A 114,472-nucleotide genomic window follows, 5' to 3' on the forward strand; every position below is an offset into this window, starting at 1 on the left:
TGTGTGGATCACTGATGTTGTTAGAACCAGACGTTATCTGATGGTGTATCTTTTACAGAAGAAGGGAAAGAAATAATTTGTGACAAAGTTGCTCAGTGCATAAGTATTTTTTTTTTATGACAATGAATAAGATTAAAAGGACAGTAGTGATGGCTATGTTACCTGACAAATTACTGCTGACAATATCACAGTAACAAAAAGGAATCAAATCCTTGCTGCGAACTCACCCATCACTAAAATTAATACCTAATTAAAATTAGTCCCACTGAGTCAAAATAAAAAAAATTAAAAAATAGATAAAACACCTCATCATGTGATAGCTGGGGGAGGATTAGGATAAAATAATAGGATTGTGTAACATCTTTATTCACCAGAACATGGCAAATTATGTAACAAGCTCTAGGAGCCTTTGAGCAGTAGGAAATGATAATGACAAGGGAATTCACACCAGAAGACCAAGGAGTCTGCAGGAAGCAACATATGGAGGTCCATTATATCACCCCCTGAGGGAATACCATAGGGGGACAACAGCACAAAAACTGAACTAGAAGTTGAAAGACCAGAAAGAAGACTTCCAAGAAGATATATACAAGAAAAAGACCTCCAAAAGAAAAATATAAAAGTGCCATGTTCTGCTTTAAGTTATAGGAATAGTTGGTGGTGATGTTTTGGATATAGAAAATTAGGGTGGAATCTCAGCAGGCCTGTCTCGGAGAGAGAGAGAGAGAGAGAGAGAGAGAGAGAGAGAGAGAGAGAGAGAGAGAGAGAGAGAGAGAGAGAGAGAGAGAGAGAGGACGAAAAGGAAGAAAAAGAAATTATCGTACTAGGATTATAAAACAAAAGGGAATTCCTATGGAGAAAAGTTCAGAGACCTAGTCTTTTACTGAGGTAGAGCCAAAGTGCCAAACCATACATCTCCCGAAGGTGCAGGGGTGAGTGTGTCATCAGGATGGGTGGACCACTAGGCCAAAATTCTGAGAGATTGCCTGTTGGGATTCACAGTTGAGTGAAAGAAGAATGATTGGTTAAATGTATTTTTCTTGTTTTTGGATGACTGATTTGTATTTGTTTTTGTGTATAAGTATATCTGGATTTATTCATCATTGTATTTTTGGGATGTTAGGTTAGGGATTTCACAGAGCCATATGTTCACTCCGAGAGAGCCGGTTCTCTCTCGACTGAGAATTCCACACTGCTTGCACTTAATATAAAAAGAGGAATGATGGAAGACAGGTCACTGGATCTCGGGGGATGTATTCCGGCCGAACACAAGAACCTCAGTTGAGGTATAAAATGAAGATTATTAAAGAGTGAAAAGAAAATTTGAGAGAGAAAGGGATGAGAAAGAGTAGATTGGACAACCAAACACCATACTACCCACTCTGAATTGTATTTCCTCTTTTTTTTTTTTTTTGGCATGTGATAACTAATATGGATGATATTTTTATATAGTTTATATTTATTTGGTAAAATTTATAAATTTTCATATTGTTACACCAGGGGTATGGGTGCGGGTGGCAGTACTGGGAGAGGCGGGAAGGCAGAGCGAAAGGGGAGACGCGTGTCCTGAGAGGAAGCTAGCGTGTGCCTGCCTGTTGAGTGCCTGTTGTGCCCTGGGAGACTTGTGGTACCCCTGTGAACATGTAAGGCAGTGTACTTGCGGAGGATTTGTCAATAAACCTAGAAAATAGTGCCCGTGTTTTCCCTTGTGCCCCGGCCTCGTGTGTGTGTGCCTTGTCCCGGCGTTCAGAGTGTGACATTTGAGGCCCCGCTGCTCTAGTTTCTCGACCCGTGCCCGTGTGGATAACACGCCCGCCTGGAGTGAGGGGTGGGCGCAACAAGTGGTGTCATAGAGTGGGATCCGGGGAACAGTGAGCAGTGAGAGACGGTGAGTCATCATGGAGTCACAAGATGGCCGCCGAGGCCGACGGGGCCGAGGGCGGCTCGAGTGAAATTAAACCAGGCCAGATGGACTTGATTGCTGCCATGCTGGCCGGTATGAGGCAGGAAATGGCAATGGACCGTGAGGCACAGGCTCAGAGGGCACGTGAGCAGGTTCAAAGGACCGATCAGCTGGCATGTGAGCAGGCTCAACGGGCGGACGACCAGGTCCGCCATCTTGAGGATGTGCTATAGAGCAGCCTCGCGTCCTTGAAGGCGGAAACACAGCAGTACACCGACCAGGCTTGCGACAGCGTCAGGAATGAACTGCTGGACAAGTTGCAGACTCTAGAAGGTGAGGTCCAGGACCTGAGGGAGGAGGTGAGGACGGAGAAGCAGCGGCGCGAGTTGGCAACAGCGCGCGCGGAGGAACAGGCGGCCCCACGTGCCCTGGGAGACTTGTGGTGCCCCTGTGAACTTGTAAGGCAGTGTACTTGTGGAGGATTTGTCAATAAACCTAGGAAATAGTGCCCGTGTTTTCCCTTGTGCCCCAGCCTCTTGTGTGTGTGTCTTGTCCCAGCGTTCAGAGTGTGACTTATTTGAGGCCCCGCTGCTCTAGTTTCTCGACCCGTGCCTGTGTGGATAACACGCCCGCCCGGAGTGAGGGGTGGGCGCAACACTATAATGAAATAAGGCAAAAATGTAAATTCATTGTTCTTACCACAAAAGCAATATTTTAGGATCAAAATCACTTTTTTTCTATTTTGTTTAGATGGAAATAATTGGAAAATTATGGTTAGGGCCAAGGACAAGACAAAAGTGAAATTTTGTTATATAGTGTTATCACTACTGTTATAGACAGCTACTAATCGGCCTGTCTTCAGAATATACTCGGTGCCATTTTCTCTTACTACTCCTACGAGACCTGTCTCTGCCTCACACAGGACCTGCGATCTCCTCGGTGACGTTGGCGTCACTACTTACGTCACTTACTCCTTCAAGGAGTCGTATTCACATCACTTCTCATCCAGCGACCATGACTGCTCCAGCTTCTCCTGTTACTCTTGTTTTTTCCCTTTCCTCCCCGTCGTCTTTTACCTTTGGTTTCACACTACTCCATTTACTCTCACTTCTTCCCTCTCTGCTACACAACCTACTCCTTCATCTGTACTTTCTCCTCCACACTACACAAACACAAGCGACAAGTTAACAGTGATATCCCCGCACTCCTGATACACTTAACTCGCCCACCAAGCGCCGTAGCCTACTGGTGCGTCATCACGGCAACGCCAAGCAATAATCTTCCTGGTCAAACAAATCTCCCCTTTGGACTGCTAAGCAGGTCTAACTTACTTTTCAGTTCTCTGCGCAGGACAACACATTACTCTTTCCACCGAGCCTTCACTGCCCACAACTTCACTCCTCCTTGCCCGCTCTTGATTCCTTTGAGCCTCTATGTCACATCCATAAAAGAAATAAACTAAAGACGCCACTTTTTTGGCAAAAAACAAGAGAGGTCTATTGCCCCCTCTTAATCAAATAAATCTGTAATTTGGAATGTGACTAGGCCAAGCCTGTTTCTCACTGTCAGGCACAACAATGCTATCACTTCTCACTCCTCCCGCTGACCAATCGATGACGCAGGAAACGCTACGAGCTAACTTGCGGCTGCTCCTTTCCAGGAAACAGCACACACATTCCTACACACGAAACAATACTCCCACACCCGGCCGTCAAAACATAATCCCCAGCTACAACCCAAGCCTGGCCAACGTGCATCTGGGCCAACACCACTGGTTCCAGCAACTGCTCCCGTGTGCAGTCACTTCTCATTATCCCCAACTCTTTGTCGCTTCAAGACAGACGGCATTCGTCATCACATGTTACCCTACTCTGGCCCAGCACCTGACATTTAACAGCACCTTGGCCACCTGAAGCCCTCAGGAAGGCCGTGGATGCCTTCCGAGCAGCAAGCAACACCAGCAATCTCACTCGACATTGTCTCCCGATGCTGCGCCGTAACGCCCATGTCAGCTACAATATTATCACAACTACCACAGGAAGGAGACTGGCTAACACTATCTCCTACAGCTCCCATACCAGAGAAAACGAAACTGGCCATGGCACAGGGGAGAGAGGTCCCAGACAAGAGGTAATCAGGCTTGTTTGCCCGACCAGTGCAGGAACACTCGACAATCGTGGCCACACCCAGGCACCAGAACTGCCGCAACTGTTCTCGAGTCAATCCGACTCCAAATCGGCCAAACACCGGGACTATACGTACTATCTGCACCTGTGCCTCCTTAACTGGGAATGGCACAACAAACTGGAGCTTCAAACCTCTGTCCTCTCTCTCCGCTAACATTACCCGACTCTGTGCTTCTTTGTTGCCTTCTCCTGCCTTAATAAGAAGTGAAGCAACACGTCCTTGAGGGGCCAGAACTCTCTTCTGGTACGCAAGCAGCTGTAGTAGCAGTTATAAAAAGGAATGGCTCATTATGTGAGCAAACATTTTCCATGTTTAGTCCCAGCAGGGGAGAAGCCTGCTCTCTGCCTCCGATACAATCCAGAGGGAAGAAAACTCCCGCCTCTCCAGCAGGGTCAGGAGCCTCCCCGCCCTCGACAATGATCCCTAACATACGAAACACACCAGACATTGGCTTAGACTGAGTACCAGCTCCCACAGCCTCCAAACCAGGTGACAGCTCCGCTTAAGCACCACCTCCAAGAGACTGCAGGATGAGACAACCCAGCAAATCAACTATTTAACTCAAACATTCCGTCCTCACCCTCGACAACACTCTCAACAAAGTCATGTACTTCTTGCAGTGGCTATGTGGTTGTGCAGTCAGTCACAGCACAATGATTCAAGGGCAAGCCTAGCTCTGACTCTCCCAAATCTTCACCAGCAGTGGGACAGGCCTCTGGGCACCCTGCTACCACTGCGGCATCTACATTAACTCTTTACTCCTCTGGCTGTGGTCCTGCTTTATTGCATTTGATCCCAGGAGTCACAGAAATCGTGGGCGTCCAACGCCGGAGCGCTCGCCTGAGAGCGAGTAACAACACTAACGAAGTCCGGAACCTCCACAACATCCACATCTGGGACGGTGCCCGCGGATGGGGCCTGCACCCAAACTCTCTTACCTGCCAATTAATTATCTTAAAGAAAATCGAAACCTGACACCGGTAGATCTTTCACTAGTGCCACCCGCGCCTCTGTGGTCACTAGCAGACACTCAAGCCTCATCCCCGCCTTGGCGAAGCTTTCTACGGCGCCAGTTCCCTGGCACCACACAGACTCGTCTGAGGCAACTTGCCTCCCTGTCTCATTTCTGCACAGCGACTGCTGTGATGCTGTGTCTCTCAAAACACTGATGGGGTACTCAACGATGCCTTTACACAAAAATGGATGGCACCAGTCCAAACCAGACCTCACGAGGGATGATGAGCCATCAACGGACAAGAGTCAGTTACTTCTGCCTTTCTTCCCTCACAACCAAACATTGACCGAATCTCCTCACTCAACACCTCGGTCGTATCATAAAATCAACGCCACCGGCTTCTAGGAGGGCTTAGAAGGTGAGGTTGTCACTAACTTAAGACAATTAAATTTAAAGTGACCAGTATTTTTATAATAATGGCACATAGGCTGTACTATACCTGAAAGCGCTGTGCATCATGCGCCTAGTCTGTCTTCTTTGGGGGCTGGGTGAAGATTTATTACCAACGGGACTTGTTATCACCGCCATTGCTGTAGCGTGGATATCCCATCAAACTGGCGCCAGCTGCGCTTCTAGACAAACTGTCATTGGCCCCGCCAGATATCCCACTAATCCAATGAAGCACAGGTCTGTGGACTAACATATGGTCATCTGCCCATGTGTGGTGAGGTGGACAGAATAGGGATGAGAGAAATAAGAAAGTCTTGTGCAGCGAGGCCGCGGGAGGAGGGGAGGCATGCAGTTAACAAGATCAGAAGAACAGTTAGCAGGAAAATAGCGATAGAAGAATACAAGAGATGCAACATTGCGGCGATGAGGAAAGAGGCTGAAGACAGTTAGTTAGAGGAGAGGAGTTGATGAGACAAAAAGCTTTTGATTCCACCCTGTCTAAAATAGCAGTGAGTGGAACTCCCCCATTCATATCAAGCATAATCCATGCATGGGCGAATAAGGTCCCTGTACAGAGTTAGCAGCTGAAAGGGTGAGAATAACTGGCGCAGGTGACTCAGCTTAATTTCGTAGAAGCTGTTTTAGCAAGGGATTAGATGTGAAGTTTACAGTTTAGATTATAAGTAAAGGAAAGACTAAGGATGTTCAGTGTAGAAGAGGGGGACAGTTGAGTGTCATTGAAGAAGAGGGGATAGGTGTCTGGAAGATTGTGTTGAGTTGACATATGGAGAAATTGAGTTTTTGAGGCAATGAACAATACTACGTTAGTTCTGCCCCTATCACAAATTTTGGGAAGATCAGAAGTCAGGCGTTCTGTGGCTTCCCTGCGTGAAATTGTTTACTCCCTGAAGGATGTAAACGTCTAGGAAAAGATGTGGAAAAGTGCAGAGTGGTATCATCAGCGTAGGAATGGATACGACAAGAAGTTTCGTGTAGAAGATCATTGATGAATAATAGGAAGAGTGGGTGACAGGACAGAACCCTGACGAACATCACTGTTAATAGATTTTGGAGAAGAACAGTGACCATCTACCACAGCAGCAATAGAACGATCAGAAAGGAAACTTCAGAATGAAGTTACAGAGAAAAGGATAGAAGCAATAGGAGGGTAGTTTAGAAATCAAACCTTTATGCCAGACTGTCAAAACCTTTTGATATGTCTAAGGTAACAGCAAAAGTTTCGCCAAAATATCTGAAACAGGATGACCAAGACTCAGTAAGTTAAGCCAAAAGATCACTAGTAGAGCGGCATTGACAGAACCCATATTGGCGATCAGATAGAAGGTTGTGAAGTGGATAGATGTTTAAGAATCTTCCTGTTCAGAATAGATTAAAAAAGAACTTCAGATAGGCAGGAAATTAAAACAATAGGACGGTAGTGCGAAAGATTAGAAAGGTCACCCTTCTTAGGAACAGGCTGAATGTAGGGAAACTTCCAGCAAGAGGGAAAGGTAGATGTTGATAGAGTTTTTTTTTTTTTTTCTTTTTATGTAAGACACACCGGCCAAGTGAAAATAAAATCCAACAAAAAAAAATAAAAAAAACATTGAGATGCCAGTCCCAGAACAGGGTCCAAATCGGTGTTCAAAATTTGAAGGATAAGTGTCTTGAAACCTCCCTCTTGAAGGAATTCAAGTAATAGGAAGGTGGAAATGCAGAAGCAGGCAGAGAGTTCCCGAGCTTTCCAGAGAAAGGGATGAATGACTGAGAGTACTGATAACTCTTATATCAAAGAGGTGGACAAAATAGGGTTGAGAGAAAGAAGAAAGTCTTGTGCAGCGAGGCCGCGGGAGGAGGAAAGGCATGCAATTAGCAAGATCAGAAGAGTAGTTAGCATGGAAATAGTGGTAGAGGATACTAAGAGATGCAACATTCCGGTGACGAGAAAGAGGGTAAAGACAGTCAGTTAGAGAAGAGACGAAAAGCTTTTCATTCCATCCTCTCTAAAATAGCGGTATGAGTGGAACCCCCATAAACATGAGAAGTATTCTCCACACAAGGACGGATAAGGCTCCTGTACAAAGTTAGCAACTGGAAGAGTGAGAAAAACTGACATAGATATCTCAGAACGCCTAACTTCATAGAAGTTGGTTTAGTTAGAGATGAGACGCTAAGTTTCCTGTATAGATTATAAGTAAAGGACAGACCGAGGATGTTCAGTGTAGAAGAGGAGACAGTTGAGTGTCAGTGAAGAAAAGGGGATAGTTGTTTGGAAGGTTGTATCGAATTGATAGAAGGAGGAATTGAGTTTTTGAGGCATTTAACAATACTGAGTTTGCTCTGCCCCAATGAAAAAATTTAAAGAGATCAGAATTCAGCCGTTCTGTGGCTTCCCTGTATGAACTGTTTATTTCCTGATGGGTTGGACGTCTACGAAAAGACGTGGAAAGGTGAAGGGTGATAATTCATCAGCGTAGGAGTGGATAGGACAAGAAGTTTGGTTTAGAAAATCATTGATAAATAATACAAAGAGACTGACCGACGGGACAGATCCCTAAGGAACACCTCTGTTAACAGAATTAGAAGAACAGTGACCGTCTACCACAGCACCAATAGAACGGTCAGAAAGGAAACTTGAGATGAAGTTATAGAAAAAAGGATAGAAGCCGTAGGAGGGTAGTTTGGAAATCAAAGCTTTTGTGCCAGACTCTATCAAAAGCTTTTGATATGTCCAAGGCAACAGCAAGAGTTTCACCAGAATCTCTAAAAGAGGATGGCCAAGACTCAGTAAGGAAAGCCAGAAGATCACCAGTAGAGCAGCCTTGACAGAACCAATACTGGTGATCAGGTAAGAAGCTGTGAAGTGATAGATGTTTAAGAATCTTCCTGTTGAGGATAGATTAAAAAACTTTAGATAGGCAGGAAATTAAAGCAATAGGACGGTAGTTTGAGGGATTAGAACGGTCACCCTTTTTAGGAACAGGCTGAATGTAGGCAAATTTCCAGCAAGAAGGAAAGGTAGATGTTGACAGACAGAGATGAAAGAGTTTGAATAGGCAAGGTGCAAGCATGGAGGCACAGTTTCGGAGAAATATAGGAGGGAACCCATCAGGTTCATAAGCCTTCCTAGGGTTTAAGCCAGCGAGGGGATGGAAAACATTATTGCAAAGAATTTTTTTAATAGGTAGCATGAAGTAGTCACAGGGTGGAGGAGAGGGAGGAACAAGTCCTGAATCATCCAAGGTAGAGTTTTTAGCGAAGGTTTGAGCGAAGAGTTCAGCTTTAAAGAGAGATGTGAGAGCAGTGGTGCCATCTGGTTGAAATAAAGGAGGGAAAGAAGGAAATATTTTGGAAAATGTTTTTGGCTAGGTGCCAGAGGTCACGAGTGGAGTTATGTCTTAAAAGATTTTTACTTTTTCTATTAATGAAGGAGTTCTTTGCTAGTTGGAGAACAGACTTGGCATGGTTCTGGGCAGAAATATAAAGCGCATGAGATTCTGGTGATGGAAAACCCAAATACCTTTTGTGGGCCACATCTCTAGCATGTATAGCACGAGAACAGGCTGTGTTAAACCAAGGTTTGGTAGGCTTAGGCTGACAAAAAGAATTAGGAATGTATGCCTCCATGCCAGACACTCACCACTGATATGCGCTCGGCACACAGACAAGTCTCTGACAAGGTAGCAGTAGCCATTCTAAGCACACAGAGACGAGTCTCTGACACGGAAGCAGTAGTCATTCTAAGGAAAATCAGCATAATACCTCCTCAGGTCCCTCCAGGTAGCAGAGGCAAAACGCCAGAGGCACCTCCGCTTTGGGGATCCTGAGGAGGGATTCAAGCAATAAGACAAGATACAGATATGAGATTGTGATTGGAGGAACTCAACGGAGAAGATAGGATGACAGCATAAGCAGGAGGATTAGAGGTTAGGAAAAGGTCTAGATTGTTGGGCGTATCTCCAAAACGGTTAGGAATACGAGTAGGGTGTTGCACCAGTTTTTCTTGGTCGTGGAGAATAGAAAAGTTAAAGGCTAGTTCACCAGGATGACCAATGAAGGGAGAGGAAATCCAAAGCTGCTGGTGAACATTGAAGTCTCCAATAATGTATATCTCCGCAAAAGGGAAGAGAGTCAGAATGTGCTCCACTAAGGAAGTTAAGTAGTCAGAGAATTTTTTATAGTCGGAGGAGTTAGTTGGGAGTACGAGTATACAGCACAGATAAATTTAGTCTGAGCATGACTCTGTAGTCGTAGCCAGATGGTGGAAAATCTAAAAGATTCAAGAGCGTGGGCATGAGAGCAGGTTAAGTCGTTGCGCGCATAAACGCAACATCCAGCTTTGAATTGAAAATGAGGATAGAGAAAGTAGAAGGGATGAGAAAAGGGGCTACTGTCAGTTGCTCAGACACCTGTCTTTCAGTGAGGAAAAGAAGATGGGGTTTAGTAAAGGAGAGGTGGTGTTCTACAGATTGAAAATTAGATATTAGGCTGCGAATGTTGCAAAAATTAATGAAGAAAAAGTTGAGGGTGGTGGTGTCAGGACACTTACGGTTGATGCCAGAAGAGCAGTCCGATCTGGTGACAAAGCACGGAGGCAGAGTCCCCAGATGGGGACACCAAGACTAGTGTAGGAGTCGCCATGATAATTTTGAATTTTTGAGTGAAGATTGTGTGTGTAATTAGGTGCATGTAGTTTTGTGTAAAGCAAGACAATTGTCTTTAGAGGGCAGGCTGTGACTGCCCCCTTGTGTTGTGAGACACAAAGGAAAACCGTTCAGCTGGGTTTAATGAAAAGTTCACAGCCCCCATGATCCAGTGCTTAAGACCTCACTGGAAGTAATTATAGTTTCGGCAGGTGTTTAGTGCCTCCTCCTATAGCCAAAAATATGTCCAATAACTTTGGTTTTTCATCTTTACTTCTTTTATTTCAACCTGATGCACCACTGCCATCTCATTTTTTTATTTTTTTTTATTTCTAAACTTGAACTCTTGGCTCGAATCTTTGCTACCTTGGGTGATTCAGGTCTTGTTCCTCCCTGCCCTCTATCCTCTGATTACTTCATGCTACACATTAAAATATTTTGCAGTGATGTTTTCCATGTCCTCGCTGGCCTAGACCCTCGTAAGGCTTATGAAACTGATGGGGTCCCTGCTATTGTTTTCTGAAACTGTGCCTCCGGGCCTTGCCTAGTCAAACTTAACTCTGTCTATCAATATCTACCTTTACTTCTTGTTAGAAGTTTGCCCACACTAAGCCTGTTCCTAAAAAAGGGTTACCGTTCTAATCCCTCAAACTACCACCCTGTTACTTTAATTTCCTGCCTAGCTAAAGTTTTTTAATTATCCTGAACAGAAAGATTCTTAAAATCTATCAATTCACAACCTTCTTTTTGATTGCCCGCATGGGTTTCGTCAAGGCCGCTCTACTGGTGATCTGGCTTTCCTCACTGAGTCTTGGTCATCCTCTTTGAGACAGTATGGCGAAACTATTGTTGTTGCCTTAGACATATCAAAAGATTTTGATAGAGTCTAGCACAAAAGTTTGATATCCAAACTACCCTCCTACGGTTTCTATCCTTCTCTCTGTGTTTTCATCTGAGGTTTCCTTTCTGACCGTTATATTGCTACTGTGGTAGACAAAATCTGTTCTTCTAAATCAATTAACAGTGGTGTTCCTCAGGATTCTTTTTTTTTTTTATATATATATATATAGGAGAAACACTGGCCAAGGGTAACAAAAATCTAATAAATAAAAAAAAAAAAAAAAGCCCACTGAGATGCCAGTCCCAGAACAGGGTCCAAATCGGTGCTCAAAAATTGAAGGATATGTGTCTTGAAACCTCCCTCTTGAGGGAATTCAAGTAATAGGAAGGCGGAAATACAGAAGCAGGCAGGGAGTTCCAGAGTTTACCATAGAAAGGGATGAATGACTGAGAATACTGGTTAACTCGTGCATTAGAGAGGTAGACAGAATAGGGATAAGAGAAAGAAGAAAGTCTTGTGCAGCGAGGCCGCAGGAGGAGGGGAGGCATGCAGTTAGCAAGATCAGAAGAGCAGTTAGCATGAAAATAGTGGTAGAAGATACCAAGAGATGCAACATTGCGGCGATGAGAAAGAAGCTGAAGACAGTCAGTTAGAGGAAGGGAGTTAATGAGACGAAAAGCTTTTGATTCTACCCTGTCTAAAAGAGCAGTATGAGTGGAATCCCTCAGACATGTGAAGCATACTCAATAAATGGACGGATAAGACCCCTTGTACAGAGTTAGCAGCTGAAGGGAAGAGAAAACTGGCGGAGACGTCTCAGAATTCCTAACTTCATAGAAGCTGTTTTATGTAGAGATGAGATATAAAGTTTCCAGTTTAGATTATAAGAAAAGGACAGACCGAGGATGTTCAGTGTAGAAGAGTTGAGTGTTGAGTGTCATTGAAGAAGAGGGGATAGTTGTCTGGAAGGTTGTGTCGAGTTGATAGATAGAGGAATTGAGTTTTTGAGGCATTGAACAATACCAAGTTTGCTTTGCCCCAACCAGAAATTTTAGAGAGATCAGAAGTCAGGCGTTCTGTGGCTTCCCTGCATGAATTGTTTACTTCCTGAAGGGTTGGATGTCTATGAAAAGACGTGGAAAAGTGGAGGGTGGTATCATCAGCGTAAGAGTAGATAAGACAAGAAGTTTGGTTTGGAAGATCACTGATGAATAATAGGAAGAGTGTGGGTGACAGAACAGAACCCAGAGGAAAACCACTGTTAATAGATTTAGAAGAAGAACAGTGACCGTCTACCACAGCACCAATAAAACGGTGAAAAATGAAACTTGAGATGAAGTCACAGAAAGAAGGATAGAAGCCTTAGGAGGGCAGTTTGGAAATCAATGCTTTGTTCCAGATTCTATCAAAAGCTTTTGATATGCCTAAGGCAAAAGCAAAAGTTTCACCAAAATCTCTCAAAGAGGATGACCAAGACTCAGTAAGGAAAGCCAGAAGATCATTAGTAGAGCGGCCTTGACAGAGCCCATACTGGCAATCAGACAGAAGGCGGTAAAGTGATAGATGTTTAAGAATCTTCCTGTTGAGGATAGATTCAAAAACTTTAGATAGGCAGGAAATTAAAGCAACAAGACGGTTGTTTGAGGGATTAGAACAGTAACTTTTTTTTTAGGAACAGGCTGAATGTAGGCAAACTCCCACAAGAAGGAAAGGTAGTTGACAGACAGTTGAAAGAGTTTGACTAGTCAAGGCACGGAGGCACAGTTTTGGAGAACAATAGGAGGGACCCCATCAGGTCCATAAGCCTTCTGAGGGTTAAGGCCAACGAGGGCATGGAAAACATCATTGTGAAGAATTTTAATAGGTAGCATTGTTGTTGTCCCTGCCCAGGATGACAATATAGCCCGACTGCCCTCACTTTCTTCTTTATTGAGTAGCGTGAACTGCAAGTTTCAATTACCATATTTAATTCATGAAACAAGTAAACAAGTAGTTATAGGTACAACACAACTGATAATAAATACATTTTGGCTGGCACTTTGCAAGTATAACATTAAGCAATGCACGTAATTATAAATACACAAATTCAGTAAAAGCACACACCTTTTATTGCTGAGACTGGGTTTCAAATGGGAAACAACTAAATCAGCCGCAATAATCAACCAGACATGCTGAAAAACAATTCTTGCCAAACTCGACTCTATCACTTACTATAATCAGAAAATTAAGATAAAATTTAACATAACTATATGTAACAGACACCACACACGTATCTATAGCAAAATATATTACAAACATCTGGTCAACTCACCGATTCCGTTCAGCCAGCAAGGAAACTCCGCTTCACCTTCAACACTGTCTGACTGCCTGCCACACACTGCCGACACCTCACGCTGACCTACCACACCTAACACACCTAACACACACCTAACACACCTAACACCTGCCTTCTGGCTTGTAACGAACAATTGTACAACCAACGATTGTAACAGTGGTAGTTGACCGTACTCATATAATTACCAAAATCACTTATTAATATGCCAAATGTCCAGAATAATAATAATACCATAATACATTATACCCTTCAATAACCCATACAATACAATGCATGTACCAAATACAAATTTTAATACTAATGATAGTAGAATGATTATGCTAGACAATGTTAGTTAAATTATGCATCAACACATACATGAATCCAGTTACAAGCATGAAGTAATCAGAGGGTGGAGGAGAGGGAGGAACAAGCCCTGAATCGTCCAAGGTAGAGTTTTTAGCAAAGATTTGAGCGAAGAGTTCAGCTTTAGAGATAGATGTGATAGCAGTGGTGTCATCTGGTTGAAATAAAAGAGGGAAAGAAGAAGAAGCAAAGTTATTGGAGATATTTTTGGTTAGAAGCCAGAACTCACAAGGGGAGTGAGATCTTGAAAGATTTTGACACTTTCTATTAATGAAGGAGCTTTTGGCTAATTGGAGAACAAACCTGGCATGGTTCTGGGAAGTAATATAAAGCGCACGAGATTCTGGTAATGGAAGGCTTAAGTACCTTTTCTGGGCCACCTATTTACCTTGTATAGCACGAGAACAGGCTGAGTTAAACAAAGGTTTGGAAGCTTTAAGTCGAGAAAAAAAGTGAGGAATGTACGCCTCTATGCCAAACACTATCACTTCTGTCATGCGCTCGGCACAGAGACGGGTCTCTGACACGGAAGTAGTAGTCATTCCAAGGAAAATCAACAAAATACCTCCTCAGGTTCCCCCAACTAGTAGAAGCAAAATGCCAGAGGCACCTCCGCTTAGGGGGATCCTGAGGAGGGATTGGAGCGATAGGACAAGATACAAAAATGAGATTGTGATCGGAGTAGCCCAACAGAGAAGAGAAGGTGACAGCATAAGCAGAAGGATTAGAGGTTAGGAAAAGGTCAAGAATGTTGGGCCTATCTCCAATACGGTCAGGAATACGAGTAGGGTGTTGCACCAATTGCTCTAGGTCGTGGAGGATAACAAAGTTGAAGAATAATTCACCAGGATGGTCAGTGAAGGGAGAGGAAAGCCAAAGCTGGTGGTGAACATTGAAGTCTCCAAGAATGGAGATCCCCACAAAAGGGAAGAGAGTCAGAATTCGCTCCACTTTGGAAGTTAGGTAGTCAAAGAAATTCTTATAGTCAGAGGAATTACATAAGAACATAAGAAATAAGGGAAGCTGCAAGAAGCGACCAGGCCTACACGTGGCAGTCCCTGCATGAAACACTCCCACCTATTTCCATCTGCTATCCCCATCCATAAACTTGTCTAATCTTCTCTTAAAGCTCTCTAGTGTCCTGGCACTAACTACATGATTACTGAGTCCGTTCCACTCATCCACCACTCTATTTGAGAACCAATTTTTTCCTATCTCCTTCCTAAACCTAAATTTTTCAAGCTTGAACCCGTTATTTCTTGTTCTACCTTGGTTGCTGATCCTAAGAATTTTGCTTACATCTCCCTTGTTATAACCCCTATACCACTTAAAGACTTCTATCAGGTCCCCTCTTAACCTATGTCTCTCTAGAGAATGTAAATTTAACCGCTTCAACCTCGCTTCGTAAGGAATACTCCTCATCCCCTGAATCCTTTTAGTCATTCTCCTCTGTACTGATTCTAATAGACCTATATCTTTCCTGTAATGTGGGGACCAGAACTGCACAGCGTAGTCTAGATGAGGTCTGACCAGCGCCAAGTATAACTTTAATATTACTTCCGGCCTTCTACTTTTAACACTCCTAAAAATGAATCCTAGTACCCTATTTGCCTTGTTTCTGGCTTCTATGCATTGTTTCCCTAGACGGAGTTCAGAGCTAACTATAACTCCTAAATCTTTCTCGTACCCTGTACCTACCAGAGTTTGGGTGTTTAATGTGTACCTATTGTGTGGGTTTCCTCTACCTACGCTAAGCACTTTGCATTTATTGATATTAAATTGCATTTGCCATCTATCCGTCCATTCATTCATTCTATCTAAGTCTGTCTGCAAGGCGATGGCATCCGCTTCTGACCTAATTAATCTCCCTATCTTTGTGTCATCCGCAAATTTACTAACATCGCTACTAATTCCACTATCCAAGTCATTGATATATATTAGAAATAATAATGGCCCTAATACTGATCCCTGTGGCACCCCACTAATGACATGACCCCACTCGGATTTCGAGCCGTTTATTAGCACTCTCTGTCGCCTGTTACCAAGCCATGACCCTATCCAACCTAACACCTTCCCATCTATCCCGTGCGCCCTAACCTTTCTCAGGAGCCTTTGATGGGGCACCTTGTCGAATGCTTTACTAAAGTCCAGATATAAGATATCATAACTATCACCATTATCTACTGCCTCGTACACCTTACTGTAAAAACTTAACAAGTTTGTCAGGCAAGACTTCCCCTTCGTGAAGCCATGCTGTGACTGATTTATCAAGTTATGTTTGTCTAAATGTTCCCTAATGTTCCTGGCTATTATTGACTCTAACATTTTACCTACAACTGAAGTTAAGCTGACAGGTCTATAATTAGACGCTAAAGTTTTATCCCCTTTCTTAAAGATGGGTACTACATTAGCCTGCCTCCACATTACTGGTACCTCACCCGAATTAGGTGAAAGGCATACAGCACTAATGAATTTACTTTGAGAGTTACCCTGTAGTCATAACCAGATGGTGGAAAACTCTGAAGATTCAAGAGCGTGGGCATGAGAGCAGGTTAAGTCATTGCGCACATAAACGCAACACCTCCTCCTAGATCTTGCAGTTCGTCCATCTTCTAAGTCGCTCGTACCAGTCTCCTTCTCTTGGCCGTCTGATCACTCCCACCACGGCCACACTCAGGGTCTTACCCTCAGCAGCTTTCACCGTCTCCACCACCTCCCTCACTGTTTCCTCTGCTCCAATCCTCTCCAGGTCGTTACTGCCGCCCTGGATCACAAGCAGACCATTCTTAAACTTCTGGGTCTTCTCAGTCACTGTCCTCTTTATTTCATGAATCTTGGCTTCCCTCAGACACTCCTGTGAGCTCCCACTCATCTTGATTTTGAGCTGGGAATCTGCATTCCTGACCATGCTGTCCCCAACAGTGCAGATTGGGGACTTCCTCTGGATCATTTTCTTCATCAATGGCTCTCTTCGTGGTTGCTGGTCTTTCTCCTCTGTTTGTATGCCCTTGTCTTCTAGGTCTTGCCAGGCGTTCATAGCCTGTGTGTCCTTATCTTTGACGTTCTCCGTCTGCATGTCCTTTATGCTAGTCACTACCGCTGTCGTCTGTGTTTCCTTGGCCACCATGTCCTCCTTCCTGGTCTTCAGCTTCTCTTTCGCCACCTCCAGACATTCGTTTACACAAAAACATAATGTTTTTGTGGCTCAGCATCTTCGTGGAGGCCTTGAACCCCACACAGGGTGTGTGGAACCATAACTCACACACCTCACACTCCACGCCGCTACATCTGGTCGTCGCACTCTCCTTGCACACTTTACACTCATCTGCAGCCATCCTGATTTTTACTATTGGTAAAATCCAGGAAGCTTCTTGAAAATGCAGGAGCGTAGTCACACACGTCCTCTCTCTCGTCTTGATCAGCTTTGTCCCCCTAGTCTGGCTAGCGTATGTTTGTGCAAACACCTATGAGCATTAGACCCACAGATATCACAAGAGGACTGCAGTATGGTTGACTATAGGATTGGAATAAAAGTTTGAAGGCAAATGTTAGGAATGTTAAGGCTGTTAGGGAAGACAGAGTGCTCAGGTATGTGCTTTTCATGGAAAGCTAAACCTCTTCTTACTTCACTGTCAAGGTCAAGGATCAATTTGTTATTGTTTTGGTGGCAAAAGATATTCTCAGCATCAAAATTTGATTTCTGGTTATAAAAATAAACTCTTTTAGGGGGCATTATATATTCGTGGTTTCTTGTAGTCTACTACCTAGAAGAAAAATAATCATACTGACTTTGAGTTTTACCAATTAAAGAATAAAATAATTTTTGTCCCAGGAATACAGATGATATAAAAGACACACTGCATTTATATAACCTTAATACTACTATTAAAACGTACTATGTCGTAGATTCATATTTAAAAATACTCTAATTAATTTACTATCTCGGTAAGTGATAATAGAATATCCAAAAAAAAAAAAAAATACGATATACATTAGTCCAGCTTCAACTTCAAATTTAAATTCAAATGGTTTACTGACGCAAAAAAATACATCAAAGACAGCAGTCAGCATGCTGAGATGCTAACCCAGCTGACTTTGTAAGGCCTCACAAAATACTTACCTTGTGTGAGAAAAATATTTGAACTTATGAAGACATTTGTACCTATCACTAAAAAATAAAGTTATGTAACTCTAGTGGATGTTTTACCATAGCATACATTAGTGTTGTAAATGGTCACATAGTGTCTCATACTTTCACTTCCACTATCCATGATTTTGACATTATTTTCATGGTCCTATTGTCTCCTCTTACTCATCGAGACACCCTTGACTCTTCTAAAGCTCATGGTGGCGTCAGAATCAATGGAACTTTTATTTAATGCCTCCTTTGCAAGCTTGTGAGCAGTTTCATTGGGGCAAATACCAACATGTGATGGTATCCACATAAATTGCACAATATGCCCAGCATCTTCCAGCTGAAAGACAATAGCTTTACAGTGGGACACCAATGCATCCTTTACAGTATCAACGCTATTAAGAGAAAACAAAGCACTCTGACTATCAACAAATGCATAAATATCTTTGTCTTTCAAGGATGCAACTAATAATCCTTCGTATATAACTTCAAGTTCTGCTGTTGTGGTGGACGAAAACTCGCCAAGTCTCTTAGATATATGTTCATCAATACATGGTTCACCCTCTTCAACATATTCCTTAATTACTGCCCCACATCCAGCCTTGGCACCACTCACTGAACCATCACAGTACACGTGAATCACGCTATGTCTGGGTAAAACATTAATCTTAGTTAAGAAAATATGCTTCAGCTCTAAAGCACAAAGTTCATCTTTCTTGGCATTCAGTTGCAGAATATCCATTTTAATTTTATCCTGCAACCAGGATGGAACACTATCAGTTTTCCTCAAAGATGTACAGTACTGGACTGCACTATACTCAAGCAAGGTTGCATACAACTTTGTACCGTAACTGTTCACTTTAGCAGAGCTACGGGCAGTCTGACTGGTGTTTAACAAGAATAATGCATCATCACCTCTTCCAGTCATCCTGATGACAGCAGCTATAATCACCTCTTTATTTATTTTTTTTTTTTTTAATGAATACTAGGAAGATACAGTTCCATTCTTATAATTTCAATTCTAGTAGTTCTTGCACATCCTAATATAATTCCCATTGCCTCATTCTGCACCACTTCCAAAGCTTGTAAGCTTTTCTGTGGAAGAGACACAAGGACAGGAGCAGCATAATCAATGATTGACTTAACAGTCCTAATACACATGGTCTGTAGTACTGGTATATCTACCCCACACCCATTATTTCCCAATACTTTCAAAGGTTTCAACCTTGCCTTACAGATATTCTTAACATAAATCAAAGCACTTTGGGTTGAATGAAAGCTAATATACATTCCAAGGTACTTATAATTAGTTACTCTTTCCAGTCTTTGTCCATTAAACATAAGTACTCTATCGGTCGCATCTCTTGATTGAAATTTGGTCTTACTCCATTCATCACCAATCCCATGCTTACCTTATATGAAATATTATTATTTGGTGAATCTGGCAACCTCAACTAGAGTTCTTGATATCTCCCACTGCCACACTTTGTTTCGTGACACTGGCCTACATGAGGGACGGGGCGGGTTAGTAGTCGTCAAGGATGAGAGTCCACTGAAACGTCATTGATGATGTCACTCATGAGCCTGGCGCACATGGAACAATAAATTATGGACGAAAAGATTTTGGTGATACTCGCTTAATATCATGCTGGCTTCGCTTGTATTGTGTTAACAATACTTGCAGTATCAGCAAGAAAGACTTTTAGGACGAGCATAACGCACAATTAATCAATTAAGAGGGAAAAAAAATACATTAGACCCCCTCTACTTGCCTAAATCTCGAGAGAAAACGGAAGGGCAATTTCTTACGTAAACTCGTGAATATTCCGTCCAATGTAAAAGTTAATTAGACCCATTCATCCTTTCACCTCATTATACTAATTGTGTTTGAAGGAATGCAAAGGAATGGATGAAAGAAATTCATAGGAATATTATGGCAACTACACTGTAGGTCAGTAAAAGCTCCTCACCAGCAATTTATATGAACGCTTACATCTCTTTTCAAATTAACACATGCCTTTGGTTGTCTTGGGAACCTGAAAAATTGTATGCACTTCGTTTCTAGATTGTGCATGTTATTAGAGCATGAATATATTGCACAAACCCCCATGATGTATACCCATTTTATGGGGGTAAAGCAGGACTAAAGCGGTCATTTGCTTATTTGTTTACTAGTGTGACGTCACCGATGCGATGCATTATGGGAATCAAAAGTTTGACAGACTCCTCAACCTTGGTAGGGGTAGCGAACGTAAGATGTTCTGGCACATAATAACTCGCCCTGTTGCCAGAATATATACTTGGGGATAGTCTAGGAAGGAGCAAGACGTCAGAAGGATAGAAAAATAAATAGAAATATAAAGATAGATAGAGATATACATATATGTTTGAAATAACGTTGCCATGGGAACTCATCCAACTTCTACTGAGGCCACAAACTATTTGCTCAGAGAGAGAGAGAGAGAGAGAGAGAGAGAGAGAGAGAGAGAGAGAGAGAGATGAAAAAAGAGAAAGTCGGGATGCAAGCCAATATATCACCACGCATCATTATAAACAAATAGCACCTCCTTGCCAAACGTAAAACGAAACATGTAGAACCTTCACATTAACATACGAAAGCAATTTGCTGAACCCAAAACCACGAAAAGAATTAAGAACAGTACACCAAATATTTACTCGTAAGGTTGGTTATTAGTTTTACGTACACATCCGTGAAACAGAGCAAAATTCAATGCCTTACTGTATGACAGTTTGGGTTTCCGTGAAGCAACTAGGTGGAGAGACGAGAGGACGGAGGGAGAGTGTCACCTGCTGTCACTTATCAACATGTAGTGCCAAGCTGAGTGCCACCAGGGGGAAGGCCATGAAGATGAAATGTACTTACAGACTCCTGGTACTCCTGGGGGCTGCTTCCTGCCTCCTAGTCCTGCTGGGAATCACAGGGGACGTCTCAAGAATTCTGGACTTAGGAAGATGCAGTTCGGTATCCTCCCAAAATTCTCCAGTCTCTCTCCCTCTCCTCCCTAGGTCTGCTTATAATGCCACTCCTGCCAGCCCGACTTCCAAGCCTGCAGCCACCAAGAGGCCCCAGCATCTCGTGACTCGCTGGGAGGCCGCGGCTGTGGGTCATGGGAATAGAGAAGAAAAGATTACAAGGTATGGTGATGTTTGTAGGTACTTGCAATCTTGAGAACGAAGTTTTTCTGTGGTTTTATGTGTTTTGCATGTATCTGCTTCCTGTTTCTCCTGCATATAGATCCCCGAATGATTCAAGAGTAAGAAAAAAATATTTTAATGTTTGCCAGAGTGAAACAGGTTTTATTATAGTTTAAGCCATTACACACTACGTGGTAATAACCTACCTCATTTTGTTCTTCTCACTATTCACATAATTTCTAATGATTACACTACTTGTCGGAAATTAATAATAACGCCACAATAGGCCTGGGAATGCACAGCGCTCTCAACTTTTTCCACAGGTAAACATAAATGGTGTATTGTTGCCTGAACTTCAGTTGTTAGGTTAGGTTAGGTTAGGGTTTTATTATAGTTTAAGCCATTACACACTACGTGGTAATAACCTACCCCATTTTGTTCTTCTCACTATTCACATCATTTCTAATGATTACACTACTTGTCGGAAATTAATAATAACGCCGTGGGCCGTGGGTAGAAATTGGGGACATTGGCTTAAACTATAAATTTACCGAAACAGGAGTAATTCTGAAATAGCTTTGATTATACTAATACTGGAATTAATATTTGCATCCCAGTTTTGATTTATTGATTGGATAATGAAATTTATATTTGCTTACCAATTTTTAAATATGTATATGTTTTTAGATATGTGGAATTCATAGTTACACATCAGCACCTTATTATATGTCAAATTTGTGTAACTAGTATTTACTGATCTAAAGTATGAAAACCATCGGATTATGTAAAATAGTTATCTATTGCTATTATGGTGTATTGCTTATTTAAAGTTTTATCTTAATATTTTGGCACATAAAGCTTTTTCCGCCCTGAAAATGTGTTAGTACCACATCTTTGTTTTTGGACAATGCATGCAAGTATTATATTTCTACTTTTTATATACCAGTGTTTAGTCTTGTACATTTATTTATTTGTTTTTTTATTTATTTATTTTTGTTCAATATTTCCACTTAGGACATTATAATTCTCTGTTTTCTCTTACCTTTCTTATCGTTCATGGTTTCCTGCTGTATAGTCTTTTTAATTACACTTTTGCATAGTTTTTTTTTTTTTTTTTTTTTTTTTTAAGTCTTTGTAGTACAATTAAATCCTCATGGTCTGCCACAGGATGGTGCTCGCTGTGGTGTGCTGTGGTGATCGGCTTAATGAAACACGCACAATGTTGAAGTCTGCTGCAGCTCTCTCCCACTCCCCACTTACTATGATTGTGTTCACCGAGGAGACTCTGAAATCAGCATTCACTGAGATGGTGAGCATGATGGTGGTGGTGGTGGTAGTAGTAATAGTAGTAATAGCAGTGGTGGTGGTAGTTGTGGTAGTAGTAGTAGCAGTAGTAGTGTAGTGGTGGTAGTGGTGGTGATGGTACTTGTAGTTGTAGTAGTAGTACATAATAGAACTAATATTAAAAGGAATAGGAATAGTAGTAGTAGTAGTAGTAGTAGTAGTACTAGTAGTAGTAGTTATACATAGTAGAACTAGTAATAAAAAAAAAAAAAAAAAAATAGGAGTAGTAGTAGTAGTAGTAGTGGTGGTGGTGGTGGTACTTGTAGCTGTAATAGTTGTAGTAGTAGTTGTTGTAGATTTTTATTTGTACAGTATATTATCTTCAATATTTTTTATTTTATTTATTTATTTATTTTTTATTTTTATTTATTTATTTTTTTTTTTTTTTCTTTTCATCCTGACATTCTTTTCATGTTTATCTTCATTGAGTATTTCTTATCTTCACTTTTCTTTCCATCATCATTGTCTTGTTTATCTTCATTATCTTCCTCAAATTTTCCTCCTCGTCCTCTTAGTTATAAAAAATGTTTCATTTTTCTGTATTATTCCTGTTTTTTTACCATCTTCCTCTTCTTTTTTGCCCCCTCTTCCTCTTCCTCATAATTATCATCTTTCTTCTCAGTTTCTGAACTAACAAAAAAAGGATAACAATTTAAGCACAATATTTCCCTTTACTCCTCTTCCCCTTTTACTCCTCCCCCTTAAAACCCTTTTTCCTCTTAACACCATCCTTTCTGATGCTGTCATATCTGCACTTATCATTATTACCTGTGGAGACTGAAGGAGAGAACTATCTCTTATCTCTCTTAACATAATAGGAAGAAAAACAAACTAGGTAGAGATGGGAGACCAAGATAAATACAAAACTGAATATAGGAGGATTTACATGAGTGAGAGGAATTATAACCAGACAAATGGAGGAATAAGTGAATGAGTGATAAGTGTGTGTTTAGGGGCAATAGAAAAAAAGGAAGGATTAATAGGGAAGTGTGATGCGAGGAGATAAGCAAGCTGCGACCTGTGTGAAGTGTGTAGATAGATAAAATGTGAAAATAGATAAGATGAGAACAAGGAGTGGTTTGAGTGAATGAAAATTGGATTGGTTGTTGATTGACTGTGTTATAGCAGCACATCAAGCACAAAGCCACCAGGTAGGGTTGTTAGAGTGATAATTCTTCCATTATAAAATTACTGTGAATAAGGATGCATCTCTCTCTCTCTCTCTCTCTCTCTCTCTCTCTCTCTCTCTCTCTCTCTCTCTCTCTCTCTCTCTCTCTCTCTCTCTCTCTCTCTCTCTCTCTCTCTCTCTCTCTCTCTCTCTCTCTCTCTCTCTATCAAATTACTTTTTTTTTTATTTAGGAGGGGTACTGACCAAGGGCAACAACACTAATAAAAAAAAAGGCCCACTGAGGTGTCAGTCCCTAAGCAGAGTTAAAAGTAGTAGTAAAAAATTATAGGGGGTCTTGAAACCTCCCTCTTGAAAGGGTTCAAGTCATAGAAAGAAGGAAATATAGAAGCAGGAAGGGAGTTCTAGTTTGCTTAATGGACTAAACATAAGAACACAAGAAAAAATGGGAAAAACAAGTCAGCTTACACATAACAGTCCCTGTATAAAACATACATAACTTTATCCTTCTATCATCCCTATAAATGGTCTAATATTCAAAACTCCATATTGACACCAGTTACTACTTAATTACTGAGCCTGTTTCAATGATCTGCCTCTCCATAATTTAAAAAACAGTTTTGTCCTATCTTTTTGTAAGAAATAATTAAATCAAGCTTGAATTTGTTACTTACTGTCCTATTCTGATTATTAACTCCAAGGTTCTAGTCTGCATCACCCTTGTTAAACCACATGTGCCACTTAAACACCTCCATATGAACCCTTCATAATGTATGCCTCTCTTATTATATCATCTCATAAGGAGTAATATTGAGAGAGAGAGAGAGAGAGAGAGAGAGATATGTGTACTTAAGTCCACACACACACAGACACACACACACACACACACACACACACACACACACACACACACACACACACACACACACACACACACACACACACACACATGTTCTTACAAACTTACACAGGTTTTCTGATAACACATGAAAGACCTTCATTGTTCCCTACTTGTGTGTACGTGTGTGTGTGTACTTCAGTAATACCTTTGTCTGTTTATCTATTTATTTATCTTCCTATACATTTACCAGTGTTCTCATTTATTTATCAATACTTTGAGTATCTATAAACATAACACAATTATTAATCAATGTGTGCAATAACTATATCTTTAAATTTATTTGTCTTAACCTTCTCTCTCTCTCTCTCTCTCTCTCTCTCTCTCTCTCTCTCTCTCTCTCTCTCTCTCTCTCTCTCTCTCTCTCTCTCTCTCTCTCTCTCTCTCTCTCTCTCTCTCTCTCTCTCTCTCTCTCTCTCTCTCTCTGCATTTATATCTATCTATGTATCTGTCAGTTCTGTCTATCTTTCACATTAGACAGTGTAAAAGGAACTATTTTCCAGCAGACTGCATGAAACCTTAAGATATGCCTTTGAAGAAACACCCTAGGGAAACATGTTTTACATAATAGCAAGCACAGTATTACTCTGTATATTTAGCTGTATATTTACATATCTATTTGTGTACCTGGTATGCATCTATCTTTGAATACCTATTATTTATCTATCTATCCATTACATATATTTATCTGCCTCATATCTCTGCTTACCTTTTATTATTTATGTATCTACCTGTATGTAATGTATCCATTTATCTTCCTGCAGTGTATTTTCCTAAAAATTACATATCTTGTACCTTTTTCCTATTCATTTCATCTGTCTGCCTTTCTGTTATGTATCCATCTACCTCTTTAATCACATACAGGCCACTTATACTCCCCTGGTAACTGGTAATGTAATATGTATCACTGGGGGGGGGGGGAACGTGAGAGAGCAAGGGGGTGTTGACTTACTGGTGGTGGTGGTGGTGGTATTGCTGGTCTGGTTCATGCAGCATCATGACACAGCACGTGTTCGTACATCATCGCACACATACGTTCATATCTAATCTCTTGGCTCTTGATCAGTTTCTTATCTTTGTAATTCTGGTCATCTTTGTTATTTTAGCTTTTATTATGTTGTTATTATTGTTATTGTTATTATTATATCATGTTTTGTGTAGTGTTTTGTTATGATTCTCAATTTGTTGTTTTGTTTCTCTTGTCATTTTATTGGTTTTTATATTTGTTAAAATTTCATCATACATTTAATTTGCATTTTGTGATTCTTATTTAACTTTTTTCTTATTATTTTAATGGTTCCTTAAAATTGTTTGTCGTGTTTTATAGGTTATCCTCACCTGCATTCTATAATTCTTAATGTATTTCTCATTTTTCCACGTCACTTTGCTGTTTGGTTACCATTTATCTTATTTGATGTTTTTATTTATTTATATCTAGCAGCATTATAATTGATTTCTCAGTCATTTTCTTTTAGGTAGTCTTCTGCTTTATGTAGACCTATTGACTTCTTGCAGCTTCTGTTATCTCCTTATCTTCTTAAGTACAGCTGTACAGAAAACACATAATATACAGCTTTCTTGCAGCTTCCTCTATGCTCTTATTTCATGTGTAGCAACAGGAAAAACACACTAAATCTACAGTCCTCTTATGGCTCTTATCTTCTTATGTACAGCAACACAAGGGAAAAAATATCAAATATACCTCATTCCCTTCCCCAGCACATTCCAGAGTCAGCTAAGAAGCTAAGCTCACGGAAGTATCACTTTGCAAGACATCTTAACCTGCCACCCTTGTGTTACTTGTGCTGCTTCCGTCCCATTGATCTGTCTGGCTGGGAGAGAGAGAGCGAGGGAAGGAGGAGAGAAGAGATGGAACAAAAGGAAAAGGAAAGGCAAAAGAGAGAAGGAAGGAGGAATAGCATAAAGAAGAAGGAGGGTAGTAGGAAAGGAAAGGAAGGATGGAAGAGGAATGAAACAGAAGAGAAGGTTGATTCAAGCTGCTGCAGCAATGAAATCTTTTGATCGGCAAAAAACTGAGGGAGAGTAAAGTGGGGAGAAAAGGCTAGGAGAATAAAATAGAGAGAGAGAGAGAGAGAGAACATAAAGGATAGTTAAGAAGTAAGAGGTAGAAGGCTAGAAGGAAAATAGAGGCAACACAGTAGGGAGGTGAAATATGGTCAAAATTGAAAAAAAAAAAAAAAAAAAAGCATGGGAAGGGGAAAGGGAGAGCAGAGGGAGGAGGGAAGGTAAAGTAAGGTTTCCCTAACAAGTTTTTTTTAAGTCATAGAATATTACTTCTCTCTCTCTCTCTCTCTCTCTCTCTCTCTCTCTCTCTCTCTCTCTCTCTCTCTCTCTCTCTCTCTCTCTCTCTCTCTCTCTCTCTCTCTCTCTCTCTCTCTCTCTCTCTGCTTCTTTCCCTTTCATTTCTTTTTTACTTTCTGTATTTTATATTTGTGTTCTAAAGCTTCTTATTTATTTTCTTATTTATTAATTGATTGATTTCAGTCTTAGAAGCAACCTGCTTCTAAGTTCCTTACCTGGTATAGAGACAGGTACAACTATATTTACAGCCAGGTCAGAGTTAATATGGGAGTGAGGTTCTGCTAAATGCCTGTATTTGTTATATGAAAGCAATAGCATAAATTCAGTATGGTTCAGACCTGGCTGAGATAGGAGACCCAAAGAATCAAAATATAATATTTGTAGATCACCCATGACACTCAAAATTGTCTTTATGTATATAACTGGAAAAGCTCATAAAATGTCAAAAGGTTGGTGAATAAAAAAAAGTACAATTCAGTAATAGTCATTAAAAAGAAAAAAAAACACACCAAGTCATTATTTACACACTGAGCTGATAAACACACTCATTGTTGATATCATCTCATATTACGCTCATATTTTATATCCCTGACTAATTCATTCCTTCATTAGCTTTAGATACATTTGGACACCATTAAATGATAATACTAACCTTGGATTACCAGTACAGTACAGAAGCAGTAATAAGAAGCCATGCTGGACCATTGTTTACACACATTGCTAGTGAACATTTACTGTTTCAGTCCATCCACTCTTCATATTTCCTTTCACTGTATATCATTGTTACATGGGTGCAAAGCTGTGGCCTTCATCATTCAGCGGGAATGATACACTGTTTTTTTTAATGGTGTAAGCAGGGATGACCTCACTGTTGCAGGTCATGAGAGAAAGTTGCACACCTGCCAAACACACATCCACAGATCAGTTCCTAAATAGGTTTCACTGTGGGGTGGCAGGAGGTACCCTAACTCACATTACAGATTTCTGTGTGGCTTGCTACACCCCATCCACGTGTTAGTATTTTGAGTCCAATACATTATAGTATGACTTGAAGGCAAACTGACACCCAATTTTAGACACAATTTGCATTAGCATATTATACATTAACAGCAATTTGGAGGTACTTACTAAGAGGGAATACCTGTGAAAGTGAAGTATCAGCTGCATGGGGAAGGGAAATGTTGGTGTGGTATATAGTTAAGTAGATTATTGCTGACTTTATATCTGTGCCTTTCTTTCCCAGCACTCTTCTTGGCCGGTTGAAGTTCGTTTCCGCATCACCCTGGACCTGCACAGCATCACCTTCCCCCCTGGCCAGGATGCTGCCACCTGGAGGAAGCTATTTAAACCCTGTGCTTCACAGAGACTCTTTATGCCGGTGTGTGTGTGTGTGTGTGTGTGTGTGTGTGTGTGTGTGTGTGTGTGTGTGTGTGTGTGTGTGTGTGTGTGTGTGTGTGTGTATATTTACCTAGATGTATTGTACAGGGCATAAGCCAAATCTCATTTTATCCTGTCTCCATAACCATATTTTTCCAATTTCTCTTTAAATATGTACACTGTTTGTCACAACCACCTCTTCCTTCAAATCATTCCAGATTTCAATAGTTCTATATGGGAAACTATTTCTTGATGTTGCTTGAACATCCACTCTTCTTTATTTTCTTCCCATGCCCCCTCATCTGTCTCTCTTCCTCTTCCATTTATGGTACTGAGTCATTTCTGTCTATTCTTTCTATATTCTTTACTAATTTGTACATTGCTATCAGGTCTCTTTTTTCTCTTCTCTTGTAGTGTTGGTAATCCCATCTCTTCAAGTCTTTCTTCACAGCTTAAGTCTTTTAATTCTGGTACCATCTTCGTCGCTATCCTCTGTATTCTTTCCAGTTTCCATATATCTTTTTTTTTTTTTATATGGAGCCCAAACTACTGCTGTGTATTCCAATTTAGGTTGTATCATGCTTGTTATAATTTTCTCCATCATTTCTTTATCAAAATAGTTAAATGGCACCCTAATGTTTGTTAACAAGCTGTAGAGCCAAATATTCCATTTATGTGCCTTTCAGGTGATAGCATGTCCTGAATCATTACTCCCAAATCTTTTTTCTTCTTTACTTTTCATTATTATTTCTCCTCCCATTTTGTACTTCCATGAAGGTCTGTTTTTACTTTTTCCTATTTCCAACATGTGGCATTTTCTGGTGTTAAATTCTAGTCTCCATGCATGTATCTTGTCAATATCCTTTTGTAACTCCTTGCAGTCATTTTCATCTTTAATTATTTTCATTATTTTTTGCATCATCAGCAAACAGGTTTAATAATTATTTAGATTCTCTGTCATATCATGTACATATATTTGAAACATAATGGGTGCCAACACAGATCCTTGCAGTACCCCACTTGTCACTCTGTGCCAACTTCATTTAGTGTCTCTGATTACTGTTCTCATTTCCCTCCCTTATTAATAATCCTCCATCCATCTCAATGTTGCCCCCTTTAGTCCTCCTCCATTCTCTAGTTTCCACATAGGCTTTTGTGGGGAACTTTGTCAAATGCTTTTTTGAAGTCCAGGTATACCACATCAACCCATCCATCCCTCCCTTGCACTCCATCTATTACTCTCCTATAGAAGCTCAGTAGATTTGTGACACAGGATCTCCCTTTCTTGAATCCAAATTGCTTTTCTGTAATTATCTTTATATCTTCTAGATATTCCACCAATCTGTCTGTAATTACTACTTCACAAAGCTTGCTTACAATACTTGTTAGTGACACCAGTCTATAATTTAATGGTTCCATTTTATATCCCTCTTTGTATATTGACACTATGTTAGCTCTCTTCCATTCCCATGGTACTTTCCCTTCCTTCAATGAGCTTTTGATTATATCCCATATGGGTTCCTCCATTTGTTCTCTGCATTCTTTTAATATGCATCCATTTACTTGATCTGGTCCCATAACTTTTCTAACATACAGCTCTTCCAGCAGTTTCTTGATTTCTTTTCTCTTTACTTGCATCTCCTGTATTCCCTCATTCTGTGATACCACTTTCAGTGCCACAAATTTGGTTTCCTTTGCAAACACAGATTGAAAACTCTCATTCATTAGTTCACTCATCTCCTCAGTAGTTTCATAAATTCTTCCTTCCCTTTTTAACTTGTTTAAGCCATCCTTGTTTATTATCCCATTTATGTATCTGTGGAAGAGTTTTTTCTTCCTTGCATTTTCTTACCATGTCACTTTCAAAGTTTCTTTCTTCTCTTCTTATTTTACTATATTAATTTCTTGCCTTTCTGTATTCTTTAGCATTTCTGTTCAGTTGTCTTATCATTTTCTTCCATGCCCTGTCCTTTTTCTTTTTTTTTCTTCTACACACCTGGCATCATACCATTCATGCTTCCCAATTTTCACTACTTGGTACAAACTGTTGCACCACCTCTCTGTACTTGCTCAAAAATATCTCATATTTTCTTGCACTACTTTACCTTCAAATAGCTCTTTCCAGTCAATATTTCCATAGAATTTATTAAGTTCTGCAAAGTTTGCTTTATCATAGTTCTGTCTCTCATTTCTGTATTGTTCTTTCCTGTCCAACACTTTTTCCTCCTGTGGTACTATTTCTATTCTCACATGATCACTTCTTCCCAGTGGACTTAGACAATGTATACTTGGTCTACTTTCTGGGGATTTTGTAAACACTAAGTCCAACTGTGATGGTTCTTCTCTGCATCTCGTAGGCCTGTTCACCCACTTTCTCACTGTATTCACCATAATGGTTTGCATAAGTTCTTCGCTCCATGACCTAACATTTTTTAATTCACTTTCATCTTCTCCCAGTTCATTCTTTTAGTGTTTAAGTCAGCTACTAAGAGTACTTTGTAACTTTTCCTTATCATTTCCTCAATACTGCTTCTTGTTTCTGGTTGCATGTTTTTAAATTTATTGGTCTCCTATGCATTAGTTTTTAGAAGTATGTATGTCACAAAGATTTTCCTTTTTTCACTTCCTTTGACTTTAATCACAGCATTCAAAGTTTCTGCCATTCCATCACCATATTCCACTTCCTAAACAACAATATCCTCTTTTATCAATATCAATCCTCCTCTTCCCTTTCCTTACCAATATCATTCCTCCTCCTCCTCCCTTTCCTTTTCTGTCTCTCCTCCATGTGCTATATCCTTCCTTTGCAAATCCCAACTTTATTTCCTCTTTTAGTTAGAATTCTGTTAAATATACCACATCTGGTTTATTGTTCTCTAAGTAGTCTTAAGTTTCAATAGGCTGAGCACCAAACCATCTGTGTTAGTATACATAATATTTAACCACTTCACTCCAAATGCTTAAAAAGTACGCATTGCTCATATACAGCATAGGCCCACGAGCATTAACTTATCTAATTTCTAATACTGTAATATCTCTCTCTCTCTCTCTCTCTCTCTCTCTCTCTCTCTCTCTCTCTCTCTCTCTCTCTCTCTCTCTCTCTCTCTCTCTCTCTCTCTCTCTCTCTCTCTCTCTCTCTCTCTCTCATACATACATACATACATACATACACACACACACACACACACACACACACACACACACACACACACACACACACACACACACACACACACACACACACACACACACAAAAGGAAGTAATAGACATGTGTCCACTACCTTCATTCATCAGTAATTGCCATAAGACGACCATCCCAGCCACGTCAGTGCACACACACACACACACACACACACACACACACACACACACACAGAGAGAGAGAGAGAGAGAGAGAGAGAGAGAGAGAGAGAGATGTAGATGTACCCCCTGCACTGTCTCCCCTTCCTGAAGAGAGAATGTAGGGAGGAGGGAGAAAGAGTAGGGTAAGAGGGAAGGAATGAACAAGGGAAGGGGGGAACTGTACCCCGCTCTTACACTCTCCCTTCCCTTGTGGAGTGGGTATGGGATGAAGAGAAGGAAAGGAGGATATGGAAGATAAGGGAAGGAAAATAGAGGGGGAGAACTATGATGTAAGACTCTACCAATGAGACTTCCTCATTCTGGATAGAGGGTGGTGCATGGGGTAGCTCATTTATTTATTTTTTTTTTATTTATTTATTTTTTCCCCGTCTAGTTTTTCCCTAGTCTGTTAGGGCTGAGACGGTGCCTCCTGATAAAGGACTTTTGGATTTGGCATTTGGGAACCATTACCCCAAGTGGATGCCCTTCCTACCCTTGGACCATAGCCAGGATTCAAACCCGTGCGCCTGATGACCACTTGGCCCCCAAAGTGCGCACAATACCACTGTACCATGGCGGCTCCCCATGGGGTAGCTCATTTACATGACCGGTGGGAACAGGGAGGGTGGGAGGAGCAATAGAACCTCAAGGACATATACAGAATCTGTCAAGACAAGCCAAAACAGGACACGGGATGGCTCAACAACAAGTCAAAACAGGATGGGGGACTGCTCGACAACAACTAGAATCCAACCATGACACCTATGTAGGCATCATCATATATTCCACTGGTGCTTCATGATGCCTACATAGGAGTCTTCATATTGAAGGGGTTAAACTTCTGTTTGATGATCTTGCGTGGCATCTTTGCACCAACATTTCCTCACTTTCATGTCCGCAACTTTCCAAGTGAATCTTTTCGCTTGTTGTTGTGTTCTCTGCATTTTTTTTTTTTCTTTACTGGGCCTCTACTCATTTCTTTCAATTTTCTTCTTTCTTCTTCATCCATGTCTTTTTTATCCATATTTCCTTCATTCCTTCTACTTTTGCAAATTTTCCTGCTCTTTGCAAGACATGTTCTGCTGCTGTTTGTGACATGAATCTTATTTTCATTGGTCTTCTTCCATTTTCCACACTCTGATCCTGTAAACCTCTTCAGTTTGTTCAATTATCCCCTCCCCTTTCTCTGCCACTTTTGTTATAATTTCCTTAGCCCTTTTCACTTCTTCTTTCTCTGTAGCTATTTTCATGGGTAGGTTCTCCTTAACCCCAAATACTGCCACACACATATTTTTCTACCATGTTTCTCATGGGATTACTTTTTTCCTTGATTATTTTAATTACTTTCTTTTCCATATTCTTATTGTGTTCCTGTTGCTGTTGCCTTATTATCTCCTCATTGTCCACCTTTTGTTGTTGTTCTTTCTCTTCTTTCCAACTTTTGACTTCCTCTGTCATTAAATTCTTCACTTCCCTAGCCCTAACCTCTCTCTCTCTTGCAAAGTTTTCTTTAGCTCTTCATTCTCTTCTTTAAGTTTCTTAATTTCTTCACAGTACTTCTTGTGTAAGTTCACTATTTTTATCACCTCTTCTCTCAGTTCTTTGTTTTCTTTTTCTCTTTTCATCTTTCTTTTTCATCTTTAATATATCACTGGATGTCTTTTTTTTTACATTGGCACCATCCTTTTTCTTCCTTCTATGCCATTATCATTAAGCTATGTATTTCTTCTCATATTTTCACATTGTCTTTTTCAATTTTCCACATTCATTTATTTGTGTGCTACACTGAGGTCCTCTTCCTTGAAGCCTTCAAAAATATTTGGGTTCATGCTGGCTGTCATCTTCCCAGTTGATATCACCAACTGCCAGTGTTTACCTTGTATCATTCTCTCATTTCTCCCTTTCAGCTCCTTCTCTAATAACACTTCCCCTTTCCCTGTACCCACACCTTGCACAAGATCCTATTATGGAGACAGGACTCAAAGTTTGTGTGTGTGTGTGTGTGTGTGTGTGTGTGTGTGTGTGTGTGTGTGTGTGTGTGTGTGTGTGTGTGTGTGTGTGTAACTTTTGCCATCATTGATCAAGATTAAAAATATTCAAGAGTGACGATGACTGGTTGAATAATGATTAATAATAATAATAATAATAGAAATAATCATGCTATAATTAGCAACAGTACTGCAATAACATTAGTAATAATAATAATAAAAATAACAGGGACAATAAGGCCACAATTAGTACAAAATAACAAAGAGCATCAGTACCTGTGAAAATATCAGTAACTCAATATCAACACTAACAACATGAACAACAACACCCAAACCTCCCTCCCTCAGTCCCTGCTACATGAGGTGGATGCCCTAATCTACGTGGACACAGACACCCTGTTCCTGGCCCCCCTGGAGCACCTTTGGGGCCATTTCTCAGCCATGAATGCCTCCCACATGGCAGCGATGGCCCCAGAACATGAGGACCTGGCCACTGGATGGTACAATCGCTTTGCCAAACACCCTTACTATGGACGCCTTGGTAAGCGAGGTATTGGGTTGTAATGAGGTTGTAGATTGCTCACTGAGCCATGTAGGTTGGGATTTAGTTCACATCTTGTAGGGCTGTCACCATAAGGGGCTTGAAGACAAACACTATATTTTTCTTATGCTGGCCACAAGGGACACAGTAATCCTGGCTCTCTGTAGCATGTGTGTGTCTTGTCATACAGTCTGTTTGCAACTGGTGCCTTGTGGGTATGAGTGTGTGTGGTGCCAGACATAGCTAGTATGTGTGTGTAGGATATGTGTGTTTTGTTTAGGTGTTCTCTGTCTGCCCTACCTTACTAAATGATATTCCTACAGAGGTGAGGGGAGGTTGTGACTTTAATGATTTTTATTTTATGTATGGATTGACAGGAAGCTTTGTCTGTTGTTTGTTTTGTGTGTGGTGTAGTGGGGTGGTCCATTAGACTGTCCCTTTCCACCATGGGCTGAGGGGCTAAGAGTGTGAATGATGTTTGTATGAGTGCATGGTGCTGTATCTGGGCCACCATGGGTGGGATTGTTAGCCTGGTGTATAGATAAATAGATTGTTTTGTATTTCATCATTTCTCTTAACTCTTTCACAAACACTTGGAGAAGGGAAACAAAAATTCTTCTTAAAGCTTTGTCATAATTATTATAAAAAATGCAGTTATATTTAGTTATAGTTATCTTTATTAACATTATTGTATTGTTATCATCATCATTTTTATCATTGCTGTTGTCTTTATTGTCGTCATTTTCACCACCACTATCATAATTTTTTTGGTCATGGCTCGTAATATCACTATGTCATAACCCTCCTCCTTACCTTTAAGGGAAGGCAGAGGCTACGCAGGAACTGCTCTAATTTTTTATATAACAAACACTGCAAGGTTTAAAAGGTTTAAATCCAGGTAACCAAGAGTTAAGGCTGGAGTTTTCACAGTGGGGTAAGCCACAAATGCAGTTCAGAGACATTAACACTATTTATTAACCAGTAATCAACACATTCCAATGATACACATAGGCAATGAAAGACCAGAATTCCACCACATATTAAAACATCAAGTGACCTTTCAATAAATCTTGACGTCACTATTCACTTTACTTTAGCAGGATTTTATCGACCAACTCAGGTCATTCAGTAACATATAACACATTAACATGTAAGGACACACATAACATAATCACATAAAAGAATAATCAAATGTAACATTAAAATATTAGCACTACATGCGAAGTGCCACAAAAGATATTAAAATCACTCATCAAGATTCAGCATTATATCAATACATGGAAAATGACATAAAATATGTGTGGACCACAGTATACTGAAACAACATATTAAATCGAGACACACAAGGCACTTAGAAAAAATCTTCTAAGTATTACTTACGACCAAGACGGGGCAGAGAACGACTGTGAGCTTCATGGTGCTGTCGAGTGGGAGCACCTTTCAGGAACTTGTAACACTCCACTCTTGGAGTCTAGTTAGGTCTGAGAGAATCGTTCGCTACTTCGTCTTATATTCCATTTTGACAACGACAATGTCGACCTACGTACATTGCTATCTACTACTACATAAGGAGTTATCCTTAAGGTTCAAAATCTAACTAGTTAGTACACTCATCTCTTCCTTCACTCCACACGATCACCAGGATGCTTATACTTCACTGTAGGTGCATAAGAAACATATCTCGTAGGAAGTCTATGGTTAACCACCTTTACACGCGAACACATGGTTTTTCTGTCCTAGCTCGTGCATTACTGAAGTTAACAGTGGGTCACTGTTTTGTGTTTTGTAAGGTCAGTGACTGTAAGGTAACTTGATCACAAGATTGATTGCGAATAGGCTAGGTCCATTAACTACATGGCCTTAGTCACCTTTAATCAGCGCTCGGGTGCCTCAGCATCAGGGCAGGCACTGTCCCGTTCATGTGACCAGGGGTGCTGTAAGTCTCACAAGGGGTCACAGCAGTGACCAGTGACCTCTGGGGCAATGCTTTAGGCCTGGGTGCCTTGGCGACAACACATCCTTGGCTTGGCTACGACAACTATTGTAGTCTCGGGCTGGAGTGTACACACAAGGAGGTGTGAGGTGTATACACTTAGGAAGATTCCTCGACTGGTTTATTGTGCAGCACATACAGCAGAAATGCAGGAAATGAGAGTCTGTGCAAATAGGTGTGTGTGTCTCCCTGTCTGGAAGTGGACTGGTGTTTCTTTGTGGCCTGCGTGTGTTCAGGTGACTGTAGGAGTTGGGTCACCAGATTAGTGGTGGCTGCAGTTGGCAAGAAAGGAATTTCTGCTGCCTAAATACTAAGTGTGTGTGTGTTTGTGTTTGTGTATACCACACTGTCATCATAATTATTACCACCACTTTATTACCACCACCACCACCACTGCTATTATCTTCCCTGCAGGTGTTAACTCAGGAGTCATGCTGATGAACCTGACTCGCCTCCGTCGCTTTGGATGGGAAGAGTATGTGGTCCCCATCTACAAGTTCTACCGGCTGGCCATCACTTGGGGTGACCAGGACATTATTAACATTATCTTCCACTTCCACCCAGGTAATATTGGTAGTGGTGATGGTAGTTAGTGAGAAGTTATTAAAAGTGTAGAGGAACTTTTCCTTAAGAGAAAAAATTGTATAAAGCTTTCATAGACCTAGAGAAAGCATAAGATAGGTTGGATGGAGGAGCTCTTTTGAATGTTCTTGGAAGAAGTTAAGGAGTTTAGGGTTTTTTTGTAGAGATGCATGTGTATCTGAGGGGAAAATGGGAGTGAGACTGGGTTGTGTAATATCTCTGTAGTTGTTTAACCCTCTAAGTGCCAGTCATTTTTTGGCCTGAACACTCTCTGTGGTTGTTTAACAACCTCTGAGTGCCAGTCATTTTTTGGCCTGAACACTTTCTGTGGTTGTTTAACCCTCTAAGTGCCAATCTTTTCAGCCTGAACGCACCCCAGTGCCAGCTGATTTTGTATTTTTTTTTTTCTCTCTCTCTTTAGAAAATTGTTTGTCCTGAAAATGAGATGTATATAGTTAGAAGTGTCTTAGCTTCAATATTTCTAATAGTTTTGGTCTTTTGAAATTTGGTGGATTTGGCACGAGGGAGTGAAATCAGGATGATGGGACCATGTAGACTTCTGCACCTCGTAACTGGCTTGGGGACACATTTGCAAAGTACACAAACCAGCATTCTGGGCTTATTTCAAGTATCAGTAGTAGTGAGTATACACTACATTATAGAAGAGGATGTAATTGTGGGTTGTTTCGTACACACACATGAGGAACCATGATTACATAAAAATAATTCTAAAGCAGGGAGCATAGTGGCATTGATGGTGATGGTGGTGGCAGGCAGTGCATGTGTGCTTGTAGGCTTCACGTGACACACACTAACACTAGGCTTCCCGTGCTTCTTTCTGTCATCTTGCTTTGCCACCCTTGCAGCAGCAGGTGGCCCTGTAGACAATCATGAAGGGTCATCTGTGGCCTTCTCATTGCTACTGTTGTTGTACAGCCTCCTCTTAGCACTCAAAATGTGAATGGTGCAACTGAGAAGCATGTACCATTGTAGCCTAATAGTAGGCACCTCACTTTCCTCACCATTTGTACTCTCAGTGCCACTACACATATAATCATGGTCATCAGCACTGTTAACAAATTCTGACACATCACTGTTGCCACTATGGTCTGACCATTTTGAATTGAGCGTTTAGGTGTTGTCCTTACTGGGGATTCTCCAGCCTGCAGTGCTGCCACACTTATACCAAGACACACCTCATGTAAGATATTTCCTACCTAAAAATTAAATGGTGTTGTAGTATATATACACTGTGATGCTCTAAAAAAGTTATTGTAATATGTTTTTTTTTACCATATTTGCATTGTTTTTTTTTTGCAAACACCACAATGCTTGGCAACATTTCCTCCAGGCGTTGTCACATCTCCATGGGTGACCAAGTGAGGTTACATGGTTAGAGTGACTGTGTTAATCCATAGTCAGTTCCTCTTGCCCTGCCAGCCAGGATTGAAGCTACCTCCACACTCACTCTTGTCATCACAGCCAAGAAAAAAAGCATACTCACTCAGTAAATATTTTTGGAAGAAAGAGCTAAAAAGGGTCATTACTTGATCCCTCAAGAGTTGTTGCCCAAACAGTGAAAACCACCAATGTGCCTTGACTTTTACCTCAATGATGGTGTGGAAAAAAGTTGTAAATAAAAGAATAAAATATGTCATAATTTAAGGGAAATATCATATCTAAAAGGAAACCTATCACATTTAAACAAAATTCACAATGGAGAGGGGGGACAGTTTTGACTGACTGACAGGCAGATTTTTTTCTCAAATTCTAATGATTCATAGGTGAGTATGGATTTCTGATAGAAATAAATTTGCATGAAATGTAGATTGCAGGTGCTCAGAGAGAGAGAGAGAGAGAGAGAGAGAGAGGTGGTGTGTGGGGAGCAAGGTTATTAGCAACACATAGGCTCAAATCTGATAACTGCCCAGTACAAGGTTTGGCAGCACTGTAGGCCACGGAATCCTCGGAAGGGACAATACCTAAACACTCGGTTCAAAATGGTCAGACCATAGGCAAGTTACAAAGCATTTTCTCAGTCTCTGAGGCATGTATGAGGTCAGTACTACAATGAAACATGGTCACTCTCTGACAGCAATAGGGAATTGAGTCACGCTCCTTGAGAGCTGTGCTGGGGCAACTGGAGGAGGGGGCAGGTAGTGGATAGAATTTGGGGGTGGTATCTGGCCTGTGTTGTAGGTAAATATGGGTGACATCTGCACAGCAAATTTAATTGGTAGCTTGACACACATATACATCACTGACAATTTGGAGGTTTTCACTGCTAACGTATATATATATATATATATATATATATATATATATATATATATATATATATATATATATATATATATATATATATATATATATATATATATATATATATATATATATATATATATATATATATATATATACAGTAAAATCCCTCTCATCCGGCATTCGAGTATCCGGCAGCTTCAAGTATCCGGCACATTTTTCCCCGAGCCTTAAAATCAATAAAAAATCAATGTGTACTCATAAAATCGATTAAAATTCCCGCGCAAGGCATACTTTGTCCCCTCGCCACCAGAGCGCACTGCTTCGCGCCACCCGCGGCCCACTGCACTGTGTTTACTCAGTGACTCAGTCCCACGTGTGCACTGTTTATCACCTGACGCCTTCATCATGCCTAAAGTTGTAGAAAAGAGGAAGCGTGTTGTGCTTACACTTAAGCAGCTGATCAGATCAGCTGATCTTTGTTATGGTAAGATGCGTGAGTGTAGGGTGGTGATTGTGGACATAATTTCACTTCTATTCAAGTATCCAGCAATTCAAGTATCCGGCATGTCGGCAGTCCCGTTGATGCCGGATAAGAGGGATTTTACTGTGTGTATATATATATATATATATATATATATATATATATATATATATATATATATATATATATATATATATATATATATATATATATATCACTGGCACTCAGGTGATTAATATTTTTACGGATGGTTGTATGAGGGGGTGAAAGCTTAAGTAGTACATGTTGGTGCAAGAATGAAATGGAATGGAATGGACTATAATAGCATGTCAGCATATGACACTGTGTCAGGAGCAGAGAGTGAAAGGGAACATCAAAGAGTGGCAGGTGTATTGCATAGGATGTGAGACAAACTGAAGATGAATGTTGGCAAAAATAGTTATAGTATTTGAGAGAACAGAAGTGGAGGTATATGATTTTAGAATACCTTATATTGTGAATGGGCCAGCTATAGGAAGGTGTGATGTAATTATGGGAGGAGAAAGAATGGAGGTGATTGAGTTTAATCATCTGGAAACTGTGCTTAGTGAAAATGGTAAGATGGATAGAGAGAGAGAGAGAGAGAGAGAGAGAGAGAGAGAGAGAGAGAGAGAGAGAGAGAGAGAGAGAGAGAGAGAGAGAAAGGACTGTGAAAGATAGGTGGGTTGTAAGATCAAAGGGGGAAATGTGTCCATGTATGTAAATAGAGATTAAAGGAATAGCCATCATGGACTTCTGAATTGGAGATCTGGACATAGAATTGGCCACTACAGTCAGGAATGTATGGTGTAGAAATTAGTCATCTGAGAGGCATGTAGACAGATGAGATGGGAGAGTAAGAGCAATGAAAGTGTGCATGAGAATTGTAGGAGTGATTGTGTAAGCAATGAAAGTATTGGAGTGATGGAATGAGTGAGATGGTATGGCCAAATTGATAGGATGAAAAGTAAGGAATTGTAATGAAAGTGCATGTAAGAGAAGTTAATAGGAGAGGAAGGCCTCTTGGAAGATGGAAGGAGAGAGTAAAGGAGCACCTGTGTGAAAGAAGTGTTAGTAGAGGCCAAGCATCTAAGCAAGTAAGAAGGGAATGTCTAGATAAAGAGAAGTGGATGCTCTTCTACTGTGGCCAACCTGCAGACACACTCATGGAGGGAACAAGGCATCAAAGGTGTATTTAGAGGAGAATAGCTAATGGAGAGGAGTTTATAGAAAAGGGGGAGATATAGGTTATATAAAGTAGAGAAAAGGAAGCTTGTTTGAGAAAAGTAATACAAAAATACAGAGTAAGAAAAATTTTAGTTTTTGGCTCAAATACAGACACATGAATTTGACTTTCTTAACCAGTCCTTACACTCATGTACACTTTCTAATGTAAAAGTACATACACACTCAAGCTGGATAAATATAGATGCAAAAACAAAACTACAAGTGTAGTACAGATTCTATATACTGTCATCAATTAAGTTATAACTATCCAACACATACACGTCTCTAACACACACACACACACACACACACACACACACACACACACACACACACACCACACACGCACACACACACGCACGCACACACACACACACACACACACACACACACACACACACACACACACACACACACACACACACACACACACACACACACACACACACACACACACACTTCCGGCAGAAGAAGTGTTGGCCAGGATGTGGAAATTAATAAGAATAGATCAATACAAGAATGTCAGGGTGAAAAGAAATGTGAATGAACAAGACAGAGGTAAGATAAACAATCTGCTGAATGAAGCCAAAGAAGAAAAATGCAACCAGAACAGAGACAAAGAAGGAGTTTTACTGTAGAATCATAGACATGAAGATACGGAAGTGTTATGTGAGGATAGCAGAGAGGGGAAGCGAGAACTAAAAAGTGTCATACATATTAGTGAATGGGGTGATGTCTGCACTACTAGAGTTAAATGATTATTTAGAAGAACACAAGCCAGATATTATAGCAATCATAGAGACCAAATTAAGTGATACATTCGTGAATCACAACATAGGTGGTGGAAGATACAATATATGGAAGAGAAATAGAAAATGTAAACAAGGAGGTAGAGTAATGATGTTATTGAAGAAGAACCTAGTGGTTGATGAGGTGACATATGGTGAAGGCAGCACATAGATGTTGAGGGTGGAGTACTGAGGATTATAGAAAAATGTTAATGGATACAAGTGAACATATGGAAAGATTGATTGCAAAGAGTAACATAATCCTGATGGGGAATTTCAACTGTAAGGAGGTGTGTTGGGAGGACTGGTTGACAGAAGGAGATGAATTGTCATGGGGAAACAGGTTGCTGAAAATAGTAATGGATAACGTTCTAACAAAGTGGGTGAAGGAAAATACCAGATTCAGAACAAATGAAGAACCTTTAAGACTGGATTTATTGTTCACAAAAGAACCAGAAATTGTTGAAGACCTCAACTACAGGACCCCAATAGGGAAGAGTGACTACATTTTACTCGAGTTTGGTATAGAAGAGGAAATGGAAGGAGGAAGGAAAGAGGACTATAGAAAGGCAGGTAGAACTAAAGTAAAACAAATTTCCAGTGAATTGAGGAAATACTTTGAGGAGATTGACTGGAGTAAATTTGATGAAGCAAAGGGAGTGGAAGAAAAGTGGAACAGTTTGCTTGAGATACATAATGAAGGAATAGAGAGATATGTGCCAGAGACATCTGCAGAAGGATTTAGAGTAAATGACTGGTTAAATAGAAGATGTGAGGAGGTGAGAATGGAAAGAGATAGAGTTTGGAATAGATGGAGAAATAAAAGAGGTGAATAATGGAAGAAATATGTGGAAGAAAGGAATAAATATATACTAATATGCAAGAAGGAGAAATGAAATTATGAAAAGAATATTATAGACAAATGCAAAGACCAACCAAAACTATTTTACTGATATGTAAATGGGAAATTAAAGAACAAAGTTGGAATAAATAAATTAGAAGTTGATGGAGTGGTATATGAAGGGGCAGGAAGGATGGCTGAAGTGATGAATAACTGTTTCCAGAAGGCTTTTATAAGAGAGAGTGGTTTTCAGGAGCAGGAGGATGTAAAAGATGATTGATGTAGGGTCAAGTGAAATAAATGTTACAGTGAAGAAGATAATTGAAGACCTAGATGTAAGGAAAGCAACAGGCCCAAACAGAGTAATTGGATTTTAAAGGAGTGTAATCAGCATTTGGCCATAAAGATCCAAAGAATCATAATATATTCATTAAAAGAGGGAAAGGTCCCAACGGACTGGAAAAGAGCAGATGTAGTGCCAATTTTCAAGGAAGGAAATAAGGAAGATCCTTCAGACTACAGACCAGTGTCATTAACAAGTGTAGTGGCTAAGATATGTGAAAGAGTTATAAAAGACAAATGGATCAAGTATTTGGAAGAAAACAATGTGTTGAAAAAACAGATAATTTGGTTTTTCGAAGAGGATAATCTTGTATTACAAATCCGTTGAGTTTCTGTTCATGAGTTATAGATTTTGTGCAGGAGATAGTTGGGCAGACTATTTATTTAGACCTCAAAAAAAATATTTGAGAAAGTACCACATAGGAGGTTGTTATGGAAACTGAAGATGTTTGGAGGATTGCAAGAAGAGCTGCTAAAGTGGATGGAGAACTTCTTGGAAGGTAGAGAGATGAGAACAGTAATTAAGGATCAAAGGTCAGCCTGGAAAGAAGTTTTAAGTGGGATTCCACAGGATTCCATGTTGGCACTGGTAATGTTTGCTGTGTACTTTAATGATATGCCAGAAGAAATAACCAGCTAAAGTAGCTTATTTGCAGATGATACAAAATTATTGAGAAAAATTGAAAAAGAGGAAGATTGCATAGCACTTCAGTGGGACCTAAACATGATCTGGGAGTGGAGCCAAAAGTAGCAGATGGAATTCAATGCAAAGAAATGCAGTGCGATAAAATGGCATGAGTGGCAAGAGACAATTGGGATTATTCATTGGGGAATGAGAGAATCAGCAAAAGAACAAAAGAAAGAAGCCTTGGTGTAATTATTACTGATAAGCTATCACCAGAGAAACACATTAACAATATTAGAGGTGAAACATATAACCTACTGAGAAATATAAGGTGAAACATATAACCTACTGAGAAATATAAGGACAGCATTTACACATTTGGATGAGGAAATGATAAAAAAAAAATGTTGTGACCATGATATGCCCAAGATTGAAGTATGCAGCTGTGGTATAGTCACCTAGTGCCAAGAAATCTATAAGAAAATTGGAAGGAATACAAAGAGCAGCAACAAAGTTACCTCCAAGTTTGAAGGATTCACCATATGAAGAAAGGCTGTCAAAACTGAGTCTTATATCATTGAAAAAGAGAAGAGAGAGAGGTGATTTGACCACACTGTACAGAGAGATGACTGGAATGGAAAACTTGGATAGGAAGGACTTGGTGACATGAGATACAAGAAGCAGAAAACTGAAAAAAAAAAAAAAAATGTTTTTAGAAGAGATTTAAGAAAAATAGCTTCCCATATAGAACTGTTGTTTGGAATGATTTGGACAAAGAAGTTGTTGATGCAAATACAATAAATTAACTGAAGACAAAGTTAGATAAAAATAGATATGGAGACGAGACAGCACGAGCATACCTCTTTTCCTGTATGTCACAACTAGGTAAATCCAAGTAGGTAAATACATACACATACACACCTATATTCTCCCACAGATAAGCTGTATGTTTATGGCTGTGAGTACAACCTCCGTCCAGACCACTGTATGTACATGAGCGTGTGTAAAACTGCTGAGATACGAGGTATCTTTGTTCTTCATGGCAACAGGGGAACCTTTCACACCAACAAGCAGCCTGCCTTCAGGGCTGTCTACCAGGCCTGGGATGAGGTAAGCATGGGATGTTATGTGGTACTTTTCTTTGATGTTCCAGTGTATATAGACAATTACTATGCATTTCAAGGGCAGTGTTATATTATTTTTTGAGAATAGCTCTCTAACAAATTGATGAATTGGAATCATACTTTGACACAGTGTGTTTCAGACTGCTAATTTTCACCATTTTAATCAAGTAACAAAAGTGGATAATAAAGGCACATGCTTTAGTAAATTTACTGTGCACAAGACCTAGCCAACTGCCCGATACATGAAGGTATCAGGATGTTGTTGTGATGTCACATTCCACCCCACTGTTATCATTTTCACTACTGAGAGAGAATACTGCCATCCCTGTCACTGCCAGCATTACAGTGAATCTACCTGGATACTTTTATCCTAGCTACTATAGTGATATTTGGGAGAACACAGCCTATCATTGCCTTTTATTTGAAATTGTAGCACATCATAAACTTTCAGTATATACACTAAGCTGAATTTCCTTAATTTTCTTTGTTTTAATTAAAACTTCTTTATGTTCCTATACATTTCTTGAAAGTATTATGCACTTTTATTATACTCTCATCTTAATGTGGATATAGTTAACTGCCTAATACTTTCATACTCAATGTACATGAAGCTTGTGTCATCTCCAGGTATGCATTGTACAGTAACTGCAGAAAGTGTGCAGAATGGTTAAGTAGGCAGGGTAATTGAAGGGGTACTAAAATAAATCAATGCTTTCACCTCACTTTTAATACTTGATGTGCCCTCCATGGGACTTGAGAACCTGTACACTTTTTTACACATGGAATCAGACAAGTTTTGGCAACATTCAAGTGGTATATAATGAATCCAAAGCTTTGTAAATGCCTGATATGGCTTGGTATTGAAGATGTGTCCATAGTTTCTAGTTTTTGTTTCATATACCCCCAAATTTGTTCTATTGGATTCAGGTCTGGTGAATTCCCTGGCTTATCTACAACTCTAATGTGATTATCCTCGTGCCACTTCATGGTTTTTCTAAACTTATGACATGGTGCATTGTCCCATCAAAAAAATTCAATGTTGTGAAGGTCTAAAAAATTTAACAAATATTCTTCTAGCACTTGAATGTACATGTCACTTATGGTTATGTTGTTTTAGTAGTACAAAGAATTGCCCTCATCCCATCTAACCACTGAAGCAGGCCCATATCATCACTTGATCTTGGGTGTTTCACTCTTGTTTACACATAGCGACTGTCATACTTGCTGGCCCCATCAGGGGCACAAAGTTTGCCTCTCCTCTTTGCTCCACATTAGAAAGCTGACTCATTGCTCCACATGACTTTTCTCCATTCTTGTTCTGTTCAGTATTCACATTTTTTTTGGGTGAAAGCTAGATGAGCTTTCCTCATTCTCTTTGTTAGTGGTGGTTTCTTTGATGGTGACCTGAGGGAAGCTCGAGATCCTTCTAGTAGTGTTTTGGAGAGTCCTCACAGCAACATCTCTGAGCAGATATGGATGAGTTTTTTTTAGTCCACATGCTGTGATTCATGGGTTTTTAATCACTTTTCAATGCATCAGCTTGTTGGTGGTAGCTGTAGTCTTGCTTGGATGGCCAGGAACTGATTTACATGGTAGTGTGCAACCAGGTGAAAGGCTGTTTATATACCTCATTAACTAAAAAGCAGCTGACTTTCCTTGCCCTATCCTCACAAATTTTTTCTAGCCAACGAACTTTTGACTCGTATAAGGCCATTTGCTTGGCATTTTGGAGTTTTCAAGGCAAGAATGTTGGAGGGAAATGTACCTACAATGAATGGGGATGGAGGACAGTCTGACATATAGTATTTGATGGCATATAAGATGCACCCCCATTTCAGCAGGGCATATTCAGGAAAAAAAGTTTTTTTTATGTATTTAAACATGTAATATTTAAAGCAAGCTAGCAGTACAGCTGAACAAAAAGCAAGCAATCACAATAGTAAAAATATCCTACATGATTGCAGTAATAAAACAGAGCTAGTGGCCTACTCATGAATTCGAGGCAAATAATGCATCCCAGCTGCTGAAATGTCAACAACACACTTGAATAGGGAGTGTTTTCATTTTCATTATTTCCTTACATAATATTATGGTTGAAAAATATGATACAGCACCCTTGCCTATCCAGTGGTGTAAATCTTTGGGTGTACAGATAAAGAAAATTTCACAATTAAATCTATGGGAGGCCTCACATTTACATATAAGACACAAGGTGATTTTATGAGCCATTTTTATGAAAAAAGGTGCGTCTCTTATGCCGTCAAATATGGTATTCACCCTTTCCTTCATTGCCTGAGGTGGCACTGAGACATTATAAATATTAGTCCCCTATAAACCCCAGTGAGCTGCCAGATGCATAATTTTAACAAAAACTGGATGTGGCGTGGAACAGTTCTGCAGCACGACAATTGGTGAGATTTCATACACTTTCTGTAGATAAACGGAAAGGAGACATGATGGGTATATAGATTATACAAAAGTAATACTCAGGATGCTATATATGTTATTCCTTGTCACTATTAAGAAACAAATCTTCCTCTGTAGGGATGGAGCTAAGGGAATGACATCATAACAACATTGTGACACCTTCATGTGTCCAGCAGCTGGCTGGATCTTACATGCATCAATTTACATGAGTAAATGGCTTTATTATCTACTTTTGTCGTTTGACCATAATGACAAAAATTAGTGCAGTGTCAAAACATGATCCCAATTCCTAAATTTGTTGGCAAGTTATTCCCCAAAATATTATGTAAAACTGCTCCTGAAACACATAGTAGGAATGTTGGAAAGCAATTTTCAGTTTATGAACTTTCAATTTGTAAATTCTTAGAGTTACATGTAAGATAATTTTGTCTTTCATCCAGCTCTACACATGCAGAATTTAAATTTATAAAGAGAAATATAAAAATTTACCAGAGGAAACAATGGAAATGCACTGTAACCATAAATGCATGGTTAGTGAACTTTAAATTTACAGAAAGATTTTTGGATCATAATTAATTTGCTAGTCACTGTCCACCTATATAAACATTACACAGGCCTTAAGCTATTTACCTCACCAGTAATTTTTCTGTAGTATCAGCTGGGGCAGGACTTGCGACAGGACCTGTACTACCCCATGCAGCGCTTCCTGCTCAAGGCTTCCAACACCACCTGTGGCAAGATACACCATGCATTCCTCAAAGCTCTCAGCTCCATTGTCAGGCTCAGATGACCTCCACCACCCTAGGGTGTGTATTTCAGGTGGTTAATTTATCCATCTACATATTGTTAATCTGTGTGCCATTTTATATTTATTTATTTATTTATTTATTATCTTTATATCTTTATCTTATCTGCTGTTTAGGTTTGTATGTTTATTTGTGTCTGTATGTATTTTTTGTTTATCTATTTCTATATCTTATGATGAATTATATTTTTTTCTTAGTTGAGTTCCTGAGTAGAGTTTCCATTCTCTCTCTCTCTCTCTCTCTCTCTCTCTCTCTCTCTCTCTCTCTCTCTCTCTCTCTCTCTCTCTATCTCTCTCTCTCTCTCTCTCTCTCTCTCTCTCTCTCTCTCTCTCTCTCTCTCTCTCTCTCTCTCTCTCTCTCTCCTTCTTCTTCTTCTTCTTCTTCTTCTTCTTCTTCTTCTTCTTCTTCTTCTTCTTCTTCTTCTTCTTCTTCTTCTTCTTCTTTAACTTATCTTATCTGACCTCTCCCTTTACCCTCCTTCTCTTCCTGTTGCACTTCATTTATTTCAGCCTGAAGAAAGAGGTCAGTCATGCACAAGGACTCAACAGAAAGCTTATATTTCCTTGCTGATGGTGATGATGGTAGGAGAAGTGGTAGTGGTCATGATGAGAAAAGATGCTGTGAAGGATTAGATCTCATTGTGTGGTGAGTGAAATTAAACTATGAGGATTTTTATAGTATTGAATCATATGCAAGTGCATTCATAGAGAATTTGGACGATCATTTGATGCTGAGATAAGAACGAGATGCTGTGTGTGTGTGTGTGTGTGTGTGTGTGTGTGTGTGTGTGTGTGTGTGTGTGTGTGTGTGTGTGTGTGTGTGTGTGTGTGTTTAATTAGTTTTCCTAGTTGTAATTTATAATGCTCGAGCCAAAGCTTATTTTGTCCTGTCTCCAGTTTCTCTTTAAACACGTGTATTCTGTTTGCCAAAACCACCTCTTCCTTCAAATCATTCCAGATTTCAATAGCTCAATACAGGAAGCTGTATTTCTTGATGTCGCTTGAACGTCCATTTTTCTTTATTTTCCCCTGCCACCTCATCCATCTCTCTCTCCTCCATCTGTGGTATCAAGAAATTTCTGTCTATTCTATATTGTTTACTAATTTGTACATTGTTATCAGGTCTCCTCTTTCTCTTCTCTATTGTAGTGTTGGTGATCCCATCTCTTCAAGTCTTTCTTCATAGTTTAAGTCTTTCAGTTCTGATACCATATTTGTTGCTATCCTCTGTATTCTTTCCAGTTTCCGTATATTTTTTCTTCTTTGTGGAGCCCAAACTACTGCTGTGTATTCCAATTTAAGTTGTATCATGCTTTGTTATAATTTTCTTCATCATTTCTTTATCTAAATAGTTAAATGGCACCATAATTGTTAACAAGCTGTATGTACAGCTGAATATTCAATTTATGCCTTTCAGGTGATAGTGTGTCCTGAATCATTACTCCCAAACCTTTTTCTTCATTACTTTTTCATTATTATTTCTCCTCCCATTTTGTAATTACATTAAAGTGTATTTTGACTTTTTCCTATTTTCAACATGTGGCACTTTCTGGCATTAAATTATAATTTCCATCTTTGCCTCCATGCATGTATCTTGTCAATATCCTTTTGTAACTCGTAGCCATTTTCATCCTTTATTATTTTCACAATTTTGTATCATCAGCGAAAAGGCTTATATAACTATTTAGATCCTGTCATATCATTTGCATATTTTTGAAACAAAATGGGTACCAACACAGATCCTTGCAGTATCCCACTTGTCACTTCACGCCAACTTGAATTAGTGTCTCTGATTACTGTTCTCATTTCTCTCCCTTGTAAATAATCATCCATCCATCTCAATGTTGCTCCCTTTAGTCCTCCTTCATTCTCTAGTTTCCATATAAGACTTATGTTAGAAACTTTATCAAATGCTTTTTTGAGATCCAAACATACCACATCAACCCATCTGTCCCTCTCTTGCACTCCATCTATTACTCTTGTATAAAAAGCTCAGTAGATTAGTGACACAGGATCTCCCTCTCCTGAATCCAAATTGCTTTTCTGTAATTATTTTTTCATCTTCTAAATATTGCACCATCTATCTTTAATTACTATTTCACAAAGCTTGTTTACAATATTTGTTAGTGACACTAGTCTGTAATTTAATGGTTCCATTTTATTTCCCTCCTTGTATATTGGGACTATGTTAGCTGTTTTCCATTCCCTTGGTACTTTTCCTTCTTTCAACAAGCTGTTGATTACATCCCATATGGGATGTTCCATTTGTTCTCTGCATTCTTTTAATATCCATCCATTTACTTGATCTGGTCCCATGGCTTTTCCAACATCCAGCTCTTCCAGCAGTTTCTTGATTTCTTTTCTCTTTACTTGTATCTCCTGTATTCCCTCATTCTGTGATACCACTTTCAGTGCCACAAATTTGGTTTCCTTTGTAAACACAGATTGAAAACTCATTCATTAGTTAACTCATCTCCTCAGTAGTTTCATAAATTCTCCCTTCTCTTTTTAACTTGTTTATGTCATCCCTATGTTTAATTTTTTCATTTACATATCTGTGTAAGAGTTTGGGTTCTTCCTTGCATTTTGTTACTCTTTAACTTTCAAGCATTCTTTCTTCTTATTATACCATATCCATTCCTTTCTGTATTCTTCCCTAATTATTTCTGTTCAGTTTTTTTGTAATTTTTCTCCATGCCCTGTCCTTTTTTTTTTTTTTTTTCTTCTATGCACCTGGCATAATACCATTCATGCTTCCCAATTTTCACTTTATAACTTGGTACAAACTGTTGCACCACCTCTCTATACTTGCTCAAAAATATACCATATTTTCTTACACTACTTTGGCTTCAAATAACTCATTACAGTTAATTTTTCCATAAAATTTATTCAGCTCTGCAAAGTTTGCCTTAACATATTCAGTCTCCCACTTCTAAATTGCTCATTCTTGTGCAACACTGCTTCCTCCTTTAGTACTATTTCTATTCTCACTTGATCACTTCTTCCCATTGAATTCAGACAATGTATACTTGGTCTACTTTCTGAAGTTTTCATAAACACTAAGTCCAACTGTGATAGTTCTTCTTCTCTGCATCTTGTAGTTTGTTCACCCACTGACTCATTGTGTTGATCATCATCAAGTTCTTCGCTCCATGACCAAACATTTTCTTTTCACTTCCATCTCCTCTCAGTTCATTCCTTTAGTGTTGAAGTCGCCTACTAAGAGAATTTTGTTACTTTTCCTTGTCATTTCCTTTATGCTATTTCTTGTTTTTAGGTCTCTAATTTTATATCTATTGGTCTCCCATGCATTAGTTTTTGGTGGTATCACATTAACTTTCCTTTTTTTTCACTTCATTTGATCTTAATCACAACACTTAAAGTTTCTGCCATTCCATCACTATATTCCACTTTCTCAACAACAATATCCTCTTTTACCAATATCATCACTCCTCCTCCCTTTCCTCTTCTCTCTCATCTATATGTGCTATATCCTTCCTTTGCAAATCTCATCTCTATTTCCTCTTTTAGTTTGGTTTCCATTAAACTTATCAAATCTGATTTATTCTTCTTTAGGTAGTCTTTAAGTTCCAATAGGCTCAACACCAAACCATCTATATTTGTAAACATAATTTTTAACCTTCCACTTGGTTATCTTCAGTGGCATCTTTGTGCCACCATTTCCTCACTTTCATGTCCACAACTTTCCAAATTAATCTTCTCACTTGTTCCTGGGCTTCTACTCTCAACTCTTTCACTTTATTTATCTCTTCTTCATTCATGTCTCTTTTTATCCATATTCCCCTCATTCCTTCTACTTTTGCCAATTTTTTCCTGTTCTTTGTGAGATATGTTCTGCTGCTGTTTGTGACATGAATCTTATTTTTCATTGGTCTTGTTCCATTTTTGTCATACTTTCCAATCCTGTAAACCTCTTCAATTTGTTCATCTATTTCCTCTCCTTACCCCCGCCACTTCTGCTATAATTTCCTTAGCCCTTTACGTCTCTTCTTTCTTTGTAGTTATTTTCATGGGTAGGTTCTTCTCCTTGACCCCAGATACCACCACATGCATCTTTCTCTGTACCATGTCTCTCACAAGATTACTTTTTTCATTTATTATTTTAATGGCTTGCTTTTCCATGCCCTTATTGTGTTCCTGTTGATGTTGCCTTACTATCTCCTCCATATCCACCTTTTGTTGTTGTTCCCTTTCTTCTTTCCAACTTTTGACTTCCTCTGTCACTAACTCTTTTACTTTACCAACCTTAATCTCTCCCTCCTGTAAAGCTTTCTTTTAACTCCTTGTTCTCTTCCTTGAGTTTCTTGATTTCTTCTCAGTATTTCTTGTTTAAGTCCACTATTTTTGCCACCTCTTCTCTCAGTTCTTTGTTTTCTCTTTCCATCTCCCTCTTTTTCATCTCTATTATATCACTGGATATCTTTTTTACATTGTCGCTCCCTACCTCTATCTCTTCCTTCCACATCTTTATTATCACTGCTAAGTTACATATTTCTTCTTGTATTTTCACATTATCTTCAGTTTTCCACATTCATTTATTTGTATGAGCTACACTGAGGTCCTCATCCTTGAAACCTTTGAAAACATTTGCTGTGCTGGCCACCATCTTCCTTGTTGATATCATTGACAATGTTTATCTTTCACTCTCTCATTTCACTTTTTCAGCCACTTACCAATTTACACTTCACTTCCCCAGCACTCGCATATCACACACTTCCCTATTATGGAGACAGGACTCAAGCTCAGTCCCCCTTTACAACCAAAACCTAGGTAACTCCTTAGAGCTGATGTGGATGCATCCAGTTAGGTGGGCAGTGCGCGCGCACATGTGTGTGTGTGTGTGTGTGTGTGTGTGTGTGTGTGTGTGTGTGTGTGTGTGTGTGAACTTTTTTTATTACTAGCTTTTTTCCTGGTTGTTTTTTTTTTTTTTTTTTTTTTTTTTTTTACATGAGTCTTTAGGATTTTTTACCATTTATCTTTGATTTATTTATTTATTTACTTTTATTTCTTTATTTATTTTTCATTCAGCTTTTTGTAGTTATTATTTTTAATGTTTTATTGTGTTATTTTATTTATTTATTTTTATTTATAGTTAATACTCATGCAGACTCGTACATTCAGTTTGTTTTAGTCGTTTACCTAATTACTTGGTATCTATGTTGCTGAATGGTTAGAGAGAGAGAGAGAGAGAGAGAGAGAGAGAGAAATTAAATTCCCTATAAGCCAGACAGCTGATACATAAAAGTTGTGGTAGCTGACTGTTGACATTATATAGAACACACACACACACACACACACACACACACACAATATATATATATATATATATATATATATATATATATATATATATATATATATATATATATATATATATATATATATATATATATATATATATTAATTGACATGATATAATATTAGCAGCTGTAAATGCATGAGAACATGTGTGTGTGTGTGTGTGTGTGTGTGTGTGTGTGTTTGTTGCACAGATGTAAGGTATAGGATCACAAAGATGTACATGTATAAACTAATAGGATTGTAAAGGTTTAAATAGTACATATTGAAACCTTAGGAGAAAAACATATCACTTAGAATATAATACATAATATTGGATCAACACAGACAATCACCATATGCAACAATGAAATCCAGCACAGGTGAATTGTGACTTGTAAATGAGTTACATTCCTTAAAAAAAATAAATACTTGAATGGGAACTTCATAATCAATAGTATTTTTTTTTTTTCTATTTTGTGCATTTTTCACTATTTCATAGTCACATTTTTTACATACTTTTATCCTTAAATATATATTCGTCCCTTGTGAATTGGTACCAGAGGCAGAGATTTATGTGCAAATTACAATTGATCTATACAGTAGTTCCCAAAACTCTCTTTAAAGTGTGGTGTGAACTGTGGCATAATGAATAATATGAAACTTGCTGCCTGATTATATGTCGTGTCAGTAAGGCTTGATATGATACTGATATGCCAATCTATATGTGGCAACCATCCCTTATGTGCAGGGCTATCAACTGTTGCCACCATGGTCACCAAACATGTCAAATAATATTGTCCATCAGGTCAAAATTTAGGCCTCTTATTTTTTAGATAGTTTCGGGAGCTGCTGTACAGTGGGATCTCACATCTAACAAATTTGCATCTAACAAATTCACATCTGGCAACATTATTGGATCTCTACCAATTTTCATATCTAATGTCAGAGTTTCAAATCAAACAAAATAATTTCAGGCACGTGGTTCAAACCAGCCACCCCTTAGGCAAGTGTGTGAAGTTATTTTGTATTGATCTCTTAATCCTTTGAGCTGAATCCTTTGAGGATTCAGCTTTCCTTTGCTCTGCCAAATCTATCTGTGCTGCATCTAAAATAATCTGAAAATACTCTTGCTTTCAGTTAAAGATCCTCTATTGATCTTTTCTAAGATTTTTTTCATCATAAATAAGTTCTTTCTCATTACTGTGAAGCACACAAGGGCACGTGGCATGTGTGGAAGGCTATGTTTCCATTGTCAGCGATGAGGAAGTGATTGCAATCCCATGTTTCTACCTGACCTGTCATGTGTGGCTGTGATGGGTCACTGTGTGACCTTAGTAAGTCCAGAGCACAGCATTGTTAAGTCTTATGGTATATATGCCAAAATCATTGCCATTATCCTCAAAGAAACAATATATTCATAATATTTTTCATTCTTATTAGAGAAATTGATGTACTCAAATTTATATTGAAGCAACAAATAGTTAACATGTCAGACAAACACATGAGTACTGAGGGCCACTGGGCCCACAGTACAGTGGCAGTCTCCTTTCTCTGTCTGTGTTGTATAATTGATTCTTGCCCACACTACCATCACCTAAATTTCCATCTTGTGTGGTGGATCACACCTTGTTAACACGTCAGACACATAATTATTGTGGGCCACATTAGCAGTCTCCTTTCAATCATTGCTGGTAGTGGATCACACCTTGTGCCATGTTGCCCCAACTCTCAGGAAGTGTTGGAGTGAAAAATAAAGAGCCCATGAAACACGGGAAAGTTACAACAAATCTCAATGAAAATTAAGGAAAAGAAATTGTGAGTGATGATGAGGACATAGATAATCTAATTGACATTCTGGATGATTTTTCTTTTATTTTCTCAGAAGCAAAATATTAATGTAAATGAAAGGATTAAAAAAAAAAAAACTCAGAGCTATCACAAGAGACAGTGGAGAGAGAGGTCAGTGGAGGTGGTGGCAAGGCAGTGGATTTTTTTAACTTATAATTTCTCCCACTGGTTTATGTATTTGCATATAAGCAATTCACATCTAACGAGTTTTTTTTTTTTTTTTTTTTTTTTTTTTTTTTTTTTTTTTTAGTGCCTGTTACTCACTAGATATGAGATCTCACTGTGCATGACAGAGCCTATACATACATACATACATACATACCAAGCTACAAGTACCACATGCATCATACAGTAATATGTTACATTCAGTTCCTTTAATAGTGAGTGTGTGCCATACTACAGTCAAGTTGCTGTATGCACTGATATACTATAATATATTTATTATAACTAATAGAACCTACTATGTATGAAAGAGGGAGAGTTAGATTCACTGCATATTGGATTATTATTAACAGCAGAGTCTTTCCTTAGGTATATATCAAGAACACCTGTCCAGCTGTAGTATTTAGGGGATTGATTTAACAGCCATGTGTTATTGCCTGATTAGGGGAAGGTAAAAGAGGCAAGAAAAGTAGTATAGTAAATTTGAGAGAAGGGATGAAGGATAGGGAGGGGAGACCATAAGAAGGAAGGGAGAAAGGACAGAATAGAGAGAAGGGAGCAATAAGGAAAAAAAGGAAAAATTAAGAGGCAAGGACAGAAGAATAACAACGAAGGAAGAAAGAAGAAGAGGGAAAAAGAAATATAATTGTAGAGTAAGGAGGAAGATTAAGAGTGAAGGAAGGTGTGATAGGAAAAATTAAAAAAAAGATAGGACCGCAGGTGAGATACCAGGTGAAGTAACACAGTAGGTGAGCACTGATGACTGTTTACGATCTCATTAACCTGCCGTGCCAAGTTAGTTTTATTTGAGGTGCATGGAGATGATAATTGCATATATATATATATATATATATATATATATATATATATATATATATATATATATATATATATATATATATATATATATATATATATATATTCTCTCTCTCTCTCTCTCTCTCTCTCTCTCTCTCTCTCTCTCTCTCTCTCTCTCTCTCTCTCTCTCTCTCTCTCTCTCTCTCTCCATGTTCTTGCATACTATTTTTTATTTTTACAACTTTGATACTGTTTTTATTTTTACATTCTGTATTTTCTGATCATAGATTTTGCTGTTAGTGCTTATTGCTTGAAAGAGTTGTGTGAAATATCTTATTATTCTTCATCTTATCTGGATTAGCCATTATTCTTCATCTTATCTAGATTAGCCATGCTTTGAATTATTTTTGTATTGTAGCTGACGTTGACAAGAACATTAACTTTGCTACAATACATTGTTTTGATTTGAATTGAGTTATTGCAGCAAAAATTTTGAAAAAAGAGAACAATTGCTTGATAAGACCAATCATTTTTGTTTAAACTATAATATTGTCGGTAAATAATAACTATGTTTGCTTATATTAAGATAAATTATTTTTTGCTTTGACTGTAATGTTGGAGTTAAAATTTCAGCATGTCATTTATGCTTGTTAAGATAGATAATTTTTGTCCAAACTCTAACAGAATGCTACCATTATTGACACATGAATGCTTGTATGTAAGAATGTAAGTGTCTTTATTATATTGTTGAAAGAGTATCATGAAATGCAACTCACTTGATATCCAAGAAAAAAAAATACAGCAGCTTATAATTCAATCTAGTCATATGGGTGTGTTTATAGGAAAGTGTATTTTGTAACTTGTTTTCTTTATAAAATTTTACTTTTTTATCATCTTGTATATTGTTCAGTTTCTCGTTGGATTTTTACCTTCTTAGTTTCCTTTTATTTCTCCGTTCAATTTGACTTTTACCATTTTGTAATGTATTGTTAACTTTCCCCATGTATGTTTACCTTGTATTTATAACTTTTAATATTGTTAAGTTTTCCCATCTATCCTGTGGTATTTTTATTATTGTTATTATTATTATTATTATTATTATTATTATTATTATTATTATTATTATTATTATTATTATATTATTTTTTAAATTTATTTATTATTTTTATTTATACACGGGGTGGATGCGGTCCCAGTCCCCCTCGGGTCCGAGGGGCGTGCATAGAGCCTCCGTGCACGTCCTCTCGGACCCAGAGCGTCCTAGCAGAGCTCGTAGTTTGCGAACGGTTTGTCATGCTGCGGTGGGCCTAGTAGCTCAGGTAGCCAACCGTCTGGCTGAGGGTGGCGTCCTCAGAACCGGAATCCTGTTGGGGGCGACCTCGGCAGGTAGGTTTCGCATCGCCTGTGCCGTTGAAGACGGTAGGCGTGAGTAGTGCTGGCTTTAGCCCGCTACCCTATCGTCCCCTCCAAAGGGGTAATTCTTGCCGCCGGTGCCGGCTGCTTGGTAAACAAGCGCTGGTGAATGGCGGCAGAATTAAGTATGACTCTCTCAAGTTATTTATTTATTTTATTTATTTATTATTTTTTTTTTTTCTTTTATTATTTATTATTATTAAGGAGATATGAGCTCTTAAGTTAAGCTTAATCACACACCAAATTTTTATTCCTAAATCTGACCTATTCAGACATTAACCAAACAAGCCTAGTGACCTATCTGTAATGTGATTGTTAGCATGCTCAACTCCCTGGCAGGATGAGATGGATGGGCAGTTTCGTTGTATCTTTGTCGTTACCTATTGATCCACTCAATAATGTGCCCTGCATCATGGGGATTTGTTGTCATTGATGTCTTGTGTGGCTCAAAGCAGATAATTCATGCTTTTGTAGGATACACAAAGAATGTTAACAAATTTAAACTTCCATAGTGCTTAATCCTGTGAGTGACATTATCCTCAACCATTGAAGCCATTAACCCTTTCACTGCTATTTGGTACATCTTTCCTTATTCACTAACCACTGAGACATGTATTCATGTTCTACAGCCACTTTCTGACAGTGTACTGGCTAAAAATAGTAAAATCTATTCCTTTTTATCCTCTTCTTTCTTGTGGATGCTTATAAGGAATCCATACATTATTTTTAGTGCATTTAGTTGTGTTCAAAATGTTAAGCTTTCACATTATGAAGTCTGACAATCTACAGAGCCCACATCTCCTTAATATGTCATTTCTGTCTAAAAAGGAGTCAGGCAGCAAATGCAACAGGGATGATTGGTGTTTGAATTACTGAAGACTATGTATGTCATTACATTTTATGTGTTGTACTCTTAGATTTTTTTGTATAGTTTATATTCTTACATAAAAAGTGGAAATGAAAAGCAATATTTATGTATTCTTATTCACTCCTCTATCAATGTCAGTTATCTTTTCCAGGTCACTCAAGCAAAATTTAGTCCAGCTCTCATTTATGTATCTAATAATGATTTATTTGATGCATATAACCAATTGTATATAAAGAAAACTAGGTATTGCCTCACAAATCATGGGTTAGATTCTTGAAAATTATCTAGGTTGGTGAAGTTGATAATATTGAGAAAAAAATTAGGGTTATGAAAACCTTGACATGATATGCAAGGGGTGAACAAAAAAGGTGTGATTTTTCTATGATGTATATAGCCAAAGTCCAAGCAGTTCATCATAAAAAGGGAATGTCAATCATACTTGAACAAATGTATAAATAATATTACTGAAACAATAATGTAAGAGTGGTTAATGGTACTAAACTATGGAGATCTTTCAAGCTTACAACTATTCTTCAAGAGTAGGCAGCATATATAAATCAGTTAGCATTACAAACTACCCATATAAGGTGTTGTATAGAGTAGCCTATACACAAGCAGTGTTGTAACCTGCGCCAGAGATGGAGCATTGATAACCACAACAGGGAGTGAATTAATTCCAAGCTGCAATGACACAATATGAAAACAACTGCCTTTGAGTTTCTCTTTATATGAAGAATAAAAATCCTGGGTGTGAGACCATTAATGGCTAGTGATAGAGCCATAGCAAATAAGTCTGATGGTTTTATACCAGAAAAATTATACTTCTCAGTAATCTGCCTTTCAAGGAGTAAAGCTTTCTTAGTCTATCTGAACAAGATTAATGAGAAACGTCATGAACTTTTTTTAGTCCATCAAAATCCTCTGCTCTGTTTGATATATCATTTGTCCAAAAGAGACATTAACACTCTCATAACTGTAGAATCTTGGGATCTAAGAGTTAATGCTGACAAGACAAAAAATTATTAATTTTGGTGGCCCCTTCATGTCACCTTTGATTTGGGTCTGTACTCTTCCTACCACATTAATGGCAAATCACTTCACATAAGTCCTAGTGTTGTTGATATTGGTATTAAAGTTGACTCATCCTTAAGATACCATGATTACATCCACCCTAACGCTTCCAAAGCAGCTGGTTTAGCCAACACTTTGTTAAAGTCCACACTATGCCACTCCCCTGAATTTATGGTCATCCTCCTTTCTACCAACATACACCCACTTCTGGAGTTTGGATCTACTGTCTTGAATACTGGTTATGTCACTGACCTAAAGCTACTAAAATCAGTACAATGACAGTGGACAAAGAGGATTCAGGGTCTCAAGAATGTGATATGCTCAGCATCTTATGTATCTGGACTTATTTTTAGTGAAGGGGAGACTGGTATGGACTGACCTTATGGGAGATTTTTCAGGATCTCTCTCCAATTTCTCCTATTGCATTATTTACTTTGGCTCCTACTGTTGGTACGAGAGGACATCATTACAAAATCCTTGTTCTTTACGGTCGTTATGATGCCAAGCATAGATTCTTTTCAGTCAGACTGGTAAAAGTCTGAAACTCATTTCTCATCAATGTGGAAGAAACAGATTTTCTTGATAGTTTTAAGAATGGATTGACTAATTTCTTGGGTGACCACCTATTTGATTTCTGCTGCTAGTCTGCCTGATATACCCTTGACATTTGTTCTGGGTTTATAGCACACTTTCCAGCCCTTTTTTTTTATTGCTATGCATTCCTTGATGATTCTCTTTAGAGCTGATGTGCTAGCCATGCTGGGGTTCCCTCTTGGGAGCCCAACTGGGTGAGAATATTGAACAAATTTTAGTAGTTTCTAATCACCAAAAAGGCTGGGGTTCCAAACTTGGAAGGTAAAAATCCAGTATGGAACAAATGTCAGAAATCAAAAAGGAAAATGGGACAGCAACATACAGTTGATTTGAGCAGATCTGTTACCACTATACTAGGTTTTAGTTAAGGATGAGATACTATAGGAATAGTTCACAAATCACTTGTTTTTACCCACAGTGCATTGCACCATATATCCATGACATCTTATATGTAAACAAAAATGTCACTGGAGACCCCCACTGGCTTGGCCTTCAAGACACTCAAGCACACCAACTCTTTTTCCAGAAGACTGGAAAAGTCACCAGGATCTAACCAGCTAACTGCTGCCAGCACCTTGAGGGCACTAGAGGCTGTAGCACCACAGCCTGCACTGCTTCAAAAAATCTCCAATAAGAACAACAATTGTGTCATGTGCAGAAGTGTACATCTGTTCCACACCCCTCTGTTATCTTTGCATATGAAAGGGTCTTTGGGGCTGATATCCCAACCAGAACAAGTATGATCATCAGTTGTCATTATGAGTTTATATAATGCATCATCACTAGTCTTATAATCTATTATTCATCAAATATTTGAAACCACTGGTATCTACCTGAGGCAACTGACAGTAGCCCCTTTTCTGTTCCCTCCTACTTTCTCTATCCTTGTTTTCAATCCAAAGCTGGATGTTGTGTATATGTGGGCAACAACTTAACCTGCTCTCGTGCCCACACTCTTGAATCTTCCAAATTTTCCACCATCTGGCTATGACTACAGTCACTCTAAAACTAAATTTATATGTGCTATATACCTCTCACCCAACTCCTCTGACTATAAGAAATTCTTTGACTAAACTTCCAAAGTGGAGCACATTCTCTCTTCCCTTTTGCAGAGATCTCCATTCTTGGAGACTTCAATGTTCACCACCAGCTTTGGCTTTCCTCTCCCTTCACTGACCATCCTGGTGAACTAGCCTTCAACTTTGCTATCCTCTACGACCTTGAGCAATTAATGCAACACCCAATTCATATTTCTGACTGTCTTAAATATACGCCCAACATTCCAGACCTTTTTCTAACCTCTAATCCGTCTGCTTGTGCTGTTACCATCTCTTCTCTGTTGGGCTCCTCCAATCACAATCTCATATCTGTATCTTGCCCTATCGCTCCAATCTCTCCTCAGGATCCCCCTAAGCAGAGGTGCCTCTGGCATTTTGTCTCTGCTAGTTGGGGAGACCTGAGGAGGTATTTTGCTGATTTTCCTTGGAATGACTACTGCCTCCATGTTAGAGGCCCATCTCTGTGTGCCTTCCATCACCAGAATCTCATGTGCTTTATATTTTTGCCTGGAACCATGCCAAGTCTGTCTTCCAACTAGCCAAAAACTCCTTCATTAATAGAAAGTCAAAATCTTTGAGGATTTCAAAATCTTTCAAGATCTAACTCCCCTCGTGACTTCTGGCACCTAGCCAGAAACATCTCCAATAACTTTGCTTCTTCTTTCCCTCCTTTATTTCAATCAGATGGCATCACTGTTACCACATCTATCTCTAAAGCTGAACTCTTCACCCAAATCTTTGGTAAAACTTCTACCTTGGACAATTCATGGCTTGTTTCTCTCTCTCCTCCACCCTCTGATTACTTCATACTACCTATAAAAATTTTACATAATGATGTTTTCCATGCCCTCATTGGCCTAAACCCTCAGAAGGCTTATGGACCTGATGGGATCCCTCCTACTGTTCTCAGAAACTGCACCTCCATGCTTGCACCTTCCCTGGTCAAACTCTTTCAACTCTGTCTGTCAACATGACTTGAACTCCTTTGAGAGGGAAGTTTCAAGACACTTATCCTTAAATTTCTGACTACTGCCTCGGACTCTATTCAGGGACCAACATCTCAGTGGGCTTTTTTTTTTTTTCTATTGGATTTTTGTTGCCCTTGGATGGTGTTCCTCCTACATAAAAAAAAGTTCCACATGATTTTTTTTTTTTTTAATGTAGGTGGGGCTCCAGCCAAGGGCAACAAAATTGCAATTAAAAAAGGTCCACTGAGGTGCTGGTTTCCAAAACAGTCAAAAGCAGTAATAAATATTAACAGCTTAAGTGTCTTGAAACCTTCCTCTTGAAAGAGTTCAAGTCACAGGAAGGTGGAAATATAGAAGCAGGCAGGAAGTTCCAGAATTTACCAAAGATAGGGAGGAATGATTGAGAAGACTGGTTGACTCTTCCATTAGAGAGATGTATAGAATAGGGGTGAGAGAAAGAAGAAAGTCTTGTGCAGAAAAGCCATGGGAGGAGGAGAGGCATGCAGTTAGTAAGATTAGAAGACCAGTTGGCATGAAAATAGCAGTAGAAGATGGCAAAAGATGCAATATTGTGGTGATGAGAAAAGGCTGAAGACAGTCAATTAGAGAAGAGGAGTCCTCCACTTTCACTTTTTAAGTAAATACTGCAAATTACACTTATTTTGGTAGTGTAGAGAAAGGAATGATTAACACTGTCCCAAGTAATATTTCAGTGATAAATGTTCACTAATAAATGTTGACTAATTTATTGATCAAAGTAGATCAAACTTTCACCTCTGATGCAATGATGCTGATGTCTGCTCTGAAAATCTTAACAAAATTTTATGTTTCTTAATTATCTGATAACACATAGTGATTGTGGAAATGCCTATCAGTAAAATAAAGTCTACAATTTTGGCAGGAAGAAAAACATTGACTTACTGGAGGTTTCAAATATTCAATAAATAATAGATTATAAGACTACTGATGATGTGTCATATATACACTCATAATGACAATTGATGATCATGCTTGCTCTGGTTAGGGTATCAGCCCCAGAGACCCTTCCATCATGAGCTTAAGCAAAGAGGGGTGTGGAAAACAAGGTACACTTCTGCACAGATGAACACTTTTGCACATGACAACAGTCTCACTCACACAGCTGGACATTTCAGCAGCTACCATGTGCTGCTACACTGCCCTTAACACCATCCCCACATAAATACATTTTTTTTTTTTTTTTTTTACATAAGAAGGTCACTGGCCAAGAGAAACAAAAGAGGAAAAAATCCCATTGTAGTGCCAATCCCAAAAGAGAATCTTTAAAAAATTGAAGGATAAATATCTTGAAACCTCCCTCTTCAAAGAGTTCAAGTCAAAGGAAGGAGGAAATACAGAACCAGGCAGGGAGTTCCATAGTTTACTAGAGAAAGGGATGAATGCCTGAGAATACTGGTTAACTCTTGCATTAGAGAGGTGGATAGAATAGGGATGAGAGAAAGAAGTGGCATGCCTCCCCTCCTTCCGCAGCCTTGCTGCGGAAGGAGGGGAGGCATGCAGTTAGCAGGATCAGAAGAGCAGTCAGCATGAAAATAGTGGTAGGAGATAGCAAGAGATGCAACATTGCAGTGATGAGAAAGAAGCTGAAGACAGTCAGTTAGAGGAAAGGAGTTGATAAAACAAAAAGCTTTTGATTCCACTCTGTCTGAAATAGCAGTATGAGTGGAATCCCCCCATACATGTGAAGCATACTCCATACATGGGCAGATGAGGCTCCTGTACAGAATTAGCAGCCAAGAAGGTGAGAAAAACTGGTGGAGATGACTCAGAGTGCCTATCTTCATAGCTGTTTTAGCTAGAGAAGAAATGTGAAGTTTTCACTTTAGATTATAAGTAAAGGGCAGACTGAAGATGTTCACTGTAGAAGAGGGGGACATTTGAGTGTCATTGAAGAAGAGGGGATAGTTGTGTGGAAGACTGTGTCAAGTTGATAGATGGAGGAATTGAGTTTTTGAGGCATTGAACGATACTAAGTTTGCTTTGTTCCAATCAGAAATTTTAGAGAGTTCAGAAGTCAGGCATTCTGTGGTTTCCCTGCATGGACTGTTTACTTCCTGAAGTGATGGATGCCTATGAAAAGATATCAAAGCAGTAGGATGGTAGTTTGAGGGATTGCAACGGTCACCCTTTTTAGGAACAGGCTGAATGTAGGCAAACTTCCAGCAAGATGTTCATAGAACTGCAAGAGATGTTCATAGAACTGCAAGAGTTTGACTTGGCAAGGTGCAAGCATGGAGGCACAGTTTTGGAAAAGAATAAGAGGAACCCCATCAGGTCTATAAATCTCCTGAGGGTTTAGGCTAGAGAGGGCATGGAAAACATCACTGTGAAGGATTTTAATGGATAGCATAAAGTGGTCAGAGGGTAGAGGAGAGGGAGGAACAAACCCTGAATCATCCAAGGTAGAGTTTTTAGCAATGGTTTGAGCAGAGTTCAGCTAGTCAAAGAATTTCTTATAGTTAGAGGAGTTGTGAGGTATACAGCACAGATAAATTTAGTTTGAGAGTGACTCTAGTCATAGCCAGATGGTGGAAAATTCAAGATTCAAGAGCATGGGCACGAGAGCAGGTTAAGTTGTTGCACACGAAAACGCAACATCTAGCTTTGGATTGAAAATGAGGATAGAGAAAGTAGGAGGGGAAAAGAAAAGGAGTTACTGTCAGTTGCCTCAGACACCTGTATTTCAGTGTGGAAAAGATAAGGTTTAGTAGAGGAGAGGTGGTGTTCTACAGATTGAAAATTAGATCTTAGACTGCAAATGTTGCATAAATTAATGAAGAAAAAGTTGAGGGAGGTGTCAAGTCATAGCCAGATGGTGGAAAATTCAATTCAAATTAGGGTCAATACCAGAAGAGCAATCTGACCTGGGGACATACGTGATTCCCTTCCCAGATGAGGATTCAGAGGCTGGTGTAGGAGTTGCCATGATAATTTTTAATTTGGGTGAAGGATGTGTGTGTAATTAGGTGCATGTAGTTTTGTATGAAGGAAGAGAGTTGTCTCTAGAGGGCAGGCTGTGACTGACCCCTTGTGTTGTGAGACACAGAGGGAAATATTCGGTGACGTCACAGCTGGGTTTAATGATAGGTTCACAGCACCCCCTGATGGGGTGCATAAGACCTCACTGGAAGTAATTATCGTAGGTGTCTTCTGGCTCCTCCTGACAAAGTAAAAACAGTAGCCTAAACAGAAAAATTACTTCACAAAAGCAAAATACCTGTGCAGTACAATACTGAATATACAGTGCTAAAGTATGTCCCTCTTAACCTGGGAGAACTGTTCTTTTTCGTAAAACTAAAAACAGGTCAAACCTGTGTTAAAACTAATAATTATAAGTATTAATGAGAACTAACACCAGGTCCTAAGGATAGTTATTTGGAACTAAAAAGGTACGAAAGAAGTGTAATGACACGAGAAGAAAAGTTAATTAGTTAGTGGGGATATGTTAGATGTGAGGTAAAGGATCGGTGAGAGATATGGATGTTGAAAAATCACTAAGAAATTCAATGATCTAATGTTTCTATGTTTGTGACTATAATATACCAATAATGACTCTCCTGTTGTACAATATTATATATTCTTATTTAATACTAATACCACATCAAGTTAAAACTACATGTACAGTACAACTATTAACTCTGTAAGAGAAAACAACACTTCGAATGATGTGTAAATCTAAAAAAAAAAAAAAAAAAAAAAAAAAAAAAGGGAAACTTAGATTTGAAAGTGGTTCTTGCTAGCGAGGAACTCCAGCAAGGAATTCTACACCTCTATGTTCCTTGGTTTACAGCGTGCATCACCACCTTGACGTCATGGAGTGCGTGACATCATGATTGAGTTGATGACGTTTTACTGAACTATCCTTTTTGTCTCATCCATGATCCTGCCCATCCAAATTGCCTATCGCCAAAATTCACGGGGACAACTGGATCCACGCCTGATCATATGTCTGAACTAAGAGATCTGCAGGTGTCATTTCTTACCATGATGAGGATCTTGGTCCCTCACCAGTCACTGTTGCATTTTCCAACCAATACTTCGAGAATACAGCAGGAGTATTTCAGGGTGGTCGGCTAATTACAGATGCAGCACACAACAGCACAAACAGAATGACTAACTCATAAAGACGATGACCAAGGAAATGTTCAAGTGAACGTTTAAAAGATTGGATGGATTGAGCCGACACAACTCCTTCAGGGAGAGAGTTCCAAGTGCTGATGACATATAGTGAGAAGCGACCTCTGACATCAGTGGTGACAAGACACAAAGATATTCTGGCTGTGACTCCTTGTTCTATCCAGATTAGCTATCAGAAACAAAGTCACTTAAATGAGGGTTCGAGCCAATTGTAATCTTTCACACCTGAATCAAATCAGCTCGTAATAATCTACTCATTATATAGAACAATTTCAGTCTTGGCAGTCTTTCTGAATATGGTAAGTCAGCATGTAACATTGTTTTAGTCACCCTTTGGCCCAAGCGCCACGCCGCAGAAAGAAACTGAGGCGACGCGAGGGGTGACTAAGAAAAACAAATGTACAAATTTTCTATAATTTACTGTTTATATGATAAATGGTAAACAATCATCTATGTTTAATATCACATGTTCTAGGAAACACTTTACAATATTTCTAATAAAGAAAAGGATAAGTTGAGCTTGAGACCGTTATGTATTTGTATACCAATGTTCAGATTTTTTTGTTTATGATCATATGTTACTGTATAGCCTTCTCGTGTCAATAAATGTCAGTCAGCGAAGAAACCCGCGCGGTGGTCAACTGCCTCGTGGCGCGGATGGTGCAGTTGATGGCGGAGCTGCTTGCCAGCCCTGATCACGTCCCCGCTAGGCGGGACGATCTGGACGCGCTTCTCCGCCAGGAGACGGCCACGGCCATCTCTGAGTGCGGCCTCCTGCCACCACTGCTGAACTCGAGGGACCCACGTCTGGGCCCCTCCCTCCAACCACCAGACCTTCACCACCAACATGGAGAGGAGATATGCTGAGGGCGCCACCCACGCGGACCAGCCTGCAGGGCCCCCCCAGGCTCAGAGTCCTGCAATGGAACGTGCAGGGCCTGCGACCCAAGAAACATCAAGTCCTACAGGCCGTCTTCGAGGAGCACCTTGACGTTGTGCTCCTCCAGGAAACACTGACGCCCGCCGACTTTGAATGGAGGGTGGCGGGCTACACCCTTCACTCGCTCCCCACAGCGGAGGGCACCCGAGGCTGTGCAGCGCTGGTGAGGAGCACAATCCCTCACCGTAGGGTTGCAGCCCCAGTCAACTGCGGGGACGGTGTGGAGGTCCTGGCGCTGGAGCTGCAGGTGGGAAGTCTCCCGCTCCTGGTATACAACGTATACAGGAGCCAGCGACACCAGCTGGAGGCAGGAGAGCTTCTCACCCTCGCCTCCCACTCCAGTTTCTTGGTTGCGGGCGACCTCAACGCCCACCACCCCATGCTACAGTCACCGTCCCCAGCCAACGAAACGGGCCGCCACCTGGCCGTGCTGCTCGAGGAAATCCCTCACGTGTGCCTTCTCAACACAGGGGAGGCCACCCACACCCGGGGAGGAAGGCTTGACCTCACGTTGGTCTCGAGTGACCTGGCGGCAGGCGCTACGTGGCAGGTGCACCCGACCCTCACCAGCGACCACTTTGCCACCCTCACCACCCTCCCAGTGGCCCCGCCGGTCCCACCCCGCCCGCCCCCACGCTGGAACATAAGGAGAGCGGACTGGACCAAGTTTCAGGCCTCTCTTGACGAGTGGTGGGCCGCCTATCAGCCGCCCGCCGACCTACATCAGCAGGAGAGGGACCTGACGACGGCCATCCAGACCGCAGCCGCCGCAGCCATCCCCAGGTGCACCCCGAGCCGCCGCCACCGGACAGACTGGTGGTACTACAACGAAGAGGTGCGCGAGCACAACCACCGTGTCAACCAGCACAGAAAACTGTACAAAAGGCGCCCCAACCCCAACAACCTAAGACTCCTACAGGATGTGGTGGCCCGCGCACGGCAGGTATCCCTGAGGGCCAGAGAGGCTAAGTGGCTGGAGTGGTGCGCCACTTTTAGCCACCACACGTCTCTAGGCCAGCTGTGGAGGAGCGTGAGGACAGCCTCCGGCGCTGCCCCGCCCCGCCCGCCCGCCCACCCGCACCCGCAGCAGGAGGCAGAGAGGCTTGCCACCATGTTCACCACGCGGAGCTCCAGTGACCAGCTTCCTCCCCAGACACAACGCATCCAGCAGCAGCTCCGACCACACCGCGACGAGGCTGTCAGGGAGGCGATGGAGGAAGCCGACGTGACTGACCAGCCCTTCTCCCTTCAAGAGCTGGAGCGGGCTAGGAGGAGAGGCCGCGACACGGCAGCGGGGGTGGACGGCGTGCCATACTCCATGTTGGCGCACGCTGGGCCGGCTGGGGACGCCGCGCTGTTGGCCACCATCAACTCCTCATGGATGGCGGGCTGTCTGCCGCCCGCGTGGAAGGAAGCCGACATTCAGCCGATTCCAAAGCCGAGGGAGCCCACCAAGATCAGACCCATCTCTCTCCTCAGCTGCACGGCCAAAACGGCTGAGAGGATGGTGCTCGCGCGGCTACAGTGGCGCGTGGGGCCCTCTCACCCACATGTGTTCGGCTACACCCGCGGAGTGAGCACGGCAGACAGCATCCTCGCCCTGCTGACCCAAATTGACCACCGCCCCGCCGTCATCGTCTTCATCGACCTCGAGAAGGCGTTCGAGCTAGCCAGCCCTCACGCCATCCTCGACGCACTCGTGCGGAAAGGGGTGCGAGGAAGGCTGCTGGCCTGGCTCCGCGACTACCTGCAGCGCCGCCGCGCCAGGGTTAGGTTCCAGGGCCTGAGGTCGACCTTCAAGGTACTTGAGAACGGGACGCCCCAGGGCGGCATCCTCAGCCCTCTACTGTTCAACCTGCTGATGGAACAGCTAGTGGCACTGCCTTTCCACGCTGGCACCGTCCTGCTGAGCTACGCCGATGACCTCGCCCTCGTGGTCACCGGAAGGGGCAACAAGCTCAGGAGGACGCAGCAGGCACTCGACCTCATCAGCGGGAAATGCCAGGACCTAGGGCTCAAGATCTCGGCAGAGAAGTCCCGGGCCATGATGGTGAAGGCGGCAGACCCAACCTGGGAGCTCCGCGTCCAGGGAGTTGAGCTGGCATGGACCAACTCCTACCAGTACCTCGGTGTGTGGGTGGACAAGCGGCTGTCCTTCACAGCCCACGCCGCCTACCTGAGGGAGAGGACGCAGTCTAGGCTGAACGTGATGCGGGCCATGACGCGAATCAGCGCGGGCGCCACTTTTTCCGTCCTGCGCCAGTACTACGTGCACGCTGTTCGCTCGCTGGTGGATTACAGCGCCCCCGTCCTCATAGCACTCTCTCCAAACCAGCAGGAGCGGATCGAGGTGCTACAAAACACCGCAATGAGGACCATGCTGGGGGCACCGAGGTGGTCCAGCGCATGCGTCATGCAGAGCGAGACCAGACTGGTAACCCTCTGGTACCCCTCACCACCAGGGTACAGCAGATCACGGCCTGCCGCGTAGCGAGGGTGCTGCAGCGTGACGCGGAGGGAGTGACACAGAGGAGACTGAGGCTGGCGGGGACGCAGGGCGCCGAATCTCTCCGCCGCAACCCGTGGCTGCTGCAGTGCACGCTGGCTACCCACAACCTGGCTCGCATGGAGAACTGGCCACAGGCTTACTTCCCTGCCCCCCCTTCCGCGCCCCACCCCCGTGGGAGCCACCCGCGGCAGAGTTCTCCGCCACACAGCTGCCCGCCAGCAAGGCGCTCTGCGCCGTGGAGGAGATGCGGCAGCACGCCTTCATGGCCATGGCGCAGGTCACCGAGCCAGACAGTGTTGTGTACTACACCGACGGCTCGGCTGACCCTGACAGCGGAAGGACGGGCGCTGCTGCCATCACCAGAGGGGCCGAGGTGTGTGAGAGGACTCCCGTCCACTGCTCCACCCTGCAGACAGAACTGGTGGCCATCCTGCTGGCCCTGGAGCACGCTCAACACCGGCGGGAGCGCACCGTGGTGCTCCACACCGACTCCAGAACGGGGCTACAAGCTCTACAACAGCCGTATCCCAGCGACAACGTGGGCCTTGTCACCGCCATCCTGGGTAGCCTCCAGAGCCTCGCCGCGCAGGGGCGGCGGGTGAGGCTCAACTGGATACCCAGCCACGTGCGAGTACGAGGCAACGAGGCTGCCGACGCAGCCGCCAAGAGAGCTGCTAGTGGCCCCCAGGTGACAAGGCATGTGCCGCCCAGCCACTACCTACTGTCCTGTCCGGCCACCGCCGCCCTCAGACCAACGCCGCCACCACCGGCCCATCCTGTAGGCGGTGATCTCCTCAGCAGCCGCGAGGCCAGGGTTGCCCTCATCGTCCGCCACACGCCCACAGACCTGATGCTGCGAGTTCTCAGGGCAGCGCCCCCGCCCCGCTGAACAGGTCGCAGCTCCTTTTCTGACCGGCGAGCAGCACTCCTCGCCGCGCCACCGCACCGTCCACCACCGGGACCCAAGACTCGCTTTGTGTATTATGTATATTCATGTATATTTTTCTTTTTGTGCAATATGTATATATGTATATGTGGACATGATACTCAATAAACCTTTAATAATAAATAATAATATAAGCCAAAGCAGTGGTATATAGGAGACGGTACATAGCAGCTAGCATTTGTACCAGCATAACTACCACGCTGCCTCTGCCTACGTCCAAATCTTACGATGAAGTTTACAAGTATAGACAAGAAGTGCTGCGATCATCTTTCCAGCATAACAGTGTTGATATACTTCCCAATGCCTTAGTTACCCGTCAATACTTCAACACAAGTTCTCTCCTGTGCGCATTATGAACCAGAGATTCGTCAAAACCCAATATTTATAAATCATTCCTCTGCAAACAATAATCTTTTGTATTAAAGATTTCATTTGCATGGATGAAAACTCATATTTTCTAGTTTCACTTGTTCACAGTACCGTTCAAGTCTTCAAAGTGCTGGTGTCTAGAACACCAAGATAACCAACGAACACATTTTCCTAAACATAACATCTCCACAAACTACTTCCACACCAATGTTCACTTACTCTATGATAAGTCTTGTGCAGATTAATGTCAAACCATCTTATGCAAGAACTTATTTATAAAAAAGAACAAAAGAATAGGATTACCTTCTCAGTCATTCAAAGTAATGTCATTAAACCTAAAAATTCACATGACATGGAAGTTATAACAACGTTTTCGTTCATCCAAATGCACTACAAATCACCCTTCACTGCATGCAGAGGAGTCAAGTGTAAACACTAAGGTCTGCAGTCTCTTCTGAATTTTAAGACGGATATCTTTACAAAAATAAATAAATAAATAAATAAGTAATAAAAAATAAAACAAAGGACATCAGACAGCACTGGGGCTGACAGTATTTTCTGCTCTTGATAGCGCTCATCTTGAGCTAGCCTTGTACAGATTTACAGAATTCAACAGTACAAAGGGACACTCGATCACAACGCGATCATGTAAACAGTAATATCCATAAAATGGCTTTCTTTGCTAGGGTCCTCTATTCTCTCAAGAATTACTGTTCATGTGTATTTGTATCACGGAATTGGGCAGGTGTCAGTCATGTTTGCACCATTACATTGGGAAATGGGGATCTACCTTCACAACAGACACGATGGCACTAAGACACCGAAGATGTACAAACTGCCTTGTATGTGAAATCATCAGCATCACTACCATTGTGCCCTATCATATTCCTTTCGTTGTGAAGCCCACTAAGTGGGCCAATAAAAATTTCTTAAGACTCATTGAGTTGTTCCCCTCCACGGAAATCTTTAGTAAAAGGCGAAAGATTTATGCGTTTTGAAGGGAAACCAGAGTTATCAGAAACACCGCAATTCTGAACCAATACTATCAACGCCGACCACCTGCGCAGACTGCATGTCACAGCAATAATGGCAGCTCCGCATTTAAAGTATGCTTTCTCTATTTCATCCCTCACAATACCTCACAATCAACAATTTCTACAATACAATAATAGAATACTAATGAAGAATCATACTTTTTTTTACAATTTTGCAATGCACAAACTTCAAGTAGCATGTATATACTTGTTCAGATGCCCTTCTTCCACGCAAGCATTTAGTGTTCAACGCAGATGTACAGGATGTAGCATCTACAGATGTTCCCTACTGCTACGGTCATGAACATTTAACAAGAGTTCTTCATTCTTCACATGTTCTGTTATTATGTTGTTAAAAGACACGAAAGTTTGACATATCTTTTACTTATTTACCGTCGCCTGGACACCTGTATTTCTTGGGAATGATTGTAAGACCAGAATCATAATTTTTAATTATATAAAATAACCTTCACATGAGTTGTTCATGTGTGCTATCATGCTGTTAGGCTGCCCGCACACGAGCAACTTTTTATTGCTAGTTGTCACAACAAAAAATTGTCGCAATAAAAAAATTGTCGCAACGAAAAGTTGTCGGCAAGGTACATCCGCACACGAGCCACGCGATGGCGACAACTATTGTTTAGTTTCATCATGGATGCCGTGGAGGTAGCAGTAACCTGTGCACTCCTGCTCAGGAGGAGACGAAAAAAGAAGCCAAGAAATCACTGGGTACACCCCATAGTCAGTCAGCGATTACTACGTGGAGCATTCCACACACTGTTTGAGGACCTAAAAGGGCACCCTGATAAATTTTTTAATTACTTTAGGATGTCACAGGAAACCTTTGGTCATCTAATCACATTAACTGGGCCCCTTATAGCACACCAGGACACCAACATGAGGAAGTGTGTGCCAGTAGAGGAAAGGCTGGCTGTAACATTAAGGTAAGGATAAATAAGGAAAATGTTTATTCGTATTACGTGTAATTTATTGACATAATTAATGATTCTTCTTGAAATAGCACTACAGGGAAATGAAGAAAATATGTTCCATTTTCAGAAAAGAAAAATACATCACTACACATCGCTGTAGATATGATTGAATTGCTTTCAGATGTAACCAATACTTTGTGAATAAAAGAAAATGTATTTCCTTATATATTGAGCACAATAAAAAAAAACACTCAACTTCAACAAAATCAATGAAAGATTCAACAATAGAAATCTGAAAAAAAAACTTTTAATTCTTTTTATATTTAGATAAACTAATGATATTAGTTATCAGTGAACACCAGAATAAATTGGAATACATGAACGAGAAAATACATAATATTTAATCCATTACACACTGAGCACTAATCATGTGTGAAAATTATAATGGTCTTATTATGACAGTTCAAATAGGTCGGTGTCACTTGAGTTCAAAGAATATTCTGATGCTGGTGACGAAGCTGTGGTAGTGATATTTGATGCCGACTGTTGAAATTCGCGATTTTCTTGCGAATGATGTAGCTGAGGTTGATAAGGTTGGTTGTGAAGGTATCCAGGAGTATGTACAAATTCTTGAGTTGAGTGGTGACCTTCACGTATCTGGTGCTGATGCATGTGATGCATACCATTTGTAGGCAGATATCTTTGGGTGTTCAGAGACATACCTGGTCCAGCACCGTACGGTTGACAAGTGCTTGTAGAGGGCGTATTGCCATGATAACCTCGAGGATAGTTTCCACTTTAAAAGACTGAACTTTACAACAATAAAAAAGCTGCCAGTCTCCGGTGGTGCAACGACAGCACACCCTCTAAAAGATGGCAAATGGACTATTTTCACCAACCTAACACCACTTGATAACCTTTAACTTGTTTTTTTTTTTTTTTTTTTTTCACTATGATGGAAAGTATGGTGATGTGATAGGTTGGTTGAATTTGATCCGATAATTGCAAATATGATCTGAGATTATTTTTATTTATTATTATTATTATATATATATATATATATATATATATATATATATATATATATATATATATATATATATATATATATATATATATATATATATATATTTTTTTTTTTTTTTTTTTTTTTTTTTTTCCAATTTACACCACTTCAAAACTGAGCGGATGACTGGAGTTTACTATCATTTGTGCATGTCATCTTTGTGTGTGTAACATGGAAAATAAAAGATAGTGAGAGGAAAGGTAACAATAGTATATAACACTATGGACTGCTACGCAATGCTGATATGCACACCTTACTAAGGTTTTTTTTTTTTTTTCAGATGAAAAGTTTATTCTCCCCTGGGGGAGTGGACCGATCCCGGAAGTACTGCAATACCGGGCCGATCCGCGGCAAAGGTGGAGCAAGCCCCTAGCACTTCGCCATAGTCCAAAAATCAGATTAATATCGTAGATCCCACATGGGGATCGTATCAGATATTAAGCTGATAAGAACAGATACTACACTTTGATCTTAGCCAAAAGGCCGAGAAGCGATACCTTACAAGGGAAACACGGGAGCCACACTGTCCCGGGCTGAACACCCAGACCGATCATTGCTGTACTATGCTACTAATATCAAACCTCTGGGTTACTTACAGAATACTATTAAGTCAATGTTGGAAACTTAAATATATTCTCAATTTTTTAGGTTTATACCAGTGCTTCCTTACCTGGGAGCCATCTTCCCAAATATTACTGCTTAAAAGTATTTGGAGGGAGAGAAAAAAAAAGTCCAAAAACAATGCACGGCCATAATAGTACGTATCATATGGAACAATGTAGGGCGATAATAGTATGTAGCATATGGGGCAGCCACATGTAGGCCTGACAGCCTTCACGGGTATTATTTTTTTTATCTCCTTTCTTTATCCTAAACCTAATGAACAAGTGATCGTAAGCACCTCAAAGTAACGCAATTACATGCACCATCAAGTGAATAAGATTTAGTATCAACGAGTGTTTACACAACGGGACAGATTTGTATGCATGAGAAATCTCTAAACTTATTTCAGCAGAATAAACATTGATCGGCTGTAATGAATCTCAACATGATCCAACCTTGCTCAAAATCTCAAGCAACAAGCAAGAGTAAGCATGTCATCTGTCCCACGCTGTCTCTGCCTATGTCCAAATCTTATCATGCAACTTTACAAGTACAGACAAGTCCTTTCCAGCATAACAATGTTGATATTCTTCCCAGTGCCTAAGTTAGCCATCAGTACTGCTACACAAGTTTTCTACTGTGCGCATTATGAACCAGAGACTCGTCAAAACCTAATCTTTACATTTACAAACCATTCCTCTGCAAACAATATCTTAATTTAAAGATTTCGTTTGCATGGATGAAATTTCATATGGTTCCTCAATAATTACTCAACCAATTACGTTGAAACTTTGTATGTGTCGTGCAAATACGTTCCACATAACCGAGCATGTCAAATCTGAATTTGCATGTGCGTCCACAAACGTGTCAGGGCAACTGATGCACTATTACAATAATAAAGCCGAAGCATTATCAAGTCGAAAGTTCACGCTTGTGTCGTTCAAATGCAATATGCACTTAGTGAGCATTCCGGAGTGGGTGCGGCACTCGTTCATTGCCAATCAATAGCACTGGACATACTTGTTCCCATATCATCTGCTTAAAGGGGGAAAATATACAAAGGTACTTCACATTATGGATTAACGGACACACAATGTAATTATTAAAATATACAAAGGTACTTCACATTATGGATTAATGGACACACCATGTAATTACTAAAATGTACAAAGGTACTTCACATTATGGATTAATGGACACACCTTGTAATTACTAAAATATACAAAGGTATTTCACATTATGGATTAATGGACATACCATGTAATTACTATCTTTCAAAAACATCCACACTTGTTCATAATAGCAATACGTAAGATGTAATAGCATCACGAAATGTCATTCAACAACAGTAATAAATACGGACATGAAGGAATGCAGCCCCGGCCTTCCCCTCAGAGTAGACAGCAGGCAGAGCATCTTTGGCGTCATCCCCCAACGGTAATGCATCTACAGTTTTCACTATCTATTGTCATTCCACACCATCAGAAACAATAGGGGGATGCGCGAACGCACTGCCTCGCCATCAAAGTTGTAAGCAGAGCCGCATAGACACATGCGAGAAATGAAGAATCTACATTAACCTCCATCGTTACGTAACGGCCAAACATTTGTCATTCTACATTAGAATAAGTGAAGGGGGATGCGCGAACGCAATCCCCCGCTATCAAAAATTTCGCACTCGAGTTAACCACATTTGGGTTAATCGCAGGGGTCAGCACCGCCGGAGTGCAATGGTGGGCCTCGCCCTGGGAAAACCGCCTTCATGATCACGGTGTCTCCTGTGCCAGGTAAGTATGCCCAGCAACACAACTTGGCTCATGTAACCCTTTACAGGTAAACACCTGCGAAACTTAAAAACATTTTATGCAAGGGCTTATTTACGATAACATTATCCTTCAGATTATCATTATATTTCAACTGAAAATAAAAAATTACCATTTACTGGTTGTCTCGCTTCTGCCCATGCGCCAAAGGTAAAAAAAAAAAAAAAAAAAAAAACAATAATAATAATAATAATAAAATAAATAAATAAATAAATAAATAAATAAATAAATAAGTAAATGTAAATTGATGGTGAGTATCTGGATTTATCACCGACAATAGCATTTCAAGTTAAAGGTTGTTTTCACAAAAAACGGAGATTCCCAAAAGAATTTTTCCATACCAATATTTTTTTTCTTCACAAACTAAAGGATATAATGTGCTCTGGCAAGCAGCTAGTAGAAATACAATTACGTTCAAGTACTGATACAGTTTCAGCATCGAGGAACATTAACACAACGGGACAGAGTAGTATACATAGGAAATCTTTATACGTATTTAACTATGATGTATCTGTTACATCGGGTGTCAATACAAACAAAACTTGCTCGAGAATCTCAGGCAACAAACATGTCATCTGTACCAGCATAACTACCACGCTGCCTCTGCCTATGTCCAAATCTTACCACGCAGCTTTACAAGTACAGACAAAAAGTGCTGCGATGATCTTTCCAGCATAACAATGTTGGTACTCTTCCCAATGCCTTAGTTACCCGTCACTACTTCTACGCGAGTTCTTTCCTGTGCGCATTATGAACCGCCAAAACCCAATAACAATAATCTTTTGTATTAGATATTGTATTTACATGCATGAAAAACTCATATTTTCTGGTTTCACTTGTTCACAGTACCGTTCAAGACTTCAAGGTGCAGGTATCTAGAACACCAAAATAACCAGTTACCACACTTTCCAAAACCTAACAACTTCGCTAACTACTTGCCACGCTAATGTTCACTGAGACTCTGGCTGAGTCACGCCCGGCGGCGCCAATAGGAGAAAACTAAGTAGCAAGACGGACTGCCCGTCATCTATCATCTCAAACTGTACTTCCACTTCCAACTTTAACACACTTCTCTCTCTCAAATTCTTCTTTCATCCAACTTTCCTATCCCCAATTCGTTCGTTCGTTCGTACTGCCTCTGTGATGTCTTGTTCCTCATTTGTGCACATTAATGTAAAACCACCTTACACAAGAACTTATCTGTAAAAATGAAAAAAAAAAAAAAAAAAAAGTTATCTTCTCAGTCTTTCAAAATAATATTAAACCTAAAAATTCACATAACATGGAAGTTATAACAGCGTTTTCGTTCATCCAAATGTACTACAAATCACCCTTCACTGCATGCAGCGGAGTTAAGTGTAAACGCTAAGTTTTGCAGTCTCTTCTGAATTTTAAGACGGATATCTTTACAAAAAATAATAATAATAAAATAAAATAAAACAAAGGACATCAGACAGCACTGGGGCTGACAGTATTTTCTGCTCTTACTTGATAGCGCTCATCTTGAGCTAGCCTTGTACAGATTTACAGAATTCAACAGTACAAAGGGACACTCGATCGCAACGCATCATGTAAGCAGTAATATCTATAAAATGGCTTTCTTTGCTAGGGTCTTCTACTCTCTCAAGAATTACTGTTCATGTGTATTTGTATCACGGAATTGGGCAGGTGTCAGTCATGTTTGCACCATTACATTGGGAAATGAGGATCTACCAGTCACGACTGGGCCACGGTCGGGGTCGGACGTGGTCGCTGCCACGCTCCCTCTGACCTACCCTAAATACCACGTGTGTCGTTCCCGCCTCGTTCAATCGTCATGGCATTCAACAGTGACCAAGTGCTAGTGCTGAACAACGGTTCAGGGAAGAGGGCAAGAGCATCCTCTTCTTCAGCATCCCTAAAGTGCTCCACGCCCAAGAAAGCGGCCCGTAACCTGCTGGAGGACAGCAGCAGTGATGAGCGCTCACCGAAGCGAGCCACCCGCAGCCTCCAGCCTTCATGGCAGGAGGACAACGCTACCGAAGCGGACTGGGCCCCACTCGACCTCTCCGTTTTCAGCGACGTGGTGCAGCAGCAGCAGCAGGACGGCGGTGAGGAGCAAGGATGGACTACCGTCACGACCAGCCGAGCTCGCCGCCACCAGCCCCCGAGGCCCAAGTTCAAGCTGGGCAGCCTGGGCGAATACGAGAACTCTTACCGAGCCATCTCTGCCCTCGAGAGGGAGTATCCGACCCTTCGGATACAGGTAAGGGTTAATCTCAAGGGTGAGCACGTGGTCACGCCCAAGGACGAGGATTCCACGGCACTCCTGCGCCGCATCGCGGAGGAAGGAAACAGGGTGCTCCTCCTCGACCCAAGCGAAAAGAGGCACAAGGTGGTGCTGGAGCGCTACCCGCTCGACCTGCCTCTCGAGGCGGTAGAGGCTCACCCTCAGGTGACCTCCGCCCAGCGTCTGACCTCCAGGAGGGACAAGTTGCCCACGAGACAGGTGCTACTTGTGTGTGTGGGGCCGCCGCCCGCCAAGTTGGATCTCGGCTGCTGGGGCAGATACTCCCTGCGCCCCTACCAAGGTGAGCCTGTAAGATGTTACAGGTGCCAACGGTACAACCACCTGCAGGCGCGGTGCGAACATGCCGCCAGGTGCGGCGTGTGCAGCCTGCCCCACCCGACGGAGGAGTGCATCGCCCGCCATAAGGCCAACGAGGCAACCACCGCCAGGTGCCCAAACTGTGGGAAAAACCACCACGCGTGGAACCCCCAGTGCCCTGAGAGGCTCCGTAGGATGCCTCGTTCACGCCAGCAGCAACAACAGCAGTCTCAGGCGCCACCAAGGCGGCAACGTCGACGTCGCCATACAGCGTCGCATGGGCAGCCCCGGCAACAGATCGCTCAGCCCCAGCAGCAACAGCATCCACCACGTGGCCAGCCAGGAAGGTCAGCGCGAGATCCCGTTGCACCCGCCCCACCTCCAGTCAGGTCAGCTTGGGTCCCGCGGCAGGCCCCCTCAGCCACCCCCCCACCCCCGTCCCAGCCAGCGGCAAGACCGGAAGAGATTAACCGGCAACCCCCTCACCGCCGACCCGAGGTACAGCCTCCAGCCATAGGCACGGAGAGCCGCACCCCCTCCGCCCACCCCTCCACTCGCTCAGGTAGCACCCCTACCAAGCATGCTCGAGCCAAGCCCCACCACCCGAGCAGCGGCGCACAAGGGAGAGACCCTCCCGGCGACGCCCCCGCCCGTGCGGCGACAGGCCCAGCACCGACAACGGTGAGGAGGAGAGCCATGGTCCCGAGCGATCCTCTCCACGGGGTGCCCGCCTGTCTCAGCGAAGAAACCCGCGCGGTGGTCAACTGCCTCGTGGCGCGGATGGTGCAGTTGATGGCGGAGCTGCTTGCCAGCCCTGATCACGTCCCCGCTAGGCGGGACGATCTGGACGCGCTTCTCCGCCAGGAGACGGCCACGGCCATCTCTGAGTGCGGCCTCCTGCCACCACCGCTGAACTCGAGGGACCCACGTCTGTGCCCCTCCCTCCAACCACCAGACCTTCACCACCAACATGGAGAGGAGATATGCTGAGGGCGCCACCCACGCGGACCAGCCTGCAGGGCCCCCCAGGCTCAGAGTCCTGCAATGGAACGTGCAGGGCCTGCGACCCAAGAAACATCAAGTCCTACAGGCCGTCTTCGAGGAGCACCTTGACGTTGTGCTCCTCCAGGAAACACTGACGCCCGCCGACTTTGAATGGAGGGTGGCGGGCTACACCCTTCACTCGCTCCCCACAGCGGAGGGCACCCGAGGCTGTGCAGCGCTGGTGAGGAGCACAATCCCTCACAGCAGGGTTGCAGCCCCAGTCAACTGCGGGGACGGAGTGGAGGTCCTGGCGCTGGAGCTGCAGGTGGGAAGTCTCCCGCTCCTGGTATACAACGTATACAGGAGCCAGCGACACCAGCTGGAGGCAGGAGAGCTTCTCACCCTCGCCTCCCACTCCAGTCTCTTGGTTGCGGGCGACCTCAACGCCCACCACCCCATGCTACAGTCACCGTCCCCAGCCAACGAAACGGGCCGCCACCTGGCCGTGCTGCTCGAGGAAATCCCTCACGTGTGCCTTCTCAACACAGGGGAGGCCACCCACACCCGGGGAGAAAGGCTTGACCTCACGTTGGTCTCGAGTGACCTGGCGGCAGGCGCTACGTGGCAGGTGCACCCGACCCTCACCAGCGACCACTTTGCCACCCTCACCACCCTCCCAGTGGCCCCGCCGGTCCCACCCCGCCCGCCCCCACGCTGGAACATAAGGAGAGCGGACTGGACCAAGTTTCAGGCCTCTCTTGACGAGTGGTGGGCCGCCTATCAGCCGCCCGCCGACCTACATCAGCAGGAGAGGGACCTGACGACGGCCATCCAGACCGCAGCCGCCGCAGCCATCCCCAGGTGCACCCCGAGCCGCCGCCACCGGACAGACTGGTGGTACTACAACGAAGAGGTGCGCGAGCACAACCACCGTGTCAACCAGCACAGAAAACTGTACAAAAGGCGCCCCAACCCCAACAACCTAAGACTCCTACAGGATGTGGTGGCCCGCGCACGGCAGGTATCCCTGAGGGCCAGAGAGGCTAAGTGGCTGGAGTGGTGCGCCACTTTTAGCCACCACACGTCTCTAGGCCAGCTGTGGAGGAGCGTGAGGACAGCCTCCGGCGCTGCCCCGCCCCGCCCGCCCGCCCACCCGCACCCGCAGCAGGAGGCAGAGAGGCTTGCCACCATGTTCACCACGCGGAGCTCCAGTGACCAGCTTCCTCCCCAGACACAACGCATCCAGCAGCAGCTCCGACCACACCGCGACGAGGCTGTCAGGGAGGCGATGGAGGAAGCCGACGTGACTGACCAGCCCTTCTCCCTTCAAGAGCTGGAGCGGGCTAGGAGGAGAGGCCGCGACACGGCAGCGGGGGCGGACGGCGTGCCATACTCCATGTTGGCGCACGCTGGGCCGGCTGGGGACGCCGCGCTGTTGGCCACCATCAACGCCTCATGGATGGCGGGCTGTCTGCCGCCCGCGTGGAAGGAAGCCGACATTCAGCCGATTCCAAAGCCGAGGGAGCCCACCAAGATCAGACCCATCTCTCTCCTCAGCTGCACGGCCAAAACGGCTGAGAGGATGGTGCTCGCGCGGCTACAGTGGCGCGTGGGGCCCTCTCACCCACATGTGTTCGGCTACACCCGCGGAGTGAGCACGGCAGACAGCATCCTCGCCCTGCTGACCCAAATTGACCACCGCCCCGCCGTCATCGTCTTCATCGACCTCGAGAAGGCGTTCGAGCTAGCCAGCCCTCACGCCATCCTCGACGCACTCGTGCGGAAAGGGGTGCGAGGAAGGCTGCTGGCCTGGCTCCGCGACTACCTGCAGCGCCGCCGCGCCAGGGTTAGGTTCCAGGGCCTGAGGTCGACCTTCAAGGTACTTGAGAACGGGACGCCCCAGGGCGGCATCCTCAGCCCTCTACTGTTCAACCTGCTGATGGAACAGCTAGTGGCACTGCCTTTCCACGCTGGCACCGTCCTGCTGAGCTACGCCGATGACCTCGCCCTCGTGGTCACCGGAAGGGGCAACAAGCTCAGGAGGACGCAGCAGGCACTCGACCTCATCAGCGGGAAATGCCAGGACCTGGGGCTCAAGATCTCGGCAGAGAAGTCCCGGGCCATGATGGTGAAGGCGGCAGACCCAACCTGGCAGCTCCGCGTCCAGGGAGTTGAGCTGGCATGGACCAACTCCTACCAGTACCTCGGTGTGTGGGTGGACAAGCGGCTGTCCTTCACAGCCCACGCCGCCTACCTGAGGGAGAGGACGCAGTCTAGGCTGAACGTGATGCGGGCCATGACGCGAATCAGCGCGGGCGCCACTTTTTCCGTCCTGCGCCAGTACTACGTGCACGCTGTTCGCTCGCTGGTGGATTACAGCGCCCCCGTCCTCATAGCACTCTCTCCAAACCAGCAGGAGCGGATCGAGGTGCTACAAAACACCGCAATGAGGACCATGCTGGGGGCACCGAGGTGGTCCAGCGCATGCGTCATGCAGAGCGAGACCAGACTGGTACCCCTCACCACCAGGGTACAGCAGATCACGGCCTGCCGCGTAGCGAGGGTGCTGCAGCGTGACGCGGAGGGAGTGACACAGAGGAGACTAAGGCTGGCGGGGACGCAGGGCGCCGAATCTCTCCGCCGCAACCCGTGGCTGCTGCAGTGCACGCTGGCTACCCACAACCTGGCTCGCATGGAGAACTGGCCACAGGCGGACCTCCCTGCCCCCACCTTCCGCGCCCCACCCCCGTGGGAGCCACCCGCGGCAGAGTTCTCCGCCACACAGCTGCCCGCCAGCAAGGCGCTCTGCGCCGTGGAGGAGATGCGGCAGCACGCCTTCATGGCCATGGCGCAGGTCACCGAGCCAGACAGTGTTGTGTACTACACCGACGGCTCGGCTGACCCTGACAGCGGAAGGACGGGCGCTGCTGCCATCACCAGAGGGGCCGAGGTGTGTGAGAGGACTCCCGACCACTGCTCCACCCTGCAGACAGAACTGGTGGCCATCCTGCTGGCCCTGGAGCACGCTCAACACCGGCGGGAGCGCACCGTGGTGCTCCACACCGACTCCAGAACGGGGCTACAGGCTCTCCAACAGCCGTATCCCAGCGACAACGTGGGCCTCGTCACCGCCATCCTGGGTAGCCTCCAGAGCCTCGCCGCGCAGGGGCGGCGGGTGAGGCTCAACTGGATACCCAGCCACGTGGGAGTACGAGGCAACGAGGCTGCTGACGCAGCCGCCAAGAGAGCTGCTAGTGGCCCCCAGGTGACAAGGCATGTGCCGCCCAGCCTGAGCCAAGTGAGGGCGCGAGCCAGGCTCGCCGCAACCAAGCGCGCCCGCCACACGCACCGGCAGCTGGAAACAAGGAAGAGACAGGCAGCTTGGTACGCCTCCGCCACTGGCTACCAGTCGTTGGACGCCTCCCAGCAGCAGCCCAGAGCAGACGGCGTGTTGCTGCAACGCGTAAGGCTGGGCTACTGCACCAGGGAACAGCTGTACGACGACTTTCGGGGGCAGGAGTGCGACCACTGCGGGAGGCACAGCCGCCACCCGCTAGTGCACTACCTACTGTCCTGTCCGGCCACCGCCGCCCTCAGACCAACGCCGCCACCACCGGCCCATCCTGTAGGCGGTGATCTCCTCAGCAGCCGCGAGGCCAGGGCTGCCCTCATCGTCCGCCACACGCCCACAGACCTGATGCTGCGAGTTCTCAGGGCAGCGCCCCCGCCCCGCTGAACAGGTCGCAGCTCCTTTCCTGACCGGCGAGCAGCACTCCTCGCCGCGCCACCGCACCGCCCACCACCGGGACCCAAGACTCCCCCACCTGCGGGCTGGTGCCCGCTTTGTGTATTATGTACATTCATGTATATTTTTTCCTTTGTGCAATATGTATATATGTATATGTTGACATAATACTCAATAAACCTTTAATAAATAAAAAAGAGGATCTACCTTCACAACAGACACGATGGCACTAAGACACCGAAGATGTACAAACTGCCTTCTATGTGAAATCATCAGCATCACTACCATTGTGCCCTTTCATATTCATTTCGTTATGAAGCCCACTAAGTGGGCCAATAAAAATTTCTTAAGACTCATTGAGTTGTTCCCCTCCACGGAAATCTTTAGTAAAAGGCGAAAGATTTATGCGTTTTGAAGGGAAAGCAGAGTTATCCGAGGCACTTTATTATTAAAGGTTTATTGAGTATTATGTCAACATATACATATATACATATTGCACAAAGGAAAAAATATACATGAATGTACATAATACACAAAGCGGGCACCAGCCCGCAGGTGGGGGAGTCTTGGGTCCCGGTGGTGGGCGGTGCGGTGGCGCGGCGAGGAGTGCTGCTCGCCGGCCAGAAAAGGAGCTGCGACCTGTTCAGCGGGGCGGGGGCGCTGCCCTGAGAACACACAGCATCCGGTCTGTGGGCGTGTGGCGGACGATGAGGGCAGCCCTGGCCTCGCGGCTGCTGAGGAGATCACAGCCTACAGGATGGGCCGGTGTTGGCGGCGTTGGTCTGAGGGCGGCGGTGGCCGGACAGGACAGTAGGTAGTGCACTAGCGGGTGGCGGCTGTGCCTCCCGCAGTGGTCGCACTCCTGCCCCCGAAAGTCGTCGTACAGCTGTTCCCTGGTGCAGTAGCCCAGCCTTACGCGTTGCAGCAACACGCCGTCTGCTCTGGGCTGCTGCTGGGAGGCGTCCAACGACTGGTAGCCAGTGGCGGAGGCGTACCAAGCTGACTGTCTCTTCCTGGTTTCCAGCTCCCGGTGCGTGTGGTGGGCGCGCTTGGTTGCGGCGAGCCTGGCTCGCGCCCTCACTTGGCTCAGGCTGGGCGGCACATGCCTTGTCACCTGGGGTCACTAGCAGCTCTCTTGGCGGCTGCGTCGGCAGCCTCGTTGCCTCGTACTCGCACGTGGCTGGGTATCCAGTTGAGCTTCACCCGCCGCCCCTGCGCGGCGAGGCTCTGGAGGCTACCCAGGATGGCGGTGACGAGGCCCACGTTGTCGCTGGGATACGGCTGTTGGAGAGCCTGTAGCCCCGTTCTGGAGTCGGTGTGGAGCACCACGGTGCGCTCCCGCCGGTGTTGAGCGTGCTCCAGGGCCAGCAGGATGGCCACCAGTTCTGTCTGCAGGGTGGAGCAGTGGTCGGGAGTCCTCTCACACACCTCGGCCCCTCTGGTGATGGCAGCAGCGCTCGTCCTTCCGCTGTCAGGGTCAGCCGAGCCGTCGGTGTAGTACACAACACTGTCTGGCTCGGTGACCTGCGCCATGGCCATGAAGGCGTGCTGCCGCATCTCCTCCACGGCGCAGAGCGCCTTGCTGGCGGGCAGCTGTGTGGCGGAGAACTCTGCCGCGGGTGGCTCCCACGGGGGTGGGGCGCGGAAGGTGGGGGCAGGGAGGTCCGCCTGTGGCCAGTTCTCCATGCGAGCCAGGTTGTGGGTAGCCAGCGTGCACTGCAGCAGCCACGGGTTGCGGCGGAGAGATTCGGCGCCCTGCGTCCCCGCCAGCCTCAGTCTCCTCTGTGTTACTCCCTCCGCGTCACGCTGCAGCACCCTCGCTACGCGGCAGGCCGTGATCTGCTGTACCCTGGTGGTGAGGGGTACCAGACTACCAGTCTGGTCTCGCTCTGCATGACGCATGCGCTGGACCACCTCGGTGCCCCCAGCATGGTCCTCATTGCGGTGTTTTGTAGCACCTCGATCCGCTCCTGCTGGTTTGGAGAGAGTGCTATGAGGACGGGGGCGCTGTAATCCACCAGCGAGCGAACAGCGTGCACGTAGTACTGGCGCAGGACGGAAAAAGTGGCGCCCGCGCTGATTCGCGTCATGGCCCGCATCACGTTCAGCCTAGACTGCGTCCTCTCCCTCAGGTAGGCGGCGTGGGCTGTGAAGGACAGCCGCTTGTCCACCCACACACCGAGGTACTGGTAGGAGTTGGTCCATGCCAGCTCAACTCCCTGGACGCGGAGCTGCCAGGTTGGGTCTGCCGCCTTCACCATCATGGCCCGGGACTTCTCTGCCGAGATCTTGAGCCCCAGGTCCTGGCATTTCCCGCTGATGAGGTCGAGTGCCTGCTGCGTCCTCCTGAGCTTGTTGCCCCTTCCGGTGACCACGAGGGCGAGGTCATCGGCGTAGCTCAGCAGGACGGTGCCAGCATGGAAAGGCAGTGCCACTAGCTGTTCCATCAGCAGGTTGAACAGTAGGGGGCTGAGGATGCCGCCCTGGGGCGTCCCGTTCTCAAGTACCTTGAAGGTCGACCTCAGGCCCTGGAACCTAACCCTGGCGCGGCGGCGCTGCAGGTAGTCGCGGAGCCAGACCAGCAGCCTTCCTCGCACCCCTTTCCGCACGAGTGCGTCGAGGATGGCGTGAGGGCTGGCTAGCTCGAACGCCTTCTCGAGGTCGATGAAGACGATGACGGCGGGGCGGTGGTCAATTTGGGTCAGCAGGGCGAGGATGCTGTCTGCCGTGCTCACTCCGCGGGTGTAGCCGAACACATGTGGGTGAGAGGGCCCCACGCGCCACTGTAGCCGCGCGAGCACCATCCTCTCAGCCGTTTTGGCCGTGCAGCTGAGGAGAGAGATGGGTCTGATCTTGGTGGGCTCCCTCGGCTTTGGAATCGGCTGAATGTCGGCTTCCTTCCACGCGGGCGGCAGACAGCCCGCCATCCATGAGGAGTTGATGGTGGCCAACAGCGCGGCGTCCCCAGCCGGCCCAGCGTGCGCCAACATGGAGTATGGCACGCCGTCCGCCCCCGCTGCCGTGTCGCGGCCTCTCCTCCTAGCCCGCTCCAGCTCTTGAAGGGAGAAGGGCTGGTCAGTCACGTCGGCTTCCTCCATCGCCTCCCTTACAGCCTCGTCGCGGTGTGGTCGGAGCTGCTGCTGGATGCGTTGTGTCTGGGGAGGAAGCTGGTCACTGGAGCTCCGCGTGGTGAACATGGCGGCAAGCCTCTCTGCCTCCTGCTGCGGGTGCGGGTGGGCGGGCGGGCGGGGCGGGGCAGCGCCGGAGGCTGTCCTCACGCTCCTCCACAGCTGGCCTAGAGACGTGTGGTGGCTAAAAGTGGCGCACAACTCCAGCCACTTAGCCTCTCTGGCCCTCAGGGATACCTGCCGTGCGCGGGCCACCACATCCTGTAGGAGTCTTAGGTTGTTGGGGTAATAATAAAAAAGTCAGTCAGCTCTGAAAGGAAGTTTGCCGAACCTTACAAGCAAATCCACCTACTTTCTTAGTCCACTTCCTTTGAATGGATTCCAGCATGCGGAAATCCCCCAAACTCCGAGTTTTCCACACCACACTTCCAAAATTGATAATTGGGTGGGTATGTGTAAAGAAAACCTGATACATGAAGTCAGGTGTTCTACATAAGGTGCCTTTGAGAATACTAGTAGCAACACCGTTAGCTTTATAGCATACTTCTTGAATGTGTAGGTGGAATTTCAGTGAGGAATCAACTTGTATGCTAAGGTCCCGAACATGTTATTTGCTTGGAATGGGATGATTTTCTAAGAATGTAATCATGAGTAAGAACAATATTATGACTGGAGAAATGTATGCGAGCTAGCACATTTGTTGACGGAAAAAGAAAGTCTCCAAGACAGACTTCTATGGTACAACACGGAAATATCGTTTTGTAGAGACAAAATACCACCAAAAGCATTAGATTTCCTTTACGGAAATGCAAGGTACTGTTTGAGGTCATCAGCAAATAAAACATATTTTCATCGGAGATCAGCAATAACATAGTTTATGCAGATCAGAAAAAAAAGGGAGCCAGTGACCAAACCCTGAGGAACACCACAAAGATCAATGACATAGCTGGAGGAGTAATGGACAACTTGCATTTTGGGACTAGAAAGAAAATAATTAATCCTGCCAGGCAAAAGGTTACTGATACCAATTATTGATAACTTGGATAGTGGGACACGGTGGCTTACAACGTCAAATGCTTTGCTGTTGTTGAAGTAAAGAACATCGACGTCCATGCCTTGGTCCAGGTGCGAACTAACATTATCATGAGCCGGAAATTGATCAGAGATAGACAGGCCGGAAACCAAATTGGAAGAGAGCAGATATAATTGGGAAGTAATAAGTCTTTCAAGAATCTTGGAGCAGACTGATAGGTCGGCAGTTGGAAGTGTTTTGTGAGTATGAATGCAAATATTCGGTAAGTCTTTAAGAGATGTGCGATCCATTAACTACATAGTTCTCCCATTAAAAACTACCGTTCTCTCTTGTTTCTGATTCAACCACGTTCGAAATTTGCACTACGAAGATAAATTATAAGAGTGAACTACTTTACTTTGATTATACCATTATCCATATGTTATAACCATATTTTCTGAATGATTTATATTATTTTGCTAACAGGACCAGTTTATTTACATCATAATTGTATAGGTAAGGTAGGATTTATAACGAGACTACCCGACGATGGCAAAACCAGTCAAGGCGAGTGAAGGGAATCGCACGCAGTGTTTACAATTTTGAAGGTTGAGTGGCGAGGCATCTTTAGTATTTCGAGTAGTTTGCCAGTAAAACAGGAGGTAAGTGAGTGTCAGTAGGTCACATCACTCCTAAAAGCACATGGCGACGAGCGGTGAGGTGTGGGGCTGAGGCAGAGCAACAGGTGGCCCCCGCCAGCCTGTCTGCCTTGTTCTGTGCATTCATCCTTCCTCCTTTTCACTCACGCTATTCAGATCGCATTACATTGAGGTGATTTGGACATGACTGTACTTTTCATGCACTTCATTTATAATCCTTTACCTTGTTTATTCAGGATAGGAAACGTTGAGGTTTTTGGAAGTAACCTTAACAGGAAATTGGTATGTTAAATATCATTTTCCTGACACGGACTATTTCTGGGCAAGATATGACGCGATATTTTTTGATAAGAAGTCCGCCCCTTCTCATTTCCCCACATCCCCCCTCTAACCCCTCAAACAAGCTCGGGGGCCCGTGGGAAATCTGGGGTATTAGGGGTGATAAAAAAAAAAAAAAAATGAAATAAGGGCGTTCATAAATCTTAGGAAATTTACCTAAATATTTCAAATTTTCCCAACCTGTCCTAGCCCCTAGACCCACCACCACTAGGACGTTAACCAAACCTAGCATAGCCTAACCTAGTCGAGGCTGTGCCCCCTGGACACCACCCCCGCTAGGACGTTAACCTAACCTAGCATAACCTAACGTAATCTAATCTAACCTAACCTAGCCTAGCATAACTTAACCTAGCCTAGCATAACCTAATCTAACGAGGGACTTCAAAAATTATATCGTTATGCATTACTGGTATGGTGCGAAGATTACCGGGGCAATGGAGGTGGGTACAGTTTGGCGGCTTCCTTGATAAACACATGGAACCTGTTCCTTGTATCTGTGTATCACATCTTAACCATTGCTGTTGCTAAATATCTCGCATAGTGATTTTTTTTCCTGCTTAACATTGGCACTGTTCGCTTCACCTTCCTCCATTGGATAGCCACATTAACAAATGTCAATGAGCAGAGTGTCTGACACGTCTCTAAAACGAAAAGTGTAACTGAACCTACTATGGAAAGGCATAATTGGTGGCCTCAGGAATGGCCTCATGAGTGGCACTGCGTGATTGGAAGGATCAGGTGTATAGATACCATGAAATCCTAATATGCTGCTACCCACAAATCCCAGTTATAAACAAAAGAATATCATTTCAGTGTTTACTCTTGGCTGGTGCAGAGCTCATTGGATTTAGAAAATATCAAATTTCTCCACACTCTTGAGTGCTATTACAGCCATACCAGAAAAATGCCCACCAATTTTTTTATGTTTATGGCAAGGTCACTAAACCTTTCTCCATGACATGTGAGTTTCATGCTTGTATGTAACATGGATGTGATATCCAGCTTAACTTATGATGCTTTTCAAGTCATGATCTAAATAGTGAAGGGATAAGCAGTAAAATTAATGAACTGAATGAATCTAAACCTAACCATACCAAACCTTGCCTTCAGATGAAAACTGATAATGGTAAATTTTTAAATTTACACCATAAACCCCCTATCCCCCTAACTTAGCTGGGGTGGGCTGTGCTGTCCTGGTTCCCCCTCCAGGAACACTAATCTAAGTTGTACTTAGATTAGTTGTGCTTCACTCAATCTCCCCTCTGGGATACTAATATAACTAAACTTATCCTACAGGATTGGGTCTAAGGAGTTTTTTTGGGGAAGTGCCTGTGTCTATTTTGAAAACTATGGATTTTCCACAGAAACTCAGAGATAAAGTTTCTTAGAATCCAGCAAGGTATGCAAAAAATCACATTCCCACTGTTGTAGAGTATGATGGTGTAAATCTAAAATAGTACTCTGATAATATTTCAGTATCATCAAAGGCTGACAAACTGATGTTTTGTCAGTCCTTTTATTATCAATTCTCCAGTGGTGTAGCTAGGTATTTATCATTGGAGGGGTACCTGGGGGGCACAGCTGACTATGAAGGGGCACAATGAAGCCGAACAAGACCATACAGCTGGGGAGCTCGCTGGAGACTGGGGAGTGGGGACTTACTTTCACTCATAGTGGCAACCCTCCCCCCATTCCCCAGCATATTTTAGTGACAACCATCCCCATTCCCATTCCCATTCCCCAGCATATTTTGCATCCTGACCAATGATCATCTGAAGCTGTATGGATTATGGAAGGTTATTATATTTTATTCTAGGAGTAAGATCAGATGTGTGGTGAATACTGTAGGGTATCATCCAGTTGCTGATTGAGAACAAAATAAAAGTCATGGCCAAAAATTAAATACATTTATTACCACTTATACAAAAAAAGGAAATAACATAATTGATACTGTAAATAAAGAAAATGCAGAAGTTTTGAAACATCAGGCAAAGTAATATGTTTTTTGCCACTGAGGAAATGAAAATACCTCACTTTAGCAAAATTCTTCTGTTCTTGTGATTCTCAGCAAACTTGTCAACAAATATTTCTAAATCAAGGTTTTTAACTTGCTTGTCTTCAGTTGACAAGACAGCAAAATTACCTAATCTCACATTACCCATTGTATTTCTCAGTGTACTTTTGATCTTTTTTTTTTATATAGCAGGGACACTGGCCAAGGGCAACAAAAATCCAAAAAATAAAAAAAGGCCCACTGAGATGCCAGTCCCATAAAAGGATCCAAAGCATAAATAAAAAATTGAAGGATAAGTGTCTTGAAACCTCCCTCTTGCAGGGAGTTCCAGAGTTTACCAGAGAAAGGGATGAATGATTGAGATTACTGGTTAACTCTTGCATTAGAGAGGTGGACAGAATAGGGGTGAGAGAAAAAAGAAAGTCTTGTGCAGCGAGGCCATGGGAGGAGGGGAAGCATGCAATTAGCAAGATCAGAAGAGCAGTTAGCATGAAAATAGCGGTAGAAGACAGCTAGAGATGCAACATTGTGGCGATGAGAGAGAGGCTGAAGACAGTCAGTTAGAGGAGAGGAGTTGATGAGACGAAAAGCTTTTAATTCCACCCTGTTTAGAAGAGCAGTATGAGTGGAACCCTCTCAGACATGTGTAGCATACTCCATACATGGACGGATAAGGTCCTTATACAGAGTTAGCAGCTGGGGGAGTTGAGAAAAACTGGCGGAGATGTCTCAGAACACTTAACTCCATAGAAGCTGTTTTAGCTAGAGATGAGATGAGAAGTTTCCAGTTCAGATTATAAGTAAAGGACAGACCAGGGATTTTCAGTGTAGAAGAGGGCGACAGTTGAGTGTCATTAAAGAAGAGGGGATAGTTGTCTGGAAGGTTGTGTTAGTTGATAGATGGAGGAATTGAGTTTTTGAGACATTGAACAATACCAAGTTTGCTCTGCCCCAATCAGAAATTTTAGAAAGATCAGAAGTCAGGCGTTCTGTGGCTTCCCTGCATGAAATGTTTACTTCCTGAAGGGTTGGACATATACGAAAAGATGTGGAAAAGTGCAGGATGGTATCATCAATGTAGGAGTGGATAGAACAAGAAGTTTGGTTTAGAAGGTCATTGATGAATAATAAGAAGAGAGTGGGTGACAGGAAAGAACCCTGAGGAACACCACTGTTAATAGACTTAGAAGAAGAACAGTGACCGTCTACCACAGCAGCAATAGAATGGTCAGAAAGGAAACTTGAAATGAAGTTACAGAGAGAAGGATAGAAGCCGTAGAAGGGTAGTTTGGAAATCAAAGCTTTGTGCCAGACTCTATCAAAAGCTTTTGATATATCCAAGGCAACAGCAAAAGTTTCACCCAAAAAAGTTTCAGAGGAGTTAGATGAGAGATATACAGCACAGATAAATTTAGTTTGAGAGTGACTGTAATCATAGCCAGATTGTGGAAAACTCGGAAGATTCAAGAGTGTGGGCACAAGAGCAGGTTAAATCGTTGTGCACATAAACTCAACATCCAGCTTTGGATAAAAAATGAGGATAGAGAAAGTAGGAGGGAACAGAAAAGGGGTTACTGTCAGTTGCCTCAGACACCTTAATTTAAGTGAGGAAAAGATGAGGTTTAGAAGAGGAGAGGTGGTGTTCTACAGATTGAAAATTAGATCTTAGACCACGAATGTTTCAGAAGTTAATGAAGAAAAAGTTGAGGGGGGTGTCAAGACACTTAGGGTTGTCGTCAGAAGGGCAGTCCGACCTGGGGACATATGTGGTCCCCTCCCCAGATGGGGACTCCGAGGCTGGTGTAGGAGTCACCATGAATTTTGAAATTTTCAGTGAAGGTTGTGAGAGTGTGTGCTCCCTGACTGTTTTCCAATAAAAATCAGTAACAACAAAAATCCTGCAATTGTGTAGACAGTTTTCATTTCTTTGAGTTTTTTCTTTGAGTTTTCTCTGAGTTTTTCATAACTTCATCCCACAAAGCATCAAAAAAGGCTGGATCTGACTGCATCTCTTCAAGGTGTGCTCTTACAGTTTCAATTAATTCTACAGCTTTTACCAGGTCAAGGTTGGCTAAATGTAGCAAATTTGATAACTGATATATTTTGCCAGGAATGTATGTCATAATGACTAGGTTCATAGGAAACGAAGCATTTATTTAACCTAAAAGTCCTCTTGCATCAACAGCTCTGTGAGCACTGCAGTCATTTGCTAAACCTTCTAGAACACTTACGACTGTATGCAGTCTCTCTTTCATTACTTTGCAGGTATCATACCTGCAAGCCCATCTAGTATCTAAAAGTTGTTTTAGCTCTCTAGTTTGCTCATTGGGATGCAGCTCCTTTTGCACATCCAACCATTTTGCATGGACATAAGATCCACTGATGAATACATACAGTTTTTCCAGTAACGAGAAGGACTGTGCAGCATCTGATAAGGATTTGACAACATCTATAAGAACAAGGTTTAGACAATAGGCATGACAGTGTACATAGAAAGCAAATGATGCCTCTTGCTTTATGCATGCTGCCACTCCTGTGTGTCTGCCACTCATCATTTTTTTTTTTTTATGTAGGAAGGACACTGGCCAAGGGCAATAAAAATCTAATAAAAAAAATGCCCACTGAAATGCCAGTCCCATAATAGGGTCAAAGCAGTGGTCAAAAATTGATGGATAAGTGTCTTGAAACCTCCCTCTTGAAGGAATTCAAGTCATAGGAAGGTGGAAATACAGAAGCAGGCAGGGAGTTCCAGAGTTTACCAGAGAAAGGGATGAATGATTGAGAATACTGGTTAACTCATGCATTAGAGAGGTGGACAGAATAGGGGTGAGAGAAAGAAAAAGTCTTGTGCAGCGAGGCCGCGGAAGGAGGGGAGGCATGCAGTTAGCAAGATCAGAAGAGCAGTTAGCATGAAAATAGCGGTAGAAGACAGCTAGATATGCAACATTGCGGCGGTGAGAGAGAGGCTGAAGACAGTCAGTTAGAGGAGAGGAGTTGATGAGACGAAAAGCTTTTGATTCCACCCTGTCTAGAAGAGCAGTATGAGTGGAACCCCCCCAGACATGTGAAGCATACTCCATACATGGACGGATAAGGCCCTTGTACAGAGTTAGCAGCTGGGGGGGGTGAGAAAAACTGGCGGAGACGTCTCAGAATGCCTAACTTGAGGCAGTGAGGCATGATTAATGTGACCTTTTCACCACAATAAATCGTATAAATATAAATATAAATATAAATATAAATATAAATAAATCATATAAAAAATATAATTTAATTCCAGATTAAAAGATTTACCAGTGTTTTATAGGTTCTGTCTTGAGTGGGCCATGTAAAATCATAAGGTCATTGTTTTCCTATCAGGCTATAACACTACCCCTGTTTTTTTAAGCTTCAAGTCATCCCATGTATAGCCAGCGAAATGAGCCTGAACATCAGTGATTGGGGAGCAACATGAGTAACATTACACTAGAGCTGCACACTAAAGATTACAGACTAGTATTGTAGTACATACATGTGTTATTGGACTATATAGAATAAAAATGGTTTAATTTTTAATATATATTACCTGAAAGTGAAGATGATACCAATCAGGGCTGGTGAGACTCTTGAAAGTGAAGATGATGCCAATCAGGGCTGGGTGAGACTGAGACGTGAGAGCCAGGATGGCCACTATAGTATGATTGGTCACTGACTGTGTTATGTCCAGAATGCATACACTACAAGAAGGAGACATGTACAAACAGAAGGCATAATAGAAAATTTGTAAGGATAACTGGTGTAATTTGGTTATGTTCGTCGCTGTTAAGACTGACTAATAGAAGGTGTGCATTTAACTCAGAGGCATGTTTCTTTCAAGCAGAGAGAAAATATTCATTGTATTTGAGGCCAAGGATAAATTATTTGTAGAAATTATTTATAATACTGCATGGCTCCCACAGTCCTAGTGGGACACCATGGTTCCCATGTCACACAGCAGCCATGACCAGTGGGTGGGCATGTGGGGGGCACTGGCTTCTTGTGGTGTAGCTATGCCACTGTATCCCTCTGCCTAATATTTCTTAATTCACCATTGGGTATTATTCCAGTACTTTACAGATTCACTTTGACACTTGTGGCACACCTTATTGGCTAGAGTTTGTCATTCTGAGTATTTTGAATAACATACATATATGTCACAGATTTATTGTCTTTAATTGTTTTTTTTTTTTTTTTTTTATGTAGGAAGGATACTGGCCAAGGGCAACAAAAATCTAATAAAAAAAAAAATGCCCACTGAAATGCCAGTCCCATAAAAGGGTCAAAGCAGTGGTCAAAAATTGGTGGATAAGTGTCTTGAAACCTCCCTCTTGAAGGAATTCAAGTCATAGGAAGGTGGAAATACAGAAGCAGGCAGGGAGTTCCAGAGTTTACCAGAGAAAGGGGTGAATGATTGAGAATACTGGTTAACTCTTGCATTAGAGAGGTGGACAGAATAGGGGTGAGAGAAAGAAGAAAGTCTTGTGCAGCGAGGCCGCGGAAGGAGGGGAGGCATGCAGTTAGCAAGATCAGAAGAGCAGTTGGCATGAAAATAGCGGTAGAAGACAGCTAGATATGCAACATTGTGGCGGTGAGAGAGGGGCTGAAGACAGTCAGTTAGAGGAGAGGAGTTGATGAGACGAAAAGCTTTTGATTCCACCCTGTCTAGAAGAGCAGTATGAGTGGAACCCCCCTAGACATGTGAAGCATACTCCATACATGGATGGATAAGGCCCTTGTACAGAGTTAGCAGCTGGGGGGGTGAGAAAAACTGGCGGAGACGTCTCAGAACACCTAACTTCATAGAAGCTGTTTTAGCTAGAGATGAGATGTGAAGTTTCCAGTTCAGATTATAAGTAAAGGACAGACCGAGGATGTTCAGTGTGGAAGAGGGGGACAGTTGAGTGTCATTGAAGAAGAGGGGATAGTTGTCTGGAAGGTTGTGTCGAGTTGATAGATGGAGGAATTGAGTTTTTGAGGCATTGAACAGTACCAAGTTTGCTCTGCCCCAATCAGAAATTTTAGAAAGATCAGAAGTCAGGCGTTCTGTGGCTTCCCTGCGTGATATGTTTATCTCCTGAAGGGTTGGACGTCTATGAAAAGACGTGGAAAAGTGCAGGGTGGTATCATCAGCATAGGAGTGGATAGGACAAGAAGTTTGGTTTAGAAGATCATTAATGAATAATAAGAAGAGAGTGGGTGACAGGACAGAACCCTGAGGAACACCACTGTTAATAGATTTAGGAGAAGAACAGTGACGGTCTACCACAACAGCAATAGAACGGTCAGAAAGGAAACTTGAGATGAAGTTACAGAGAGAAGGATAGAAACCGTAGGAGGGTAGTTTGGAAATCAAAGCTTTGTGCCAGACTCTATCAAGGCTTTTGATATGTCCAAGGCAACAGCAAAAGTTTCACCAAAGTCTCTAAAAGAGGATGACCAAGACTCAGTAAGGAAAGCCAGAAGATCACCAGTAGAGCGGCCTTGACGGAACCCATACTGGCGATCAGATAGAAGGTTGTGAAGTGATAGATGTTTAAGAATCTTCCTGTTGAGGATAGATTAAAAAACTTTAGATAAGCAGGAAATTAAAGCAATAGGACGGTAGTTTGAGGGATTAGAGCGGTCACCCTTTTTTAGGAACAGGCTGAATGTAGGCAAACTTCCAGCAAGAAGGAAAGGTAGATGTTGTCAGACAGAGCTGAAAGAGTTTGACTAGGCAAGGTGCAAGCACGGAGGCACAGTTTCGGAGAACAATAGGAGGGACCCCATCAGGTCCATAAGCCTTCCGAGGGTTTAGGCCAGCGAGGGCATGGAAAACATCATTACGAAGAATTTTAATACGTGGCATGAAGTAGTCAGAGGGTGGAGGAGAGGGAGGAACAAGCCCAGAATCGTCCAAGGTAGAGTTTTTAGCAAAGGTTTGAGCAAAGAGTTCAGCTTTAGAAATAGATGTGATAGCAGTGGTGCCATCTGGTTGAAGTAGAGGAGGGAAAGAAGAAGCAAAGTTATTGGAGATATTTTTGGCTAGATGCCAGAAATCACGAGGGGAGTTAGATCTTGAAAGGTTGCTTCATTGTGGTTTTGGTAAATCTTTACAATCATTGCTCCACGCTGACCTGTATAATATTTTGGCACAGCACTGTATACATACAGTACTTACCGTCTGTGAAGGTTTTAGTGAGCACTCTCCTTTATGAAGCCCATATTAATTCATTAAAAAGTGAAGGTGTCTTCCAGAATCTAAGTCCATGACCAGTATATTCACCAACGCTTTCTTGCCAGACTGAGCCTCATAACACTGCTTGAGGTGCCAAATAATGTAGTTCCTGTATCATGTTATTTCTATTAATGTGTTTGGGTTGTCACCAGGAAGTGAGTGGTGTTACGGTTAGCATGTCTGCCTGGCAAGTGGAAGGTCTCAGGTTCAATCCCCAGGCAGTGCTTGACTTTTCTGGTAAACCCCATACTCTAACACGTGATTTTGCTATTGCAGTTCCGAATAATACTGTCTTTATTCACTTTATTTCTAAAATTTCTTCATGTTCTTAGCGATTTGCTAAGAACTTGCACTTGCGGTTGTCATATATTATGATGCACTACGTATAATCTTGTATTGCTCTGTAAAGGAACAAACCAACTGATGTTGCCTACTTGATTATATGGGAATCTTATTTCACAGGAATTTTAAGACTGGCAAGGAAACAAAATTTGGAATATAACTAGCAAAATTATTAACAAATTGTTCCTTTTTTTTTATATCTGTTTTCTTCTGTATTTCTGCATTCCAAGAGAGAGAAACAGAGTGAGATGCACACTAACATTGAGGGAAGCAAGGCATTTTTTTTCAGGATAGGGTTAAGGAATGCTGGGAATATATGATTCTGCCACCCCGTGGCTCATAGCCTGCCAATTCTCTAGTGACTGCCATCATGAATTGTTCAGGCTTGCCAAACTCACCCATCACCAGGAAGCTGTAAAGATTAGTAACCCATCAGAGAGGTCCAAGGGTGGGGACACAGCTCCCCCTGGTTAGGTGAGGTTAGATTAGTAACCTTGGGGGAAGGGTGATGTCCAAGAGAGGCATAGCCCCCCAATTAGGTAAAGTTAGATTAGTAACCCTTTAGGGGTCAAGGGGAGGTGCAGTTCTCCAGTTAGGTTAGGTTACATGAAGTTAGATTAGTAACCCTTCAGGGGTGGTCAAGGGGAATGCAATCCCCTGTTAGGTTAGGTGAGGTTAGATTAGTAACCCTTTGTGGGAGCATCTATGGGGGGGGCCTGTGCCCCCATGGTTAGGTTAGGTGAGGTTAGATTAGATTAGTAACCCTTCAGTGGGGTCCCATTGGGCACAGGCCCCTCTGGTTAGGTTAAACCATGTAAAGTTGGGTTAAGTTGAATCAGTAACCCATTGGGGAGAGCTAGGGGGTTGGGTGGAGAAGCCCCTCTGGTTAAGTTAGGTTAGTAACCTTTTGGGGAGGATCCAGGGCTGTGTCCCATACCCTCTGTTAGTTTATATAAAATTATAAAATGCATTTTGTAATCTAGGAATATTTTGTGCATATTTATGGATTTTAAATTTGAAAAACCCCATAGACTTTTTTGGAACAACAAATTTCACTTATTTTGGCTTCCCCACCCAAAAACCCCACATTCCCACAGGTCCTCAGGCTTGCTGTGGGGGAGGGGGAAGATCTTTTGTAAGAAACAGTAGTTACTAAGAAATACCATGCTCTTCATGCACTTCATTTCTAATCCTTTATATTATTTGACATTATTGCTTGCCTTTAGATGTTTATCCATGTTTATTCAGGCCATGAGATATTTTGGGGATTATGGAAATAACATTAGCCTATTAATTCCTTGGCACTGTGTGTACTCTGTGTCATGATCTACAGAATGAAGGGATCAGCAGTAGAATTATGAATTCAGTTAACCTAAATCTAACTTAGGTCTCTGACGAAAATGTTCATGTTATTTCAGTATTATCTGATGTTTTGATTGGTTTTAGTTTAGGCCAGTGGTTCTCAACTTTTTTACTACCATGTCCCCTCTAGGAGCTGCTCTTTCCCTCCACGCCCCCCCTTGTATCTATAGACAAATCCCAGATTTAAAAAGAAAATTAAAGAAATCCTTTTTTGGTCCATTTACTAAGCAGGACTTACATTAGTGAGATATTTGACACCACTGTTTTAATGCTACCAGATCTTGAATACATGGTTAGTGAGATATTTGACACTGCTTCTTAGCTACCAGATCTTGAATACATGGTTAATGAGATATTTGGAACTGCTTCTTAGCTACCAGATCTTGAATACATGATTATTGATGTATTTGACACTACTTCTTAGCTACCAGATCTTGAATACGTGGTTGAATGCTTGAGAGTGCACAGCATAAGTCCCCTTCAACGTTCAGGCGGTTTCTATACTTGGTTTTGATAGCAACGAGTGTGGAAAATGCAGTTTCACATAAATACATGGATCCAAACATTGTTAGAATCTGGAGAGCCTGATGTGAGATCAGAGGGTAAACAGGAAGGTACTTGACCCAGAATGTCTGCAAATTCATATCTTCGAAGTCTTCTTTTAGTTGAGGAGTTGAACTTCAAGTCAAGGAACTCCTGGATTTCATCAGCAACATCAGCTACCTCACATTGAAATGGGTTCCTGATGAATTTCCAGGCTTCATGCTTCTCATCTATATCAGGAAAGTATCTGATGAATTCTGCTCTCAAGTCACTTAGATGAGTGATTATTTGTTTCTCTGACTCTGAGTCAAGGTTACAGTGAGCGACAGCAGAATCCGAGTTCCCAAAACTGGTTGTATTTCCTTGCTGAATTTGACATTTCCAGAGGTCGAGTTTGGCCATGAAGGCTCAGGTGGTGTCATGATGCATGATGATGTTGATGTTTTTCCCTTGTAGTTTAAGTTTCACAACATTCACTGCTTCAAAAATGTCCACTAAGTAAGCTAGAGTTATCTGACAGCCTTCAGACTGGAATTTGTCATGAAAGTTTGCCTTCTGCTTTGAATCTAGAAATATTGCTACTTCTTCTCATAGCTCATAAAGCGTCCAGGCATGTTCCCTTTTAATAGCCATTGTACGTTCATGTGAAAAAGCAAGGCTTCATGTTCAGATTCCATATCCTTACATAGCAGTTTGAAGAGACGACTGTTTAAGGCTCCAGCTTTGATGAAGTTGACTACCTTCATAGCCATGTTCAGGACATCCCTTATTTCAGCAGGCAAAGTTCTGGATGCTAAGGCTTCATGATGAAGTATGCAGTGTGTATTCATTGCTGAGGGATTTTTTTCTTTCACCTTTGTGATGAACCCAGACTGCAGCCCAAGCATAGCTGGAGCTCTGTCATTACATACCCTTACCAGCGAGTCCCAAGAAAGTTGATCTTCTTGAAAAAAGTTAGATGAATCATGAAAAATAGCTTCTGCTGTTGTGCAGCCTTCCATGGGGTGACAGAACATAATTTTTTCTTATATTGTTGCCTGACATGAAACAAGCATACATCAGTAACTGAGAACACTGAGTGATATCAGTCATTTCTTCACACTTGATGGCAAAAACAGGTTGAGAGTTTGATCTTTGATATCTTGAGACAATTCATCAATCCTTTTCTTGACTGTATCATTTGACAGAGAAATCTGGGAAAGCTTGTGTGCACTATCTTTCCCTAGAATGAGTCCTGCTGCACAGAGTATACTTGGTTTATGAGACACTCTCCAATGTTATGGCTCTTCTTGTTCTTTTGCAATCAACATGGTGATCTCATAGGAAGCCTCAACAACCTTTAAAGTTTGTTGCTGAAAGGACACACTGTCATCCAACTTAGCATGTTTCAAGGTATGCTTTTTTTTTTTTTTTTTTTTTTTTCTCTTCAAAGAATGCCTTGGGCTTGTCAGCTAAAGCAGAATGTGTTGTCCTCATTCCAAGCATGAGGGCTGCATTCCATCATTTCTCAGAGTATTGTAACATCATGCACTGTGAGACCTCAGTGTCACCCTTTTGGAGGGACACGAATCCAAAACGAATATAATTTTCAATATACTTCCACTTCTTGGCACTTACTGCAAATTATTTGATATGCAGTGGACAATACGTATCTGTGAACCAACACACGTGTAAGGTAAGGTGTACGTCACTGTTTAATAATAAACAACAAAATGATGATAACCACAACCACATGTTCAGTAAATAAAAACTAATCAGTGAATTCAATTTAAATGAGGGAATACCCTCAGTGGAAGAGAATTACTCATAATGCTTTGCGAGGTAGCAAAAATCACATAACTCATGACATCTCATTCAGGATTCAAACCCACAACGTCTGCACCTCAGCGTGGCGCTTTCAGTCCACTAGGTCACAATGAACACATCATTAGTGACACACATGAACGAACACACTTTAAGTGACTACATCACTACAATCATAATATGACCATAATCATCACTATAATAATTATAGTAGTAATAATAAACAAGAACAATGTCAGAATCATGAACAGTATTAAACATATGTTCAAGAAACAAATAATTATGACCATTAGTACAGTTGTACTGTAAATAGCACGTGATTTTAAGCACCACCAACTTCCGATTTATTACAATGTTAATTTGCAACTCTTGAAAAACAAATAAAGCAACATATGCATGTTCACAATTCACCAATAAACTTAATTAAGGTATTTCAACATGTTTAGGTAAATTCATAAATATAACAAATGAGATGAAAATACCTCAACAGTCTCACCTTAAGAAATGTGAAAGAACAGGTGTAATAACCATGAACATGTGTGGTAGACTGGTTGTCTGGGAAAGACTGGGCCTCATGGGTCACCAGTGAGCAACAAGGAGTATACAGGTCCAGGACACGTTAACATCCTCCCCACCACCCCCTGTCATGGGTATCAGAGGGCAGGGAGGGGGGGTCAGTGTATATGGAAAATGGTATGCCTGGGAGACTTGAAAACAAGAGTTAGTAATGACAATACTTCTGCATTATTTCATAAACTTATCTTTACAGTACTGTTCCATGCTCTTGTCAAGAAAATAATACATAACTGGAAAAATGTATACTTTTCACCTGAGGCCCGCACCCTCCACTGGAAATCACTCATGTTCCCCTATGGGGGTGTGCCCCTCAGGTTAAGAACCACTGGTTTAGGCCTAAAGATTCTCTTGCTTGCTTCTCTTCCTCCTGGATTCTTGGGCCTTCCCATAGATTTAAGTGAAGTTGCATATTGCTATTGTGCCAGCCCAATAGCAATTGCATGAACTCTTATGATGTAAGTTATTGCTGGGAGCTACACCATTCCACAACAGCAGGTTCAGTACACTGCCTGTGATTACCTCGCATAACCAAACACATTCACTTAGTACATAAAACTGGACCAAGGAAGAAAGCTCCCCTCTCTCAGTCCCTTCAAGGTTGCATTTGTTCCTTTTAAGGATTAATGAGCATTTTTTACCAATTCTTCCAGTCCTTCAAAATGAAGTTGCAGTGAGCAAGGTAGAATGAACTTTAGATAGACTAATAAATAAAAATTTATTATTCACAGTTTGATTTGATTTCCTTGGAGATGGTTACTCCAAGTTCATTACTATAGTCAATGTTTAATTTAGATCATTATGATGTAAAGACCATACTACAAGTAAACAACAATAGTTAAGTTCCTATGCTAGTGTTAATGGTGTGAACTTGAATACTTTACTGTCATCCTTCAGGAACACTAGTAAGGACATGAGGAGCACCATGGAAGATACATCACCCAGACTGACTCCGCCCCCCAAGCCAGCTGTCCTGGAGGTAGGTAACGCATGCTGACCTGATCTCCCTTTTAATAGTTATAGAAAGTGTTAGGGTAAATGAATGTCCTTGTAGAAAAGAGAGGTCATTTGGAAGGAGGAAGGATAAGGAAAAGGAGTACATGTATGAAAGAGGTGTTGGTAAAGGCTAAGCAATTCACTAGTCAAGAAGATAGTGTTTGGATGAAGTCTTTTCTACCATGGGCTCTCCTGTGGGAGATACTTCCAAGGCAAGTGAGGTGTAAGAAAGATTGATAGTATGTAGATAGATACTAATGTAAAAGGATGTAAATGTAAAAAGGAAAAAAAATTTAATAGTACATTACTTATCATTAGTATTTTTCTTGCAGGTCAGCACTCCCAAGCATGCTGTGTCAGAAGTGTCACTTATGTGTGATAGTCACAGCAGCTTCACTTGGCAGGCACTGCAACAAAATCCTGGCTCCTCCAACACCTCAAGCCAACCCAAGAGTAACACAAAAATGGTAAGGATCACATCTGGTGGTCAGGAAGTCACCCAAGGTACAACAAGATGGCCACAGCCACAGCCAACACAGGAGTTCCTTTGCAACATCCCAAGAGTTGCTCCATCACAACCTGTAGTGAAGGGCAAAGGTCACTCTAGATCCATTGTCACTCCAAGATCTATGCCATCTCACAGAGTTATCCTGGAAGAGAGGGAGAACAAGGGACTCCAGAACACAGCCTCACCATCTTATTCCAATCATCCTATCCAGCTTGCCAGGGAATACAATCCTCAGCTGTATAGTCCTGTCACTCATTGTACTGCTAATAGCACTACAGAGGCTCAGGAAGAGCCTCTGCAGACAGACAGCTCTGTAGGGAAATTATTGATTCCCAGCAAGCAGAGGTTTTCCCCAGCCAGCACTGTCTCTCATCCTTTGAGAATGCATCAAGAACCTCTTCTTATAGTTCCCCCTGCCAGAATTGTTAGACATGATCTTGTAAGTGCTTGTACTAACATTGTGCCTTCAGTCACTGAGAATGTTCAGCAGAACAGACCTGCAGATATTACCATATCTCCTCACATCCTACCTCATAGTTCAGACATGAAAGATTCTGCTGAGGGTGATAGCAGCAACAACATGCTACACACCTTCCCGTCAAGCACAAGCACCAGCACAGCACAGACTAACACATTCACATCACCATATCCTCCTGTAAGCCTCAACATCATTCCCAGGACCACCACCACAGTGCCTTTGACACCACTCACCAATACCCACAAGAATGCCATTCTTATCAATGAGTCTTTGCCACATTTTCAACAAACAAGGCCACCCTCTCATTACCAAGGTCTCTGTGGAAACAAGGATTGGTCTTCTCCAGCCTCATCATCCGTCCCTGTCCCATCTACCAGCCCCTACATCACCCAGGGTCCTGAATATCCACAGGGGCAGCCTGGGGGCCATCCAGATAACCATTACTCACCAGTGCTCCCAGCAGTCAGACTTCCTTATAGTCCAGCAGACCCTGTTGTGTACAGGCTCATTGAAGACCAGAAACAGCAAATCTTAAAGCTAACTTTAGACCTCCAGAAGATTATGGAAAGACAAGCCAAGCAGGAAAAGGAGGAAGGCAAAGGAACACTAACAACAAACTGCCAGGGAAGAATGATGCAAAAGCAAAATGTTTTACATCAAGATGCAGCCACACAGACAGAAGATACACAACAGCTGGCAGTTCAGACTGTGGCAGTTAATACTGATATATCCTGGCCAGAGTTGATTGGTTCAGTCAAGCATCAGGAGAAGGAGAAAGAGGAGGAGGATATACCTGCATACCCAAGACATTCAAGGGTACCAGGGCAGGAGGCTTGGCTGAGAGACATAAGTGATGGTCAAGAATCTTTTTCCTTGCACCACCATCATAGACAGCCAAGGGACAATGGTGAGTCAGCCTCAGAGATGACTCCAAAAGACTCACAAGAGGACAGTGAGTTGCCAAACACCCAAGAGTGGGATCAAGCTAGGCCAGCACCACTGTCTCCCATTGCTCCCACCAACAGTGGCTTCACTAGGTACTGTTTTTGTGAATTCTTTTCCCTGCTTGAATTAAGATCTGACCACATCTGTTTGATATGACCATAGCAAAACTTAATTTTGTCACTGTAGTGATAATGTTCTACAAAATGTTTTATGTCAAAAGTTTACTTAAAAAAATATTTTTTTCTGTTTTCATATAAGAGGATCACTGGCCAAAGGAAACAAAAAAAAAAGGGAAAAAAATCCCAGTGAGGTGCCAGTCCCAAAATAGATGTCAAGAGAATCATCAAAAATTGAAGGATAACTGTCTTGAAACTTGCCTCTTGAAAGAGTTCAAGTCATAGGAAGGAGAAAAATACAGAAGCAGACAGGGAGTTCCAGAGTTTACCAGAAAAAGGAGTGAATGATTGAGAGTACTGGTTAACTCTTGCACCAGAGAGGTGGACAGAATAGGGATAAGAGAAAGAAGAAAGTCTTGTGTAGTGAGGCAATGGGAGGAGGGGCCTGCAGTTAGCAAGATCAGAAGAGTAATTAGCATGAAAATAGCAATAGAAGACTGCATCATTGCAGTGATGAGAAAGAAGCTGAAGACTATCAATTAGAGGAGAGGAATTGATAAGACAAAAAGCTTTTGATTCTGCTCTGTCTAAAATGGCAGTATGAGTGGAACTCCCCATAAATGTGAAGCATACTCCATACATAGGCAGATAAGTCCCCTGTATAGACTTAGCTGCTAGGGGGATGAGAAAAACTGGCAGTGACAACTCAGTATGCCTAACTTCATAGAAGCTGTTTTAGCTAGGGTTGAGATGTAAAGTTTCCAGTTTAGATTATAAGTAAAGGAGAGACCGAGGATGTTCAATGTAGAAGAGGGGAACAGTTAATTGTCTTTGAAGAAGAGGGGATAGTTTTTAGGAAGGTTGTGTCGAGTTGAAAGATGGAGGAATTTAGTTTTTGAGGCATTGAACAGTACTAACCAAGGATGTTCAATTTAGAAAAGGGGGACAGTTGAGTGTCACTGAAGAAGAGGAGGTAGTTTTTAGGAAGGTTGTGTCGAGTTGAAAGATTTGAGTTTTTGAGGCATTGAACAATACTAAGTTTGCTCTGCCCCAATCAGAAATTTCAGAGAGATCAGAAGTCAGGTGTTCTGTGGCTTCCCTGCATGAACAGTTTACTTCTTGAAGGGTTGGACATCTACAAAAAGACATGGCAGTTTCCTTTATCCATGACATCCCCAATTCTTTGTGGTCCTTGCAGTTCTTATAGCAGTTCATTAGACCATATATTAACTTTTATTTGATTTTGTAGATATTAAATTAATTTGATTTTCTGATACCACTTCTGGGGCAACTGTACATGAAGGAAATGACAGGAAAGTTTGTGTGCCTCAGGGTGAATGCAGGAGATGGGTGGCAGGAAGCTGTGGTTGGGATGGACTCTGGTACCCCTTTTGTCCCTTCCTCCATCCCACCACACACAGGCACCACGTTCTACCACAATGTTTTGGTGAGTGTTGGCTGGTCAGCACCAGAGGCATCTGTGAATTATAGTGAATGAGGCACTGAGATCCACTTTATGGTGTAGGCTTATATTAAAGTGAGTTGTTTTAATCTCATATCTAATTGCCCCTCTATTTCCAGACTAACATTCAGCAGATCCTTCACACCAGTCCTGCACAAGGGAAGCAACAGCAACATCATGAGCACCACCACCACCACCACCAGCAACGACATGATCAGCATCACCATCATCAACCAGTCACAACTTCCTTACAGGTGTGTCTTTGGTTCATTTGTTGAGAGAGAGAGAGAGAGAGAGAGAGAGAGAGAGAGAGAGAGAGAGAGAGAGAGAGAGAGAGAGAGAGAGAGAGAGAGAGAGAGAGATTACAATCCCTTTTTTTTTATTTTCTCTTTCTTTTTGGTTGTCTTACATCCCTTTTGGCTGTTTTTCATTTTGTTACCTTTTTTTTTTTTTCATTATCTGACACTTCCTGCAGGTAATTTTGTCTCCTCATGTGTTGTACAGCAGCAGGGCATGGCAGCAAGGGACAGCCCAGGGGAGGCCACCACACCAGATCCCCAGATAGAGGCAGTGAGACAACAGCTGGTCAGCTTTGGCATCAGCTTCCTGGACCCTGCCACCCTCACCCCCAGCAGCAGGTTAAGGCATTGCTATTGGACTTGTCTGTCTTCTCACTGTTAACAAAATGTGATGGGAGGTCATGTTTGTCTTGTCACTCTTAACAAAATGTGATGGGGGTTCATGTCTACCTTGTCACTGTTAACAAAAAGTGATGGGGGGTCATGTCTGTCTTATCACTGTTAACAAAATGTGATGGGGGTTCATGTCTGTCTTGTCACTGTTAACAAAATGTGATGGGGGTTCATGTCTACCTTGTCACTGCTAACAAAATGTGATGGGGGTTCATGTCTACCTTGTCAATGCTAACAAAATATGATGGGTGTTCATGTCTACCTTGTCACTGTTAACAAAATGTGATGGGGGTCATGTCTGTCTTGTCACTGTTAACAAAATGTGATGGGGGGTCATGTCTACCTTGTCACTGTTAACAAAATGTGATGGGGAGTTCATGGTTGAGGGGTTAAAGCCAGACTCCACATCAACCCAAATCTACCACTGCCCAGCCAGGAATTTGAACCTAAGTTTTTTTCAGCAGTGAGTTGAACATGCTAATATATATATATATATATATATATATATATATATATATATATATATATATATATATATATATATATATATATATATATATATATATATATATATATATATATACACACACCACTTATCTGCCAAATAACAAGATAATGAAGTACTATGTTCAGTCCTCTAAGGGCCAGTCCACTTAGTTTGCAAACTTCGCAAACAACTTCCAAACAGTGTTTCCTGCCCAGATCATTATTAGAAAGTAGAACATTTCATAGAGTGAATTGTTGCTAACTGCTGCTTTCATCAATAGTCACTGACAAGTGCATGTGTGCATTCTCTTGCAGATGCACTCATTAATTCACTTACAAAACATACTCACTCACTCACATATTCATTCACTAAAGTCTGTCACTCTCTCAATGTTTCCTAAATGTTTCCCATTCTGGATGGGGAACAAATAACCTGCAAATTTTGTTAGCAAACTGTTTGGAAATCATTTTCTTTGTTTACAAAACAGTTTTTTTTTATTTTTTATTTTTTATTTATTATTTATTTTTTTTATATGTAGGAAGGACACTGGCCAAGGGCAACAAAAATCAAATAAAAAAATATGCCCACTGAAATGCCAATCCCATAAAAGGGTCAAAACAGTGGTCAAAAATTGATGAAACCTCCCTCTTGAAGGAATTCAAGTCATAGGAGGGTGGAAATACAGAAGCAGGCAGGGAGTTCCAGAGTTTACCAGAGAAAGGGATGAATGATTGAGAATACTGGTTAACTCATGCATTAGAGAGGTGGACAGAATAAGGATGAGAGAAAAAAGAAAGTCTTGTGCAGCGAGGCCACGGGAGGAGGGGAAGCATGCAATTAGCAAGATCAGAAGAGCAGTTAGCATGAAAATAGCGGTAGAAGACAGCTAGAGATGCAACATTGTGGCGATGAGAGAGAGGCTGAAGACAGTCAGTTAGAGGAGAGGAGTTGATGAGACGAAAAGCTTTTGATTCCACCCTGTCTAGAAGAGCAGTATGAGTGGAACCCCCCAGACATGTGAAGCATACTCCATACATGGATGGATAAGGCCCTTGTACAGAGTTAGCAGCTGGGGGGGTGAGAAAAACTGGCGGAGACGTCTCAGAACACCTAACTTCATAGAAGCTGTTTTAGCTAGAGATGAGATGTGAAGTTTTCAGTTCAGATTATAAGTAAAGGACAGACCGAGGATGTTCAGTGTAGAAGAGGGGGACAGTTGAGTTTCACTGAAGAAGAGGGGATACTTGTCTGGAAGGTTGTGTCGAGTTGATAGATGAAGGAATTGAGTTTTTGAGGCATTGAACAATACCAAGTTTGCTCTGCCCCAATCAGAAATTTTAGAAAGATCAGAAGTCAAGCGTTCTGTGGCTTCCCTGCGTGAAATGTTTACCTCTTGAAGGGTTGGACGTCTATGAAAAGATGTGGAAAAGTGCAGGGTGGTATCATCAGCATAGGAGTGGATAGGACAAAAAGTTTGGTTTAGAAGATCATTAATGAATAATAAGAAGAGAGTGGGTGACAGGACAGAACCCTGAGGAACACCACTGTTAATAGATTTAGGAGAAGAACAGTGACCGTCTACCACAGCAGCAATAGAATGGTCAGAAAGGAAACTTGAGATGAAGTTACAGAGAGAAGGATAGAAACTGTAGGAGGGTAGTTTGGAAATCAAAGCTTTGTGCCAGACTCTATCAAAAGCTTTTGATATGTCCAAGGCAAGAGCAAAAGTTTCACCAAAATCTCTAAAAGAGGATGACCAAGACTCAGTAAGGAAAGCCAGAAGATCACCAGTAGAGCGTCCTTGACGGAACCCATACTGGCGATCAGATAGAAGGTTGTGAAGTGATAGATGTTTAAGAATCTTCCTGTTGAGGATAGATTAAAAAACTTTAGATAGGCAGGAAATTAAAGCAATAGGACGGTAGTTTGAGGGATTAGAACGGTCACCCTTTTTAGGAACAGGTTGAATGTAGGCAAACTTCCAGCAAGAAGGAAAGGTAGATGTTGACAGACAAAGCTGAAAGAGTTTGGCTAGGCAAGATGCAAGCACAGAGGCACAGTTTCAGAGAACAATAGGAGGGACCCCATCAGGTCCATAAGCCTTCCGAGGGTTTAGGCCAGTGAGGGCATGGAAAACATCATTGTGAAGAATTTTAATAGGTGGCATGAAGTAGTCAGAGGGTGGAGGAGAGGGAGGAACAAGCCCAGAATCGTCCAAGGTAGAGTTTTTAGCAAAGGTTTGAGCGAAGAGTTCAGCTTTGGAAATAGATGTGATAGTAGTGGTGCCATCTGGTTGAAGTAGAGGAGGGAAAGAAGAAGAAGCAAAGTTATTGGAGATATTTTTGGCTAGATTCCAGAAGTCACGAGGGGAGTTAGATCTTGAAAGGTTTTGACATTTTCTGTTATTGAAGGAGTTTTTGGCTAGTTGGAGAACACACTTGGCATGGTTCCGGGCAGAAATATAAAGTGCATGAGATTCTGGTGATTGAAGGCTTAAGTACCCTTTGTGGGCCACCTCTCTATCATGTATAGCATGAGAACAAGCTGTGTTAAACCAAGGTTTAGAAGGTTTAGGATGAGAAAAAGAGTGAGGAATGTACGCCTCCATGCCAGACACTATCACCTCTGTTATGCACTAAGCACACAAAGATGGGTCTCTGACACAGAAGCAGTAGTCATTCCAAGGAAAATCAGCAAAATACCTCCTCAGGTCCCCCCAACTAGCAGAGGCAAAACCCCAGAGGCACCTTCGCTTAGGAGGATCCTGAGGAGGGATTGGAGCAATATAACAAGATAAAGATATAAGATTGTGATCGAAGGAGCCCAACAGAGAAGAAAGGGTGACAGCATAAGCAGAAGGATTAGAGGTCAGGAAAAGGTCAAGAATGTTGGGTGTATCTCCAAGATGGTCAGGAATATGAGTAGGTTGTTGCACCAATTACTCTAGGTCATGGAGGGTAGCAAAGTTGTAGGCTAGTTCACCAGGATGGTCAGTGAAGGGAAAGGAAAGCCAAAGCTGGTGGTGAACATTGAAGTCTCCAAGAATGGAGATCTCTGCAAAAGGGAAGAGGGTCAGAATGTGCTCCACTTTGGAAGTTAAGTAGTCAAAGAATTTCGTATAGTCAGAGGAGTTAGGTGAGAGGTATACAGCACAGATAAATTTAGTATGAGAGTGACTCTATAGTCATAGCCAGATGGTGGAAAACTCAGAAGATTCAAGAGCGTGGGCACGAGAGCAGGTTAAATCATTGCACACATAAACACAGCATCCAGCTTTGGATCGAAAATGAGGATAGAGAAAGTAGGAGGGAACAGAAAAGGGGCTATTGTCAGTTGCCTCAGACACCTGAGTTTCAGTGAGGAAAAGAAGATGAGGTTTAGAAGAGGAGAGGTGGTGTTCTACAGATTGAAAATTAGATCTTAGACTGCGAATGTTGCAGAAGTTAATGAAGAAAAAGTTGAGGGGGGTGTCAAGACACTTAGGGTCGTCGACAGAAAGGCAGTCCGACCTGGGGACATTTATGGTCCCCTCCCCAGATGGGGACTCCGAGGCTGGTGTAGGAGTCGCCATGATGATTTTAAAATTTTTGAGTGAAGGGTGTGTGTGTTATCAGGTGCTTGTAGTTTTGTGTGGAGGAAGAGAGTTGTCTTTAGAGGGCAGGCTGTGACTGCCTCCTAGTGTTGTGAGACACAAAGGGAAATGTTCAGTGAGGTCACAGCTGGGTTTATTGATAAGTTCACAGCACCCCCTGAACAGTGCTTTAGACCTCACTGGGCGTAATTATCGTTTCGGCAGGTGTCTACTGAAGAGTTTGCAAATAAAGTGTCCTGGTGTGGATGGGCCTTAACTCCTTTCATCCAGTTATCATCTGCCCTCCTTACATTCTCTAAAGCTTCCAGTTAACTCATATACAGGCCATCAATTTCTGACTAGTTTTTGCTGCCATTGAGCAAGTGGAAAGTGGACAGATGTGGAACTTTATTATAGTTGCAAAACAGGTTTGAGTCATTGTGTGGTCATAGTATGTTAGCTGTATCATGTTGCAGTATAAGTATTTATTACATCATTCATGGGAACCCTTCTCTCAACTGCTACTGTTATGCTTACAAATACCTAACACTCTTCTGTTTACTAGCCACATGACAGAGACTCATTATGTTACTACACAGGACTCTAAAAGTCATTCTTTCGCATAGTAAGGTGCCTATATCATGATGAAATATAACCTGCACTTTGCTGATGTAAGGATGATGGTAAAGTGATTGGATAAAAAGTTATAGGTTGGGACATAGTGTTTTATGGCCTTAATACTTAAAAGAACCTGTTGGTGCAGAGATAAGGATACATAATTCATAGCTAAGAGCATATTGGTTTGAACAGGTGTAGTTTGGGTATGTCTCCCATCATGCTGTAGCCCTGGATCACAGAGCAGTGAATCAGCTTGTGTGTGTGTGTGCGTGTGTGTGTGTGCGTGTGTGTGTGTGTGTGCGTGTGTGTGTGTGTGTGTATGTGTGCTTATTTCAGATCAGGAATGTTTTTTTTTTTTTTGCCCATTGGTGTGTGAACCCAGTTAAGTTGTAGGAAGTACCCTGCCACAGTTGTGGTCTCAGGATTGGAGTGGGTGCAGGTTACAGAACAGTTTCATTATGAAGGACAGGTTTAAACCAATGTATGCTGTTGAGCGTCGCTATGGATGTATGTGGCTATCTGTGCCAGACTTAAGCTCCTGGGGTGTAATAAGGTGGCCTACAAGACTGTTCCTTTCCACCAGGGGGCAATGGGGCTGAGAGGGTAAGAGTGTGAAGGATGAGTGCATGAATGTGTGGTGCTTTGTATGGGCCATCCCGTGTGGGGATTACCAGTTTGGTATATAGACTGATAGATACTTTTGAGAAGTATTATATTCCTGCACTTAATTATCACCTATTTTGTGTTGATGAAAAACCTGTAACCACCACCACTATCACCCACAGGCCTCTTGTGGATAGCCTATACCTCCCAGGTCTTCACAATGCTGTGTCACTGTTCCAGAGTAGCATCAGCACACACATTCATCATGCAAGTGATGCCACAGCTGCTAAATACCTCACAGACTCACAGCTTGCAGCCATTGCAGCAGCTTCTCCTGGTGGGTGGTACAACGTTGTTTATTTTGGTTGATAGAAAGCTTTGAAAATTACCAGCTTCTAGCAGGGCTCAAACTCGGGTCACCACGCTCACCATGTCCATTTGCTGACCACTTGACTGCTGCTTCCATCTTTCTGTTGACTGCTCATTCAGTGCCTTTATCTGTACATTAGGTTGAGGTTCCCTTTAAAGGTGAGTAGCTGAGACAAAATTTTCATTAGAAGAAAAGAAATCAAAGTTTCCAGTCCCCCTTGCTCCTCTTTAGTCTTAAATCTATCAGATTGTCTTTATTTTCCTTCCCTATGATTCTCGAACGCTACCTAGTTTATATGTTTATATGTGTAAACTTTAATATTAACTTCAATCCCTAGAAGTAACAAAGAAAGGTTAGGGACATACAGTATTTCATAAACCACTATTTCTTTCCAGCAATGAAAAAAGCAAGTAATGGAAGTACAGACCAACCTGGCTCAGCCCTGCCTCTCTCAGTGCCTCCAATACACCAACAACACAATCAACTTTATAGCCTTGGTGTGGAAGATGAAAACAGCAATTGTGTTTCTATGACTACCAGGAAGTTCCTCAAGAAGTATGGCCTGCAGGAGGACTGACAGGATGATATGCTGGTTGACTTACTGATGTGTAGCCATCAATTTACTGAGTGTTTGATTAAAAGATATTTTTGTTTGAATGATCAGATAAGTGAATGGTGTAAGAAAACTGGCTGATTTACTAATTAAGTGATTGTCTTTCAGTGTTTAACTGATATAAAGATTTCCAATTAACTTATAAACTAAATGGTGAAAGGAGGACTTGACTGATTGATGAATTGGTTTACTGGCTCAGAGTTTCCAGCAGACTAGTGTTGATGCAGAACTAAGTGAGAGGTGTACTCATAAATCTAATCAGTTTACTGACTCACTGAATTATTTATTTCCAACATTGTTCCAACATTTATTTTGCATCCTAAGTGTCTGTTTCTTTGTCTGGGCCAACCTGTGTGTGACTGTCAGCCATATATATATATATATATATATATATATATATATATATATATATATATATATATATATATATATATATATATATATATATATATATATATATATATATATTATTGATGGGATTTCATTTTCACATAAGAAGCATGTTTATGCTGTCATGTATACCATGGATTTTGAAAGGGTGTCTATGCAAATAACTGTTTCTGAAATATGTCACAAGACTATCAATCAGTACAAATATGAACATAAAACAATACTATAGAAACATGATAAGAAATGTATTTGATGTTTTCTTGAGTGTATTTAAAGTCATTTTGCCCTGGCATTCCTTACTGCAGGGAGGAAAGGGAAGTGTGCTATTTATTTTTTTCTCTCAAATGATTTAAAAGTACATTACATTCTGCTGTGCTCTTTATTCACAAAAATTCTCGAGTTACTCATAATTTTGTGATAAAAAAGTGAGACAACAATGCAATACCTTTTTTAGTGTAAAATTTACTTGCAACATGTACCTCTCTACTTGTTTCTGTAAGAAATACCATGGCAATTTTTTGCTTTTATTGCATATTTAATACACTCAGGTGACAGATTAATGGATAGTCACCCATTAAGAAATTTCTAAGCATATCTTGAAAAACAAGCACCAGCTTGGGAGGAGTTAGTCACATGCAGTGCTGCCTGGCTTGTTACTCTGCTAGTCATTAGGTTCAAGTAAAATATTCCAACTCTACTTGCAAGCCTTAATTCAGCTTTCTTTATTTTATGAAGGAATAATATATTACATGAAATGTGTTGAAGAACATGAGATGATCTTAAAATATATATATATATATATATATATATATATACATATGTATTACATATGGTTTTGTTTCATATTTACATTGTAGCTTTCACTTACAGTACTTGATGGAAGTATGCAACAAAGGATAATGGCATGCTAAAAAAGGAATATAGGAAGATGTTTTTGTGGCTGAATAGCTTGGGCTGGCAAAGAGCTCTGAATTTGTTTTTCAGTTTGGCCAAGGAAGGATGAAAAATATCAGAAAATAGGAATATCTCTTCAGTGTCTAGTAACATTGTAACACAAGTTAATCTCCACTGACCACTAAGAAGACTGGAGATAAGGCTGCTTTCTGTGAGGAGTGTTTCCCTCCATGAACTAAGCATGTAACTTGGCCATCGTTCACTAATTCACTTGTTTCCTATGTTTGGTGGCTTGTTTTTTTGATATGATAATTTGAATGATTAATTCATCATTTCACTAATTTTTCATGCTAAGGCATCAAAGCCACAAACATCACCTGTACTAACAAAAATCTCAACCTCATCAAAAAAACAAGGTTTGTGTGCTCTCTGCAGCATGTGAGACAGCTGTAATACATCTCCTTTAGGCCATGAGAGGCTGCTGCTGCAAAATGAACTCCTGGCAGGTCACTCAAGG

The 114,472-nt window shown here is 42.2% G+C and overlaps 4 protein-coding genes, 1 long non-coding RNA gene and 4 other non-coding genes across 10 annotated transcripts; 3 read left to right on the forward strand and 6 right to left on the reverse strand.

The window, feature by feature from the left end:
- The first annotated feature begins 20,522 nt into the window (after nt 1-20,522).
- LOC135094484 (glucoside xylosyltransferase 1-like) lies at nt 20,523-50,284 on the forward strand. Its single transcript, XM_063994610.1, has 8 exons — nt 20,523-20,950; nt 22,118-22,259; nt 27,884-28,018; nt 33,697-33,889; nt 36,297-36,446; nt 43,989-44,161; nt 47,255-47,408; nt 47,918-50,284. The coding sequence occupies exons 1-7, from the start codon at nt 20,526-20,528 to the stop codon at nt 47,390-47,392; spliced, it is 1,356 nt and encodes a 451-aa protein (XP_063850680.1). The 5' UTR covers nt 20,523-20,525; the 3' UTR covers nt 47,393-47,408; nt 47,918-50,284.
- On the reverse strand, nt 44,895-65,903 carry LOC135094486 (uncharacterized). Of its 2 annotated transcripts, none has more exons than XR_010263840.1 (3): nt 65,511-65,903; nt 47,233-47,403; nt 44,895-46,605 (listed from the first exon to the last, which is right to left on the reverse strand). It is a non-coding gene; the product is annotated as an uncharacterized LOC135094486 (long non-coding RNA). The 2 variants fall into 2 exon arrangements; XR_010263839.1 differs by having other exon boundaries at nt 47,238-47,403; nt 65,511-65,902.
- Nucleotides 65,904-71,328: 5,425 nt separating this feature from the next.
- Nucleotides 71,329-71,442, reverse strand: LOC135094537 (U5 spliceosomal RNA). Its single transcript, XR_010263862.1, has one exon. It is a non-coding gene; the product is annotated as a U5 spliceosomal RNA (small nuclear RNA).
- A 2,320-nt stretch (nt 71,443-73,762) lies between these two features.
- LOC135094540 (U2 spliceosomal RNA) lies at nt 73,763-73,955 on the reverse strand. Its single transcript, XR_010263865.1, has one exon. It is a non-coding gene; the product is annotated as a U2 spliceosomal RNA (small nuclear RNA).
- A 1,740-nt stretch (nt 73,956-75,695) lies between these two features.
- Nucleotides 75,696-75,858, reverse strand: LOC135094539 (U1 spliceosomal RNA). The gene has a single exon (XR_010263864.1). It is a non-coding gene; the product is annotated as a U1 spliceosomal RNA (small nuclear RNA).
- Nucleotides 75,859-77,702: 1,844 nt separating this feature from the next.
- Nucleotides 77,703-83,193, forward strand: LOC135094312 (uncharacterized). Its single transcript, XM_063994310.1, has 2 exons — nt 77,703-79,256; nt 79,429-83,193. Exons 1-2 carry the CDS (start codon nt 77,703-77,705, stop codon nt 83,191-83,193), a joined length of 5,319 nt encoding a protein of 1,772 aa, XP_063850380.1.
- A 326-nt stretch (nt 83,194-83,519) lies between these two features.
- Nucleotides 83,520-83,633, reverse strand: LOC135094538 (U5 spliceosomal RNA). The gene has a single exon (XR_010263863.1). It is a non-coding gene; the product is annotated as a U5 spliceosomal RNA (small nuclear RNA).
- Nucleotides 83,634-83,845: 212 nt separating this feature from the next.
- On the reverse strand, nt 83,846-86,718 carry LOC135094313 (uncharacterized). The gene is made up of 4 exons (XM_063994311.1): nt 86,683-86,718; nt 85,117-86,567; nt 84,317-85,051; nt 83,846-84,266 (listed from the first exon to the last, which is right to left on the reverse strand). The coding sequence occupies exons 1-4, from the start codon at nt 86,716-86,718 to the stop codon at nt 83,846-83,848; spliced, it is 2,643 nt and encodes an 880-aa protein (XP_063850381.1).
- A 1,310-nt stretch (nt 86,719-88,028) lies between these two features.
- LOC135094415 (uncharacterized) lies at nt 88,029-113,846 on the forward strand. The gene is made up of 8 exons (XM_063994490.1): nt 88,029-88,173; nt 102,110-102,191; nt 102,541-104,231; nt 105,588-105,702; nt 105,837-105,971; nt 106,222-106,355; nt 111,871-112,025; nt 112,454-113,846. The coding sequence occupies exons 2-8, from the start codon at nt 102,126-102,128 to the stop codon at nt 112,633-112,635; spliced, it is 2,478 nt and encodes an 825-aa protein (XP_063850560.1). The 5' UTR covers nt 88,029-88,173; nt 102,110-102,125; the 3' UTR covers nt 112,636-113,846.
- Nucleotides 113,847-114,472: the final 626 nt, after the last annotated feature.

This window comes from Scylla paramamosain, chromosome 45 (genome assembly GCF_035594125.1).
Source record: "Scylla paramamosain isolate STU-SP2022 chromosome 45, ASM3559412v1, whole genome shotgun sequence".
NCBI lineage: Eukaryota > Metazoa > Arthropoda > Malacostraca > Decapoda > Portunidae > Scylla > Scylla paramamosain.

Bases quoted from the DNA above. Each gene is read 5' to 3' on its own strand.
- LOC135094484 (XM_063994610.1), top strand. From the start codon at position 20,526: ATGCCTTACTGTATGACAGTTTGGGTTTCCGTGAAGCAACTAGGTGGA. The intron at 28,019-33,696 runs GTGTGTGTGTGT...TCCCTCCCTCAG, and splicing joins CACAGAGACTCTTTATGCCG to TCCCTGCTACATGAGGTGGA. The intron at 36,447-43,988 runs GTAATATTGGTA...ATTCTCCCACAG, and splicing joins TATCTTCCACTTCCACCCAG to ATAAGCTGTATGTTTATGGC.
- LOC135094312 (XM_063994310.1), top strand. From the start codon at position 77,703: ATGGCATTCAACAGTGACCAAGTGCTAGTGCTGAACAACGGTTCAGGG. The intron at 79,257-79,428 runs GTGCAGTTGATG...TCCAACCACCAG, and splicing joins ACTGCCTCGTGGCGCGGATG to ACCTTCACCACCAACATGGA.
- LOC135094313 (XM_063994311.1), bottom strand. From the start codon at position 86,718: ATGCTGGAATCCATTCAAAGGAAGTGGACTAAGAAA. The intron at 85,052-85,116 runs GTGGTCCAGCGC...CCTCACCACCAG, and splicing joins ACCATGCTGGGGGCACCGAG to GGTACAGCAGATCACGGCCT. The intron at 84,267-84,316 runs GTGACAAGGCAT...GGCGCGAGCCAG, and splicing joins AGAGCTGCTAGTGACCCCAG to GCTCGCCGCAACCAAGCGCG.
- LOC135094415 (XM_063994490.1), top strand. From the start codon at position 102,126: ATGAGGAGCACCATGGAAGATACATCACCCAGACTGACTCCGCCCCCC. The intron at 105,703-105,836 runs GTGAGTGTTGGC...CTCTATTTCCAG, and splicing joins CGTTCTACCACAATGTTTTG to ACTAACATTCAGCAGATCCT. The intron at 112,026-112,453 runs GTGGGTGGTACA...ATTTCTTTCCAG, and splicing joins CATTGCAGCAGCTTCTCCTG to CAATGAAAAAAGCAAGTAAT.